Raw genomic sequence first — 144,179 nt, 5'->3', positions numbered from 1 at the left:
ATAAGTACCAAGGATATTTAATCAAGCTTTAATATATATAAAATATAGATCCTTTAGCAAGCACACACTTGAATCAAAACTTTCAATCAATCACACAATCTAAATCAAGTAATGATCTTGTTTAGAATAACTATGTATATGTATAGGCACTTTCAAGATCAACCTTTTAATCAAAATAGGTTATTCAATAATAAGCTCAATGAATGATATATAAGTATATTTATATACTCTTGAATCAAAAATCAATCAACCAAGTTAAATAAACTTTCTCAAGTAATGATCTTTTCAAAAATAAATTTTTATACGAATATGCTCACTCAAGATCAAAACTTTTCTAATGATACTCAAGAGCATGTAATGGGATGAGATGAGAAGTTCTCAAGAATAGTAACTTGAAAGATCAAACCTCAATACTAGATTGAAGTGCAGTTGAGTAAACAAGTTCCCTTTGAGAATCTGAGTTGATTTGCCCAAATACAATGAAAGTAGAATGAAGTGCAGAAAATCAGCTCAAGTTTCTCTACAATCTTGCAATACAATGTGTTCTTCTCTTGTTGTGTGTCTTAGCCACGTTCTAGGGTTTAGATATTCAGTATATATAGTGTCTTACCTTTAGAATTGATCTCAACCATTGGATCAAAGAAATAGCTTGCAAGTTTGTTTAATAAAAAACAAGTTTTAAGTTTCCCGCAAGTTCAAGCGCCTGAGGTCGAAAGCCCAGGAACCGAAGTTCCTTAAGCCTTTGAAAAATCAAGTTGGAATACAGGGTCAGGCACCTAAGGAGGTAAGTTCAGGCTCCTAAAGTGGGTTCAGGCGCTTGAGGTTCTAGGGTGAGATGACCGAAGAGTCTCTGCCAAGTTCTGTGTTTCCTATTAATTCTTCAAGCTACCGAACTTAATCTTCAGGCTCCTGAAAAAATTCTTCAGGTGACTGAGGTTGAGTTCAGGCTACCGAAGTCCCCTTTTTCTCAATTTTTCTTTCCTAGTTTAAAATTCTGTTTTGCTCCTTTTCCTGGGTCTTTTATAAAACAACTTTTCCATGATTTTAAAAACATTTCTAAGTCCATGGAAGTTCCCTAATGACGTAAATGAAATGCATGAATCCTAGAATCATTCTAAGTTATGTTGAGCCTCAAAATAAATCATATGACAATGTAAGTACATAAGTTCAAAATACCCATTCCCAAGATGTTCTTGAACTTTGCCGCTTGCATCTTGATTTTCATACACTTTGATTTCCATGGAGCTTGCCAAAATGTATCAGCTTTACTTTATGACTTCCATGACTCGTTATCTTTCCGTGCATGCTTAATATAGTTCATGTAGTTCCTGTTCACAAACTCCATGCACAGATCAAATACCATGTGATTTGTCATTATAAAAAATAGATTGAACTTGTAGAGTCAATAGTGATAAAGAAGGATCTCGAACCCATGAAGACTACTTACCTATTAACTTTTGAAATGGTTGTATATATAAATTATTTGAAAATAAAGAAAAGTGGTGGATTTTTGTTGACTTTGGTGTAATCCTAAGAGGGGGGGGGGGGTGAATTGGAAATTTAAAAATTCTTCCTAGGCTCAGCTAAGCCAGCAGCAGTAATACACAACCTAGGGTCTGTCTAAGCTTTTCCTAATATCACAGGAAAACTACTAAGTAAATATTTAAACAAAAAAACCAATCTCAATATTTCCCAACCATTCAAACCATGTATGTAAAATAATTAAGACAATAAATAATAGCATACATGTACAGAAATTGAAGTACACAATATAAGGGAACACATGATATGATATCGGGGTTTGGTCAATACTGCCTACCTCCTTGCCTCAAGCTCACAAGCAAGAGGATTCAACTAATGCTCGCTTACCGGGTGGAGCAACATCGGTTACAACCTCCTCTCCTTAATGGACGAGAAAAACCCCAGGTCAGATTAACAGGGCTGACCCCAACCTTACAACCAATCCTTATAGAATAGATCCACACCCCCCAGGCCATGCATGGAATACAATAGAAAAGCAATATAATTTTTGTGTACAATATCAATGCTTTTCTAATAAGCAAGTATGTACCAATATAACCAATGCACTTCAATATGATAGGATTTATAAGCTCAATGAAGATTAATATAACTACTTTTAAGATAATGTCACTATAGCAAGCAATGTGTGAGAGTGAGTTATGATAAATTCTTTGAAACAATATATATATATATATATATATATAAATCACAAATACAGTTTCAAAGATTTTAATACCACAAACAAATATCTAAAAAATATTTTATCAATTATTTAGCATAAGAGATATTTGGATTTCTAGTTTGTTAAAAATAGTTTGCTAAAAGCACAAGAGAAACTTTTGAATCTTGCAACAAAAGTACAAGACTCACAAGCCCTAGAGAGTTTTCCCAGAAAAGAATTATCAATTAAATCACAAGGGAAAACTCAAAGCTCACTCTCAATAAAAATCAATATCAATTAGAGAATATGAGAGTGTAAGCTTATATGGATAATTTGAAGAAACTCTCACAAAGGATATCTTGCAATAGGAATAAGTAAGAGTAGGATTTTTAAGCTTATATGAGGGAAATGGGTATTTGAAATTTCAGAGAATAATTTTCTAATGATGTTTGCTAATCAATGCTAATCAAGCCAAATGAGGGAGTATATATGGACACTCCAAAAAATATGGCCGTTGGGGACTCATTCGACATTTTTGAAAAGGTTTAAGTATGATTAATAAAAAATAATCCCTGTTTAACCTCGGTAAAAATTAGACAACCCGAGAGGTTCGGTCGACCACTTTAAGAGGTTTGGTCTACCATGGAGATTTTTAACTGAGAATATGGTTGACCACCATTGGGCGATTTTGAACCCCTTTGTTGGTTCGGTCAAACAAGTCAAATTCGGTTGGCTACTCATGTAAGTTCGGTCGACTGTGGCCAAAATGAACTACGCATTTGGTCGGATGAACGGTTGGGGTATCAGACATGTGGTGATTCGATCGGCCGTCGAAGACATGTTCATTTTAGAACAGTAGACCGTGCGAAGTCAAAGTGTTGACTTCTTTGACTGTTCGGTCGACCGTGGCATTTTATACTGCTACAGTTCGGTCAACTGAGGCTAAGCCTTTTTTGCCAATAGTGGTTCAGTCGACCCAACATAGTATAACTGTACTAGTTCGGTCGATCGAGGCCTTTTCAAAAGTTAATTTTATATCGTAATTTTTATTAGAAGTCACCCCTGTTCACATAGGTATAACTTTTGAGTTATAGGGTACTTTTCATGTGATATTTAGGGACCTAAAGTCAATCTATGGTCATTGATTTTATCTGTCCTATCATGCATGCAATGCATTAATTATTACAGACCATATAAAATTACAGACCCAAAATAAATTAAATGATAAATAAATGGTCTTCATTTCTTTATGGTTCTTTGACCTCTTTGCTTTTCAAATGCCATAGTTGATGTGATCTTTGCGTTCCTTATGGCTTCCTTGTGTTCCTACCCTTAGTGCATGCAACGGATGATCCTGTTCAAAAAACTTAGTGCATAGATAAGAACTATTGGATTTGTCATAATCAAAATAAGAAAGACTCATAGAGTCAAAATTCTCCCTCTTTTTAACAATGACAAATATAATAAGCAAAAGTGGGAAAAGCCTAATAAACTCCCCCTGAGAATATGCATAAAAATTTACTTTTAACAATAAAGCTCAAGCATATAACAAGTGAAGACAAGAATTTCAAAGTTTATGCATTCAATGTCATTAAGGCTTAAAAACTACCACATAGTTACCTTTCCCAATTTTGCGATATTATACTACTTCCCCTTTTGACATCAGCAAGAAGGGGCTAATGTATGAAAGTGAAAACAAGGCATAGCCATTCTGATGAATGATTTTTGGGAGGATTTTTAGAAATTTCGGTGGCATACTATTTGAAAATAGAGCATTTCCCAAAAATCAAAGACCCGATAGACTTCAACAAATAGATTACAATAATCCACATGACTTAACTCAAACAGTCCAGTAGGGATTAAAGCATATTATATAATAAGTACATTTCTTTCAACATCTAAAAGATAGTATAGTCATGTAGTGCAAAATGGATAAAAAAAGTGATCTCACAAAGTATGAAGTATATTACTAATTGATGTGAGAGAATTGTTTAAAATTTCCAGAGCCGTTGTTTTCTAAGTTAAGTGGCTCCCCCTGAATTAATGCACTTTTTCAGTTTTCTAGATAACTTCTCTATTATGCATTAGGTCTTAAGTGAAAGAGTTTGGGACACGTAATACTCTTCCATTTAAGATTTTCAAAACAATCATTATGCTTAAATAATCATAACCTAATAAACTCAATATAGATCTAAGCTAAAATTTTGGGTGAGCCAGAAGAGATAGAATTTTAACACAAAAACTCCCCCTTTCAATTTGAATGCTAGCTTAGATGCAGACAAATGCTAATACCTATCAAGGATGATATTCCTAAACACAAAACAGTAAAAGAAAACAGACTTAAATCCTTAAACTCTTTTAATGAATATAAGATTAAGCCATTTGTATTCATCTAACAAGTTTATTCCTTTAGAACTCATATGCATTAGAATGCCAATGTAAAGGACATGGAAGGTTCATAGAATCCAAGACTAATCTATATCATTTCATATTTCCAAAAAAAGGGGATATGTTGCTTATGGATTTTACAAGAGTATCAGGACTTAAAACAAGCAAAAAAAAAAAAAAAAAGAAGAAGTTTGGCTCCCTTGTATATTCTTAATCACACACACATATGCATTTTAGTTAAGAATGACATTCAATTAGTAAGCTATCATGCTTTCATTATTCATAATCATTTAGCATGCAGGAGCTCATTATATAGCAAATTATAAGTATTTAGCACAAGATCACTGCATATTACATTTTCACTGAGCATTTGATGGCCAATAAATTCATGCAAATGATTCTTTGAACATGCAAAGAATTTCGAATTTTAGACCAGTCTTATGAAGTGATGATCTTCATTAACTAACTAGCATGTGAGTCTATATGTGTTCATTCAATTTCAATCATGCAAAGACTTAGTTGTCTACTAACATGCACTTCACGAATTTGCATCAACCATGCAGATGGCATTTAGGACAAGTATGCGGTCCAATATGGCTCAAAGTAGATCATGGACATGAATAACTATCCATCTAATAAAAATAAATCTTTCAACCAAATGGATAGAGTGTTGCAGTTCTCACAAGGCATCCAATAAACAAATCAAAGATACAATACAATAAAGTGTTTATGAGATAGGTTTTAACACACTGCTGCTCCCCCTTAATTATGCCGCCAAATCATTATTAACATATGCTCTCAAGATTAAATTTAGCTTTGAGTTTTGAGAGATACACAGATTCGAATGGCTTCCAATTTAATTCCTTGTGCATAGATTTTCTTCAAATTTGTGCCTTCTATTAGATAGAAGACTAGTGCAATCATTTTAGCTATTCAACACCATTCAAGGGCATTAATTGATTTGAATGAAATTCAAGAGCTTGTGACGAGAACCCACCATTGCTTTGATATTTGTCTACTTTCCTCTAAGGGTGTTTATTCTAAGTGTGTGGAAAGCTAGCAATACTAGAATGTGAATTTATCTTGTATAAGCCTTTCGGATAGATTAAATCACTACGACTCCACTTTAAGATTAAATAATATACAGTGCAGGATTCTTTTCCCAAAACTCAAGCTAATGTGGACAAAGATTTTCATATCTAAGCCAAAATTAAGCAGTTGAAGATAAATTTGTCATTTCTATGTTTTTGACCATAAAATTCAAATAATATCCCTTCCATAAATTTATTTTGCTTTTGAAGCAAGTGAAAAGCACGATAAAGTTCCTGAGCCTAGGACCTAAGATGGTGTCATTGGGATTCTCTTTGGTACCCATATTTCTTTAAGATTTGGAGGTTTAAGACTCAGCGTTTCTTTGAATCTCCACACTTGTTTAGGTTTCATACATTTCTTTTGAATGGGCAATCAAATTTGATATGACCCTTATTTTTGCACAAAACGCAAGTAGTGTGATCATATGGACCGAAGGAGGTACTGGCATAATATTTAGATGCTCGCACAAAGTACCCAATGTATAGGTTCTTTCTCTTCGTATTTTCAATGCCATTAAAACCTATACTTCTTTGTCCAAGGTCATCTTTTGAGAGCCTAATAATTTTTCAAAGTTTTCTTGGCCCTTAGTGAATTTTTAGATGATCTTAGCTTGGTCTTCTAATTTTATTTTTAGGCCTTGAATTTTTAAATCTTTTAAGCCCTTGCAAACACGTTGCAATTTTACAAATTCTTTGGTCATGGTGTTTGCCTTACTCTCAAGTTCAGAGATTTGAAGATCCTTTTTATTTTCAAGAGAGACTTTGGATCTTAAATTTTTTAGCTCTTTATTCAACATTGCATTCTTGTTATCTAATTTTATGATTTTCAAATCCTTTTCTTTTACAACAAGAATTTTAGATTCTAGATGTTTCAATAAAGTCTCATTCTTGTTTTTCAATAACATATATTGTTTGTTAATTTTAATAAGAAACTTATGAGTTCTAATATATTTAGCTTGCAATTTCTCATAAGTAGGCATGCTTTCACTACCAGTACCATCACATGATTCAATGTCAAATATATCACAAGAATTTTCGCATGAATCATTCAATAAAGTAGAAGGAGAGGAATTTACCTCCTCGTTGGTTAAGGCAATAAAACACTGCTTTTCTCCTTGAACGTTTAAGCTTGATGCTTCTAAAGTAGTAGACTCCTTTTTCTTGCTCTCTCCATATCGCTTTTCAAGTGCCTCCCATATCTCTTTGGCATATTGACAAGCCATGACTTCTCTGAAAATGTCAGCGTCTAAAGCACAATATAAGATATGTATGACACAAGAATTAATTTTCAATAAACTCAAGTCATGCTCATTCATTTCATCTTAGAGTTTGGGAACCTCTTTATTACAAATAGTTTTTGATGGGATATAGTTCCCGTGCTCAATTACATTCCAAGTCCTCCAATATAGAGCTTCAATAAAAATAGTCATTCTTTGTTTCCAGGCAGTGAAATCTACACCACAAAACAACTGAAGCCTTGACAAGGAATAACCCTCACTAAATTGAGATACACCAAAACGAGCCATTGACCTTTATGTAGCTACTCATTAGGATTTGCTACAACTTGGCTCTAATACCAATTGTTGACTTTGGTGTAATCCCAAGAGGGGGGGGGGGGCTGAATTGGAAATTTAAAAATTCTTCCTAGGTTCAGCTAAGCCAGCAGCAGTAATACACAACCTACGGTCTGTCTAAGCTTTTCCCAATATCACCGAAAAACTACTGAGTAAATATTTTAAAAAATAAACCAATCTCAATATTTCCCAACCATTCAAACCATGTATGTAAAATAATCAAGACAATAAAAAATAGCATACATGTATGGAAATTGAAGTACAAGAAATTAAGGGAACACATGGTATGATATCGAGGTTCAGCCAATACTGCCTACATCCCCACCTCAAGCTCACAAGCAAGAGGATTCCACTAATGCACGCTTACTGGGTGGAGCTACACCGATTACAACCTCCTTTTCTTACTGGGTGAGGAAGACCCCATGTTAGATTAACAAGGCTGACCCCAACCTTTACAACCAATCCTTATAGGTTAGATCAACACTCCCTTAGGCCAGGCCTGGAATACAATAGATAAGCAATATAATTTTTGTTTACAATATCAATGCTTTTTCAATAAGCAAGTATGTACCAATATAACCAATGCACTTCAATATGATAGGATTTATAAGCTCAATGAAGATTAATATAACTACTCTCAATATAATGTCACTGTAGCAAGTAATGTGTGAGAGTGAGTTATGATAGATTCCTTGAAACAATATACATATCAATCACAAATATAATTTCAAAGATTTTAATACCACAAACAAATATCTCAAAAATATTTTATCAAGTATTGAGTATAAGAGATATTTGGATTTCTAGCTTGTCAAAAATAGTTTGCTAAAAGCACAAGACAAGCTCTTGAATCTTGCAACAAAAATGCAAGACTCACAAGCCCTAGAGAGTTTTCCCAAAGAAGACTTATCAATTAAATCACAAGGGAAAACTCAAAGCTCACATATCAATAAGAGAATATAAGAGTGTAAGCTTATATGGATAATCTCAAGAAATTCTCATAAAGGATATCTTGCAATAGGAATAAGTAAGAGTAGGATTTTCAAGCTTGTATGAGGGAAATGGGTATTTGAAATTCCAGAGAATAATTTTCTAATGATGTTTGCTAATTAGTGCTAATCAAGCCAAATGAGGGAGTACATATAGGCACTCAAAAAAATATGGCCGTTGGGGACTCATTCGGCATTTTTGAAAAAGTTTAAGTATGGTTAATAAAAATTAACCCTTGTTTAACCTCGGTAAAAATTGGGAAACTTGAGAGGTTCGGTCGACCATATTAAGGGTTTGGTCGACTACTTTAAGAGGTTCGGTCGACCATGGAGATTTTGAACTGAGAATATGGTCAACCGTCATTGGGCCATTTTGAACCCCTTCGTGGGTTCGGTCGACCAAGTCAAATTCGGTCAGCTACTCATGTAAGTTTGGTCAATTGTGGCCAAACTAAACTACGCATTTGGTTGGCCGAACATTTGGGGTGTCAGACACCTGGTGATTTGGTCAGCCGTCGAAGACACGTTCATTTCAGACTGGTCGACCATGCGAAGTCAAACTGTTGACTTTTTTGACCGTTCGGTCGAACCTGGCATTTTATATTGCCACAGTTCGGTTGACTGAGGCTAAACCTTTTTAGCCAACAGTGGTTCGGTCGACCCAACATAGTATAACTGTAATAACCCGAAAAAAAACGTATTATTAAAAAAATAATTAATTAATTAAAATTATCATTCAATTAATAAGTTAAACATTATTAATTAATGTATTAAATAAACAAGTAAAAAGAAATAATATGAAAAAAAAAAAGTTAAGAGTAATTATTAATTAATTAATTAATTATTATTAAATAAATAAATAAATAAATAAAAATAATTAATTAATTAATTATTATTAATTAAATTATATAATATAATATATTAGTATATTAATATAATATATTATATAGTTAATGGAAACATCCTGAAGCTTCAAAAGAAGCTTCAGGCAATTGGATTGAAAAAAAAAAAAACACTCTGAAGTCCCGCGCCTCTCTCCTTCTCTGTCTCACTCTCCGCAGTCTCCGTCTCCGCCTGCCTCTCTCTCCCTCCTCAATTTTGTCGGCCTAACGGGCGCCGATCGAAAAACGGAAGGTGCCGTTGGATTCCTGACTTCACCACTAACATTTTTACTAGAGTGGATTTGTCGTGGGAGTGGCGTAGGCACCATTCTTAGGGAAATGTATATTTCCCTTAATTTCTCAATTTTTTGTTAAATTTGTCGTTAAATTGACGATCAGGCACCACCACAAGGTCCTAGTCATGATCGTCGTCATTTTGACATATGTAAATTTCCAATTGGGGTTTTTTATGCCCCACTCCAAAGCGAGAGTGAAATTTGGGAAATTTGGTAATTTGACTATATTTAAGGGTATATTTATTTATTTAGTATTTAAGGGCCTATGAAGTATTAAAATAATATTTTATTTAGGATTAATTTAATGGAATTAGGATTTTTGATTCAGGGTCCGAGTGAGCGCTGCAGGCATCTTTTCGGGGTCCCTGTTGGCGTAGTTCAAGAAACCAGGTAAGGGGAAAAATATATATTAAATCAGAATTTTTATGAATTTAATGAAAAATAAATTGTGTTATATGTACGTGTATATGTTTCTGTATAGGTTTAAAATGCCAACTGTTTAAATTATAGTTTTCCGAGTTTAGGGCTGTTTATTAGATATATATATATATGCGAAAATGAACTTATGAAAGTAGAAAAATATTTTCAGGGTAAATATGTAAGGAATGAAAGGTATTTTCGGTATATAAACGTTAAATGTTGGTTGGCTTATTTTACAGGCAATGTATGAATTTTATTGTTAAACTGTGTGGCATGAGATTTTGTACAAATATATGTTAAATATATGAGATGTAGGTTAAGTAAATAATGCATTGTGAATAAAACATGATATGGACTATATTGTTTGTGTGTGTCAATGCAACCATGTAAACAACTGAAAGATGCTGGATAAAACAGCTGAAAGATGCTGGGTAAAATAGCTGAAAGATGTTAGGTAAATGTGTAACAGCTGAAAAATGTTGGGTAAAACAGCTAAAAGATGTTGGGTAAATATATGACAGCTGAAAAATGCTGGGTAAAGTAGCTGAAAGATGTTAGGTAAAACAGCTGAAAGATGCTGGGTATGAAATGAAATGAAATGAAAAGGGAAATGAATGAAATGGAAATGAAATGTGAACAATGTAAAATGGGAAAGGGTCACTTAAAGTGAAATGCAATGCAATGTTAAGCTATGAATATGAACAGATGTATATGATTGAATAATGATAGAAAAAGTAATGTATTATGATATTAGAAGTACTTATGTACATAGAATGTGCTACGATTTGGGCAAGGCGTACTCTTCGCCTGAGGGCTTGCCGAGAAAGGCGAGTGCACTAGTAGCTTCAGATGTGATGGTAGCTGCATAACGTATTAGAGCAGAGGGAACCTACTTGTATGAGCGGATAGATTTTCCTATCCTTAAGGCCTTTTTCAGTAAGCTATTGTTGAACGGTGTGAGTACGAGATTAATTTTTCACTTAAGGGCTTACTGAGTAAGGTGAGTGCCTTGGTATGCTTTAACTGTGACCTTAGGATTACCTAAATATCAGAGTAGAGGGGTGCTACTCGTATGGGCGTTTAATCACTCCTATCCTCAAGTAATCTCATGGATAAACCTTTGCATGTGTATGATTAGGAACAGGAAATGATTTCAGAATTCATGTTAATGGTTTGCAAATGATATTAATATGTTATTTAAAAATCTCATGTAGACCACACATTGTTTTAAGATATTGTTTCTTCCCTTACTGAGATGTGTCTCGCCCGAATATGATTATTTCTTTTTCAGGACATCCTCAAGGTCAGGCTTAAAGAGCTTGAGGGTTTTTAGACTTTTTGAGAAGTATTAAAAAAAGGGTATATACTAATAATATTTTGGGGAATGTAAATATTTATGTTTATGTCTTTATGTTTTAAGGCTGTTGAGTAAAGAATGATTGTGAAAATACTGAAATGTTTTTGGAGTTATGTAGATTTATGGAAATGCAGGCGATGGATGATTACTATGGATTATAGATAGGAATTAGTAAACTTTGGTATTATGGTATTATATGTATGGAGATTATATTTATATTTTCCGCTGCGTATATGTTGATTATGGATTAGCAGGGATTTTATCAGGTATAACGCATTGGACCCGGGTTTAAGGGTTCGGGGTGTTACAATAACTATACTGGTTCGATTGACCGGGGCCCTTTCAAAAGTTAATTTTATATCCTAATTTTTATTAGATGTCACACCTGTTCACATAGGTATAAATTTTAAGTTGTAGGAGACTTTTCATGTGATGTTTAGGGACCTAAAGTCAATCTATGGTCAGTGAGCTTATCTGTCCTATCATGCATGCAATGCATAAAATTATTACAGACCATATAAAATTACAGACCCAAAATAAATTAAACAATAAATGAATGGTTGTAACGACCTACTTAATTTTCACACATTTTTTTTCCTTTTTAAAAACCATTATAGCCTATCTAGCATATCATAATCAACCTGGACCTGTGGGTACCATGGATATAACAGAAATACAAAACAGAAGCCTAAGCAGTAGGAAACATAAAATCATAATATCATAAACACAAAACCATCCATCACAATACCAGAATTATTACATCCATTACATTTATATACACATCCCAAAAAGAAAGTCCTAGGGACATTTCCCACAAAATCCAACTGTCTTCACCAAAACCTACCCTTTAGAGAGGGCAGATCAACGGTACTATCTCAGTGGAGCTTTATATGCTCTCCTATCAAGGACTTCTAAAAATTACATGTAATTCTAGGTGAGACACCTCTCAGTAAGGGAAATAAACTAATACTAGTGTGTGGCAACATGAGCATTTCTGTGTTATAAATATAATCAAATGCATAAACATATCCAGTAAAATTGTATGTATCATATCTGGGAAAAGCATGTATACTTATTTCAAAGCAGAACATAATGGATTTCTACAAGCATAATTTATCTCAAATCATAACAATAATACCAAAACAACCCTGGTAGGTTAGCTAACTATTGTCATGTATTACCCCTACATGACTAGGTTGTGTGGCCCGAAGGCGAGACCTAACAATGGTTGGTCGACCACTGCCAAGTCAAAAGTGTAGTTTGTAAGTCCGATGGGTCTGCCAGACCTGGTCCGTACACCAAGGGCACTCACACTTCTTAAAACCACATCGACTATCCGTCCTCATGCTACTCCGTATAGGAGTGTTAACACAATATCATGATGATTATAAACACATAGCAACGGTACCGTGCAAGTGCTAGTCTAAACCAAGCCAACTAGGTTCTGATAACATATAGCATATAATTAAACTGTGATACATTGATATTTCATACTATTACTTTCTAAATCAATATCATCACATCATTTTGCATATATATGTATATCATGAAAATCATCGGCCTGTATGCCGGTATTTCACATTTTACCATATCTCGGCCCGTACGCCGGCAAAACATATCCATAGCATGATCCGTACGTTGGCAAAACATATCCATAGCACTACCCGTACACCGGCAAAACATATCCATTGTACGGCCAGTATGCTGGCAAAACACATCCATAGCACGGCCCGTACGGCGACAAATCATATCCATAGCTTTATCATATTCCTAGAAAACAACACTTCATTATAATTTTACTTATGCCACACGAAATAGGTTTCATACATATTTAAACATATCATATTTTACAGCAGTATGTCCCAACCATAAAGCATATATATAAATATATTTATTTTCCAAAAATCAGTTGTTGCAATAACATACATACATTTTCATAAAATAACTAGCTTAGTTTATCCTCTTGCTTGATTCCTGTGAAGTCCCTAAAATAAGCAGTCCTGCACCCATAGGGTTTCCCGATCAACACCCTGAAAATGACATTCCCTAAAACTAAATTTCAGTATTTTTATGTGTACTACGCTTTCTACAAGTGTCAAGAAGTCAAATATTAAGTAGAAAGCCTTACCTTGAACTTGGGATGAATTTTGAACTAATCCTACTGACGATCTACTTCGATAGATATGCAGAGAACTTCCCCAAGAGTGTTGTGGTGGCTTCGGATCGTTGAACCGGTGAGAATTCAGCCTGGGATCTTAGAGATAAGGAAGGAGGGATAAAAATCTAGAGAGAGAAGGAGCTTCTCGTGTAATTTCTGCTCAAAAATTAGGTTCTAGCATACTTATACACTGGCCTTCGTCGACGAACCATGTCACCTCGTCGATGAGGTCAAGAATACAGTTCGTCGACGAACTCTCTCCTCGTCAACAAAATTCAGAATCACCCAAATCCTCTCTTGGCATTTTCTCGTCAACGAATCGCACCTTCGTCGACGAGCCCAATATGCCACGTCGTCGATGAACGCTTCTACCTACTTGCTCCCTTTTTAATTTCCTTTTCTCCCTTCCTTTTATTATTTAAATATTATAAATTCTCTGGGTCACTACAATGGTCTTCATTTCTTTATGGTTCTTCGGCCTCTTTGCTTTTCAAATGCCATAGTTGACGTGATCTTTGCGTTCCTTATGACTTCCTTGTGTTCCTACTCTTAGTGCATGCAACAGATGATCGTGTTCAAAGAACTCAGTGCGCAGGTAAGAACTATTGGATTTTTCATAATCAAAACCAAAAGGACTCGTAAAGTCAACAATTTTGAATCTGGAAAAAAAAAATTAACTAAATACTTAAAAAGAAGAAGATTTCACCAAAAAAAAAAAACACTAAAGTTTTCAGTGCGCAGGTAAGATTTCACGCTGCAAGATAGAACCCTAAATTCCCAATCTTATCCTCTAACAATAACTTATTCATATCTCACACCACCCCTATTTTATTCTCCTCACAATCCATTCCTATACTCTAGTATTGTATTTCGCTGTTTACTAAAGTTTGCAGAACCTAGTAACCTAGACTCTTATACCAAACTGTGGCGCCTTGATTTTTCATACCATTTTTTTCTTAATAAATAGCAAATATTCATCAACCATCGGCCATGTCAACAACTCTGATACCACTCACAAGACCTGACCTGCATTGGGTACCGAGTAAACAAACATTTTATTTATATTAACCTAACAGCAGAAGACATAATGTACATACCATCCAGAATACAATACCTAGAGTAACAATATCCATATACATACATTTCTATATCATACCCAAAAATAATACAACCCTAGGGGAATCACACTTCCCTAGTCCAAAAACTCACCCTGTATATTAGGGTCCCAAATCCCTACTGTCTCAGAGCTCTATCACCTAGTCTATCTCTATTCCTTGAAAAGTTTAGATAATTTGGGTGAGACACATCTCAGTAAGATGGAATAAATTATTTACAGTGTGTGACAATATGAGTTCAGTTATAACACATTATACTTTTCAAATCATCAATTCATCTGAGAAATATACACTAATATATATATATATATATATATATATATATATGCTCATAATCATATAGATATAATACACAAGCTTTTATAAGCATTAAAACAATAAATGAATGGTCTTCATTTCTTTATGGTTCTTCGGCCTCTTTGCTTTTCAAATGCCATAGTTGATGTGATCTTTGCGTTCCTTATGACTTCCTTGTGTTCCTACCCTTAGTGCATGCAATGGATGATCATGTTCAAAGAACTCAGTGCGTAGGTAAGAATTATTGGATTTGTCATAATCAAAATGGGAAGAACTCATAGAGTCAACAATTTTGAATCTGGAAAAAATAGAAATAAATTAACTAAATACTTAAAAAAAAGAAGATTTCACCAAAGAAGAAAACACTAAGGCATCCGACTCACCTAACCAATCCAATCCCAAATCCTAATCATGTAATCAATCAATTATCATCCTATTTGGTTGGGAACCAAATTGGCGAAGGAAGGCAGTGGCATCTGAGACAACTTAGATGTCGAAAAAAATTTGAAATCTAATCCATGGCCATGAAATAGCCAATGTATCATATCAGTGTCATCAACCGATTTGCCAATGGCACTAGTTAATCACAAAGAAAGCAAAAAGAACAAGCATATTCAACCACATTGCGAGAGCCACACTGCATTATTTGAAGTTCGTATTTCAATTGAATTTATTTTGTCTTGGAGTTGTGAGAAAATGATGTTTCGAGAGTCAACCAAGCATCACGAGCAGTTGAGGAATTAACAACCTTGGCCATACATTCCTCTATAAGAGAAGCGTAAATGAGGTTGAGCAACATTTTGTCTTGCGTATGCCATTTCTTGTAAGCTGGATTAGGAACTTCATTGGAACCCTCTCGAACTAGGGTTGTGGGTGCAGGTGAAGATCCGTCCAAGAAGCCCATGAGATCTTGAATTTCAAGCAATGAAACGAATTGGCTATGCCACATGAAGCAATTGGTAGAAGTAAGTTTGATGGTCACCATGTGAACCATCGTATTGAGCGGAAGTTGATTGGAGCTTGAATCGGCCATGGAAAAAAAAATTTAAGGTATTAACGGAAAGTGACTTTGATACCATGAGAAGGTAACGCCTCAAGCATAACTACTGTGATTATATTCATATTTATAGAAATATTTATAAATGTTAACATTACAACAGAATAATAAATTTACAATTACAGTTATTAACGTTACAATAGAATAATAAATTTACAATTCGAATTTTAAAAAACTGCTATACAAGTGCGGAATCCTCTTAATTGTCTCCAAATTTTCGTCTAACGGATTCTCCTCTAATAAATAATATGCCCGTTAGTTAGAGAACCACAATGGCTAGTTGTCTAAGACTCAAAATATGCATAAGGAATTATTAACCTTCTTTGTTGTGTAGTGCAAGGAGCTGATAACTGCAGGAGTTCTTAAGCAAAACCTTTCTCCTTTCCTTGTTACGTAAGGCATGCACATATTTATCTCTTTATGATCTTAGATTCTTATTAGGCATACTTAATGAAATTTATACAAGGAAAGCATATGGCAATGGTTTGTGATATTTATGATGTCTAGAAGACTGTCAGTTTGGATATCAAAATTTATGGATACTCAGTGCTCAACCATGAGTGTACCAACAACCAGTCAAAACATAAAAGGAAAAGATCACAAGATATTACATCAAGCAAGAAATTATGGCTGATGGGCGTTTATCAATCTTAGAAATTAACCCAACACCTGTTGAAGGTAGATTATACTACTTTAAACCTCTTTTTTTCTTTTAAATTCATTTATAGGCTTCAAAGGATTTTGATGTTCTTATCAAACCGAATATGTCCAATGAAGACTACAGCTTGCTTCATAGGATTTGTTCTCCTCTTCTATGTGCCCCATCTTCTCTAGTTTGAAAAATTATGAATTTTGCTAAATTTTACTTCCAGTTGTATCAATTTGTTAATCCACCTTCTTGTAAGAATTAAGGCAATAAATTTTTCCCAATTGCCATGGAAAAATCTGCTCTTCTCCCAAGAATTGTAGCGAGAGAATAAAATTAAAATTTCAAACACAGATTTTTTACAAATTGGGTTGGATGCTAGAAACTAAAAACCACCCTCAACTGAGCCTCATACAGCTATTGAACAAATGTATCGACTATTTTTATCTCTTCCTTTGTGAAGCAATCATAACATACATGAAGCTTGCATACACCATTGTATTGCAACTTTGTAGGAACTGAACTCTACCACGAGTGAGTCATTTCCCTTGGATTATAATTAATTGTTGCATGACAACAATCAAATGCCTCCATGCCAGATTGTGATTAATCTTCTTTGTCCCTTTTTGGGGGATAAATAACATGAGAAATTGAGGCATTTTAAAATCTGATCTAACGTGATCCAATTTTTAAATTAGTTTGCTCCATTCATGGCAAATTTGTTGTGCTTGGTTGCTGAAAAACGCTGAAGAAATGGAGATAAAACGTGGATGGTTTGAACCAGCTTGAAGTTACTGTCTCAACAGTTTTTTTGAGAAAAAAATCCTCCATATTGAGGAAGAGCAGGCTAGAAGGGGAAAAAAAAAAGTAACCTGTTTTCTACTCATATACATGTAGAAACCAAATGAGATTAGCTAAAAATTTGTGCTGTTCAAATAGACTGCAGTTACTCATTTGTTAGCTTAATTGGTTATTTCAAAGGTTTTAATGTATGTTCGCGAAATGAAATGATGTGGGAATAGAGTGAAATAAAAAAACTAAATAGAGAATATGTAAAAATTAAATAATAAGTTTAATTTACCAAACGTGCACTAACTACCTACAAGAAAGAACACAATCACAGAAGTTTTGTTTTTTACAAGAGGGCTATTCAACTAGTTTCAAAATGGCTTGGTTTGAGCATGTATATTACCAACAAAAATTCTAAAACAATATTATCATGTATTGTTTGTACTCAAAGAAAGCACAGAGACCCTCTGTACCTGACACTAAATAGCCTACCAAAAGAAGCAAAAATACATGAAAAATGTAATACAGATGAGAGAAACTATGTTCATGCATGGAAACCTAAGCTATATATGTACTATGTAGGGCAAAGGGGATTGTCCACGTTTTAAATGGAATGACAAGAATTGAGCCCCACCACTCCTTCAGCTACCTGTTGCCTCCATTGTTTTGCATGTTATACACCATCTTTGACATTGCTATGAAGTAGCATAGCGTGATGGCCGTAATTATGGCCTTCAAAGGAACCACCGCTACCAAGGTTGCCATTATAGCCTTCAAAGGAACCACCATTACCAAGGTTGCCAATCCTGTCATCTCTATCATCACCAAATTTGCATGTTGCCACACACAAAAAATAACTTTTGCAGTGTTTTGGAGCATAAGATGCAACCAACTGTGAATAATACTGCATTGCTATAGTGACAGTAGGGGGAGAAATTTTTGCTATCTGCCAGCCTAGCAGAAGCTAACACAGTGCTTGGTAAGAGGGAAAGTGGAAGGAGAGATGGGCAAAGGGAATAAATGAGTAGAAAATCCTTATTTTCTTGGTTAAGATGGAATGCCTTGATAAATAGAGCACATGAAAAACTTCCATTCTAGGTCTAGGATCAACCTCTGCTCCAAAATTGGAGGGAAATTGGATGAAAAAGCCTTGTTATCTTTTCTTCTCATTCTATTTTCCTTCATTCAACTTCAACCAAACAGGAGCGAAGGAAAACACTATTTCCTTCCTTTTTCCCACCCTTGTACCTTTTCCAAGTCCTCCTTTCTCATTCCTAAAAAATATAACATAAAGCTTAGAAAAGAATTAGATTGCCTTATGGGTCTATCTCATTATTTTTTCAGTTTTTCAGTTTTGGCTTCTCGACCCCTTTCCCGGGATGTATGGGGTCTTGAATTTGGTTGCTCTCTGTGATCACAGATGCACAAGAGAATAAGGTATATGCCATCTTATCAACTTGATTATTTGGTTTTGGCCTTTCGCTAATATTCTCACAACAGCTAGGACACTTACAATTATGGCTGATCAAAGCAACAAGAAAGTGAATTGTTCCTCATATCTTTCAAGTATTTCTTCTCATCATCTTCTAGGCAATTAAAGGGAGTGTTATTTCTTGTTCTTTTCCTTAGATCCTAATTTCCCTAAGAGAATTTTAGGGACTAAATTTCAAGCAGAGGTTGGTGCAATGAGTACCTTGGTTGTCCTTGACAACAGTATTGACTGAGTTTTCAGAGTTGCAATGTTATCATTCTCCAACATGTCATAGATAGTTCTCAATCCATTCTGTGCTGACTCTATGCTCTTCATTGTCATCTGGTCAGAGGTAGAGCACACTACCATCTTTGTTGATTTTTCTTTAATCCTATCGTGTCTCAGCCCAAGCATCTTTCCAACTATGCACAACATAAGAGCTGTTGTAGCCTTTCCAAACCACTCCCTACATTCTACATCACCTATACTATTGATTATGTTCCGTCAATCAAATATGCAATGCTTAGATGGGCATACTAAAATGGAGATATGCAAGTCATATTCGCCTGAAAAAAGTTGAGAATGAACTTATACATTCTATTGGGGCTCTGACCATCACAGAAAGAGTCGTTGCCAGTCTTTTTCATCTAAGAACTTATTCGAACCAAAGCAACACATCTTTAAAGGGGCTTAGTTTCTACACAGCCGAATCATGCAGGGTCAGCCTCCATGTATACTCTTTGGAAAGATAATCCATTGATGCAAAGTTTTAAATTCTTCTAAGGCAGGAAAAAAGATAAAAAAACTTAGGCATAAATTACACTTGGATTTCTACCAAGCTCACGCCCTGGTTTGTTTGGACCAATTATGTTACCTGTTAGTACACTATTACTATCACTTCCATTCACTTCCAATTGCTACCAAAAATCGTTGCAACAAAAAGGGAACATTGCAAAACCAAAGGCATTGTAGCACTGCAAATTTACCACCAAAATTGCAGCACTACCTTCATTTTCGAACACCATATGTCAAAAAAATATATATAGGACCTTGCATATAATTATATCTTGATCCTTCGTACAGATTACCAAGAATTTAAACAAAAAATATATAATAAATTTGATAAAAAAGCATTATCAACATAAACTTGCCATTTCTTGACATTATCCAGTGAATTTGCTGAAGAATCAACACCGAGTTTCAATTTGAAAATACTTTCTTTATTTCTAGAACAAGGAAAAATTGATTCGGAAGGTCGAAAAAAAATTTTTTTTAATGTTGTAACTGCAGCTCCAAGGATAGTCGAGATCAATGTTAAAATTGATACATTTATTCACCAGGCTTGACAAAGTAGGAGCAGCAGCTTCCGATAGCTTATTAATCCACTAATACTTTTTTCCCTAATTAAGCGTACTAAAGCAAAGCATGCTTGTCATGGTTCTGAACCCAAAAAATATATGTTAAACAAATGAAGATATTTAGCGGAAGATGGTGTCTATCCAATGCTGATGGCTTCTTCCGTTACCAATTTTATTTGATGGATGCCCAAGTCGTCTCGCCAACCGTCAACGGTTTCTATTTACCCTTCGATCGTTACTTCGATGGTTTCAGACAAAAAATTTTCTAGGAGAAAACCATTGATGGTTTCAGCAAACCGTCGATGGTTCTGTTGATCATTGAATTGTCAAGAACTTGTGCAGCTGAAGATTAATTGATATCTGATAATCTGCGATAGCCTGAGATTCTTCGGTTGTATTACTTAAATATTTGTTTGTATATGATATTCTAAGATTTTTGATTTGGTATTTAAATACTTTTGAATTTGTAACAAATATACTTTGTACAAGTCCTATATATAGGACATCTTCACATCAATGAAAGTGTTTTGCATTTTAGCTCTTTCTCTAACAAGTTTTTTCCCCCTCATGGTCGTTTCCTCTGAGTCTGTCATTGTCAACACTTTCGAGCTTCCTGGAAGTGGCAACACTCCTCTTGTTGCCATCAATGCTGGCTCCCAACTTCCTCTAAAGCTGACCCCTTCCAACTTCCCTTCTTGGCACACCCAACTAACATTATTGATCATTGGCTATGACCTCTAGGGCTATCTTGACGGTGCCACTATATATCCGTCACGAACCCTTTCTACCAACACCTCCTTTGCCAGTTCATCTTCTGCAGGTGTCTCCAATCCGACTTTCTAGCATTGGCTTAGGCAAGATAAGCTAATCCTTCACACCATCCTTCCATCTATCTCTGAACCGGTTATGCTGCTCATTGCTGCTTCAACCACTACTCATGATGCTTGGTCCAAGTTGCAATGACTATATGCCAATCATTCATGTACTCGTGTTATGCAACTTAAGGAGGAGTTGACTTTCATTTAGTGAGAGTCCCGCTCAGTCTCGGAGTATCTCCATGCCATCAAGGTTTTAGTTGATGAATTTTTTGTGATTGACTCTCCCATCTCAACGGATGACATTACTCTGTATGTCCTCAAAGATCTTGGTCCTAAATTTTGTGAGATTGCAGCGCCTATTCGGGTATGTGAGACTTATCGTACATTTGAGGAGCTTCATGACATGCTGGTTGGCCACAAACACTACTTAAGACATGTTGACACTTCCAATTTCCCCTTAGTAGCCACTGCAAACACCACTCAGCGCCACACTTCCGCTTCCACATTCAACCGCAACCAACGTTCTAGCACTGGTTCCTATGGCCAGGGTCGCCCCAACTCTAGTCGCTATAATCTTAGAGAGCAGTCTTGTCAGCCCAGAATCATTTGTCAACTATGTGACAAAGTGGGACACTTGGCCAAGACTTGTCGCTCGGCTTCAGGAGTGAAGTCTATAAATTGTGTCACTACCAACGGGTCCACCGACAAAAAGTGGCTTGTGAATTCCACTGCTTCTCACAATATCACCTCCGATCTTGCCAATCTCTCTGTTCACTCGAAGTATGATGGCACAGATGAGGTCATCATTGGTGATGGCTCAAGTTTGCGAGTCACACCTCGAAGCCTTTTTCATTAACTAATACTCTTTGTGTTCCTAATATTCACAAGAACTTAATCTTTGTTCATAATTTTTACTTGTTCCAATAATGTCTATCTTGAGTTTCACCCATTTTATTTTCTTGTGAAGGATCAGAGCACGGGGGTGACTCTTCTTCGTGGCAAATGTTAGGATGGTGTCTATCCAATGCTGATGGCTTCTTCCGCTACCAAGTCTTCTGTTTTAGCACTTGTTGGTGAACAAACAACATCTAACACTTGGTATAGACGACTTGGACATCCGTAAAATAAAATTGTTAATTTTGTTATTCATACTTTTTCCCTTCCAGTTGTAGTATCTCGTGTCTCTTCATCATCTATTTGTAATGCTTGTCAATGCAATAAAAGTAACAAATTGCCTTTTTCTTTCACTTTTCTTGTTAGCACTCATCCTCTTGAATATGTTTATACTGATGGGTTTTTTTTTTTTTTTGGGGCGAGGGGGGGGGGGGGGGGCTATGACTTCCACTTCACTTGATAGGTTTCGATTTTTTTTTTTTTTTGTAGTATCCTAAAATTGTATGCAAAAAAAACCAACTGTAGCAACTCGAATTTTATACAACGGAAGACCTCAATTATATATATCAGAGTACTAAAAACCTTTATACAACAATATTTGCAATATCAATTTAATACATCCTTAGAAAATTGCAAGATAAATAAAAAATAACAAAATTAACATTTAATCTAAACCTCTCTTTCTAATCCTACCCATGTTTCCGCTGCGCTACTCCTATTTCGACTATGCTCCTCAAGATATCTAAAATGTATAATAATAATTGGGTGAGACACCTCTCAGTAAGTAAGGACTAGACTATTGTCAGTGTGTGACTAAAATGAGCTTTAGTGTAAAAATAATTTAATTACAGTTTTATTTTAATAAAAATATCCTTGGAAATCTGTCAATCACATGTATAATCAAATACTCGTACTTTCCTTCAAACCCTCCCGGGTTCGTTTCTGCCCCTAGATTCCTAAAATTTACCTCCCTTTGGAGTTGTGGGGATAGCTTCAAGGGGCACGGGATTAGTCACGTGGACCGTAAAACGGACACGTGGAAACCCAGTGCATAATCTAAAAAAAAAAAATACTCATACTTTCCTTCAAAACACAATTTATGCCTATCAAGGTCATCATCACATAAATACCCAATATATGCACAAGACTTCTTTCGGCTGTTGCATGTCATGTTTAACCCTCATACCTGGGTTGTGCGGTCTGAAGACTGGACTTAACCTTTGTTGGCTGACCAAGGCTAAATCAAAAGTGACTCGTCTGTAAGTGTGATTTGCCTCACATCCTGGTTCATAAAAAGGTGTGTATTACCCTTCTCAAGCCAAACTATTATCCACAGCCAACACTTTCACAACAATGTGACTACACTAATACTTATCTATTATTATATTACCGAGCATCCATCATGCATCTGGCCCATCAGGACTCTTAAAACATATAATTGCAATTTATGCAACAACATAATACGGTGGTCTCATCATTTTCTCAACATGTAATTGTAACAATATCTCATCACCATTTCCAATGAGCTACATAATTACTATAACACCATACAATAATAATATTATCATTTTCCATTGTACAAATTGTCATAAATCTCATCAAAATTCCAAATCAAACACATATATCGAATATAACACCGTAAAATTCCAATTTGCTCAATTAGGCAACCAAATTGAATTAACTCATGTCACACAATTTATTCATAAATTATAATTTTACAAATTGTCCGTATAATTTTCAAAATATATACTTAGTGGATTTATCTAAAATGCGGGTATGATCAAATCCCCATTTTTAAATTTAATCCCCAATATATTTAGATACCCAAATATGATCAAATCCCCACAGTTTAATTTAATTCCAAAATATTTTCCAAAACCTAGGCATATGGAAATAACATGAATATAATTAAATTTATGCACTCAAATTTAATCGGGAATATATTAAAATAAAACCTGACATAATCTAGCCCACTTACCCTAACCCTGAAGTGGTGCCTACGGCGTGCGGATGATGAAATCTCTCCGGTTAAATCCTTGGGGAGCGAAATTGAAACCCAGGGATGTTTTCTGTTCTTCAATTGACGCGGGTTTTGCTGAGAAAATTGAGAGAGAGAGAGAGAGAGAGAGAGAGAGAGAGAGAGAGAGAGAGATCAAAACGTGAGGGGGGGGCTTCTCTGGAATCAATAGGAAGTCTCTGACTTCCTATTATATATATATATATAATATTATTATATTATAATATTATATTAATATATTAATATATTAATATATTATATTACATTATTTAGTTAATTAATTAACTTCTAATTATATATATATAATATTATTATATTATTATATTATATTATTAATATATTATATTACATGATTTAGTTAATTAATTAATTAATTATTATTTTTTTATTTTATTTTTATTTTTTTATTTTTTTATTTTTTATTTTTTTATTTTTTTAGGATCATTCCAGTAATCTTGTATATATATTTTTGGGGTCATTAATTCTCCCCTCCTTGTAAGAATTTCGTCCTTCAAATTTGCTAAACATAACTCCCAATAAATCCATTGTTAACCCAGCAAGTTTGAGTTAAAACTCGTAAACAACCCTATCAAAAATTGATAACCAACACTGACAGATGGATTGGATAACCTGCTCTAATACCACTTATTACAGAACCAACACCCAACAACTTTAATTCTCATTTCTAGTCCCCCAAAATCTAACATCGACATAACCTTTCTCTCTCAACAATCAATATGTTCTGGATTCTCCTTTAAAAACTCCCAGCATAGAACTCCACAAGAAAGTCACAACAATAATCTTATCCCACAATAATAACAAAAGTAGGTTCCAATCTTGAAAAATTCTTGCATTACACATGAATACAATAGGAAATCATCATCGTAGACCACACTCAACATTGATTTATTACCAATTTATACCAAGATATTATATTACCGTGTGCACACATGCCTATAGATCCAAGCATAAGTTAAATAAGATTTAATCCACCACGTAATATGAGTGTTTTCATTTATTTTTTACACACATGCATCTTTGACTCCACTTCCCACTGAAATACATTGCTAAAATCTCATTACATCAACTACATAAAGTCCAGACCACCAACAGCCATAAGCTCTGCACATCCACTTTTCTGGACTCTGTTATGAGTGGAAGCCTTGTGCAATAGGCCAACCTCAACTTAAGTGACCCCCAAGGCTTAAACAAGAGTTGCCAAATATTTTCCTAATACATTTGGTTTATCTATAGAATGATTCTTAAGCAGGACCTTATCATCGACTTCAAATTCAACTTCTGAAACAAAAGACAATGGTGAACCTCCATAATAATTGCTTCATTTTGAACAGTGGATTTAAGAAAATATGGAAAAAAAAAAAAAAAAAAACTCACCACGACTAAAGCATCCTAAGCTTCCATTACTGTATCACCTCAATAAGGATTTTGGGAATCCCAAGTACGAAAACATAACTGCAAGGCAAAGCAACATTCCTACATACAGATACAAGATCAATATCCAATAACTTTAATTCTCAATTACAACCCCTTCAAAACTAATGTATATGGGCCTTCATAGACTTATTCTTGAAAAATGAAAAAACTAAATTAAGAAACCTAATTAAGCAAAAATATCAATTCCCTAAAGAACCTAGAATCTTGCTTTCTTAAGCAATAGTATCCTAGAATCTTGAAGATATGACCACAATAAGATCACCATAAATAAACTTGAAGGAGACCACAACTATTATTTCTTCCTCAACTAACTCTTCTCACTGGTTTACTCCTTTTTGAATGACCAAAAAGAAGGCTTCTCTTCTAAATAACAATGCTTCAACATAAAGAACGATACCCATTCAGAACCACTGAAATTTCCACATTGCCTCCCACGCTTCACTACATCTGAACAACCGGTTAGGTCCTTCTTTCAACCTCAGGGGGACTGTTTTCAAATTAAGCCACAACTACACTCATCTTCTCCAAACCCACAACCAACTGCAACTCTTGCAAGAACCTTTACTATTCAATTGTAAACTCAACTCTATAAGCTTACCATTCTAATTTTCTTTAGTTCTCACCCAAATATTTATCTCGCCAACTTTTGTAATAAGTGTTTTTCTTCAATTTTCAAAAACAAAGGCAAGCACTCACAAACTCATCTAGCCACCAAATAAGGAAATCTAATCCATTAGCTGTACATCTGGGTTTTTCCTTCAAGCAAACAAAACACCCTATCTAAACTTTTCCACTTGCAAATTTAAGGATTTTCTTTCAATCTAGCACTATTTTGTGGGCGTTTCGAATCCATATCTATATATATGTGCTTTTTTATTTGAATTCCAATTTCATACGTTAAAAAGTTTTGATAATTTTCCAAAACTACATTTTTATCCTTAGATCATCAACTTAACATACTAGATTATCTTGTTAAAGAGATGCAAAAATTGTAACTTCCAAGTATGAGATGACTGGCCAGACTGATCATGGGACAAGTCTTATGACACGTTATGCATCGCAGTCTCTTTTACATGTTAATATTCTCTTGGGTGTTGGATGTATTTCTATGTGCTAGTAATGTGATTTCTTATTGCAGGATCTTCTCACACTCACCTGAATTAGTTATTCTCCATATTATTTTTGATATGTGGGTCCCATTTAAATTAAATCTACCTTATTTTATTTTTACTTTTTTTTCTTTCTAGATTCTTGTATTTTTTTTTTTCTTAAACAAATTTAAAAGATCCTCAATCTTTGAAATTTTAAATTCATTGGATACTTGATTCATGGGCCACTTGAAAAGTATCTTCCATTCATCTTTTGATTGAACAAAATTTAAATTTACTTCCTTAATATTTTTATTGCAGACCTGAATTAAATTTTGACTCTATACTCTCCTTAGAAAGTGACCTAAAGACTCATGGTTGACTTATGAGAATATGGAAAGATTGAATATTTGCTTTAAGTGCAAGGGAAAACATGAAAGAACAACATGCACAAGAGAACTGTAACTTTTCATAGAACCTTAGGATAACCAGTTTTCCTTAAGAACTTCACCATTAATGAACTCCTGGGATTTCTAAGCATTTGAACCCTAGGATAACCTCCAAAATTCTTTCAGTTGCTCCTAGATCCACGCACATTAACCATAAAAGAATCATAGAGAACTAAGAGTAAACTTTAATGTGTGCACCTTCCAAAATGCACCAAATTCTAATTAAAATATTCTAGTGTTGTGAATGGTGGCTCATTTCTTTAAAGAACTAATTTGCACAAGGAAAAGAACATAATGCAGCATTTTGGGAGAAAAATCGTCGACGGTTTAATGTGGCTTTTTTGAAACCGTCAACTGTTTCAGGAAATCTCAGAAACCGGCTATGGATTTCTATTTCTGAGCTGCGAGATAGAAATCCAAAATTCCAATTTGCTTGCTGTATTTTATTCCACTGTGCAACCTATATCCAATCAATCTTACAACACCTAGCCTATCCATTCCTACCCTCATCATAATCCACACCTCTATTCTGGTAAAAATCATTCCTAAAGTCTACAGAATCTATAACATAGGCTCTCATAGCAGCTGTAGTATCCCGAAATTGTATGCAAAGATATCAACTGCAGCAACCCGAATTTTATACAGCAAAAGACTTCAAATATATATGTCAAAGTACTAAAAACCTTTATACAACAATATTTCCAATATCAATTTAATACATCCTTAGGAAATTTCAAGATAAACCAAAAATAAAAAAAATTAACTTTAATCTAAACCTCTCTTTCGAATCCTACCCATGCTTCCGCTGCGCTACTCTGATTTTGGCTACGCTCTTCAAGATATCTGAAATGTATAATAACAATTGGGTGAGACACTTCTCAGTAAGTAAGGACTAGACTATTATCAGTGTGTGGCTAAAATGAGCTTCAGTGTAAAAATAATTTAATTACAGTTTTATTTTAATAAAAATATCATTGGAAATCTGTCAATCACATATATAATCAAAGACTCATACTTTCCTTCAAAACACAATTTATGCCTATCAAGGTCATCATCACATAAATACCCAATATGTACACAAGACTCCTTTCAGCCGATGCATGTCATGTTTAACCCCCATGCCCAGGTTGTGCGATCCGAAGACTGGACTTAACCTTGGTTAGCCAACCAAGGCTAAATCAAAAGTAACTCATCTGTAAGTGTGATTTGCCTCACATTCTGGTTCGAAAAACAAGTGTGTATGACCATTCTCAGGCCAAATCTACTATCCACCGCCAATACTTTCACAACAGTGTGGCTACACTAATACTTAACTATAGTTACGGTACCGAGCATCCACCACGCGTCCGGCCCATCAGGACTCTTAAAACATATAATTGCAATTTATGCAACAACATAATACGGTGGTCTCATCATTTTCTCAACATGTAATAGTAACAATATCTCATCACTATTTCCAATGAGCTACATAATTACTATAACACCATAAAATAATAATATTATCATTTTCCATTGTACAAATTGTCATAAATCTCATCAAAATTCCAAATCAAACACATATATCGAATATAACGAAGTAAAATTCCAATTTACTCAATTAGGCAACCAAATTGAATTAACTCATGCCACACAATTTATTCATTAATTATAATTTCACAAATTGCCTGTAGAATTTTCAAAATATATACTTAGTAGATTTAACTAAAATGCGGGTATGATCAAATCCCTGTCTTTAAATTTAATCCCCCAATATATTTAAATCCCTAAATATGATCAAATCTCTGCAGTTTAATTTAATTCCAAAATATTCCAAAAAACCCAAGCATATGGAAATAACATAAATATAATTAAATTTACGTACTCAAATTTAATCGATAATATATTAAAATAAAACCTGGCATAATTTAACTCACTTACCCTAACCCTGGAGTGGTGTCTATGGCATGCGAATGATGAAATTTCTCCAGTTAAATCCTTTGGGAGCGAAATTGGAACCCAGGAATGTTTTCTATTCTTCAATTGACGCAGGTTTTGCTAAGAAAATTGAGAGAGAGAGAGAAAGAGAGAGAGAGAGAGAGAGAGAGAGAGAGAGAGAGAGAGAGAGAGAGAGAGAGAGGGTGTGGAGAGAGAGAACGCAGGAAGGGAGAAAGAGATTAAAACGTGAGGGGGGGGCTTCTTTGGAATCAACAGGAAGTCTCTGACTTCTTGTTTATATAAATAAATAAATATATATATGTATTATAATATAATATAATATTATTATATTAATGTATTATTATATTAATTAATTAATTATTTTATTTATTTCTTTATTTTTATTTTTTATTTTATTTTATTTTTTTTAGGATCATTCATCTAATCTTTTATATATATTTTTGGGTTTGTTACATTTTTGTTTATCACTATACCAAGTATTGTTGGTTGTTTCCCATTCGTCGAAAAAGTGATGTTTGCTCCATTTTTTGTCAATTGAAATGTAATGCCTCGACCCACCATGTGGGGCTCAGGGTTCTACTTTAGTGATGTTTTTGTACCTGATACCATAATCATTATATAAATGTAGCGAAAGTAAACAAAACAGTCTCCAAAATTTATTACCAGAGTTCTAAATGGCTAACATACATAAAAGTCTCTGTTGACCTTATAGGTCACACCCTGGTTTTGATAATGACAAATACAATTGTATTTAATAAATATCCAGTTCATGTGCAGGTTCATATTAGCATATCTTCAGTGGCACGTAAAAGCTCAAAGCTTGAAGACAATTTCATACTCTTAATTGTAATAATTTTCAGTGAAACTGTCTGTAATAGTAATTAGGGTTTTCGGTTTGTAATAAGCACACACATCACATGCATGATTTGTTTTGTAAGCTTAAACCGAACTGTGAATGAGACAGAACCTTAGGGTGCCCTTCGGTTGACCGACACCGGATTTTTTCGGTGCCTTCAAATTGGACCCCAAGTGACCTTAGGACACACACATATTTCACATATGTTTGTTAGGCACTTAAATAGGACTTGCCTGGGTCAATACGGGACCGAAATGCACATTTGGTGCACTTTCAGTCGACCGGCCAAAACAGTTCATTCTTGGCCTGGTCGACCGAACTGGCCCTGAGTCAACAGTTTGACCAAGGCCCGGTCGACCGAGCCCTTACAGTTCATTTGACTCCGGTCGACCGAACCACCTGGGAATAAACATTTTGACCTCCCGGTCGACCGACCAACTTTGTACTCCAACAACCTAGTCGACCGAAGGGTCTTGGGAGAATTCCCAGCAGTTTGGTCGACCGAACCACACAGTTCAAAAAGGCCCGATCGACTAAACCTCGAAAATTTACAAAATCGCCTTTCCTCGGTCGACCGACCACTCAGTTCAAAATACCCCTGGTCGACCGAGCCATTTGAGCCCTGGTCGACCGAACCAATTCTGGTCGACCGGACCTCTCGGGTTGCTCCTATTTTTACCGGGGTTAATAATTTTTTAAACAGGGTTAAATTATTTTAAGTGTCATTAAACTTTTCCAATAATCCCTAATAAGTCCCCAACGGTCAAAATTTTCAGTATGTCTATATATACTCCTTCATTTGATGGATTAAGCACTGATTAGCAAAAAGATTAAGAAAATCTCTCTCAAGCCAAAATACTTATTTTTGCTTCTCATTACTCATACTCCTTTTGAAACCTACTCAAGCTTACCTTCTTCATCTATCTAAATCATTTGTAAGTGTATTGAGTATTATTGCTTAGAGGTTTGCTCTCATTGTTTAGAGTGTTTGAATCGATTTTTCTCTCGAGAGCATAACCTAAGTTTTCTTAGGAGGCTTTGCTAATAAGCCTACTCTGAGAAGACTTGTGGTAAACTTCTGAGTGTTGCATTATCATTGCAATATCTTTGGAAGTTTGTATTTGTTTTGATTTGCAAAAACATATTTCAAGCTTACTCAAATATCTTGTGGAATTTATTGAACAATTTGTGAAAAGATATTTGTGCTTGTTACACTAATCTTTGCGGTATTATTTATACAAGTATATATATATATATCATTTGCCGAAAACAAAGATTATCTATTTTGCAATCCGAGCATATACACATTCGTTTGATTGACACATTCTATTGATTGATAATGTTGAGGCTTTTTTGATACTCTGTGTGAACACACTTGACTGAATATTTTGAAGTACACAGATTATTATTATTGACACTCTCACGTACTTGCTACACTGATAGAAAACATTGTTGAGAGTTGACATATTTAGACCACACAGAGCTTACATTATCAAATCATCTGTGGTGTTTTTTGGTTGTGCGCATTTGTGGTACAAATCCGCTTTACGTGAAAGCACTCTTGTATTCTACCTTTGATTGTATATCTGAGAGATTCCAGGCGTGGCCTGAGGGGGCGGTAATCCAGCCTGGTAAGGATTGGTGTAAGGTTGAGGTCAGCCCTGTGGTAATTTGACCTGGTTTGTATAGGTGCCGCTCCACCCGTTTAAGTAAGCAAGGTATTGTGATAATCCTTGTGCTGGTTAGCCAAGGCGGGGACGTAGGCAGTTGGCCGAACCTCGATAACATATCTGCGTGTCATCTTCTCTTTACTGCTTTCTGGTGCTTGTATGATTGTTTAAACTGCTTTATTTAATTTCTAGTATATTTACATTTTGTTCACTAGATTGACCCTAGGCTTGTGAACATACTGCTGCTAGGAGGAATACCTAGGAGATAAAATTTAAAAATACCAATTCACCCCCCCTCTTGGGATCACGGTAAAGCTAACAGTTTCCCAATATCCATATTACATTCCAACCCAAAGAAAGAAAACTAACTCCGTTCGTACGACCATATTACATATCCAGAAAACTTCACACAAAACTTAAATACAGTAGAATTCTTATAGACACTCACAAAAACTGAACTGGCTATCACCCTGCCCCAGAGTTCGCTATTCTTGACCTCGAGATGGTCCTGACAAGATGATTTGTATATTGGGGTGAGACACTTCTCACTAAAACAGATTAAGTTAATATCACTCTGTGGCCAACATGAGTTTTAGTGTATATAGAAAACATCTCATTCAACATTTAACCAAAAATAGTAGTTATACATTATACTCACTCAGCATAGTTGAAAATACCCTTTTTCATTTCCACCGTATAAATCAACTCAATAATCAGAGATACCATTTACATAAATTAGCATAAATAGGTAAAAGACACTCCTTGGGACTAAAGCCATGCTTAACCCCCATGACGGGTTGTGTGGCCCGAATGCTGGACTTAGCTCTGGGGGATCAACCTAAACAAAGTCAAAGTATCTATTTGCTAATACACCTGCAGGAATCCGCAACCCAGTTACAGGTATGATTGCCTTACCACTTCCTGGTTTGGACCCTAGGGAAGGTACCACCTCTACGTAGGCTAATTGGTTGAAACCACCCTACACCTCTCTATCTAGGTGGGCGCACATGGCCAAATAATAATTCCCTAGCAACGGTACCGTGCTCACAATACAACTGGTCCTCAAGATTCTTATACCATATCAAGCAATTTAAATAGTAAAACTGTAGCATAAATTTCATTCTATATAAAATCTACCATTTCACAAAACCCAACCCCAACTGTCAAATAAACCCAGCTCTCAGCCATTATACACAACCCGAACCTCAGCTGTTAAATAGAACCCTACTCATAGCCGTTAAATACAACCCGACCCTCGACCATTAAATAAAACCCAACATTTCACAAAGGCAGTTCCATTTCACAAACAATTCAGTATTTCACAACCATGCCCAAAATAAGTTATTCCATAACCCATACTAATTATTCACCGGCCACACAATTTCAATATTTGAATATAGCCATTTAGACAACCAAGAAAACACAGTTTGACATTCATAAGATAAAACTCAATTTTTCACTGTTCGTTTTATCCAAAATACCATACCATATATCCTAAATTTATAAAGTCCATTTTGAACGATCGGTTTTCGAAATAACCTTTGAAATCAAGTATATATATAGTAGTTAAATCGGTTAAACTTTAATAAAATCCTAACTTAAATTAATCCCCTTACTTGTTTACTGAGAGAGTTCCTACGACGCTCCTAAAGCTCAACCCACGACGACACAGGCTCCAAAACCCTAAAAACACATTTCCCCAATTCAAACAACTCAATCTCAAAATAATAATCATTAAACATCATCGGGCCCATACACCCCATTTAATCAGTTAAATGCTAGACAAATAGCCCATTTCTACCCTTACCTCAACTTTGGAGTGATACCTAGAAAACCCCAAAACACGATTCTGTTCCAGTGAACTCGTAGATAATTACCCGTAGATCCTCGTGATGACTTCTGATCGTCGATTCGGGTGACGAACGATGAGAAATTGAAGAGATAAGGGGTGGGGTGCGCGGTTTAGAGAGAGAAAGAGAGAGATAGAGAGAGAGAGAGAGAGAGAGAGAGAGAGAGAGATATTTAGGTTTTATTCATCAAGAAGTAAAAGAAAGAGAGAGAGATATTTAGGTTTTATTCATCGATTCGGGCGACGAACGATGAGAAATTGAAGAGATAAGGGGTGGGGTGCGCGGTTTAGAGAGAGAAAGAGAGAGATAGAGAGAGAGAGAGAGAGAGAGAGAGAGAGAGATATTTAGGTTTTATTCATCAAGAAGTAATTTAAAATCTATTTATAGGACGTTGACTCAGCCGGCTTCGTCAACGAAATGGAGCCTTCGTCGATGAGTTGCAGAAATACGTTCGTCGACAAAAGAAAGGGTTCGTTGATGAACCTTAAGCCAGAAATTTCCTGACTTTCAGGATTCCTTCATTGAAAACACCTGAACTTCGTCGACGAGACACAGAAGGCCACTCATCAACGAAAATAGGGGATTCGTCGACGAGTCCTACTGCTTTACCCTTTTAAATTTTCCTTTCTTCTTTTCTTATTTATTTATTTTATTTCCCAGGTTCAGGTTTCTACATGAAAGGCCTACTTGAAAAATAATTTGGTTTTCAAATCAAACACTTGTACTCGCAAATATCATGCTCTTCGTCACTTTCTCTCTTCTAATTCCATTAGTTGGCTGACCACCGCTCCTTACCTCAGTAGAATGGTACAAGTGAACGTTGGCATCGACACATTGTCAAAATCGGTCTCACTCTATTAAGTAAGGCAAGTCTATTGACTTTGTTGTATTCCCAAGAGGGGGGGTGAATTGGAAATTAAAAAATTTCATCCTAGGTTCAACTAATCTAGTAGGCAATATTTCACAAACCTACGGTCTTTCTATGTATTCACAATCCCAATCAAATATTTAAATGATAAACATAAACATACAGGTGCAGAAAGTAAATTGCATAAAATAAAATCAACACCAATGTTATCGGGGTTTGGCCAATACTACCTACGTCCCCGCCTTAGCTTACTAGCACAAGGATTCCACTATAAAACTCACTTAACAGATGGAGCGGCACCGATTATAACCAGGTCAATTCACGGGATTGACCTCAACCTACAACTGCACCTTACCAGGACGGTGCACCTAACTTTCCTAACCGGGTCTAAGCCAATCCGGGAAACAAATATAAAAATTTGTGTACACGGAAATATGTTTCAACAAGCAGATATGTACTACAATACAACACAGTATAATCAATGCACATCAATAGTATAGAAATTATAAGCTCAGTGTCAAATGTGTCCAACTACACTCTTACTAACGCCAATAGGCAATCAACACAATGAATGTATTTTTCAAACATTCTTTGAAACAATCAATCACGATATCTCAATCACATGTAGGGTTTCAAAGATATCCAAATAGTTTATTCAAAATATCTCTAAGATGATTTTCTCAAGATTCTAGCACATGAGATATTTGAAAAATAAGCTTGTGAAAAATATTTTTTGCATAATCAAATACAAGCTTATATGTAACGCCCTAAACCCATAAACCTAGTCTGGTGCATTATACCTAAATAAACCGTACTTCGTGGCACCCCGAACCCGCCTGGTGGAACTCGGGTGCCACGTCATCCATTCATTTACTTGATACTTGACATTCTATTATCATTTATGCAGTAAAAAACATAAATATAATCCTCCAACAATAAAATACTAGAGTTTCTAATAAAGACATCCCAAATAATCCATCCATCAACCTGCATCTACATATATATATATATATATATATATATATATATATATATATATATATATATCTCCAACATCCAGTATTCACAACCATCCATAACTCAGGAAACTTAAAACATAAAATATAAAAACTTAATACAACTTAAAAATATCATCAAGCTTATACCCTTTATTTCTAATTCAAAAATACTATAACAACCTTGAACTCTCTAAGTTTGATCACGTGGAGGTCCTGAAAAAGATAAATGTGTATTCGGGTGAGACACGTCTCAGTAAGGGAAGAAACAATATATTAAATCAGTGTGTGGCCAACATGAGATTATAATCAACATAATATTCAACATTTCTAAAATCATTTTCTAAACCTAATCAATCACATGCAAGATATTTTACCCACGAGAAAAACCTAAGGATAAGGGTGATTACCCGCCCATACAAGTAGCACCCCTCCGCTCTGATACTTTAGGCAACCAAAAGTCACAATTGAAGCATACCAAGGCACTCACCTTACGCAGTAAGCTCTAAGGTAAAGAAGTAATCTCGTACTCACACAGTTCATCCAAAGGTTTACCAGCGAAGGCTCTCGAGAATAGGGAAATCTACCCACCCATACAAGTAGTTTCCCTCTGCTCTAGTACGTTATGCAACCTACTGCTACACTTGATACTAACCAGGGCACTCACCTTTCTCAGCAAGCCCTCGGGCGAAAAGTGTGCCCCGGCCAAACGTAACATGTTCTACAGGCATAAATAATGATACTACCATAATACATTATTTTGTCTGTCATTATTCTGTAATTCTCATCTGTTCATGTTCTCAGCTTTGACATTTCATAACATTTCACTTTACGTGGTTCTTTACCATTTCACATCGTTCACATTTCACATTTCATTTCCATTTCATTCTCATTTTCATTTCATTTCATAATATACCCAGCATCTTTCAATTATTTTTGTATTGGTCCCAACATCTTTCAACTGCTTTTGTGTTAGTCCCAGCATCTTTCAGCTATTTTTGTGTTAGTCCACATAGAAATACGCTAGTCTGCTACCTAGCATCTTTTAGCTATTTTTGTGTTAGTTCCAGCATCTTTCAGCTGTTTTTGTATTAGTCCCAGCATCTTTCAGCTGTTTTTGTTTCCATGGTTGCATTAACACTCACATCCAGTATATTTCATATAACATTTTCATTTTAGCACATTTCCTATATAACATGCATCTCATACTTATAACATAATTCCACACAAAATTCTATTTACTCTTGCCACACTATTTAGCAGTAAAATTCATATATATTCCTGGCAAAATAAGCCAACCTACATTTAACATTCACATACTGGAAATATACCTTTAATTTCTTACATAATTTTCTTGAAAAATATTTCACTTTCATCAGTCCATTTTCACATATACATAACAAATAAAACAACCCTAGGTTTAGAAATCATAATTTAAACGGTTCACATTTTTAACCCATAAGAAAACGTATACATATACATAAATAATCCATTTTTTATTTGTTTAATTCATAAAATACTGATTTAATATATATTCCCCCTTACTTGGTTTCTTGAATTACACCAATAGGGACCTTGAAAAGATACCTACGGCGCTCATCCGAATCCTGAATCAAAAATCCTAGTTCCATTAAATTAATCCTAAATAAAATACTATTTTAACATTTCCTAGGCCCATAAATTCCAAATAAATAATTATACTCTCAAATAAAATCAATTTACTTAATTCCCCAAATCTCACTCTCGCTTTGGAGTGGTGCTTAGGAAACCCAAATTGAAAATTTACTCTAGCCAAAATGGCGACAATCAAGACTAGGACCCTGCGGTGGTGTCCGATTGTCAATTTAGCTGAAGATCTAAGGAAAAATTGAGTAAAAAGTGAGGGTTTACCTTTCCCTATGAATGGTACCTACGCCGCTCCCACGACAAATCCACTCCACTAGAAATGTCAGTGGCAGAGTTAGGAATCCAACGGTATCTTCCATTTTCCGATCGGCCGAATATTTGCAGAGAAAATGAGGAGTGAGAAAGAGGTGGCGTGAGGAGAGGGAGAAAGTGTGAGAAAGCTGAAGAAATCAGAGGCATAGGACGATTTGAATTGTCTCAAGATGAAGCTTAAGTGTTAAGCTTTAAGCTTTGTCATATATATATATATCTTTATTCCAATTAGTTTTTTTATCATACTATTCATTTTATTTTGTTTAATTAATTAATTAATTGATTAATAATAATTTTTTTTCTCAGGTTACTACATTATAAGTCTTGCAATACAAGTGCCAAGACTCACAAGCTACAAGGTTTTCCCCACAAAATATTTATTGATTTAAACTAGGGGAAAAACTCTAGCTAAAACTGTCAATAAAATTAAACACACAATCAACACAATGAAAGTTTTGGCTAAGTAGGAACAATAAGGAAGCACTCAAGGCACTCTTACTAAGTTTGATTTTGCAAGGGAATAGCAAAGAGTGAGAGTATAGGGTTTGTATTTGAAAAATGAACTTGGAAAATTTTAGAGAATTTTTGCCCTAATCACAATGCTAATCCACCCTTAATTTGACAAAAGAATGTGTATATATAGAAAAGGGTTAAAATATAGTCACTGGGGACTCAAGGGTAATTATTAACTTTGTTTTAAAAATGTTTGGGAAAATTAACCCCATTTAACCCCTCTTAACCGCAGTGAAAAATTGTGCAACCCGAGAGTTTCAGGTGCCTGACCTGAAGTTCGGTTGCCTGAATAGACAACAGAAAAAGTCATTTTTGAACGTTTGGGTGTATAAATAAGAATTCGGTCTGCTGAACCGAAGGCAATTTCAAAAAACCGTTGTTCGATCGCCCGGTCCTGAGTTCGTTCTGCCGAACTCATGGGTTCAGTAGTTCAAGGCAAATTTGAACATGAAGTTCGGGCTGCCGAGTTGGTGGGAAAAGTCACAATCAAGGTTCGGTCGCCCGTGGACGCTACGGTCATTTAGGTTCAGTTGCCCGAAACCAAGTCAACCTTCTAACTTAGTCAAAGTTTTGGTTGCGCGAGGTGTTTTGAACACCAGGGGTTCGGTCTCCTGAAACCTCACAATATTTTACCTTTTATGTCTTATTTACTTAAATTTAATTTCTTCCCCTGATAGTATATGTGATATTAGGGACTATCTTAAGTCTAAGTGCAACAACTTAGGGTCTTTCTAAGGTCTTTGAGTTAGTCCCAAAAACCTAGCGTCGGTCGACCGAAGGGTGATCCCTAAGGTCACTCTATGGTCTTGAGCCTATAGTCCTATATGCATGATATGCAGATTATTACAGACTCATTTGAAATGAAATTATTACAGATCCAATAATATTACAACAAATAATAAATGTGTTGGGTCTTCATATTTCTTCAAGTTGCTACATGCTATCAATGTGATCCAGCTTAATATGATCCTGCACACAAACTTGAAAGTTATCAAATACCTCAACAAAGTCTTTCTCCATCGTATTGGTATGTTCACTCCTATTTTGAAAAATAAAAGTCCATTTGAATGTTTATTTGGTCTTGATTATAAGAAATTGCACATTCTTTGGTTGTTAGTGTTACCCATGGCTCAAACCTTATACCACGGGTAAACTTCAACCAAAATCCACGCCTTTTCTTTTTCTCGGTTACTCGAGCTCCCATAATGCCTATAAGTGTATGGACTTTGTTACATCTCAAATCTATGTGTCTAAGCATGTGATCTTTAATGAGTGTGTTTTTCCCTTTTCTTCCTCTACCCACGTCATTGTGCCATCTCTGTCAGTTTCAGGTGCTAACACACAAGATCTTGCCATACTAGCAGTACCTTCCATTGGACAGACACCCTCCTCTCCTACCACTGTGATGGACATCGCTCCTACAGCTCCGACTTTACCTTCCTAGTCCTCATCATCCTCCACACTCTCAGCCAACAGTAATCCCTTCACCCACCACACCTGCATCTCTGGCCCGGTTCATCCGTACTCATGCTATGACTACTCGGTCTATGAATAATATTCTTAGAAACAAACATCTTTATCTTGCCATTAAACACCCTCTTCCTCAACCTATAGAGCCCACATGTGTGTCTCAGGCCTAGAAGGATTCCAAGTGTCGGCATGCTATGTCCAAAAAGTTCACTACTTTGGTTAAAAATGACACATAGGAGCTTTTCCCGTAGCACTCCATCATCAAACCTGTTGGCTGGAAATGGGTTTTTTGTATCAAACGAAATCCTAATAGTAGTATTTCTTGCTATAAAGCATAGTTTGTGGCCAAAGGTTTTCATCAACGGCCTGGTTTTTATTATAATGACATGTTCAATCCTATTGTGAAGCTAGTGACTATTCGAGTTGTCCTCTCCATTGCTATTTAGAAAAATTGGCCACTTCGACAAGTAGATGTTAACAATGGGTTTCTGCTTGGCCGACTTCAGGAGGATGTATTCATGGTTCAACCTTCGGGTTTTGTTGATCTTAATTTGCCTTCTCATGTTTGTAGGTTAAATAGGTCTTTGTATGGCTTGAAATAAGCACCTCGTGCTTGGTATCAAGAACTGAATGCTTGTCTTCTTCAACTCGGTTTAGCAGTCTAAATCTGATTCTTCTCTGTTTATCTACAATTGTGATGATGTTACTCTCTATTTTCTGGTATATGTGGATGATCTCTTACTAGAAGTAATTGAGCTTGTAGAGACCCGAGAAAATAAAATAATAAGAGAGAATGGGAAAAAGTGGTTTTTGGCTAGGAAAGGAGAAAACCGACAACGGTTTTCTGGAGGAGACGGAAAATTGGTGTCAGTTTTGGTTTTACCGTGGAGCGAAAATAGGTAAACGATAAAAATCGGGCCAGTTAAGTTGAAAATTGGCGATGATTTTCTAAGGGTCAGAGAAAATCAGCGACTGTTTTCTCTGCAGTACTGAATATAAAAAAGTCCTGTGAGCTCATTTGGTTTAACAAATAAAAATCACTCTCTCTCTTTCTCTCCCAAACCCTATGAAGTTCCCTTCTTCTTCCTTTGATTTTAGCTCCATAAGCCTAAATTTATGATCAGGAACCAACACGAGGTTCCTGATAAGATTCTCTACAATGTAGGTGGAGTGGATTTTCAAGTTGGGGTTCCGGGGCACTATCCCAAAACCAGGGTAAGTGGTGCATTTTAGAGTTTTTAAGCTAATTTGGAGTATATGAAACCCAGGAAATTTTAAATAAGAATTATTTTAGGAGTTGTGTTGAATAATTTGGGATAAATGTGAATTCCAGGTTTTTGGGCTGTGAACGCCGAAGGGTGTAGAAATTGGGTGTTTTAGCGAAATCTCAATAAGTTAGGTAAGGGGAATAAATTATAGCAGTCTTTATCTAGAAATTATGGGTTGAGAAATATGAGAAATGGAATTATGATATTTTTACCTGAAATTTATTTATGATATAAATATTAGATGAAATTTGTGTAGCATATGATTTAAATTGAGATATGTGACTTGAAATGTGAAAAATGATGAAAGTGAAATGTATTGAAATTTTATATCTTTTGAAAAATGATGAATATGAGATATGATAACATTTTATGGAGAAATGTGAATTACATGAAATGAGATGTGTATATGTATTTATGAGATGAAATGAGGATTAAACTAATGAATACTATTGAAATGATGAAATGAGTTGTGAATAATGAAAATGTGAACATTGCAATGATAATACTGCAATGAGAATACTAATATGAGAATATGAAATTGAGAATGTGAGTATTGTAATGTGAATACTACAATACAGATATTGAAATATGGAAATGAGAAGTGTGAATATTGTAACGTAAAATTATGCAATATGAATATTGAAATGTGATTAATGAAATGTCAATACCGCATAATGATTGCTGGTATGTGGTAGTGATAACCCTGATGGATAGATATGGAAACCCTAATGATGGGTTGTGATATTGAGCACGGTACCGTTGCTAGTGGTGTTAGTGCAACCACACAGACTCGTGGAGCGTGTGGCGTGACAGTCGACTAAGCTGTATAGTAGAGTTGTTGTACCCCTTGAGTCCAGATTAGGGCTATTGGCCGGCCAGTCGTACTACAGACACAGGATATATAAGATGATATTTTGATCTAACCAGGTCGGCCAACTATGGTTAGATCTAGCCTTCGGGCTACACAACCATATTCATGAGGGGAAGCATGACATGGAGAAAAATCTTTAGGGCAACCATGAGTTACAGACACGGATGTATTGGTTACTGAGGATACTCATGAGTTAGATGTGAAAAGGAAATGAAAATGGAAATGAAATGAGAATGGAAATGAGAAAGAAAATGAGAAACGAAATAGCGTGAGCTAATAGTATAAATAATTAAAGCAAAGTAAAACACACCGCTTGAGGGCTTACTGAGTAAGGTGAGTGCTCTGATAAGTATAAGTTGTAGCCGAACCCGAGTTAATCGGGTTAGGATGCATACGATATCAGGGCAGAGGGAAGCTACTTGTATGGGCAAGTAAGCTTCCCTATTCTCAGGAACTTCGCTGGTAATTATAGGTTACGTGTGTATGGTTTTGGAAATGAAAGTAAAATCTTATGAAAGATTGTGTTGTATATCTATATGATTATGATTATAGAAATGGTATGGTTACTCTAGAGATATTTTTTTCTAAAACAAATATATGTTATAATATAATGAATCTCATACTGCCACACACTGTAGACAATTTATTCGGTCTTACTAAGATGTGTCTCACCCAATCATTTAAATATTTTAAGAAACCGAGATAGACCCGGTGATAGAGCTTCAAGATAGAGGGGATTCAATACCTTGAGTAGTCAAGGTGAGTATTTTGAGTTAGGGAGGTTTGATTCCACTAGAGTTTCTGTGGTTGACTTGTATATATGGATGTTAGTACTCTGGTATGTGTATTTGCTAAGGTATGTATATATATATATGAAATGACTTCCGCTGTTAGGGTTTTGTATATGAGTATGATTGTATACCCGGTACCCACTTTCGGGTCGGGTTATGTATTGTGGTATCAGAGGTTGACATGGCCGATATGTGATATATGTGTTGATTATATGAAAAAAAAAAGGGAATGAAAAATTGGGGTGTTACAAAGCTGCTATCTCTAAGGTTGTTTAGCAGTTTGGTCATCAATTTTCTTGAAAGGATCTTGGTCCCTTGCATTTTTTTCTTGGTGTCCAGGTGATTTCAGTTACTCGTGGGCTATTCTCCTCCAAAAAAAAAAGTATATTTGAGATCTTCTTTCTCGCACCAAGATAGACAGTGCTAAGGCATTGATGACTCCACTTGCCATAAAGGATCTTCTTCAGCTTCAAGATGACTCTTCTCCCACTTATCCGATTGAGTACTATCGCATTATAGGATCTCTCTAATATCTCTCTTTTACTAGGTCTGACATTGCCTTCCTGGTTAATAAGTTAGCTCAGTTTATGCATAAACCATCTCAACTTCATTGGACCGCTTCCATACGCGTTCTACGATACTTGAAGGGCACTCTTCATCATGGCATCCTCCTCAAGTGCACTGGGAATCTCACTCTTCAAGGGTCCTCTGATGCATATTAGGCCAGTGATAGGGATACCAGATCCTCCACCTCTGCCTATCTTACTTTTCTAGGTGATTGTCCCATTTCCTAGAGCACGTGCAAGCAGTGTGCTGTGGCTCGTTCCTCTATTGAGGCGGAATATTGGGCTCTTGCTTTAGCTACCTCCAAGCTTGTTTGGATTCGCTCATTGTTTCATGAACTCGTTATTCTGATTACTAAGCCCCCATATTTATTTTGTGATAATATTGGTGCTACTTAGTTGAGTCTTAATCCTGTTATGCATTCACGGATAAAGCATATTGCTATTGATCTTCATTTTGTTCATGATCTGGTCACCAAAGGTATGCTACAAGTATCTCATGTTAGCACGCACGATCAGCTTGCATACCTCTTGACTAAGGCTTTATCATGTCAGAAATTTCATTCTCTCTGCTCTAAGATTGGCTTAATTGATGGCACGCCTATCTTGAGGGGGCGTATAAAGGAAATTGTGTAGTTTTCCAGCCAACCATCAATAGTTTCTAAATACCATTCAATGGTTATTTCGATGATTTCAGATAGAAAGTTTTTCAGGAGAAAATCGTTGACGGTTTCACCAAACCGTCGATGAATTTTTGCAAACCATCGACAGTTTCAGCAAACCGTCGACGGTTCTGTCAGTTGCTGAATTGCCAAGAACTTGGGCGGCTGAAGAATGATTGATATTCGATAATCCGCGATAGCTTGGGATTTTTCAGTTGTATTACTTGAATATTTGTTTGTATCTTATAGTCTAGGATCTTTTGATTTGGTATTTAAATACTCTTAAATTTGTAACAACTATACTTCATACAAATCTTATATAGGACATCTTCACATCAATCAAAGTGCTCTGCATTTCTATATGCATCTTATGATAAATACCAAATTGTTAACTCTATGTGTGACAATTCTGCTCTTTGAACCTACCTATCATTATCTTTGGAGGAAATTTAGTAAGTTAGATGTTTACCTTCTTTTCAATTTCAATCATGGTGATAAGCAAAGCATGATCAAAATTTTGATTTTGATGAAATTTTGGTGGGTCCCGATTTGTAGAAATTTCAATTTGAAGAAACACTAGAAAACTATGGATGAAACTTTGGGAAATATTAAAACATATTATTGGTAAAAATTTAGAAACAAAATAATAAACCCCAAAATTTTGCTGAATTTTCTTCAGTTTTTATTTTAGATTCCTGAAATTTTGGCCAACGTATTTGAAAATTTGTTTCGGCAAGGTGAAATTTGCAAAATAATAATAATAATAATAATGATGCTAATGATGATGATGAAGATGATGAAGATGATGATGATGATGATGACGATGATGATAATAATAATAATAACAATAATAATAATAATAATAATAATAATAATTTTGAGCCCTCCTTAAATTCAATTATTTTTTTTCTAAATTTCAGCAAAACTACCAAAATTTTTAGGACAATGGTGGAAAGTAGAAATTTTGACCCAAAAAAATTGATAATTTTAAGACCATGATTATACCTAGTGCAAAACTTATTTGAGAGTGTTGCAACACATTAACTCATGAATCAAAAGTGACATCAAGTTCCATTAGACAACTTTGTATCACTAAACTTATTTTCGAACATTTTCTTCCCACCCAATAGTTATTACATGATTGAAAAGTCACAATCGATGTAATAGGGATCTTGCCTGTAGGAGCAGAGTTCTGTTAGGTAGCTAACAGTCAATGTAAAATTTTGTCAGATCTTATCATCATGAATTCTTACCAAATTAACCTAGGTCAAAGGAATAGACCGAGTCAGTATAAAAGGGAGAGGATAAATAAGTTAGCACAAGAAACTAGGAGTAGATTAGCAATTTGAAATATAGGGACTCTTATGGGAAAAAAGTATGGAATTAGTGGAAATAATATTTAGGAGGAAAATTAACTTCATTTGCCTTCAAGAGACGAAATGGGTAGGAGAGAAATTTGAAGAAATTGAAAAATCAAGATTTAAACTTTAGTACACTAGTTAAGAGAAATATAAAAATGGGGTTGGTATTATTGTAAATAAAAACCTAACAGATAATGTTGTAGATGTTAAAAAAAATAGAGGATAGGATCATTAAAATCAGGATAGCTTTAGGCTTACAGATAGTCAACGTCAATAGTGCATATGCTCCCAAAACAGGACTAGCAGAAAATCTTAAAAGACAATTTTGAAAAGATATTGATAGTATTTTACAAAAGATACCAATGTCTAAAATGATATTCATAGGAGTTTATTTAAATGGTAACATTGGAAAGGATAATATAGGATATGAGAATATACATGGAGGCTATAGAAATGGAGATAAAAATGAGGTTGGTGATACAATCTTAGATTTTGTTATGTCTTACAATTTTGTTATATTGGATATTTGCTTTATAAAAAGAGAAGAACATTTAATAACCTTCAAGAGTGGGTATAATAAAGACCAAATAAATTTATTTTTAACTAAGAACGGGGATCTTCTATCTTGTAAGGATTGTAAAATTATTTCAGGTGAAAGTATGATTACACAACATATAGTCTTAGTATTAGATATACATATAAAAAAATGGAAGAGAAGGAGTAGCATAAATCAACACAAAAGAACTAGATGGTAGAACTTGAAGAAAGATAATATAGTGAAATTTAAAGATACATTGATCAAAGAGTATGATTGGACGGTAGGTGATCAAGTTGATGCAAATACTGTTTAGAATAGAATGACAAATTCTATCGTAAAGATAGTAAAAAGGGTTCTAGGTGAGTCCAAAGGAAGATACCCGAATAGTAAAGAAAATTGGTGGTGGGATTAAGAAGGCCAAAAAGTTGTTTAAGACAAACATAAATTGGTATAAAATATGAAAAAAAAAAAAGTAGAAATAAAGAAAATCTTGAAAAATACAAAGAATCAAGAAAAAATGCAAAAAAAAATAAAATAAAAATATTAGTGATGTTAAACATAGAGCTTGTGATACTTTATATACTAAAGTAGATACAAAAGAAGGAGAAAATGATATTTATAAACATATTAGAGTTAGAGAAAGAAAATGCAAAGATTGAGATGATGTAAAATGTATAAAGGACGAGAATAATAATGTTTTAATTAAAGAATAAGATATAAAAGAGAGGCGGCGTAGATACTTTGTAAGTTGTTTAATGAAAACCAAAATGAAATATTGAACTTGGAAGTAACAAATGAGGAGAAGATTAAAAATAGAAAATTTATTCGCAAAATTAGAGTTCTTGAAGTTAAGATGACATTAAAAAAGATGAAAAGTAGGAAATCTATAGGATTAGATAAAATATCAATTAAAGTATGGAAATGTTTAGTGGATAAAGGAATTAATTGGTTAACTAATCTATTCAATGCTATTATAAAAACCAAGAAAATGTAAGAAGAATGAAGGAAAAGTACATTAGTACCTTTGTACAAAAACAAAGGTGATATTCAAAACTATAATAACTATTGTGGAATTAAGATTATAAGTCATACGATGAAATTATGAGAAAGTGTAATTGAGCATAGAATAAGATTAAAAACGAAGATTTTAGAAAATCAATTTGGTTTTATGTCTGTGAGATTAACAACATAAGCTATTTATCTTTTAAGATGTTTGATGGAAAAGTTTAGGGAAAAGAAGAGAGATTTGCATATGATTTTTATTGACCTAGAAAAAACTCATAATACACCTAGGGAAGTTCTTTGGTGGGTTTTAGAAAAGAAGGGAGTTTGTAGTAGATATGTAGAGGTCATTAAGGATATGTATGATAGAGTAGTGATTAGCATTAAAATTGTAGGGGGTGAATCTAGAGATTTTTCAATCAGAGTAGGTGTACACATCAAGGTTCTACTTTGAGTTCTTATCTTTTTACTTTAATAATTGATAAGCTAACTAAGAATATCCAAAATGTGATCCCTTGGTATATGTTGTTTGCAGATGATATCATGTTGATTGATAATAGTAGAAGCGGAGTGAAATCTAAGTTAGATTTAGATATCTTGGATTTATCATGCAAGCTGAAGGGGACATTGAAAAAGACATAGTACATAGAATTAAAACAGGTTAAGTAAAATGAAGGAGTGCGTTAGGTTTGTTGTGTGATCATAGAATATCCTTAAAATTAAAAGAAAATGTTTTATGAAACGGCTATAAGGCAAGCTGTGTTTTATGGTTTAGAATATTGGGCAATTAAGAAACAACATACTCCCAAAAAAAAAAAACATTTCCTGAGATGCAAATGTTAAGGTGAATGAGTGGCTTAGCATTAAAAGATAAAGTAAGAAATGAACATATACGTAATAATTTAGGTATAACACCAGTTGAAAACAAGATAAGGGAGTGACAACTTAGATGATTTGGGCATTTGAAACCCAAACATAATAGAGCAGCTGAAAGGAGAAGTGAGTTAGTTATTGTATTTGGCATGAAAAGGGGTAGGAGTAGACTACTTGGAATGAGGTAGTGAGAAAGGATTTAATAGCCCTTAATCTAATAAAGGAAAACACTCTTGATTGGGTGAATTGGTGGAAAATGATTCATTTAGCTGACCCTGCCTAATGGAATTTATGACTTATTGTTATTATTGTTGTGTGTGTGTGTGTGTATATATATGTATATGATAATTTCAAGACAATGATATGGTAGTAGTGAACTTATTCGACGACACTGCAGCACATTTCCTCATGAATTAAAAGTGACCACCAAGTTGCTTTAGACAGCTTTGTATCATTGCTTGAACATTTGCTCCCACCTATATATATATATATAAATTAATTTTAGTCTGCGTGTGTGTGAACATTAGATGCTAACAAACAAATAACTAGTAAATTTGGTTCTGGTTCATCGATATCCACACTTGGAATAGATATGTCGAATGACTGAAGATTGATGTTTAGACCATGGGAGACATTGATCCAAACATTTCATCAGTATTACCTCATTCCAGGAGCATGGACATTTGAACAGGCCGTGGTACACAGGGCGTTCTTGTGGAACTAGTGAATGGATGCAGCTGCTTTTTCTTGGTGATGCAGCAGCAGTTGATGAGCTATATTTATTCCAGTGTCATGGCTCTCTGTCGTTGGCCTAGTGGTTTGTCTTCGGATACCCTTTGAGATGCTCCAACATTCAAGCTAAGCTAGCTAGTTAGTCGTGGATTATTTATTGGTCGTGCATCAACTTCATTAGTTGAAGTTCTCTACGTAATATCCCAATTCCCCCTTTGAAAACATTTTGGTGGTGTATGTGAGATGACTCGACGGTTAAACACAACAAAAGTTATGTGCTTGCCAAGTTAAATGCTCTTTTCGATCCATCAACCATGTAGGGTCTTCTATGTCAGTCTATTAAATAAACATAAATAAATAAATCATACAAGTCTTTGAAATCTTTACTAAATTGCATTTCAATTCTCAAAATTTTTAACCGTAACAATTTTGACAAAAATTCAAGTGTCTCAACAAAGCTGGAATTCAAACAGTAAAACTTTCTGCGTCCTCTAGTCCTTGAGATTGTATTCTTTCCTTTTTATCTAAATCAATGGCATTTCCCAATGTGGGTTTTTACCAAATGAGCACATGACGCACACAGTGAACCTTGAAATGTATCCATGAAATGTATATATGTATAAGAGCATGCTTAAAACTAATTGAATTCCTAATTATAGCAAACTAATTACTGAATGAAAAATTGCTCTCAAAGACACTTGTTCTATTTTATCCCATAAAAAAGGGATAAATTATACAAGCAGTTGAAGTTTTACTAAATTGCGCTTCAATTCCTAAAATATATAACGAAATCAATTTGACCATAATTTATATTCAAACTAGGTAAGTCACCATTCAAGCATCTCAACAAAGCCAAAATTCAAACAGCATACTTTCTGCCGCTTGTTCAATACAATTCCCCCTCCAACCCCCCCTCCTCCCGCGGGCACAAAAACAATTGCTCTTGAGCCCTTGATACTATATTTATTGTATTTTTTTTGCTAATACAATGATGGAAAATAAAATTAAAAAAAAAAAGGTGTACGACAACGAGGACTCGAACAGAAACAAGGAACCAATGTATGACAACACTTCACAAAATTAAAAGATCAAAAGTGCTTAAGAATCTCTATTTCAAATGGCTGAAATTCACAATTCATAAATAGCAGCTTAGCATATGTAAACCTATGATTAAGAATAAAACATGATTTATGAACCAAAAAAATCTCAACCTTGCACAATTCATACAAAGTATCCATGATATGTATACATGCATAAGAGGATGCTTTAACTAATTGAATTCCAAATTATAATAAAATAATTACTTAACATAAATTGGCTCCCAAGGACGTACATGTAAGTACATTCAAAACCTTGGAGAACTGGATCTCTCACCTTTCCATTTTCATGTTCCCATTTCCCTTCCCCACTCTCACTTAAGTGGGCATTCCAGTAACCACTTGATCAATTACAAATGGACTAAATTCACAATTTTACTGTATTGAAACACACGTGTGCACGCATATTGAGCTGCAGTGCCTTCACGCAAGACAGCCCATGCATCGATACTCGCTGATATTGGGGTCAAAATTCAGAAGCAATGAACTGATCTATGTCCTTCTCAGCTGTTCGGGTAAAGCAAACCAAGAACTCCACATTACCCTCAGCACCCTTTAAGGGAGACTCAATCCATCCTTTGGTGTGGAAACCAAAATCTTCTACACCCTTTATGATCCTCTCAAGGACCTGAACAAAAGAACTGATAATCAGAACACCTAAATTCAATTTTTCTTAAAGTCAATGATAATAATTTCTGTTTGATTGATGAAAAAGTGAAATAATATTACATATGGAAGGAAAAAAACAGAATAAACTCATCAATCTTAAGGCAATTCCAAGGATTCTCTCATTTTCTTCCAACTTTGCAGCAACCAAATAAAGCTTTAAGATATTAGAAATGGTTAAAAGACAAATACAAACCCCTTGTGAGTGCTCATGGGATGATGGCTTAACCACACAAAATGGTTTTGAGAGAATTATCCCCCAAGCTGAAAATTGAGGATTTCATATTTTAACCACACATTTTCCATTAAAGATTTTTAAAAGTAAAACATCTAAAATTTTCCAAAGAGGATGCATAATTTAATAATTTCTTAGTAGCTGTTAATGGTTATTAGTCATTTAGCATTACTATTATGTGTTAAGATTTATACTAGTAAGTGTGAGTTAGTAGGGGAATTATGGTTGTTGGTATTGTACTTGACATGTATCATAAATAGAGGGAGAGATCCATCATTGAAGTTAGGTCTTCCATTTTACCCAATCATTCAACACGGTATTAGAGAATGAAACTGAAACCTAGACCCTAATTGTTACGACCACAATTAAAATCGAAGCCTAAAACCCTGAATCTGCTGCATGCGAACCATCACGAAGAATTTCCAGCAACACTATAGCCCTAGAAAACAACCAGCAGCTGCCGGAAGTCAGACTAGTCGCTGGAAACTTCCTGGGTGACACTGCCAGTTCAGGAACACAAAATCTACTATAGATTTTGCAAAAACAACACCATAGTCACCCAAAGATACTCCCAATCCGCCCTCCTCTCAAATCCCAACTCCAGGCAGTGCCCCATGCGATATCATGCGCCAGTTGAAGGCTGCCAGGGCCAAACCCACGTGCTGGCACGTGAAGTCACTTTCAGGCATGTTTTTGGCCTGAATCCATCTAGCAGCGCTTGAATCTCTCTATAAACATTAATGGAATTTTTTGAGATGTTTTCTGTCCAAAGATCTCACCTTTTTAAATTGCTCATGTGCGTCACCCGGAATGGTTGTTTGATGCTCGTGAAGCTGTTCGTCAATGGTAATTGAGTTTATTGGGTCTGAAACAGTGGGATTTGCTGTGTTTTTTATCCAACATTTTAATTCCTTCCATAGACCAAAATATCAAGCTGTTAGGCATGTGTTTTGCACAAAGATCCAATCTTTGTTTTGACCATAAACTTGTGGTAATCCGTTAGTTGTTTTTCGGAGTTAATAAAGGCCACTGGTGAGTCTTTTGGAGCAATGGTAGTGTTCATAAACTATTTTTGTGAGACTGGCAGTGATATATAAATTTTACACTGATTTGGCTGTGGTAGTGTCAGTGTTCACCTCTCCAATTGTTCCAGTGCTGTGTGTTGGTTTCTCTGAGTTTCTTGGTGCTGTGGCAACCTTGTACTGATTTATTTGTGACTCATTCATGGTGGGTCACCTTGTTCGTGGCTGTTCAGATTGTTCCAGCAATTAATCTTGTAATCACTGGTCTAAGTTTTCTACGATATCAATCATCTCAACAAGCATCTTACCACATTGCATCTTTGCCCAGAAAGGTAATCCTATAGTCTATATGTCATCTAGTATCTCACCCACTAGTCCTTAGGTTATCGATTCTATTGCCACTAACCATATAACAGGCACAACCAACTTCTTTTTTTCCCTCCGCTATTCTAAAAGTCTACCTCAAGTTACCCTTATTGACTGGTCAACTACTGCTGTTAAGGGGAAAGGAACAATAAATCCTACTCCTTCAATCTCTCTTTCTTATATTTTATACATTCCTAAACCCCCTTTCAATCTCATGTCAATTAGTAAGCTTACAAAGTCACTAAATTGTTTTGTCGCTTTCTTTCCTGATTTTGTGGTTATTCAGGATCTAAAGACGAGGAAGACAATTGGCACAAGATGTGAGGCTCGTGGGCTTTACTGCTTTGAATTGCTTTCTCCTCCCATTGCCTTCACAATCACAACTGCACTACTTAAAATCCATTGTCACCTTGGTTATTCGTCCTTGGACAAGTTGAAACAGCTAGTTCCTACATTGAGTTTTGTGTCAAATCTTGAGTGTGAGTCTTGTCAATTGGGAAAACATCATCATGTTCCCTTTGCTTCCCGGGTCGACAAATGGGTGGTTAGTCCTTTCATGGTAGTCCATTCCAATATTTGGGATCCTAGTCGTGTCACGTTGAAGTTGGGGTTTCGATACTTTGTTACATTTGTTGATGACTACTCAAGGATGACTTGGTTATATTTAATGAAAGATTGTTATGACTTGTTTAATATCTTTTGCACCTTCTATTCCCAAATAAAGGCTCCAATTGATATGTCCGTCAAGATACTTTGTAGTGATAATGCTAAGAAGTACTTCAGTAGCCAACTCATTGCCTATATGACTAATTCTGGTATGATCCATCAATTCACCTGCACCCACACTCCAAAAGAAAAAATGAAGCTGTAGGGCAAAGAAATAGACATATTCTTGAAGTCACTCGTACCCTATTTGTATCAAATGAATGTCCCCAAAGTTTTTTGGAGTGATGTTGTGCTCACAACTTGCTCCCTCATCAATAAAATGCCATCCTCTGTCCTTGTTAGTGAAATCCCATATACAGTTATCTTCCTTAAGGCTCCTTTGTTCTCCCTTCCTCCTTGAATATTCAGCTATGTGTCCTTTGTCCATCAGTTAACTCCAAGAATGAATGAGTTGGATCCTTATGCTATTAAATGTATTTTTCTAGGCTATTCCTATACTCAAAAGGGATATCGGTGTTATAGCCCCACTTTGAATTGATTCTGTCTTTGCTGATGTCACATTTTTTGAGTCTGCACCATACTACTCTGATTTCTTGAGTTCTATTGACCTTGATGAGTCCCTTCCCCTGCCCTGCCTTACAGATCCCAATCTATTCTATGTGCCCAATTCCCCTACATCTTCATCCAGTTTGAGTCCTTCTCATCAATTGGATCATCCAAATTTGCAGGTAGACACACAACTACTCGAGAGGAGAGCCTCCTCCAACTTCTACTACTGCGCCTCTAGTTCTCTCGTCAAATGATCTTATTTTCCATGATGTTGATACTACTATAGTTGTTCGGAAAGGAAAATGCACTTGACTCAACATCCAATCTTTAATTTTTCTTGTTATGATTTCTTGTGTTGGAAAGTTTCAAATCTGTTTAGTCAACTTTCCTATTTTTCTAAGATAATCTCGACTATAAATGTGTGAATATCCTAGAATACTTAGTTTCCTTTAGAAGTTAGCATCTTTGGTTCTTTCCTACTAATCTTTTGCTATACATCTATTTATACAGACTGGTACCTATGTTACGATTAATGAGAATTATTTCCACAAGAAGCTATCTCATTCTAGATGGTATCAAAGCTAGGTCCGGCTCTTGGTCTTGTGTAAACCCTAGTTTCCCTTGGTGGCTCCAATCTGACCCTAATCTCTATAGGGTTTTCTTCTTTCTTCAACTCTACCCTAATCTCTTTTGTTGCTGTAGCCATGGCTGAAACTTCAAACAATGCTAAACCCGAAACCAAACCTGAAACTAGACTTACCCATTCTGAACCTTACTCTATCCAAATTACCAATATACAACTGAATGAGGTCCACTTCCTGCAGTGGTCACAATCAGTCAGGATGTATATTCGTGCAAGAGGGAAGATAGGGTACTTGACTGGTGAAGTTAAGGAGCCCGAGAAGATAGACCCATCTTATGCTATATGGGATGCTAAAAATTCCATGGTGATGGCATGGCTCGTGAATGCTATGGATGAAGAGATTGGTGCTACTTACATGTGCTATTCTACTACAAAGGAACTCTAGGACAATGTGAGTCAGATGTACTCTAACATTGGGAATTACTCTTAGATTTATGAACTGCAGCAGAAGATCGGCAATACTAATCAAGGAGACTGTAGTGTAACAAGGTATTTTAATGTTCTTAAGGGCCTATGGCAAGATCTGGATTTATTCAATGATTATGAATGGAAGAATCCTGCTGATTGCAATCACAATAAGATGATGATGGAGAATGCAAGAATTTTTAAATTCTTGGCTGGACTTAATGATGAGTTTGATGAAGTAAGGGGAAGAATCCTACGGAGACAGCCTCTACCCCCACTCGGGGAAGTATTTTCCAAAGTACGACGAGAAGATTGTCGAAGGAGTGTGATGATGAAGAAAAAGGAGGATGAGACCGTGGAAAATACTGCTCTACTTGTTTCCAATAATCCTGCTCCTCATGCTGCTGGTAACACAGATTTGGCTACTGCCAATATTTCTGCACAGCGGCCTTACTCTAATCAAAGGAGGTTGGAAGATAAGCCTCGAGTATGGTGTGACTATTGCAATAAGCCACGCCACACTCAAGAAAATTGCTGGAAACTCCATGGAAAGCCAGAAAACTAGAAAAGCGACAAATCTGGACCCTCTGGCAGCAATCATGCAGTCCCTAAAGCTAATGAAGCTAATTTCCTAAGTGCTGAGCAGGTGGATCATCTTCTTAAACTGCTGAAATCTACTTTTGCCTCTGGTCTTCCTACTAGTTCATTGGCCCAAACAGGTGATAACTCTACTGCCTACCCTTGTTGCTTAAATCTTGCACCATGGATTATTGATTCTGATGCATCTGAACACATGACCAGTACCTCACAATTGTTTCAATCTTATTCTTCTTTGTTCTGGTAATAAAAAAATTAAAATTGAAAATGGAAGTTTCTCATCCATTGCTGGAACAGGTTCTATCCAAGTCTCTGAAAAAATAGAACTCAAATCTATCCTCCACATCCCTAAACTTGCTTGTAACCTGCTATCTATTAGTAAACTCTCACGGGATTCGAATTGCTGTGTCATTTTCTTTGATTCCCATTGTGAATTTCAAGACCAACTCTCGGGGAGGATGATTGGCAGTGGTAGGATTATTGATGGACTCTACTACTTCGATGAGACTTGATTCAACAATAAACAAGCTCAGGGTTTGAGTAGCAGTACTAGTTCTATTTCTGCACGTGAACAAATAATGTTTTGGCATCTTAGACAAGGGCATCCTAGTTTTCTCCATTTAAGACATTTGTTTCCTAGCTTATTTAAAAAATTGGATTGCAATTCTCTTCATTGTGATGTTTGCCACATATCCAAAAGTCACCGAAGCACCAATCAATCAAAAGTTTATCATTCTTCCAAACTTTTTTATTTAACTCATAGTGATGTTTGGGGTCCCTAAAAAATCACTACTACTTCTGGTAAGAAATGGTTTCTAACGTTTATTGATGATCATAGACGTTTGTATTGGGTGTTCTTATTGAGTGACAAATATGAGGTTAAATTTTTTTTTTCAGGATTTTTATAATATGGTTGAAACCCAATTCCAAACGAAAATTAGTATCCTTAGAACTGATAATGGTACTGAATATTTTAACAAATGTTTAGGAACATTTCTTTCAACAAAGGGTATTCAACATCAATCCACTTGTCGTGACACCCCACAACAAAATGGCATTGCTGAGAGGAAAAATGGCCATTTGTTAGAGGTTGCACGGGCCCTAATGTTTTCAATGCAAATTCCTAAATATCAGTGGGGTGATGCTATTTTAACTGCCTATTATCTCATTAATAGGATGCCTACTCAAGTGCTAAAATACATCACTCCCTTAGATTGCCTAAAAAAATTGTTTCCTACATGTCAGATAACATCAGACCTGTCACTAAAAGTGTTTGGATGCACTGTTTTTGTTCATATACCTACCAATCTTTGATCCAAGCTTTATCCTAGGGCAGAAAAATGTGTTTTCCTTGGATATGCTCCTAATAAAAAAGGGCACAAATGTTTTAACCCTCCGACCAGAAAAATTCATATCAGTATGGGTGTTGTTTTTATTGAAAACCAGTCCTTTTTTGGCCATAACTATCTTCAGGGGGAGGAAAAGGAAACTGAAGATGAGTTTTGACAAACCTCTAAGCCTCTTCCAAATGTTTTCCTTGAAATTGACATCCACTCTTTAAAGGGTCGGGAAATCAATACTTTAATTGGCGAAAATAATGGAAATCCTATTCTACCTATACAAGGCATACCTGATTCACAAACAATGAGAGAAGTACTATCAATATTCCCTCATCTGAGCTTCGTGTTTATACCAGAAGAAGAAATCATTAGAATAATAGAGCTCTTTCTTCAAATCCAGAACAAGGCCAATCATCATCACCTACACAAGTTGGTCCTCCTTAACATACCCAGGTACTTTTTCTTTTCCAGATCCTTGTTTTGATAATTCTTCTGATCTTGACCTGCCCATTGCCCTTAGGAAAGGAGTTAGAACCTATACCACACATCCTATTTCCAACCATCTATCCTATCATAGACTCTCCGATTCTTATAAGACCTTTACTTCACATGTTTCTCATCTGTTTATTCCAAGAACCATTCAGGAAGCACTAGATCACCCGGAATAGAGATTGGATGTTCAAGAAGAGATGGATGCACTAATTGCTAACGACACTTGGGAAATTGGTGACCTACAAGAGGGAAAGAGACTATTGGCTGTAAATGGGTATTTATAGTAAAATTCAAGGCTGATGGGAGCATAGAAAGGCACAAAGCAAGACTTATGGCGAAGGGGCTCACTCAAACATATGGAATTGACTACCAGGAAACATTTGCTCATGTAGCCAAGATGAACTCAATCCGTGTGCTACTCTCTCTAGCAGCTCACTCTAACTAGCCCTTATATCAACTAGATGTGAAGAATGTCTTCTTAAATGGAGACTTAGAGGAGGAAGTCTTTATGGATCTACCGCCAAGATTTGAAGGGAAAGGTGAAGGTGTGAAGATTGAGGAAATCATTGTACGGACTCAAACAATCTCCTAGAGCTTGGTTTGAACGCTTTGGGAAGGTAGTAAAGAGTCATGGCTACAGCTAAGGTCAAGCCGATCATACTATGTTCTATAGACACATGAGTGAAGGTAAAATGACTATCCTTATTGTCTATGTAGATGATATAATTCTGACAGGTGATGATAGCAATGAGCTAGAGAGGTTAAAGAAGATCCTTGCTCAGGAGTTTGAGATCAAAGACTTAGGCAAATTAAAGTATTTTCTTGGTATGGAATTTGCAAGGTCAAAGAAAGGAATTTTTGTTTCCCAACGCAAGTATATGCTTGATTTACTTGGAGAAATAGGTCTGCTAGGGTGCAAAGCAGCAGAAACACCTATAGAGCCGAACATAAAACTCCAACCAGCCAAGGCTGAAGAAGTGATCAACAGAGAACAATACCAAAGATTGGTAGGGAAACTCCTTTATCTCTCTCATACACATCCTGACATAGCCTTTGCAACAAGCGTGGTAAGTCAATTTTTGCACTCACCAAGACCCGAGCACCTTGATACTGTGTACAAGATTCTAAGGTACCTAAAAAGGACTCCAGGTAAAGGTTTATTATTTGGGGGACATGGGAATTTACAGGTTGAAGTATACACTGATGCAGATTGGGCTAGAAGTATTACTTATAGAAGATCAACTTCTGGCTATTGCACCTTTGTTGGAGGAAACTTGGTAACATGGCGCAGCAAGAAACAAAATGTGGTGGCAAGGAGTAGTGCGGAGGCAAAATTTAGGGCTATTGTTCATGTAATTTGTGAAGCACTATGGATCAAAAGGTTGTTGGAAGAATTAAAGATTACTAATTCACTACCAATGAAATTGTATTGTGACAATACAACATGAGGTAGACAAGCATTTTATCAAGGAGAAAATAGATGAGGGAGTAATTTGTTTTCCACATATCTCGACAATTGAGCAAGTAGTAGACATACTGACAAAGGGACTGCTGAAGAAACAATTTGAAAACTTCATTAGCAAGCTGGCCATGGAAGATATCTTCAAGCCAGCTTGAGGGGGAGTATTGGAAAGTTTCAAATATGTTTAGTCAACTTTCCTATTTTTCTACGAGAATCTCGCATGTAAATGTGTGAATATCCTAGAATATTTAGTTTCCTTAATAGTTAGCATCTTTGGTTCTTTCATTCTATTTTTCTGTTGTACATCTATTTATACAGACTTGTACCTATGTTACAATTAATGAGAATTATTTCCACAAGAAGCTATCTCATTCTAGAATAATATATGTCAAGTATAATACCAATGTTTATAATACCCTTACTAATTCACACTTACGAAACTCTTAACACATAATAATAATAATAATAAATGACTATAATCATTATCACTCCCCCTCAAGCTGTGGGCACGCAATGTAGGATCGATAATAAGAAAGAGTAGAGCAAGTGAGAACTAAGAGCCTCCTTTAATAGTTCTCTTGCTTTCCCCTTTATTCTTGTACGTCGTTTGTTTAATGAAATATCTCTCAGTGTGTTTCTTTCTCTATTCTTCCCTGTTCTATTCTTTCTTATTATCAATCCTACACTGTGTGCCCACAACTTGAAGGGTGATAATGATTATAGTCGTTTATCATTATTATTATGTGTTAAGAGCATGGTCTTAAATTTCCACGAAATTGTCAAAATTTCCGATTTCCATCACCCTCAAAATCGAAATGGCAGTCAATTTCCATCTTGCATAATTTCCCTAGAAATTTCAATGAATCATCCAAAAATTATCTAAATCTTGAAATTTTAGCGAACTTGTCAAAATTTTAACTATACGATGAAATTTCGTCAGAATTCAAATGAGAAATTTAGGAGTGAAGTGAAATTTCTATCTTAATTTATTTTATTTATTTTATCAAAACAAAAGATTATTACAAGTGCTTTTGAAATTATATGAAAAAATAAACTTACAGTAACATTTTATTTAACCATTCATGTCTATATTATCATTATTTGTACAATAAATAATATTTAAATGATTTGTGAATTTCATTTGTATTAACTGAATATATTTAATGTACATTATCTTACAAAAATGTTTGATACACATAGTATTTTACAACTTTTCCACCTCATACAAAACATAGATGTATTTAATTTGTAAAATGTTAATCCTAAAACTTATATTATTATGTTTGTTAACCATTTCTAAAGTTTCACAAAGAATTCCATGCTTTATTACAAATTTCCATTATTTTTTCAAATCAACATCGAAATTGAAATTTCCGTCGAAATTTCCGTACTTTTGGAGCTTCGAAATTTGAGTCGAAATCAAAATTTAAGACCTTGGTTAAGAGTTTCATAAGTGTGAATTAATAAGGGTATTATACTTGACATATATTATTCTAGAATGAGATAGCTTCTTGTGGAAATAATTCTCATTAATTGTAACATAGGTACAGGTCTGTATAAATAGATGTACAGCAGAAGAATAGAAGGAAAGAACCAAAGATGCTAACTTCCAAGGAAACTAAATATTCTAGGATATTCACACATTTACATTCAAGATTCTCTTAGAAAAATAAGAAAGTTGACTAAACAGATTTGAAACTTTCTGACACTCCCCCTCAAGCTGGCTTGAAGATATCTTCTATGGCCAGCTTGCTAATGAAGTTTGTAAACTGTTTCTTCGGAAGTCCCTTTGTCAGTATGTCTACTACTTGCTCAGTTGTCGAGATATATGGCAGACAGATTACTCCATCATCTATTTTCTCCTTGATAAAATTCTTGTCTACCTCCACATGTTTAGTTCTATCATGAAGAACTGGATTGTGAGCGATAGCTATTGCAACTTTATTGTCATAATACAGTATCATTGGTAGTGAATTAGTAATCTTTAATTCTTCCAGCAACCTTTTTATCCATAGTGCTTTACAAATTCCATGAGCAACAGCCCTAAATTCTGCCTCTACACTACTCCTTGCCACCACATTTTGTTTCTTAATGCACCATGTTACTAAATTTCCTCCAACAAAGGTGCAATAGCTAGAAGTTGATCTTCTATCAGTGATACTTCCAGTCCAATCTGCATCAGTGTATACTTCAACCTGTAAATTCCCATGTCCTCCAAATAATAAACCTTTACCTAGAGTCCCTTTTAGGTACCTTAGAATCTTGTACACAACATCAAAATGCTCGGGTCCTTATGAATACATAAATCGACTTACCACGCTTGCTGCAAAGGCTATGTCAAGACGTGTATGGGAGAGATAAAGGAGTTTCCCTACCAATCTTTGGTATTTCTCTATGTTGATCACTTCTTCAGCCTTTAGCTTGTTGGAGTTTTATGTTCGGCTCTATAGAGGTTTCTACTGCTTTGCACCCTAGCAGACCTATTTCTCCAAGTAAATAAAGCACATACTTGTGTTGGGAAACAAAAATTCCTTTCTTTGACCTTGCAAATTCCATACCAAGAAAATTCTTCAAGTTGCCTAATTCTTTGATCTCAAATTCCTAAGCAAGGAATTCTTTATCCTCTCTAGCTCATTGCTATCATCACCTATCAAAATTATATAATCTACACAGACAATAAGGATAGCCATTTTACCTTCACTCGTGCGTCTATAGAACATAGTATGATCGGCTTGACCTTGGTTGTAGCCATGACTCTTTACTACCTTCCCAAAGCGTTCAAACCAAGCTCTAGGAGATTGTTTAAGTTCAAACAATGATTTCCTCAATCTGCACACGTTGCCTTTGCCACCTTTCCCTTCAAATCCAGGCGGTAGATCCATAAAGATTTCCTCCTCTAAGTCTCCATTTAAGAATGCACTCTTCACATCTAGTCGATATAAGGGCCAATTAGAGTGAGCTGCTAGAGAGAGCAACAAACGAATTGAGTTCATCTTGGCTGCTGGAGCAAATGTTTCCTGGTAGTCAATTCCATATGTTTGAGTGAACCCCTTCGTCCTGCTTTGTACCTTTCTATACTCCCATCAGCCTTGAATTTTACTGTAAATACCCATTTACAGCCAACAGTCTTCTTCCCCTCTGGTAGGTCACCAATTTCCCAAGTGCTGTTAGCAATTAGTGCATCCATCCCTTCTTGAATAGCCAATCTCCATTCCAGGTGATCTAGTGCTTCCTGAATGGTTCTTGGAATAAATAGATGAGAAAAATTTGAAGTAAAGGCCTTTTGAGAACCGAAGAGTCTATGATACGATGGATGGTTGGAAATAGGACGTGTGGTACAAGTTCTAACTCCTTTCCTAAGGGCAATGGACAGGTCAAGATAAGAAGAATTATCAAAACAAGGATTTGGAGAAGAAAAAGTACCTGGAGTATGTGGAGGACCAACTTGTGTAGGTGATGACGATTGGTCTTGCTCTAAATTTGAAGAAAGAACTCTATTATTATGATGATTTCTTCTTTTGGTATAAACACGAAGCTCAGATGAGAGAATATTTGATAGTACTTCTCTCACTGTTTGTGAATCAAGTATGCCTTGTATAGGTAGACTAGGATTTCCATTTTTTTCACTAGTTAAAGTATGGTTCCCTGACCCTTTAAAGAGTGGATATCAATGTCAAGGAAAACATTTGGAAGAGGCTTAGAGGTTTTCCACTCATCTTCAGTTTCCTTTTACTCTCCCTGAACATAGTTATGGCCAAAAAAAGGCTGGTTTTCAATAAAAAACATCTATTTGGTCAGAGGGTTAAAACATTTGTACCCTAATTTATTTGGGGCATATCCAAAGAAAACGCATTTTTCTGCGCTAGGATCAAGCTTGGATCGAAGATTGGTAGGTATATGAACAAAAATAGTGCATCCAAACTCTTTTAGTGGCAGGTCTAATGTTATCTGACATGTAGGAAACAATTTTTTTAGGCAATCTAAGGGAGTGATGTATTTTAGCACTCAAGTAGGCATCCTATTAATGAGATAATAGGCAGTTAAAATAGCATCACCCCACTGATATTTAGGAATTTGCATTGAAAACATTAGGGCCCGTGCAACCTCTAACAAATGGCCATTTTTCCTCTCAGCAATGCCATTTTGTTGTGGGGTGTCACGACAAGTGGATTGATGTTGAATACCCTTTGTTGAAAGAAACGTTCCTAAACATTTGTTAAAATATTCAGTACCATTATCAATTCTAAGGATACTGATTTTCGATTGGACCTGGGTTTCAACCATATTATAAAAATCCTGAAAAAAAATTTCAACCTCAGATTTGTCACTCAATAAGAACACCCAACACAAATGTGTATGATCATCAATAAACGTAACAAACCATTTCTTACCAAAAGTAGTAGTGGTTTTTTAGGGACCTCAAACATCACTATGAACTAAATAAAAAGGTTTGGAAGAATGATAAGCTTTTTATTGATAGGTGCTTCGGTGACATTTGGATATGTGGCAAACATCACAATGAAGAGAATTGCAATCTAGTTTTTTAAATAGGTTAGGAAAAAAGTGTCTCAAATAGAGAAAACTAGGATGTCCTAGTCTAATATGCCAAAGCATTATTTGTTCACGTACAAAAACAGAACTAGTACTACTACTCAAACCCTGAGCTTGTTTATTGTTGAATAAAGTCTCATCGAAGTAGTAGAGTTCATCAATCATCCTAGCACTACCAATCATCCTCCCCGAGAGTTAGTCCTGAAATTCACAATGGGAATCAAAGAAAATGACACAACAATTAGAATCCCGTGAGAGTTTACTAATAAACAGCAGGTTACAAGCAAGTTTAGGGATGTGAAGGACAGATTTGAGTTCTATTTTTTTGGAGATTTGGACAAAACCTGTTCCAGCAACAGATGAAAAACTTCCATCTGCAATTCTAATCTTTTTATTACCAGAACAAAGAAGAATAATATTGAAACAATTGTGAGGTTGGTTATATGATCAAATGCACCAGAATCAATAATCCATGGTGCAAGATTTAAGCAACAAGGGTAGGCAGTAGATTTATCAACTGTTTGGGCCAATGAACCACTAGGAAGACTAGAGGCAGAAGTAGATTGCCGCAGTTGAAGAAGATGATCCACCTGCTCAGAACTTAGGAAATTAGCTTCATTGGCTTTAGGGACTGCATGATTGCTACCAGAGGGTCCAGATTTGTTGCTCTTCCAATTTGCTGGCTTTCCATGGAGTTTCCAACAATTTTCTCAAGCGTGGTGTGGCTTATTGCAATAGTCACACCATACTTGAGGCTTATCTTCCAACCTCCTTTGATTAGAGTAAGACCGTTGTACAGAAATATTGGCAGTAGCCAAATCTGTGTTACCAGCAGCATGAGGAGCAAGATTATTGGCAGCAAGTAGAGCAAATTTTTCCATAGTCTCATCCTCCTTTTTCTTCATCATCACACTCCTTCGACAATCTTCTTGTCATACTTCAGAAAATACTTCCTTGAGTGGGGATAGAGGCTGTCTCCCTAGTATTCTTCCCCTTACTTCATCATACTCATCATTAAGTCCAATCAAGAATTTAAAAATTCTTGCATTCTCCACCCTCTTCTTATTGTGATTGCAATCAGCAGGATTTTTCCATTCATAATCATTGAATAAATCCAGATCTTGCCATAGGCCCTTAAGAACATTCAAATACCTTGTTACACTGCCGTCTCCTTGATAAGTATTGCTGATCTTCTGCTGCAGTTCATAAATCTGAGAGTAATTCCCAAGGTCAGAGTACATCTGACTCACATTGTCCCAAAGTTCCTTTGCAGTAGAATAGCACTTGTAATTAGCACTAATCTCTTCATCCATAGCATTCACGAGCCATGCCATAACCATGGAATTTTCAGCATCCCATATAGCATAAGATGGGTCTGTCTTCTCAAGCTCCTTAGCTTCACCAGTCAAGTATCCTATCTTCCCTCTTCCACGAATATACATCCTGACAGATTGTGACCACCACAGGAAGTTGGCCTCATTCAATCATATATTGTTAATTTGGACAGAGTAAGGTTCAGAATGGGTAGGTCTGGTTTCAAGTTTGGTTTCGGGTTTAGCTTTGTTTGAAGTTTCAGCCATGGCTACAGCAACAAAAGAGATTAGGGTCCAGTTGAACAAGGAAGAAAACCCTATAGAGATTAAGGTCAAATTGGAGCCGCCAAGGGAAACTAGGGTTTACACTAGGCCAAGAGCCGAATCTAGCTCTAATACCATCTAGAATGAGATAGCTTCTTGTGGAAATAATTTTCATTAATCATAACATAGGTACAGGTCTGTATAAATAGATGTACAACAGAAGAATAGAAGGAAAGAACCAAAGATGCTAACTTCTAAGGAACCTAAATATTCTAGGACATTCACACATTTACAGCCGAGATTCTCTTAGAAAAATAGGAAAGTTGACTAAATAGATTTGAAACTTTCCAACAATTATAAATAAAGGGAGAGACCTATCATTGAAGTTAGGTCTTCCATTTTTCTAATTATTCAATAGTAGGGATGAATAATTCCTAAGTAAGAAGTGATGAGTGTTGTGTTTTTTGCTATTCTGAATATTGCAATGGTTTGCTAAAAGGTTTGATGTCCGGAAAACCATGGAAATTACTGGTTTTGGCTATTAAAAGTAAATAGTGGGAACCAGCCTTATGCAACTAGATTACCAATATGTTCAAAAACAATTTTCAAACCACTAAACATGCTAGAGATCTAAAATTTATGAACATTCCTCCATGAGTATGAGCTGTCTCGACAATGCTGGAGATCTCTGTGTAGCCTTCCAGAAGTATCTCATGCTGTCTCAACAATGCTGCAACTACTTTCAAGAGGTTGCTTCTTTATGAGGAAAACAATGGATGGACAAAATTCAAGTACTAGACTTTAAGGGATATCAAAATAAATCTTTCATGCCACGTTGTCAAAGTGGAAATTTTTTTTAATCCAAGGCACTGTATTATTGAATCTGATATGCAGATTTGCATCACTAATCTTCAATTAAAAGATAAATATGAAGAAGCATCTGCCTTTTTGGATTTTTCTTGCTACTGCTTCAGTGTTTGTACAGCTAGACCATTGAACATCCACCCCATTCAAATACTCCTCTAAATATGTGGAATAACAGGAGTTGCATCCACACAAAAAAGTTTAATCCTCTCAAACCCAACTCTTCTCCCATAAAAATTAAAACTTATCTCATTGACTAATCTATGAACCAAAAATTTCTAACAAAAATTTGACTAAATTTTATGAGGAAAGAAATTTAAGAGAGAAGAAAAAGATGCAAGGAGGAGGGCAAAGAATCTTACAACCAGTCAAAAGAAAAAGTATCCACCAAACACACCTAGAGGGGCAAAGCATTCCAGTATCACTGCAGATTGGTTAACTCTAATGACGAGTTTAAAATATTCATTCACAGCATGCCCAAGTAGAGCAACAAAAACCACTCTGCTTGAAATCAAAGTAGAAGTAGCAATACCCTTGGGATTCTAGCATTCCACTCCAACCAAATGCATCAAATGATTGCATAACTTGCACAAAGCACTAAATAGATTACTCCACACACTTCAAGAAAAAGAACAACGCAAAAAATAAACTGAAAAAAAGTGAGCACGCCTACCCACTACCATAACAAAGGATGCACACATCCCATGACAGTGCCTCACCAGGTATTCTGCACTGAAGCAATGGCAGTCATTTTATTCAAGACTGCAATCCAAGTGAAAGCATTTAATTCAAGGAAACTTAAGTTTTCAAAGAAATATGTAAGAGAAAATGATTGGTACCAAGAACATGAGTCAAAAGAGCAAAGAAAAATGTTGTAAAGTTGGAGAAGAAAAGAAGAGAACAACAGAAGCAAAGAAGAAGAAAGAAAAAGAAAAAGAAGAAGAAGCGTAGTTTCCTGGAGCCTTAAATACAGCTCCAGGTCTTCTATTATATAATAATAATAAGTCTTAAAGGAAAAAAATACTCGCTCACAAAACCTGATTTTTGAAATAACATATTCTCTTCTAACACTCCGCCTTAAGCTAAAAGTGCATAAGTATCACCCAACCCCAGCTTGTTACAACCATTAGGCAAGACAGACTTAAATAAAAGGCTTTGTGAAAACATTACCCAACTTATTTACAAATTTCACAAAAGGAGTCCTCACAACCCTATTCAACACAAGATATGTCACCAAATCACATTCAACTTCGATGTGCTTTGTCCTCTCATGAAATGTTGGATTGTTAGCAATATAAATGACAGATTGATTAGAAGAAAATATATCCATTTGCTTCATTACCAAAAATCCATATTTGAGATCTCGGAATTCTGCTCCAGCACTATATCCAGTAGTTTGTTTTTTGCTACGTAGTAACAAGATTACGTCTCACGAATGTACAGTATCCATTAGTAGACCTTCGATCATAGCCAACCCAATCTGTTTTAGAGTATCCCACAATCTCATAGTTTTTATTACATTTATATATCAAACCTTTCTAAGAGAGCCTTTAAGGTACTTTAAAATCCTATAAACAACATCCTAATGTGGTTGTTTAGGATTTTCCAATAACTAAAAACCTTTGATAGGAGAGCCTTTAAGAACTCCAAAATCTTATAAACAACATCCTACTGTGGTTATTTGGGGATTTCCATAAATTAACTCACCACCCTTACTACAAAAGACATGTCAAATCTAGTTGACAGTGCAACAACATTACTGTACAATAGGGTTGATAATAAATTTTAAACGTATTCAAGAATTTAATCCTATCTCATATTTTGAGACATTCACCAAACTTGTCAAAGGTTATGAAATGAATACACAATACAAGGCATATCATATACATGGAGCAGAAAATTAAGAATAGTTGGTGACTCAAATGGTTTAAGAAATATGTTTCAATTTGCAGGCTACTAAGCTGTTGGACTTAGGTTTATGACAGAACAGATTGACAGGCATTAAGTCTTATCTAGACGGTTAAGAAAAATTTGAGAAACTAAGTCATTGCTAAATAGCGAGTTGAACTTCTGAAATGGAAGTTCCTCAAAATCACTATCAAACATGAAAATAATAATAATAATAATTTTATTCTATTTTTTATTGAAAAGGAGAAGTTACCCAATATGAATAATAAAAATAAAAAAATATTACACACCTCACGATGGACCATAGGATCCCTCACAATCCCACCACTTCCAACCTGAAAGGAAATAAAATTCCCAATTTAGAAATAAATGTGAGCAAGAAATCTATCCATGCAGACAAGAGTATAATTTTTATATGGAACCCAGCCAACCCAGCCAACCATCTTATAGTATGTAACATCCGCTGGATTTCACTTTTGACATTTAGGTGCTATAAATTCCTACTTAAAACCAATTCATATGATATAGGGTCAAACTGTATTTCCATTGTATAAATAACTCATAAAGTGTGCTAAGAGATGAAGATGAATCAAAGCAAATGGAGACATTCTAAAAATATCGATCATGTCATGCACATCATCATGGACAAAAAATATTGTTTAAATTTTATCCAAGCAAATAATCTTCAATATGTCAACCCATTCTTCTTTTTAATTTTTGAAAGCATAGGTGGACAATCCAACTATCTTATTGCATTAAATCTAAGCATCAGTTACAAACACCTGGGATCTGTTTGGGGCCATAACACCATAGAGTTCAAGCTTGGATTTGGTGTTGTGTGAAATTCAACAAAAACTCAATACAATTTCGCATTACATTTTGTACAAATCCACAAAATTCCAAATCCTGCTCACAGGTGTTGAATAGCGTTGGTTTTTAATATAAGGTTGACTTCAGCATGGGTTTTAGGGCTACATTATGCCTACGATTCCTTCTAGGATGCTGTAATTTTGTTCTTTGGTCGTGGCTGCTTCTTGAAATTCTGGAGTCCTATTGTGTGCTGGAGTATTCTGCCCCAATTTTGTTTTGTTGCTGGAGTCCTATTGTCTTATTGAAAGAAATGTGGAGCCTTGAATTTTATGATCTAGTTATATGTGGGTGCCGGTTTGCATGAAGAAACAATTAAGATTTTATGGGTTGAGGAATGTTGTTTTTTTTATATTCTTGAATTTGAATCTTGACTTGAGATTGAAGAATTCTTGCAATCTCTCATTGCTTAAATATTCTTCAACTGATCTTTGTTAGCAGCATCATTTCTACTGTCAAAGGGTACTTGCTGTAGTATTTTCAGTCGGTTGTCATTACCTTTTTATTTCAGCCACCTGTGAGATCTTCTCCTCTCTTTTTATTTTTTTTCTTATTACTATTATTATTATTTTTCCAACAGTTGGTTAGTAGTAGAGAATTTGTGTTTCTGATTTATAGGCTTCATATATGCATTTTTGTGTTTTCCATTTGCAAGTCTTGGAGTATAAATTTTTTTTCAAAAGTACCATTCCACAATTTTCTTTTCTTTTTTTTTTTGTTTTTTTGTTTTTTAGTCTAGCTTGGATTCACACCCAAAATTGTATGCTTTACATTTTTCTTTTTCAAATGCATTATATTGTTTGTGGGGTTTCTACTAGTTGTAAGGTATGATTTAGAAAATTGTCTATGTGAAATAAGTTTGCAACATATATATACTCAAAACATATATATTGCCTGTGTAATACAAATTATCTTTGTACACATAGCCGATCCCAACCTCAGATAAAGAAGTAGGGTTGCATTAGGCATGATCTTGAATTTCCATGAAATTGTCAAAATTTCAGTCTAAATTTTCGGTTTCCGTGAGCCTCAATATCGAAATGGCAGTCGATTTCCATCTTGCATAATTTCCATTGAAATCTCAACGAATAATCCGAAATTTATCGAAATCATGAAATTTTAGCTAAACTTGTCGAAATTTTAACTATGTAATGAAATTTCCTCAGAATTCAAATGAGAGATTTAGGAGTGAAGTGAAATTTCTATCTTAATTTGTTTTATTTATTTTTATCGAAAAAAAAAATTATTATAAGAACTTTTGAAATAATATGAAAAAATAAACTCACAACAACATTTTATTTAACCATTCATGTCTAAATTATCATTATTTGTATAATAAATAATATTCAAACAATTTATGAATTTCATTTGTATTAACTCAATATGTTTAATGCACATTATCTTACAAATAAGTTTGATACTCATACTATATTACAACTTTTCCACCTCAAAGACAATATAGATGTAATTAAATTGCAATGTATTAGTTCTAAAATTTACATTATTATGTCTGTTAACCATATCTAAAGTTTGACAAAGAATTCCATGCTTTACTAGTAATTTACATTATTTTTTCAAATTGAAATCAAAATTGACATCGAAATTGAAATTTCTATCGAAATTTTTGTACTTTTGGAGCCTTTAAATTTGAGTCGAAATCAAAATTTAATGCATTGGTGTTAGGTAGCGTAGCTGACAGCCAGCATAAGACTTTGTCAGATCTTATTATCATGAATTCTTACCAAATTCATCTAGGTCAAGAGAATAGACAAGGTTAGTATAGAAGGGAGAGTGCTAATAAGTTAGCAGAAGAGATTAGCAACTTGGAATATAGGGACTCTTATGGGTAAAAATATGAAAATAGTGGAAATAATGTTTAGAAGGAAAATTAATTTAATATGCCTTCAAAAGACGAAATGGGTAGGAGAGAAAGCTAGAAAATTTGGGAAAACAGGATTTAAATTTTAATACACTAGTAAAGAGAAACACAAAAACAATAGGAGATAAGATCATTAAAATCAAGATAGCTTTAGATTTGGAGATAGTGAACGTCATTAGTGTGTATGCTCTTCAAATAGGCTTAGTAGAAATCTTAAAAGAATTTTGGAAAGATATGGATAGTATTTTGCAAGCGATAACAATGTCTGAAAAGACATTCATTGGAGCTAATTTGAATGGACACATTGAAAAGGATAATAAAGGATATGAGAGGATACATAAAGGCCATGGATATGGAGATAAAAATAAGGGCAGTGGTATAATCTTAAATTTTTCCATGCCTTACGATTTGGTTATATTGAATACTTGCTTTATAAAAAGAGAACACTTAACAATTTTCAATATTGGATATAATAAAAGCCAAATATATTTTTTCTTAACTAGAATAGGGATCGTCTATCTTGCAAGGATTGTAAAGTTAACCCAATAGAAAGTTTGGCTACATAACATAAAGTCTTAGTATTAGATATACATATTAAAAAATGGAAGAGAAAGAGTAACATAAATCAATACAAAAGGACTAGATGATGGAGCTTGAAGGGAGATGATATAGTAAAATTCAAAGACAAAATGATCAAAAAGTGTGATTGGACAGTAGGGAGTAAGGTAGATGCAAATACTATTTGGAATAAAATGGCTAATTTTATCATAAGGAATTAGCATATAATATGGCAAAATTGTAGAAATATAGAAAATTTAAAGAGACGGGGGGAAAAAAAAAAAAAAACAACCCATTAGTAAAGCTAAACATAGAGCTTATGATACTTTATATAGTCATATACAAAAGAAGAATAAAAAGACATAAATAAACTTACTAGAGTTAGAGAAAGAAAATGCAAAGACTTCGGTGATGTAAAATGTATGAAGGATGAAAATGATAATGTCTTAATTGGAGAAGCAGACACAAAGAGAAGTGGCGAAGATACTTTGGTAAGCTGTTTAATGAAAACTAAAATGAAAGATTGAACTTGGAAGTGACAAATGAAGAGAAGACTAAAAATAGGAGATTTATTTGCAAAATTAGAGTCCTTGAAGTTAAGGTGGTGTTAAGAAATCTAAAAAGTGATAAATCTATGGGATCAAATAAAATACCAATTGAAGTTTGGAAATGTTTAGGGAATGAAGGAAATATTTGGTTAACTAAACTATTCAACACTACTATAAAAATCAAGAAAATGCCAAAAGAATGGAGGAAAACTATGTTAGTACCTTTATACAAAAATAAAGATACTTTGGAAAGCTGTTTAATGAAAACCAAAATGAAAGACTGAACTTGGAAGTGACAAATGAAGAGAAGACTAAAAATAGGAGATTTATTTACAAAATTAGAGTCCTTGAAGTTAAGATGGCGTTAAGAAATCTAAAAAGTGATAAATCTATGGGATCAAATAAAATACCAATTGAAGTTTGGAAATGTTTAGGGAATGAAGGAAATATTTGGTTAACTAAACTGTTCAACACTGCTATAAAAATCAAGAAAATGCCAAAAGAATGGAGGAAAACCACGTTAGTACCTTTATACAAATATAAAGGAGATATTCAAAATTATAATAACTAATAACTGTCGTGGGATTAAGAGAATGAGTCATACGATAAAATTATGGAAAAGAGTAATTAAACATAGAATAAGACTAGAAACAAGGATTTCAAAAAATCAATTAGGTTTTATCTTAGGGAGATCAACAACAGAAGCTATTTATTTTTAAAAAAGTTAAATGAAAAAGTTTAGGGAAAAGAAGGGGGACTTGCATATGGTTTTTATTGATAATCAAGAAACTATTAGCACTAAAATATTTCAATATCCTAGATTTATTATGCAAGTGAAAGGGGAAATTGAGATGTAATGCACAGAATTAAAGTAGGTGGGTAAAATGAAAGAGTGTGTCAGACCTGTTGTGTGAACCCTTTAAATTAGAAGGGATGTTTTTTAAGACAGCTACAAGGCCAGCAATTCTTTAAGGTTCAGAGTGTTGGGCAACTTAGAAACAACATGTACAAAAAGTAAAATTTGCTGAAATGCAAATGTTAAGGTGGAAAAAGTTGTTGAAATGCAGGGATCGTAGAGAACTTGTGTGTAGGAGTGAGTTAGTTGTTGTTTCTAGCATGAAAAGGGGTAGAAGTAGGCCTAAAATAACTTGGAATGAGGTAGTGAGGAAGGATTTTTAATTTTATAGGGGAAAACGCTCTTGATCGGGTGAATTGGCGAAAAAGGATTCATGTAGTCGACCCCACGTAGTGGGACTTAAGGCTTGTTATTGTTGTTGTTGTTGCTGTTGTTGTTGCTGGGTTGTTGGTTTGTTCTAGTTTCTGATTGCCTTCCTTGCTGTAGAATGATTCCCTTTCCCTGGTACAATATGTTGTGTGTCCTATGCTGTATAAGTGTGTTGTTATGAAAGTGTCAATGTGTAAATTACAATAATAAAATTGGCTGCTTCTGCCAATTATCTTATATGGTGACAATGGTCGCCGGCAATGAGCAATGCCAAAGGTGGGACAAGAGCTATCAAAGAAACCCCTAAAAGTCCAACTCTAAGCTGTTCTTGGAGAAAGGAGTGTGCCAAAAACAAGAATACGAAAGCCTATGCAAGCGCAACAAAGTAATTACATAATAGAAATTGCAACTTATCTACCAAGCCATCTCATGGACAAGACAGGGGTAACACCTGGAGTCAAGATGGTTCTTTCAAAGCTAAACTACTGAATATAAAGTGACTGTAGAGGGAACTGATTCCTTCCTATCAGCTCCCCATGAGGATTGGTAGTCAAATCCAACTATTAAAATGCCCTTTCTTGGGGGTACCGAGTATCCCCCTTTTTAAGTGGTAAAAACAATGAAGAGAAGATGTTAAGCAATAAAGGCTGAATGTCTTGCAATATCCAATACTTTAGTTGCGGCAAGTGAGATATTATTTGACAAATTAATGATTTTTAGGTTCCCAGAGCATCAAGAAGAGTGCAGTTTAATGGTTTCCAAGCAACTTGGAATCTTTTTGTCTCAAAACCACCTGATTTGCAATTTTTAGCAAGTTGGCATTTAAGTTATGGTCCGTAGTCTTTGAAGTAGTACTAATCTTTGAACATGGAAAACTATATTTTGTACATTTTACTATGCTTGGGAGCAAGCCTCATTCATAAATAATTCTTATCTCTATAATCAGGAGAATAAGAATATTACTTTAAATGAAGCCTTTGGCTTCCCTCTAGTTCTGTTTCTTTGGTGGATTCCATTCAGTGGTGATTTTTTTTTTACTATGTATTGCTAGGTACCATAAATTACCACGAAATTGTCGAAATTCCTGCTTTCCACCACATTTGAAATTGAAGTGGTAGTCAATTTTCGTTCTATAAAATTTCTGTCAGCATACCTACAAATCTCCCGAAATTTATCAAAATCTCCAAAATTTTAGTGAAAGGTTGAAATTTTCAACGAAATTTCAATGAAATTCAAATTTGATATTCAAAACCCAAATTGAAAATTTTATCTTAAATTTATCCCCTTTTCTCATTGAAACTAAAGATATATGAATAGCTTTCAGACTTTTGAAATTATATGAAGAATTAAACATAGATATTAGCTACAACATTTTACTTGCCCGTTTGTCTAAATCATATGTATTTGTATAACAAATAATATAATTGATTTATATGAAACTTATACACCTTATACACCACATACTTGTCGTTGATCTATTTTATTTATAATATTGGGAAATTAAGTAAAACCTCTATGATTTTATCAAAAACAAAGTTTTATTATGATCACCAAACCACCCAGTAGTTTTCAAAATTATGAAAAGTAATACCATTAGTTTTTTATTTTCCTCAAGAAAATCAGTATACTAGATGCAAGTGCTATTTTTTATGGACATAAATGCCCTTAATAATAATACTCTTGTTTTTAAACATCCAAAGAGCTATTGAACTATTTGCTATAAACCCCATTATTATTGAATATATGAATTTGAGAAGAATGCACCCAATGCCTATTATTGGTGTCATAAAATCAAATACTGCTTCTTTGGTTCACAATTGAGCTGAAAAAATTCCCCTCAACTATGTGGATGCCACTAGAGGATTTGTAACTTATAAAAAACGTTAAATTTCACATTGTGTAATTGCCATATGTTAATAGCTTAATAATGGAGACCATTTCTTATGTATGAACATGGAACTGAGCCATGTAAAAGCTAGTTTGATTTTTGCGTAAATTATATATCACAATTCTTCATATAATGGAGATAATTTTATTCATAAACATGGAATTGAGACCATGCAAATGCCAATCGGATCTAGTATAAATGATATATGAAGATTATGTACATGCAATTAAGCCCATTCAAATGCTAAATCAGATTAAGTATAAATCATTCACCAAGATTATGATACATCAAGATTATGTACATGCAATTAAGCCAATTCAAATGCTAATCATATTAAGTATAAATCATACACCAAGATTATGTACATGCAACTACATGCACTTGCATATATATAATAATGTACATACCTCTATATACATCCTTAAATATTAGAGGGTTGTTTTAGTCTCGTCGAAACATTGTTCTCAGTAAGTAATAAGTCTTATCTTCTTCCAACCCAAACAGTTTGATTACAGCATCCTTGAGATGCTCAGATTTTTTTTTCTTTTGCTAACTCTATGAAATTCTCCCTTGAATTTTATATGTATATATATAAATGAATATCAGTTGATAATATACATATGTATTTAGTTAACATATTAATCATGTACACCCTGCCTCTTATGCACTCAATGTCCTATATTTTTTCAAACACAGTTGGCAGAAAGGTTGCATTAGGTAGTTGACTTCTTAGATCTCTATAATATGAATCCTTTTAAATTATTCATTGGGGCATCCCCTATGGGCAATGTGTTGCACTTATATCCTAATGTGTAGCAAAAAATGGTGAGGGTGGGTTAGCATGTTGCCTCGAAGTGATGCACCAAGTCAACAATCAAAGTACGGTGTTAAATATGCGATGATTCATGCATTGGGTGGGTAAGGAAGTTAGTTCAAGAAAATGGGCTTAGATTAGCAAGTTGGAATATAGGGACACTTACGAGTAAAAGCGTGGAGATAGTTGACACAATGACTATAAGAAAAATTAACATAATATGCCTTCAAGAAACTAAAAGGGTAGGGGAGAAACTAGAGAAATTAAAAAATAAGGATATAAATTTTGGTACACTAGAAAAGATAAACATAAGAATGGGGTAGGAATTGTAGACTACACCGGGTTGCTAGAAATAAAGAACTAGTAGATCACACACACACAACAAGTAGCCTTGCTAGCCATTCAATTGAGTCCTCCAAGGAGATTCAGAAGCAACAAAACTCTCCACTCTAAAGATACAGGCACCACTTTAGAGATGCAGAGTTTAAAAAGATAAAGTTCAACACTTCGAAAAGAGATATAAAACTCAAAAGAAACAAGTCAAAGGCCAAAGTCTACATTTTTCATTCAAAAACCACTCTCTATTATGCTTAGACATGCCTTCAAATGCTTTTATAGACTTAGAACAGCCATCCAAGAAAAGGAAAATGCTACTTCATGTTTTTCCTCTAAAAACAATCAACTTAAACAAAAACAAAAACTCAAAAGAGCTTAACATGGTTTCCTACATGGAGGATCCAACCACACACATAGAAAGCTTAAATTTGCAGACTAAAGATTAATATTCAAACGATCATAACTTCTACAAGAAAATTAAACTACTGTGCAACTTAATCTACTAAAAAGTGCGCTTCTTCAACTCTAATTCCATAGGTGATGTACATATTTTCAAGCTCAAGAACGTTTTCAAAATTAGGCTTAAATTGAACCAAAACAACTTCAAGAACTGAATTTGTTTCCCTCATTAAGTCACCTTCTAGGAGCAAAAATTCACTTGAACTCATTAAGCACACTCCTATGTCATAGACAAAGACCTAAAGATAGTGTTGTACCAATCAAAAGATTAGGGGATAGAATCATAAAAATCAAGTTCAAGAGAGAATAAATGTCATTACTGCTTATGCTTCTTGGCTTAGCAAAAAACCAACAACACAATTTGGGAAGATATGGATAGTGTTATACAGCGTATATCAGGGACTAAGAAAATATCCATAGGAGCTTATTTGAATGGACAGATTAAAAAAAGATAATAGAGGTAACGGTTACAAAAGAATGCATGGAAGACATAGGTATTGAGATTAAATAAGTCCAACTATATGATCTTAGACTTTGCCAGATCATACTATCTTATTATAATGAATACATGCTTTAAGAAGAGCAAAGAACACTTAATAACCTCTAAGAGTGGACAAAATAAAAGTCAAATAGATGTTTTCTTAACAAGAGGGTAGATCATTTATTATGTAAGGATTGTGACATTATCCTAGGTGAAAGTTTAACTACACAACATAAAGTTTGGTGTTAGATATAAGTATTAAAAATGGAAAGAAAGGGTAACATAATCAATGCAAGAGAACTAGGTAGTGGAACCTAAAGGGAGAAAATATAATAGAATTTGAAGATAAAATTATCAAAGATGGTGATTGGATTGGACGACAACAGATCATGTTAACACATTGCACTCTTTGGAGTAGTATGGCTAGCTTAATTAAAAAGATAGAAAAAGATATTTTAGGTGAATTTGGAGAAGATTCTCACCTAGCAAAGGAAGTTGGTGGTGGGATTAATATGTCCAAAAATTTCTCTCAATTGTTTGTCTCTTGCCTTTAGCTTTTCTCAAGATAGTTTCCGTTATTTCAAAAGTTTGTCAAGCTTCTTGTGGATCAATATCACTAGCCTTCTCCACATCATTTACTAAACTAGTGATCACATTATTGCCTATTCTAGCAAAACCACCCATCAAAATACGTAAAGGAAAAAAAGAATTTGTTATAAAACAGACAAAAATATAATAACATAGAAAACTTCAAATAGTATTAAAAAAAAAAAAAAAAGGCTTTAGAGAAGCTAAACATAGAGCATATAATAATTTATACGCCAGATTTGATACAAAGGGGAACGAAACGTAAAGCTAGAGAAAGAAAGAGCAAGGACTTAGGTAATGTAAAATAACAAAAACAAAACCAAGCCTTAGTCCCACTAAGTGGGGTCGGCTATATGAATCCTTTTCCGCCAATTTATGCGATCATGGACCATTTATTTTGATAGATTCAAGAATATTAAATCCTTACTCACTATTTCCTCCTAAGTTATTTTAGGTCTACCCCTACCCCTTCTACTACCCCCCACAATAACTAAGTCAATCTTAGGTAATGTAAAATGTGTAAAACAAATACTGGGATAGTGTCTTAAGTTGAACAAGAAGACATAAAAAGAAAGATGAAAAAGTTACTTTAACAAGCTATTTTATGAAAACCTAAGGCTTAAACTTAAGAGTTGACAAATGAGGAAAAGGCAAAAAAAAAAAACTTGCGATTTATTCACAAAGTTAAAGTTAATGAAGTTAAGTTTACTTACAAAAGATAAAAAATTTAAGTTAATGACATCCCAATTGAAGTTTGGAAATACCTAGGTCACAATGAATTACAAATTTACATGGTTAACTGATTTAATTATTTATTGGATAACAAAAGAAACTTCATTAATAGGTAAAGAATTTACAAGGAGAGAGAATATGATATCTCCCAAAAATTAAGAACAACAAAAGTAAAGAAACATCAAACCATCCAAGTTCCTATACAAAAATAAAGAAACATCAAATCAACAAGTTCCTCCAATTCCTTTGTAACTTCGAAAAACTAGCTTCCCTAAAAATTCCAAACCCGATACACCATAAAGAAGCCTCATATTGAATCTTATCACACACCAGTGTCCAATCTAGATTCTTCTCAAAAAAAACCTTAGTTGCGCTCATCTATAACCCCCCATAAGACTGCAAAGATGCCACACTGTTGACTTTATGAGTCCAATCCTGTTTTGATAATGAAAAATCACTTGGTATTTAACCTGTGCATTGAGATTTTGAACAGGATCATAACTTAGCATGCACGGATGGTAAGGAAGTCATGGAAGCCATGAGAAACCGAAAGCATATACAACCTGACACATTCCATGGAACTAGAAGAGTAAAAGGATGAAGAAGCAAGCTTCAAGACCTGCAATTGTAATGGGTAATTAGAATTAATTGTATTTACATATTTCATATGATATAATTCAAAACTCAAATATACCCTAGACTGACCTTAGGACTCATACATTTCATGAAAGATTCATTTACATTAGCTCTAGGTTGGAAGGAATTTATGGAGGCAATTTTTTTTCTAAAATATAGAGGCCTCATCAACGAACCCCATGGCCTTGTCGACGAATTCATGTGGCCACTCTGCGACGAACACTTTGTTCTCGTTGACGAGAAAATACTGAGAGCTCAAAAATATCAGACATTTCTCTCGTTGACGAACTCATGTTCACGTCGATGAACGAGTGTTGTACACTCATCAACGAATGTACCATCTCGTCAACGACTGTCGCGGAACAGAACGGCGTTTTAGCGCAAATACGGACAAATTAGCGTTTAATCTCCATGATCCAACGGCTAGAACTTAATCTAACGGCAAGAACACTATTTAAACATACCCAAAACCCCAAAAACACAAGAAGAAAGAGTTTTAGAGACCTATTCTCACATCTTGTGCTAAGTCTACCTCCATTCCAAAGACTTTGCCAACACTCTATTGCATTCATACTCTTTGGGCAAATCATCATAGTTTTTCAAAGGGCATTCATCTACACATCTTGCAAGAAATCCTTGGTGATTGAGGTTTGATCAATAAGTATTTGTTTGTGGATTCAATATATCTATCAAAGGTTTTTTGTCTCTCATACTATTATATCTAATATCTTTATTGAGAAGAAAAATCATTATTTTATTACTTGAAAAGGCTATTTGAGAAAGGGTTTTGCTTGAGTTTGAATCTTCGCAAATATTCAAGTTTATATTTCACTCAAAGATTTCATCTTATGATACTAGTGCAAAATCTTTTGATAAGCAAATCCTAAGGATTTTAAAATACATAGCCTAGAGAAATCGTTTTTGAAAAATACTGATTTGTGTTTAGATCTTTGAAGCTAATATATATATATATACAAGGATCATATACGTGTTCTAGATTTTTGGAGTACAATCATATAGATTAGTCGTACAACGATCATATACTTCTTGTTACATAAATAGTATTGAACATCATACACACTCATTGAGCTTCATGTTTATCATATGAGTATGTACTAGGATTTCTATTGTACTCACTAGCTTGGTTAGAAGCATTTTGAGTATTGCAGAAATTGTAATCATTATATTGTATTCACAGTTCGGGTTGTGAACCGGGGTTGAGGAGATATAGGAAAAATTAGAAGTAACACATGAAGGCACTAAGGAAGTAAAAGACAGTAGGATAGATATGCTTACTAGTGAATATGAGGCATTTAAAATGACTGCTAATGAATCTATTCAATTTGTCATAGTTAAAGGAGCAGGTTTAAGTGGAATCCTTGAGTGGGTTGCTCAAGGCGAGGATGTAGGCCGGGTTGGCTGAACCTCGTAAAAATTGAGTTTGCATCTCTCTTACCCATAACTCTTTTAATTTCCGCTTCTTATTTATGTGGATATTGTGAATGTTTTAAATATATTGTATGTTTGCAAAGTAATTAGGTACAATTGATTGATTGACAAAATCACACATTAAATTAATAAATTGTGAAACACTGAGCTAATAGTCAAGCAGCTTGTAGTTGGGTAATTGTCTGTTTTCAAAATTAGAACTTAAAAGACATTTTTTTAAAAATACCCAATTCACTTCCCCTCTTGGGATAACACCTGAATTCACACACACTTCCACAAAGCAGCCCTATTCTTCCTTCTTCCAAAACCTGCAAAGGAGATGGCTAACAAATCTACTACTGAAGAAGGACAAGCCCAACCCTCTTCCCTTATGCCAAATAGCTAACGAATTTATTTGACGCAATTATAAAAACTAAGTACTTTAATGTGTACATACAAAATTGAAATAACTATTGTGGAATTAAAATTATAAATACAATTAAACTGTGGGAAAAGGTAATTGAACAAAGAAAGAGGTCTCAGAAAATCAATTTGCTTTTATACTTGGGAGATCAACTATAGAAGCCATAAATCTTTTAAGAAGATAAATGGAAAAGTTTAGGAAAAAAAGGACTTGCATATGGCTCTTTATTGACTTAGAGAAACCTATGATTGGCTCTAGAAAAAAAAAAACGGTATGCAGTAGGTATACTACTATGATCAAGGATTTGTACGATAGAGTAATGACTAGCATTAGGATGACAAATAGAGTCTTAAGGAATTTCCATCACAATATGCGCACATCAAGGATCTCCTTTGCACCCTCATCTTTTTGCAATAGTGATGGATGAATTTACTAATGTTAAAGCTTGATATACATTGTTGGCCCACAACCTAATAGCTTAAGCTTTTAGGTGAAGTGATACTCTAACAAGGTATTGGAGCCAATTACCAAGAGGTCCTGGGTTTTAGTCTTGTTGCCTGTTGTTGATGGTTATCTTAGTAATGAGCATTGTCAATGTGTTAGTTCTATGTTAACAAGCAATAGTAAGGAAATTATGGTCATTGGTATGTACTTTATATATTATAAATGAAGGAAGGCCTATCATTGTGTGTAGGTCTTCCATTTCACCAAATTATTCAACATGAGAGCAAGATTCTGAGACCTAAACCCTAATTGTCACGCCCACCATAAAAACAGAAGCCTAAAACGCTAAATCCGCTGCATGTCTACTGTCGTAGAAGAATTTCCAGCAACGCTATAGCCCAAAAAAATAGCCAACAGCTGCCGGAAGCCATATAAATCGCTGGAAAATTCCTAGGCGACACTGCCAGTTCAGGAACACAAAATCCACAATAGATTTTGCAAAAACAACACCATAGTCACCCACAGACACTGCCAATCTACCCCCCACAGAAATCTCATCTCCAGCTGCTTCCCCACGCACCAGTCAAAGGCTGCCCGGGCCAACCTCCCGCACCGGCACATGAAGCAAATTTCTGGCTTGTTTCTGGTCTGAATTCTTCCAGCAGGGCTTGAATCCCTCGTTAAACATATTACTGAAGTTTTTCGTGATGTTTTTTCGTTCAAAGATATTACCTTTTTAGTTGCTCATTTACGACATCTGAGAAATGGTTGTTTGATGCTTCTCAAAGCTGCTTGTCAATGTTTATCGAGTTTATTGACCCTGAAAGTGGTATTTTCTGTGTTTTCTTATTCGTACATTGTGGGCTTGTGGTTTGCATCTTGTCGAAGGTTGTTTATGTTGGGATCAAGTTGGTGAATTTGAAAAACATGGTGCCCGCTGTGTGCTTTTGATTTGCTGCTCTATCGAGGTTGTATTTGTGTTGGGATGGAGTTCCCAAATCTCAGAAGTGTGTCTCCCTCATCAGTTACTTGTTTGAGTGAATGGTGTACTACAGTCATTTCAAAGGAAGAGTACTTAAAGTTCCTGCAGTATCAGGCATACCAAAAGCATCTCATCACATTGCATCTTTTGCTCAGAAAAGTAACCGTCTGTATTTCATCTGGTATATCTCCACTAATCCCTAGGTTATCAACTCTACTACTACTGAACATATGATAGGTGTCACCAACTTCTTTTCTTCTATCCAATGTTCCGCAAATCTACCTTGAGTTACCCTTGCTGATGGGTCCACTACTGCTACTAAGGGAATAGGAACAGCAAATCCCACTCCATCTCTCCTTCTTCTGTTCTCTACATTCCTAAATCCCCCTTTAATCTCATTTCCATTAGTAAAATTACGAAGTCACCAAATTGCTCTGTAACCTTCTTTCCAAATTTTGTTCTTATTCAAGATCTGATGATGAGGAAGACGCTAGCACAAGACATGAGGCTGATGGACTTTACTACTTCGAGTCACTCTCTTATCTTACTGCCTGTAGTGTTACTGTCACACCGCAACAAATCCATAGTCACCTTGGTCATTCCATCATTGGACAAGTTAAAACAGCTAGTTCCTACTTTGAGTTCCATGTCTAACCTTGACTATAAGTCTTGTCAATTAGGAAAGCATCGCCGTTTTCCCTTTGCCTCCTGAGTCAATAAAAGAGATGTTAGCCCTTTTATGTTAGTTCATTTCAATGTTTGGGGTCCTAGTCATATCACATCAAAGTTGGGGTTTTGATACTTTGCCACTTTTGTCGATGACTATTTCAGAATGACTTGGTTGTATCTGATGAAAGACCGTTCTGTGTTGTTTAATATCTTTTTTGCCCTCTATTCTCAAGTAAGAATTCAGTTTGATATGCCAATAGTGTACTTCATCGTGATAATGCTAAAGAGTACTTCAGTACTCAATTCATTACCTATATGACAAACTCTAGCATGATCCATTCGTCATCTTGTGCCCACACTCCACAACAAAATGGAGTTGTGGAGAGCAAAAATAGACATATTCTTGAAGTCACTCAAGCCCTTTTGTATCAAATGAATGTCCCTAAAGTTTTTTGGAGTGATGTCGTGCTCACTGCTTGCTCTCTTATCAATAAAATGCCATCTTTTGTCCTTGGTGGTAGAACCCCATATTCAATATCTTCCCTAAGGCTCCTTTGTTCTCCCTTTCTCATATATATGGTTGTCTCCTTTGTTCATCAGTTAAATCCAAGAAGAGATAAATTTGATCCTCATGCTATCAAATGTATTTTTCTAGGTTTCCTACACTCAAAAAATATATCAATGATATAGTCCCAATTTACATCGATTCTTCGTCTCTACTGATGTCACCTTTTTTAAATCTACACCGTACTATTATGATTCCTTGAGTTTTATCAACCTTGATGAGTCTCTTCCTTTGCCTAGACTTCCCGATCCTAACTTATTTCCTTTGTCTAGTTCTCCAGCATCTTCATCCAATTTGAGTCCTTCTCACCTCTTGGATTATCCCAATTTGCAATTGTACACACGACAACTCAAGGGAGGCCCCAGGTTCCACTTCTACGCCTCTAGTTCCTTCATTAGATGATCCTCTTCCCCAAGTGTTAGATCCTCATATAGCTGTTCGAAAAGGTAAATGCACTTGTACCCAGCATCCAATCTCTAGTTTCGTTTCTTATGATTTTTTGTCACACTCATACAATTGTTTTGTTAATACCATGTCTTTTGTTGCTCTTCCCAAGTCTATTTTGAAGTCCTGTCCCATTATGGTGGAGGAATGCAATGATAGAAGAGATGCATGATCTACAGGAAAATGATACTTGAGACTTGGTATGTCTTCCTCCTAATAAGTATATGGTTGGTTGTCGTTGTGTGTACACTATGAAGGTTGATCCAAATGGTTCCTTGGCTCAATGAAGGCCCGCCTTATTGCTAAGGGATATACTCACGTGTATGGCCTTGACTATTCAGACACGTTCTCCCCTCTAGCCAAACTTGCCTTAGTACATTTGTTCATCTCCTTAGCTACCACCTTTCACTAGCCTCTACACCAGTTAGACATGAAGAATGTTTTCCCACATAGTGATCTTCAAGAGGGGGGTCTATATGGAGCAACCATCTAGGTTTGTTGCTCAAGGGGAGCCAAGCTTAGTATGTCAGCTCAAGAAGTCACTATATGGTTTAAAACAGTTGCTAAGGGCATGGTTTGGTCTCTTTGGTGTTTTAGCACTTGAGTTTGGCCTTCAACGGTGTGTAGTAAATCATTTTATATTTTATCATCATACTCCATGCAAAAGGATTCTACTTACTATGTACGTGGATGATACTGTGGTTATTGGTGATGATGATTAAGGTATTCAGAGCCTAAAACATTTCTTGCAGACTACGTTTCAGACAAAGGATTTGGGACCATTGAAGTACTTCTAGGGTATAGAAGTATCGAGATCTCGTACCAGAACCATTTCTTTTAGATAAGAGTGAACTATTGGGATCCAAACCCATTGATACACCTATGGATCCTACTAGTAAGCTAGTGCCAAATATGGGTGATTTGTTGCCCAACCTAGGACGATATCAGAGACTTGTCAGAAAGCTGAATTATCTCACAATCACTTGGCCAGTTACATCTTTCGCAACAAGTTTTGTGAGTTAGTTTCTTGATTCTCCGAGAACAAGTCACCGGGATATAGAAATTCTCATCTTGAGATATCTTAAAGGTGCACCTGGGAAAGGTCTCTTATATCAAGATCGAGGTCACACTCATATTCAGGGATATACTAATGCATATTGAGCCAAATCACCTTCTAATAGAAGATCTACAACCGAGTATTGTATCCTTATTGGTGGAAATTTGGTTCCTTGGAATAAGAAACAAACTATGGTGGCCAAATCAAGTGCTAAGTTAGATTGTAGGGCCATGGTTCACACTACATGTTGACTTGTTTTGTTGAAGAACATATTGAAAGAATTTCCACATTCTCGGTTTATGAAGCTGATATGTGATAATCAATCTACCATTCACATTGCTTCCAACCTAGACTTCCACAAGCAGACAAAACACATTGAAGTTGTTTGCCACTTTGTTCAGGAGAAACTTTTGCAAAAGCATACCACCACTCATGTGAAGTCTAATTTGCAGCTTGCTAATTTATTTCTAAAGCCTTGGGGGTGCTCATGTTAAATTCATTTGCAACAAGGTAGGAGCATATGATGGATATGCTCCAACTTAAGGGGGAGTGTTGATGGATATCTTAGCTATTAACATTGTTATTATGTGAGTGTTACATTAACAAGAGTTAATAAGGGCATTACGGTCATTGGCATGTGCTTTGACATATATTATAAATAAAGGGAGAACTATAATTGTGTGTAGGTCTTCCATTTCACCAATTTTTTCAACACATACATTTATTGTGCGGTGCTTAAAAAAATTATTGTGTTCCCTATCATGGGTGTCATGTATCGTGTGTTTATCTCTCCACATGTTTTCAAGCTGCGCGTGCCGGGGAGTGTTAAAGCTTGATATACATTGTTGGCACACAACCTAACAACTTAAGCTTTTAGGCAAGTGGGCCAACAATGTATATCAAGCTTTAAACTCCCTCACATGTGCTGCCCAACAACATGTGGAGAGACAAACATACGATAAACAACACCCATGATAGGAATATCCAAAATGAGGTTCCATGATGTATGTTCTATGCAAATGACATTCTCTTGATTGGTGAAACTAGGGGTGGAGCAGAATTTGCATTTGAATTATAGAGAGAAGCTTTTGAATCTAGAGGTTTTACAATAAATAAAAATAAGATAGAATATATGAAATATAATTTTAGTCATGGTTGGTGGAATATTGGAGAAAAGATAAGACTTGATAGTCAAATTAATAGCACTAGTAAGCTTCCATACCTTGGATCTATTATGCAACCTGAAAGAGAAATCAAAGATGCAATAAATAAGACTTAAAGCAGTACAATAGATAAGTGCTTCGGGCATGTTGTGTGATCGTAGAATACTCTTGAAATTAAAAGGAAAGGTTTATAGGATGGCTTTAAGATCAGCTATGCTATAATGATCAAAATGTTGAACAACTAGAAACAACATATCCAAAAAGTAAAAGTTTTCAAAATGAGAATGCTAAGGTGGATAAGTGGTATAACATTAAAAGATGAATTAAGGAACGAATATATTTGAGGTAAGTTAGGCATAGCACTAAAGATAAGAAAAGGAGGGGTAGCTCCGATAGCTTGGGCAACTACAACATAGGACAAATGTGCGCACCAATATACTGGAGTGAGCTAGTTCCTATAATTGACAGTAGAAAGGTAGAAGTAAACCTAAAATAACTTGGAATGAGCTAGTAAGGATTTAATAGCCCTCAAAAGTCGAAGTAAATTGCCCATGATCATGTAAATTGGAGAAAAAATATTTATGTACCAACACCACCTAGTAGGAGTTAAGGCTTGGTCTGTTGTTATATTAATTAGGCATATACAAGTACTTATGTGCATAGCTCAATGACGAGGAAAAGGCATTTTTTTTATAAACAAAGAAAATTTATTAGAGAGGGCAGAACGTACCAGAAGAATAAAACAAAAAGGAAAACAAGGAAAATAAAATCCTCCCTTTACATCAAAAGCAAATAATTACAAATTTCCCATTCTAGGCCCAAAAACAAAATCAATGCAAGACAGCCGGCCAATCTAGTTGGATGTCTTCCAAAGTGGTGAAAAAAACCATTTGGTAACACATACAACAATGAAAGATAAGTTGCTATGTTTCAAAGCAATTTATTAGATATAGCCACTCCTTTGAAAATTCTAGCATTCCCTTCCATCCAAGCGCACCAAATTATAGCCATTAGAGCATCACCATCAAGCTTTCCTATCCTTAGCCAAAGCCTCTAAACAAGAAGTAGCAAAACGCCTTCAATGTGGATAGACACACCTAGCCCTCACCAAACATACCAAATAATTTATTTTTTTTCCAAATAGCCAAAGTGTAAGGACAATGAAGAAACAAATGTCCACTAGTCTCTTCACTCCCCAAGCAAAGGACACAAATATTTGAAGACAGGGCCTTATTGGGTCTTCTCTTCTGAAGCAAGTAATTGGTATTAGTTCTTTCAATTACCACAGTCCAAATGAAAGCTTTTATTTTTAAGGGAGCTTTGGCTTTCGAAATCAATGGATACAAAGCAAATTTATCCGCAGCAGGGTCACGAGTTAAATAAGAGAAAAAGGATTTACAAGAGAATTCCCTAGAAGTTTCTAAGCTCCAAACACTTTTGTTGCTCCCCAGATGATTATGAAAAGAATCAAGCAGTCTAGTCAAAAGGGCCAGCTCATTAATCTCTCTAATATTCACCAAAAATGGAAATTCCAAGAATGCCTTTCTCCTTGCAGAAGAAAAAAAGCAGAAATAAGAGTATCGTGAAGACTTGATAAACAACAGAATTTAGTCGGCAATGGCATATCTCCCACCCAATTGTCTTACCAAAAATGAATTCGCTCGTCATTAGCCACTGAATTGACCTTAGGAAGGAAATAATCATAAAGTTGAGATACAAACTTCCATGGACTCAAATGAGTAATATTATTTCCCGCTCAAGCATCCCACCCATTTTTTTTGTATTCGAAATTTACTTGAAATTATCTAATGCAAAAGAGAATTCGATGTTTTTGGATAAAAAACTACCCAAACCCAAGCCTCCTTCCTTTTTAGGCCTACACACAATTTCCCACCCTACAAGATGATCTCTACGCCCTCCCCCCCCCAAAAAAAATTCGCCCATAAGACATCCCTCATTAGCTTATCCAACCTCCTTGCAAGCCTCACAAGGATTCTAAACAAAGAAAGGTAATACAAAGGTATAGAAGATAGAACAGGGTATTACGACCCCTAGAATGAAGAAAGCTCCTTTCCAACCCTCCAATCTCCTAGCTACTCTTTCAAAAACAAGGTTCCAGAAAGAGTCAACATTAGGATTACCACCTAAGTACGTAATAGGTCAATTCATAATGGCACACCACACCAGCCTAACAAAAGGATCCCCATTGATTCCTAAGCCATCAAACAACTCTTTGAAAATAATTTTTGGTCCAGATGCTTTCTCAAAGATCTTTAAAAATAGTCAAAACATTAGAGAAGCAATCCACAATATTTTATATGAAGAGAATAGAATCATCTGCAAACTAAAGTTACGAAATGATGCAGTCCTCGTTACCTACCTTAATCCCCTCTACCAACCCTCTATCTACACCTTTATACTCAAACCACCCACCACAATGGTAAAAAGAAAAAAAGAGAGGGGATCACCTTGTATTAAACCCCTAAATGCACAAAACCAAGAATTAGCCTCACTCTTAAGTATTAACCAAGAAAGAAAATGCAACAAAATATAAACGCCTTCTAGTCCATTCCTCCACCTCAAACTAGAACCTTTTCTAGTTGTGTATAGTGACACGTTCCCAATGTCGGGTACACCTGTTCTGATGTTGAGTACGATTAGATGTGTGGTGCACGTGTTCCCGATGTCAGGTACGATCCAATGTACAATACACGTATTTCGATGTTGGGTATAGTTCGATGTACAATACATGTGTTCCCGATGTCAAGTGTGGTTCCTTGTATGGTGCACATGTTCCCGATGTCAGGTATGATTTGATGTACGATGCACGTTTTTTTATGTCGGGTACGATTAGATGTACGATGCACGTGTTTTGATGCCATGTACGATGCACATATTTTGACTCCGGTTACCGATCAATGTTACCTTATCCAAGAAACTCCAACTCACCCTATCATAAGCTTCTTCAAAGTCCAACTTCAATACAAGCTCCCCCCCCCCCCCCCCCCACTCTTCTTCCTTCAAACAGCATCCTCGATCACCTCATTAGCTACAAGGACAGCATCTAGGATATTTTTATTACCTATAAAAACACCTTTGACTAATAGATATAGTGTCCTCCATAACAATAGCCCATCTTCTATAAATCACCTTAGCTAAAATCTTATAAACACTGGTAGCCAAACTAATAGGTCTAAAGTCCTTAACAGAACCTTCTTTTTCCCTTTTGGGGTGGGGGGGGGGGGGGAGGGGTGTGGGGTGGAACCAAGGTGATAAAAGTAGAGTTCATACTCCACCCTATAACTCCATTATTGAAGAACTCAATAAAAACTTTAAGAATATCACCCTTCAAAATCTCCCAACTATCCTAAAAAAAGGCCATAGTAAAACCATCTGATCTAGGAGCCTTTTCTCTATCCATCTCAAAAATCAATCTTTTGATCTCCTATTCCTTAAAAGGTATCTCTAACCACACAACCTCATTAACAGAGACAGTGTACCAGCCTAACCCCTTTACCATGAGTCTTCCCTCATCTTCCTCATGAAAGAGAATCTTATAAAAATCTGTAATCAAACTCACAATACGAGTAGGTTCCTTAATAATCTCTCCCCTATCATCCTCAATTTCTTTAATAAAATTCCTTCTTTTCCTAACCATTGCCACCCTATGAAAGAGACTAGAATTACAATACCCGTATGTGACCCAATTCATTCTAGATTTCTATCTCCAATCCATCTCTTCCCTAAAAACAACTTACTCAAATTCATTGGACAACTCGGCTCGTTTCCCAAGAATGCCGAAAAAAGTGGTCCCCTATCAACCAATCTATCAATCGCATCCATTTCCTCAAGATTACCTTTCTTCTTAGAACAAACACCGCCAAAAATCTCCAAATTCCAACTTTTTAATTTTTCTTTCAAACACTTCAATCTTTTCACAAAACAAAAACTTTCTGAAGCTTCGACAGTGCACTTTTCCCACCAGCCCAATTCTAAAGATCAAGACAGGTCAGCCACATATTTTCAAATCTAAACGGCATAGGACCCCATTATTCAAGAATCAAAGGACATTGGTCAGAAACCACTCGAGGAAGAACTTCTTGAACAAGAGTGGGAAAAGTATCTTCCCAGTCAGTTGAAAATAGAAACCTATAAATTCTAGTAGCCATTGACTAGTACCCTCAGCCCACCAAGTAAATTGGGCGTTCGAGAGTGGAATATAACATTATCAACACCCTCATACTAGAGGTAATCCTAGAGCCTCCAAATTTCTCATTTTGGATCTTATGCCATTAAAATCACCCCCCAAGACCCAATGAGGAGAGCACAGCCCATTGACCGCAACTAGTTCCTCCCTCAAAACACCCCTCAAACGGTGGATATTCGGTCCATAAACTGAGGTAAACCACCATTGGCCCTTTCCTTTAACATCCGAAAAACTAAACACAAAAAAAGGAACCAATAAGAACGTCTATTTTACTAGCAAATCTGGTATCTCAAATAATCACAATACCCCCCAAGGATCCCATAGACGCTAACCAAAACCAAACTTTGAATCTATACTCCCAAACACTTGACAACATTTACTAACACAACCCAAACCCCTAACATTCCAACTCAAGATCTTCATTCTATCACCTTGCGGTCCCTAACCTTCTTACTATGCCCCCTTTCCTCCATAGTTTATATTAGGAGCTAATTTTTGCAGTTCTTTCTCCACTCTCTTCTTTTCCAACCTTAACATCCCAGCCGAAAGGGTTAACAACAGAACACCCCATCCTATCTAGAAGCTCCTGAGGGGCTCGACTGTCCCTCCCATTTCCTAGTGGATCAAGAGTTAAACTGCCTCCTAAAAGACCTAATTCTCTTTGGAAAAAAAGGTAATTCTTTTCACTGCCATCAACCACAGGAGTAGGCAGGATACCTTAGCCAGAAATTTCAGAATTAAAAGCATTCCTAGAATAAAATAAAGATTGGTTCTAAGATGAATTATCCATATGATTTTCTTTAGCCAAAGATTTATTGTAAAAAAGATTATCTAATACCTGACCCTACAGAGAAACTTGAAAAAAACAAAAAATTACCTAATTGTTCAGAGTAAGAAGACCCACTAAAAATCTCAGCCTCCTTCAAAGGTGCCTTTTGCTTTGAGCTTCACCTTGAATTATATCCATACAATTGTTGATGTCCTCAGGACAAGAAGGAATCAAACAAACATCTTGAATTCCCGAATCTGTTCCAGAAGCAGATTATTATCCTTTTCAATCCCATCTACCAATTCAATATCAAAATATGGCAGTTTGCATCTCTATTTTATGTGCTGTATTTTCCACAATTTACTATAGAATCCCAATCTTCCTTTCAAGGTCTTTCTTCTTTGCATCTTCTGGGTTTTTTTCTTCACCTCCAGCTCCATTGTTATTGTTCTGTAAATTCCTAAGTTTAGCAGAAAAAGTACATTCCTTTACTTTCAGTGCTGACTGGAATTTTCCTTTTCTGGTTGATAAATCACAAAAATTCAGCTTGTCATGTTCTTCCTCACCATTTGAACTTTCAACTTGTCCCCATCTCCCAGAAAAATTCCCGAAGTCTTCGGCATATTAACAGCTGATTTTTTTTTTCTTTTCTTTCAATGCTGTCTGTGACCCTCCCGAACTGGTTGAAGGGTTGCACCTATCCATCTTCACAGGATCTTCCCCCCCACCCCCCCACACCCCTTCCTCCCTTTGAATTCACTAGCATCTCCACTTCCCTATTCTCCTTAACTGGTATCTTCGGCGAACTCTTTATCTCCATCTCACCTGAATGTATCGCCCCCAGGCACCCCAAGATCAAGCCAGGTCCCCCATTCAGTTCTGAGTATCTGTTTCAAATGGATGACTCTTTTTCCACCCAAGCTAGCCTCACTGATCCAACCCATTTAAAATCTCTTAGGCATATCGGAAAAGCAGGCTTCAAAACAAGGCCTCCAGGCCCAAATCATGCAACATACAACTTCTTGTCTACTTCCACCATCTTTGGCCCAAACTTCATTCCAGTAAAGGCAGTAATAGTAGTAGGCAGCACTTCTCAAAAATTGAATGAGGATTAGGCCTAATTAATGCCCGAGGATCTCTCTCCCTCCTCTTTCCGAATTCAAAGGTTTGACTTTCTGAATACTCCAACTAGACTCGCCAGAATTTCCCCATCTCCGATCAACTTCAACTTTTTTTCACCATCTCTGCATAACTAGGCTCATTGGGTAGCTCATTATACATAAGACTAGTTACTTCTCGCTTCTCTATGTCTACAGAACCACACTTCCTGCATGACCAACCTAAATCTTTCTGATTGTTCTGCTGTCTTTTACCGTCATCTCCTTTAAAAAGATTACAAAAGATCCACCAGCTTGATGCTTCCTTACCCTCTGGAATTCACACAGAGAATCTGCCCCCAAAATATAACAATTTCTCGACAACAATCATCCGCCCGAAATAGTTTGGCACAAATCTACTAATCAACGAAGCCCCTGAAAAATTATTCTTCTTTATCCAAGGAAATTTGGTATTTTGCATCCAAAATTCCAATAAATGTCCCTGGGTCCATCGGATCTCAATGTCTAACAGAACACAGCGAGAGAACTTATTTCCTGCATGCTCCAGAATTCTACGAGCTCATCGAAGGAATCCATTTAAACAAAAATACTTTTCTGACTATCTTGACTGAAGAAGACATGGTGATATTTTGGTTAAAAAAATAAGGAAAGCTTAATGAGTGAAATGATGGGTTTTCTGGGTATAGCAAAAGTTGTTGGTAGTGAACAAAAGTAGCCATGCGAATATAGGTTTAAGGGCAAATGTTCTGCACGTGACTGACGATGGAAGCAATTAGGTTTTTCGTTTAGGTTACAAAGACAGGACGCTTCTGGATGTTGTGAACTTGCTCCTGGTATTAGCAATCATATTCTGCTGGTAGGAAAAGATTTTGGATGGTACAATTATGTTCTACTGATAGGAGAAATTTTTTTTATGAAAAACAACTGCTTATGGAGGTTGCAAACCTGCTTGTGGTATTTGAGCTGATGTTCTGCTGCTAGGAGAAATATTTTTGAAGGAAAACAACTGGTTCTGCTGGTTCCGAAAGGCTTGACAACACCTTGAGTCATGAGAAAGAAACCAGGGTCAAATAAGACCTCTATGGAGGTAAGATGGTGCGATGAGGTAACACAGGGACGAGGCTTGGGGGGGTGGGGATCTTGATAAGAGGGTAAGGAAATCACCATGCTTTCAGTCTAGACGAGAGGCGATGCCGGGAACAGAGCATTGCAACTCTCGCCAGAATGGACAGAATATCTATGCAGTTCCTAGAATTGATTATGAGGATAACAGAACTTACGTATTATGTGTTGTGTTGGATACAAAAGCCTATGTGCTACTTGTTGGGTTGATTTTGAACTAATGGTTAAAAAGGACAAAAGCATATGTATATATAGTATGCATAAACTTATGTATATATAGATCTATGTAATTATGTAATCACGTTACATAATTAATTATGTATACATGACTATATCTGCTTACGCATAATTACAAAAAATCACTTAACTACATATATACATATCTAATCCATTTGTTTATAGTGGGCATGGGAAGATTAATGAGTATGAAGGTTATGAGTTATAATTGCCAACTCTAGCCGCTGGTAATGAGACTATTGCTACTACTCTTGCTGCTGGTTATTGAAAACCTTCATGCTCTCACCCATCCCCAATTTGATTAATTACGTGGGATAATTTTAGTATTTTCAGACATTTGAGTTAACACAGCTTAACAGTGTAATAACTTTTCATACTTTTAAGAACCATACGGGGGTGTTTAGTGATCATCATAAAACCAGGGTGGCCTATTATTTTTTTGGTTGAAACACAATGGGTTTATGTAATTTTACCTGCAACATTTTAATTCTTAATCTTGCTTTATTATGTCTATTAATGATTTCTAAAGTTTCATAAAACAATCCATGCCTTACTACATATTTCCATCATTTTTACCATAAAAAATTGAGATTGACATCAACATCAATAATTGCATCAAATTTTTTCATACTTCTGTAGCCTCAAAATTTCAGTCGAAATTGAAATTTAAGACCTTGTCTGTAAGGTGGAATGTTCTATATCCTTGGCAATTTAGTGTTCAAAAAAATTTATTTGGTTGGGAAAGTTAACGTTATTTTGGTCATTTAGTATTATTAGTAAGAGCCAGTGTTATGTTGGTAAGCATGAGTTAGTAAGGGCATTATGGTCATTAAAATGTACTTGACATATATCACAAATAAAGGGAGACCTATTCTTGTGATAAGGCCTTCCATTTACCCAATTCTTCAACATGGTATTAGAGCATGATTCTAAGACCTAAACCCTAACTGGCTCAGCCACTGTAAAAGGGAAGCATAAAACACTAAATCTGCTGCATGTCTACCATCATAGGAGAATTGCCAGCACCACCATTTGTAGAAATAGTTTGTGTGCATATGAGTTTGTTTTTATGATTTCCAGTATAAAATAGAGTATATTAGATAGGGAAAAAAGAAGGTACAACGTGCATGGACAAGGAGTCCACAAAAAAAACAAAAAACAAACAAAAAACAAAACAAAACAAAACAAAAACAAAAAGCTTCTTCACAACATGAAGCTAAACAAAATTATCCAAGAAAACCCCTTCCAAACCCTTTCCATCATAATTTACCGAGCTCTTCAAATTCGCTAATTCCCTTTGACCCTTCAACTTTCAGATTTTGCCACCATCCGTGCATACTTCATTTCCTCCAATATCACTCATCTCTAAATCCATTTTATCTAAAAGATCTTGAGCTTCTAAGTCCTTCCTAGGAATTTCCCCATGGGAGTAGGCAATATTCCGTCCCTATGTCATAAATTGTTGACCAAACCATCATTATCAAGAATAGACACTCTCTTCAAACCTTCCAACAGTGGAGGTTGAACAAAAGATAAATCCCCTACTTCACCACAAGAATCAGAAACATACCCATATTGTTTTCGAATCTCATCCAACAACCCCCCACCACAACCAAACTCACTAAAATCATCCAAAACACTAGTTCTAGTGTAGAAATATCTTTTGAGTTTGTTTTATGAGTATATTTGAGGTTTAAGTTTGAATATTTTAGTTGCGTCATTTGTTTAAGAAATCGAGCTTATATGAAAAGTATTTTGAGATGCATTTTTAGTCAATCAAAAGCATGTAAGAAGCATGATAAGAAGCTTCATAAGAAGCAGTATAAGAAGCTTCACAAGAAGCAACGTAACAAGTTACATAAGAAGCATTATCAAAACCGCTTACAGAATCATTCCCAAATCCCCCAATAGACATGTTTTGTGTCTATTGTCTGGAAACTCATAAATAAATTGATTTTTGTTTAATTAGAATTACTATGATTTGTTTACTAAGATATGATTTTTAAAGGATTATATGTGTTGTATTTTTAAGATGGGATGATTTTCAAATTATGTTGACTTTGTATTTAATGCTTTCTTGGAACTAATCTTTTTGGAATTGTTTTCTCCTCGTTGTCATAGTAGTATTGTTTATTTGTGTTCCCATAAGCTACAAATTTGAATTTGAATTATGTTATGCACCTAATATAGTTGTTGGCCCTTGGAAATAATTATTCTCTTACTTTTCATAATTACTTGTGCTGCTCTTTGAGTTTCCAATGCTTAAATTTTGAATTTAAACTTACCTAATGCTTCACTCAAGTTGTTGTAAAATTGGATACTTTGGCTTTGTCACATTTCTTTTCAATTTTGTATCTCCTTTGTGAGTGATGAACTTAATCTTTAAACTATGTATGTCTAAATTGGTAAGTTATTTGTATCTTTAGAGCACTGAGTCTTCTTACTTCTATATCCCTTTAGTGGATCCCATTAAGAAGTGAGCAAAGCTACCCATTTTGAGTGCATTTGTGACTTGCTAGTTCTCATTTCTAGTAAGCCGACATCAATTTGCAATCAAAGCCCAATTCTCATGCTTGTTCGTGGTTTTGTGCAAGAATGACATCGTAGAGATATTCGTGCTCTTGAAAGGATGAGAAAAGAAGGAAAATCTAGGAACTCTAGCAATTTTTTGGACGTTATGAGAACTGTGGTAGTGACAAAAATAGTTTAGAAAACGGTTCCAGCTATGATGATGGTGATGTTAATCCTTTCCATCATGTTCCAGATCATGTCTAAAGTGATGACTCTTCTTCGCATCGCCACAGAAGAAACAACCGAAAGTTTTCTAGAGATTATGATGTGAAAGTTGATAGTATAGAATTTGAACAAAGAATGCAACTTGATGATTTCATTGATTGGCTTCAAGTTGTTGAAAGGGTCTTCGATTTCAAGGAGTATTTGGATGAATGCAAAGTGACACTAGTTTCTGTAAAACTTAGAAAATATGTTTCTTTGCGGTGAGAAAATCTCAAGAACAAAAAAGCAAGATCAAGTCATGGGAGAAAAGTAAGAGCGAAGATAAAAATAAGATTCTTGCCAGAACATTATATGCAAGAAATTTTTCTAAAATTTCATAATCTAAGACAAAGAGATCTATCTGTGAAGGAGTATACAATGGAATTTGAGCAGTCAATGTTGAAGTCACATAGTTGAACCTAAAGAACAAACAATAGCTCGCTATTTGGGTGGGTTGAAGGAGGAGATAAGTGAAATGGTTATTTTACAGCTTTATTGGAGTTTAACAATGCAAGAGCTTGCGCTAAAAGTAGAAAAACATAAATTAGAGTTCGAAAGAGTGGTTTCAAAGTTGGAACCAAGGGAAGCTCTTTGAACCGAGGGAGTCAATCCATCTCGAAGCCTAATACGACAACAAAACACCCTTCTTCTAAGGCACCAAAAACAGGTACTTTTGGGGCTATCCCCAAGTCAACTAGTTCATCAAATACCAGCTCAAAAATTTGTTTTAAGTGTCAGGGGTGTGGACATATTGCTTCTAATTGTCCAAATCACAAATTTCCTTTATTATAGAGGAAGAGATGAAAGATGGAAATAGCCTACCAATTTGCTCAGATAAGGAAGAAGAAGTAACTCTTGCTAACCAAGAAGATTTTCTAGTCATTCAGATGAGTTTTGAGTGCTGCCCACAAAGAAGATGAAAATTGGGTTCGTTGCAACATTTTACACACCAAATGTACTTCAAATGGGAAGGTTTGTGATTTTATTATTGATAGTGGAGCTTGTGCTAACGTTGAAACCACGCTCCATAGAAATGGTAGACAAGTTCTAGCTTGACATGATGGCACATCCTCATGCTTACAAATTGAGGTGGTTGGATAAATAAAAGGTGTCTTGTTTCATTTTCAATTGGTAAGAAGTACAATTATCAGATTTGGTGCGATGACCTATGGATGCGTGTCACATGTTGCTTGGTTGTCCATGGCAATATGATAGGAAAATTTATCTGCCTTGAGTCCTTCTAAACCTGAGATCATTTCCAAACATTTTAATGCGGCAGAAATTAATTTGATTACTTGCTCCAAACTAGGGGAAAAAAAATTGAGTAATTTAGAGATGGCATTTGCTCTACCTGTTTTTGAAGAAAATGCAAGAGTGAGTGAGTTTCCACTTGGGGCGCAACATTTACTTAATGAGATTAATGATGTTATTGTTGAATATACGCCTCCACGTGTTCCTCCAATGTGTTACATATAGCGTTGCAATGATGATTGATTTCATTCCTGGATATATATTTCCTAATATATTTCCCAACAAAACAGCCTAGAAAATGAGTGTAAAGGGGCATGAAGAATTGTGTAGAGGCAAGTAAATGAGCTTATGGTAAAGGGCCTAGTGATAGGAAGTAAGCGTCCATATGCTGTACCAGCTCTTCTTGCGCCCAAAAAGGATGGATCATGGCGACTGTGCATAGATAGCAGTGTCGTGAACAACATTTCTATTGATTATTGTTTTCCAATTTCTCACCTTGATGATTTATTAGATCAACTACACCGTTCTACCAATTTTTCAAAGATTGATCGTAGAAATGATTATCATCAGATCATATTGAGACCAAGATATGAATGGAAAACAACTCTTAAAACAAGCGATGGTCTTTATGCATGGATAGTTATGCCATTTGGCCTCTCTAACGATTTTAATACTTTCACGCGGTTGATGAATGATGTATTTAAACCATTTATTGGGAAGTTTGTTGTTTATTTTGATGACATTATTGTTGTACAGATAAGGTGAGAAGGAGCATCTTGATCATTTGTGAGCAACATTTCAGACTTTGAGAGATCAAAAGTTGTATGCCAACTTGAAGTGTCAATCCTTCACTAACGACCTGGTTTTCTTAGGCTATGTTGTTCCAATGAAGGAGTGAAGATGGATCCTATTAAGATTGAAGCAATTACAAGCTAGCCTATTCCACAATCACTACATGACAAGATTGAAGCAATTACAAGCTAGCCTATTCCACAATCACTACATGACATCCAGACTTTTCAAGGTGTTACATCTTTTTATCCCAACTTTATCAAGCATTTTAGTACCATTATCGCTCTAATCACTGAATGTTTGAAAGGAGGCAATTTTTAAGAGGACAAATGAAGCTCTTTTGAACTCATCAAGAAGAAGAAAGGGCAGAGTAAATTCAGAATCTGCATGAACAAATTTGGGAAATGATTGAGAAGCAAAATCAGAAACATCATGGTCAATCCAACAAGCATAGAAAATTTTCTGAATTCAAAGAAGCTGGTCTGGATTGGGGTTCACCCCGGAAAAGGGAGATTCCCTCATAGCAAATTTGGAAAACTCAAACCAAGGGCAGATGGTCCATTCAAAGTTCTGAAATGGATTGGTGAAAATGCCTACAAAAGTGAATTCCAACTGATTATAATGGTTCAACCGCTTTTTTTCAATATTGATGATTTATATCCTTACTATGGTGATGATAGGACATATGACCCAAGGGCGAGTCTTCTTCACTCAGAGGAGCGTGACATAGGGAGTGAGCCCAGATAGTTCAAGTGAATGTGGGCTTCTGGAAGAAGCTTAATCGTGCAAACAAAACCAGTTCTGGAAATTGTGAACTAACAGGTTTTGGCCCAGTTTCAAGCCCATTTTCATAAAGGTTCTAGAGACTCAAAATATGCACGCTAGAAATGGAATTAAAGTTGAAGAAGTAATCTTTTCAATGTATTAAATTACACATTGATTGGAGTTTTTTTCTAGAAGTTACGGTTGTTTTCATTTTCGTGTACAGACTGTCAATTTAAGCTTGTCATGTGTCTGTTTGTATTCCCTACAACAGAAAACATGTTAAACTCATACATCTAGAAAACGTAGTGTATCATTTTCCAAAGCTTGGAACTCATTAGACTGGTGAGTTCTCTTGCTACCGTATCTCTTCAACGGATTCCATTGAGTGGTGAGCAAAGTTACCTATTTTGTGTGTGTATGACCTGCTAGTTCTCATTTCTAGTAACCCAGCATCAACCATAGGCCTGAAAAATAGCTAGCAGCTGTTGGAAGCTACAGCAGTCGCTTGAAATTTCCTGGATGACATTGCTTATTCGGGAACACAAAAACCGCTTCATATTTTGCAAAACCAAACACCATAGCCGCCCACAAAATTGCTGATCTGCCCACCACTGAAGTGCCATCACCAAAGCTCCTCCCCCATGCCATCACAAAAGCTCCTCCCCCGTGCCATCACACGCCAGTAGAAGGTAGGCAGGGTCAACCCACTTGCCAGTATGCGAAGGTTATTCCGGGCATATTTCTGGCCTTAAGTCCTCATGCAGTGTTCAAATCCCTCTATAAACATATTATTGAAGTTTTTGGTGATGGTTTTTCTCCAAAGATCTCACCTTTTTTAGTTGCTCATGTGCTTACCCAGTGAATGATTGTTAGGTACTGCCCATCTGTTTTTCGATTTCTATTGAGTTCATTGAGGCCTAAAACAGTGGAATTTTCTGTGTTTGTGAGTCATTGACTCATTTGTCATGTGCTCGCGGTTTCCTCTGGTTGTAGAAGGTTGTGTGCATTGGATGAAGTCCATGAAATCCAAAAGCATGTTGTTCACTGTGTATTTCCAATTTTCTGTTGTATATGCGTTGGGAAGGAGTCCCCACATCCCAAAAGTATGTTTCCTTACCAGTCACTTGTTCAGGTGAACAGCGTACTACAACTGTCTCAGAGGAGAAGATGTTTCCTTCACCAGTTACTTGTTCAGGTGAACAGCGTACTACAAACTGTCTCAGAGGAGAAGATGTTTCCTTCACCAGTCACTTGTTCAGGTGAACAGCGTACTACAACTGTCTCAGAGGAGAAGTATTCAAGGTTCCTGCAGTTTCAGGCATCCCTATAGCATCTCATCACATTGCAAATTTTGCTCAGAGAGGCAATCCTATAGTCTGTATGTCATCGCGTATCTCTCCAACTAGTCCCTAGTTATCGTCTCCACCGCCATTGACCATATGATAGTGTAACCAACTTCTTTTCTGCTCTCCAGTATTCTAAAAATCTAGAAATTTAGCCAATGAAGATACTCTACATCCAAGATCGGCAGAAATAGAAGGATTCAAAATTCCAGACGAAAAAACAAGATTTCCAAGGAAAGCAATTTGGACCTTATCAGCCATAACAATTGGCAAGCAGAAAAGAATGACAATTCAAGCAAGGAATTGCTAAAGATCAAGATTCAGCAAAAGCTAACTCTAATCTGCCAAACTGCACTAAGAGAAACTAACCTTCCCCCAAAAAAGCAATTTTATTGTAATTTCCACTTTTATTAGCCAATGCTTTAGGTTTTCACTGGTACCTATGTTTGATACAGGATCTCTGATATGCCTCTGCTTAGTGTGGAGAATTGATTATTATTTAACCTTAATACAAAGCAGGTAATACACACAAGGTAAAGCCAATAAAAAATGAGGGAAAAATACAGAAGTTCAGTTTCTCACTTGGGATCTGTGAGCCTCAAATTGAGGTTTAACCAGGGTAACTAACATTGCTTCTTCCTTCATCACATTGACTACAGCAGGCATGACCTTCATTATAAAAAAGACATACAAAAGAAAGAAAGTTACACTATAGATAGTTAGGCTTAAAACAAAGTTGTTAAATTGATGAAGAAGAAATCCATAATGGATGAGAGTGCAATATCATCTCGCACAGAGCAAGTCTTTTCCATACAATGCAGAATAATCAGATAAATTTGTCTCAATGCCAGCACATGAAAGGGAGTCCATGATTTTCACTAATGTTTGATAGCTTACCAAAAGTATAGAAATGAATGAAAGGTCAAGAGTCACCAAATCAACTTTTTGTGGAAGTTCAGAAAGATATCTTAAATTTGTCCGCTCTGTAACACATACTCTTTCATCATGACGAATTTTGTCTGCCACCTAGAGAAGAAATCTGCATCCATCAGCAATTGAAAGCCAGTAGAAAAAATTCAAGGTTGCATGGTACTTTAAAACCAGGGGGGAAAAGATGAGTTTAGCAGAAGGGGAAAAAGCAGATAAAGCATCTTTTGACAATTTTTTTTGTTTCTTTGAGTGGGAGTCTACCAGCAAAACTGGCTTCAGAGCCTTAAAAATTTTATGTCTGGATAAAATAAGACATAAAAAAATAAAATTGAACATGAACTATTCTTATACAAAAAGTAAACAGAAATTACGAGCTCTTATATTATAAGTATGCCTTAAAAGCCAATCAATTGGCTAATACATTTATTTTTCCCGTATCATTAGTATAGCACAAGTAACTTCAAGTTTTTCATTAGTGTTATTGCTACATGAACAAGTCCATAGAATCTAAAGAGGTTAAGAATGTGAGTCTTATACTTCTCAATACATAACTCCTAGTCATAGGATTATCATCCCCCTTTTAGGGGATTATCTTGAAGCAAAAGTGAATTTTTTTTTATTTTGTTGGTAGTCTATTCTGTTAGTTAATAATGAAACAATTCTGTTTGTAGGAACAAAGAGAAACAGATCTATTTTATATCCGATAAGTATCCAATTCTGTTTGTAGGAACAAAGAGAAACAGATCTATTTTATACCCGATAAGTATCAATACGCAATGGAAGGCTAATACCACTTTCTATGAGTGAATGATTTGGGCCTTGACTAGCCAAACAAGCTAGCACATATTATGTCAGCCCATTATAAGTCCTAGTCATAGGATTATCATTTGGGCATCAACTAACCAGACAAGCTAGCATGTGTTAGGTAAGCCCATTACAGTAAGTACTCTTTAAGTCACTCATGTAGGGACACTAAGATAAACAAAGGGGGTTTTGTTATCTAGGCTAAAAACGGGTCAATTATTCTTCCTTTTTTTTTATAACAAAAATGGGAAAATTATTCTTAGACATAAGGCTCACAGTTGTCTTGTATTTGAGTTCCTCTGGTTTGACCATGCTATGTGCTTAAATTCTGACCAATGAACCTAAATACACAAAGATTTGGTTTGTTGACTTAAGTATGGAGATCAGTGAAAGCACAAAATGGAATCTCACTCTAAGAGAATGCATGCCCTGTGTCACTACGGCATGATTTAAGGACCTAGCCAAGGTGAAATGAAGATTAAAAGGGGAGCTTCTAAACTCATTTATGGAGTCATACTCATAAAATTAGGCATATACAAATAAGTTAGGCGTTTGATAATAATTCCCTTAATAGCTTATTCAAGTCACTAGTTGATACAGAGATATATCACATAGAAATTGCAACTAAATAAGTTCTCTCTAATTTAGTCTAGCTTGGATTGCCATCATAAATTACAAGGTGTCAATCATGTATAATGGACATCTGAAAATTATTCAATGGGAGAATTAGGAAGTGTTTTAACTCAAATAAATTTGAAATGGTTCCAATTAAAGCATTAATAAAGATAATTGTCATTGTTCTCATTACCAGATTAGAATGGATCAAAAGGATCAAGCGCAATAGAGCGAAGTGTAATTAAGAAGAAAAGAGAGACTTAATGCATGAGATACACAATATAGAAGTCAAATTGCAAATATTTAAACTAGTTGTGCAAAACAACAATTGAACTAGCGTTGGTGTAGAGGACACCCATCTCAACCTAACTTCTATATAAAAAGGACTGAACGGGAAATTAAAGATTCCTAGCATACCGTACTTGCCCCCCTTCTACTTCTTGATTAGCACTAGCTTTAACTGGACTCTTGGAAGCTGGATGCATGCATGGCTAAAGATTAGAGAACCAACCACAACAAAGCATGCATGCTCTCTCTCTCTCTCTCTATCTCTCTCTCTCTAAAACATGACTAGATCAAGGGCTAGCATGCTAGAAATTTTATAATTTTTTGTCGTCATTTTGAAATTTTGCATGCTTGATATCCTTACTTGCATAGTTGGAAATGTGCATGATAGATGCTAGTGAGAAACCCCTTTGCAATCCCTCACCTAGGTTGTAAACTTTTTATCTTTATTAATACATTTTATTTTACTAGTCAATGTCACATGCACTGCACATAGTTGCAAATGAATATTCATGACTGCTATATTTAGGTAATTCTTGATATAATTTAAATCTACCAACATAGAGTTTTAGTATTAGATATATGTTCTAGAAAATGGAAGAGAAAAAAATAAATAAATCAATGCAAGAGGCTAGGTGGTGGAAACTAAAGGGAGAAAATATAGTAAAAATTAAATATAAAATGATCAAAAAGAGTGATTGGACAATAAGGAATAAGGGAGATGTGAAGACTTTTTGGAATAGAATAGCCAGCCTTATTAAAAAAAATAGCCAAAGATATTTTAGGTGAATCCAGAGGAAGGTTCCTAGCCAGTAGAGAAAGTTGGTGGTGGGATCAAGATGTTCAAGAAGACGTGAAGACAAAAAGAATTTGGTCTAAAACATGGCAAAATTGTAGATCCATATAAAACCTAAAAAAGTAGAAAGAGGCAAGAAAAGATGCAAAAAATACCATTAGTGAAGCTAAACATAGGGGCTTATGATAATTTAAATGCTAGACATACAAAAGAATGGGAAAGAGGCTAGAGCTAGAGAAAGAAAGTGCAAAGATTTAGGTAATGTAAAATGCATAAAGGATGAGAACAATAATGTCATGGTTAAAAAAGAAGACATAAAAGAAAGGTGGTGAAGATACTTTAATAAGTTGTTAAATGATAACAAAATTAAAAGCTTGAACTTATAAGTGGCAAATCAGGAAACGACTAAAAATATGAGATTTATTTGCAAAACTAAAGTCATTAAAGTAAAGATGGCTTTAAAAAAATTGAAAATTGAGAAATCTATAGGACCAAAGAACATCTCAATTGAAGTTTGGAAATGTTTAGGGGATATTCGAAGTATATGGTTAACAAAACAATTCATCACTATTATAAAAACCAAGAAAATGCTGGATTGGAGGAAAAACATGTAAATACATATATACAAAAACAAAGGTGATATTCAATATTATAGTAACTATTGTGGAATCAAACTTAAAAGTCATATGATGAAACTATAGGAAAAGGTAATTGAACAAAGAATAAGAATAGAAACAAGGGGGGTCTCAGAGAATCAATATGGTTTTATGCCTGGAAAATCAACAACAAAAGCTATTCATATTTTAAAATTAATGGAAAAGTTTAGGGGAAAAAATAGGGACTTACATATGGTTTTTATTGACCTAGAGAAAACTTAAGGTAGAGTTCCAATGGAAGTTCTTTGGTGGGTTTTAGAAAAGAAGGGAGTATGCACTAGATATATTTATATCATTAAGGATATGTACGATAGAGTAGCGACTAGCATTAGGACTGCAAGACGAGAGTCTAGAGAATTTCCAATCACGACAAATGTACATCAAAATTCGACTTTGAGACCTTATTTTTTCGCCTTTAGTGATCGATGAACTCACTAGGAATCCAAAACAAGATCCTATGGTGTATGTTATTTGCAAATGATATTGTTCTAATTGATGAAAGTAGGAGTGGAGTAGAATATAAGTTAGAACTATGAAAAAAAACTTTAGAGTTTAGAGACTTTAGGATAAGTAGAACTAAAGCAGAATATATGAAATGTAACTTTAGCCACATACAGGGGAATATTGGGGATAAGGTTTAACTTGATAATCATGAAATTCATAGCACTAGTAGATTTCAACACCTTGGATCTATCATGCAAGCAAAAGGAGAGATTGAAGAGGATGTAATACATAGAGTTAAAGCAAGTTGGATAAAATGGACAAGCTTCGAACGTGCTGTGTGACTGTCTTAAAATTAAAATGGAAGTTCCATAGGACAGCCAAAAGATCAATTATGCTATATGATCAAAATGTTAGGCAACTAAGGAACAACATATCCAAAGAGTAAAAGTTGTCAAAATGCGAATGCTAAGGTGGATGAGTGGCATAACATTAAAGGATAAATTAAGGAACCAACATATTCGAAGCAAGTTACGCATAGCACTGGTGGAAGATAAGATAAGAGAAGGGCAGTTTAAATGATTTCGGGATTTGAAATGCAGGCCAAGTAGCACACCAATGAGGAAAAGTTAGTTATTCTAACTTGTAGTAGAAGTGGTAAAGGTAGACCTAAAAATCATTTCGAATGAGATATGAGACAGGATGTAATAGCTTTTAAGCTAGCCAAAAAAAATGTCCTTGATCGTGTGAATTGGCAGAAAAAAGATTCATGTAACCAACCCCACCTAGTGGGGCTCAAGGTTTGTTGCCATTGTAGTTGATATACTTTAAATTTTTTTAAACAAATTAATTGATATACTTGTCAGGATTTAATTTTATAAATTAAAGTAATAATACTCAAAAATTATTTAAAAATTTATATTTTCTTTAAAGCTATATAAATAAAGACACAAATATTGGATGTTTCTACGACGAAACATACATATAGGGGCATAATACAAATATAGGAATAGAATAAATCCAAATAGGACATGATACAAGAGGAACACACTTGTTTAAGGTTATATAATATTAAATTTGAATGTATGTTCCAAATATTAAATTTCATATTTAAATAACGCTACATGTAAAAATCATAAAAAATAAACAAGCATCACCTTCCTTCTTTTTTATACTTTGCACTAAAAAAAATCTCAATACATGATTTCTTTTATTGAAAATGCCAATAAGTTTATCATAGCCTTTTAAAAAATCAATTCATATTGCTTTTCATTCATAATTATTCCTTATGAATAAAATAAAATCAGATGATATAGGGTTGATTGATGAAACTAGGGGTGGGGTAGAATCTAAGTTAGAATTATGGAGAAAAGCTTTAGCATCTAGAGAAGAAGAAATAAGACAAAATTTATGAAATGTAGCTTTAGTCATGGTAGGATGAATATTGGAGAAAAGATTAAACTTGATGTTCAAGAAATTAATAGCGCTAGTAGATTTCGATACCTAATATATACCATGCAAGTTGAAGGAGAAATCAAAAAAGATGTAATACAGAGAGTTAAAGTTCTTCAAGTTTGTTGTGTAATCGGGGAATACCCATAAAACTAAATGACAAGTTATATAGGACAACTATAAGTCCAACTACACTATATGGATCAAAATATGATTTTTTTAATAGCAAAAGAAAGTTTCATTAATAAGGAAAAAAATTTACACAAGGGAGACTGATACATCTCCCAAAAAAGCTGGAACAAACAATAAAAAACAACTAAAAAACGACAAAAAGAGAAAAGTTCAACAAGCCAGAAAGTTCCTCCAATCACTTTTAAACTCCTAGAAACTAATCCCTCTAAAAAATCCAAAGCCAACAAACCACAATGAGGCCGAATACTCCGATTTTATCCCAAACCAGCAACCAATTTAATTTCTTCCCAGAGAATATCCAATGCATTCTACTCCAGCCATATCCCCCATAAAACTATCAATATGCCACACTTCCATAAAGCTGCCCTATCCTTTCTTCTTCCAAAGCCTACAAAAGAAATGGCTAACAATGCTTCAACCAAAGAAGAAGGACATACCCAGCTCTCTCCCATAATACCAAAAAGTTTACTCCGAATCCTCCACGCAAATTCACAGTGCAAAAGAAGGTGAGAAGCTGTCTTGGAGTTCCTGTAACAAAGCACACATATATCAGTAGAGAGAGCCTTCAAAAATCTCATGATTTGCAGCAAGTTATTAATTTTATTTTATCAAGCACAACCAACCAAGTGAAAGCCTTGACTTTTGGGGGGAGCCTTGGCCTTCCAAATAATATGATAGAGTGGAAAGAAGAACTAAAATTAATCAAGAATTCAAAAAAAAAAAAAAAAATTACAAGAATACACTCCCGATTGATCCAAAGACCAAGAACAAACACCCCACCCTGAAGAAAAATTACTCCCGTCAATAAAGATAACAAAGAAGACAACTCCACCATCTCCCTATCATCAAGAGGTCTCCTAAAATGGAGATTCTACGAAACCAAAGGGCAGCTCAAATCCCCAACAAAGAAAGATATGGCTCTATTTGCTCAAAGCTTAGCCATAAGAGATGAGGAAAAGAAGAGGAAAAGGATTCATTTTCCCAGCCAAGCGTCATTTTAGAAATGGATACAAGAACCCCTCCCCACCTCAAGTTTGGTGTGAGGGGTGAAAGGAGGATAAGTATGAGAATAGACCTCCACAGACTCAGCAGGGAACATCTTAAATTTAACATAGGTATCCCACCCATTCTCATCTAACTCTAACTTGCTTCTTGTAACTCTATGCCAAAGAGACAATTCTTCTAGAGGGAAGCGCAAGAGCCATTTAGCTAAAACAGCCATGCTTTTACACACCAGCTTACCTAGACCCCACCCTCCCTCCGTAGACCGACAAACCTCTTTTTAGTTTACTAGTGGTCACTGCAACGCCCCACACTAAACCACAAAAAGTCTCTCATAATTCTCTCAAGTTTCCTCGCAATCCCCATTGTAATCTTAAAAACAAACAAAAAGTATAACCATGGTCTTAAATTTTCACGAAATTGTCAAAATTTCCATCGAAATTTCTGATTTCCGTCACCCTTGAAATCAAGATGGCAGTCAATTTCCATCTTACATAATTTCCATCAAAATCTCAATAAATCATCCAAAATTTATCAAAATCTCGAAATTTTAGGGAAACTTGCCGAAATTTGAACTATGTGATGAAATTCCCTCTGAATTCTTAGGAGTGAAATGAAATTTCTCTTTTAATTTTTTTTTATTGAAACAATGATTATTACGAGTGCTTTTGAAATTATATGAAAAAATAAACTTACAACAACATTTTATTTAACCATTCATTTATAAATTATCATTATTTGTATAATAAATAATATTTAAATGACTTATGAATTTCATTTGTATTAGTTGATTCACAAAATATGTTCAATGTACATTATCTTACAAATATGTTTGATGCACATATTATATTACAACTTCTCCACCTTACACACAGCATATATGTATTTACTTGTAATATATTAGTCCTACACCTTACATTATTATGTCTATTAATCATTTCTAAAGCTTCATAAAAGAATTCCATGTTCTACTACTAGTTTCCATTATTTTTTCAAATCGAAATCGAAATTTCCGTCAAAATTTTCATACTTTTGGAGCTTCGAAATTTGAGTGAAATCAAAATTTAAGACCTTGAGTATAACAAAATGGTAAAAAGACAAGCCTAAATCAAGTTTATTCTTCCCCCAAAAGAAAAGAGCCCCCTTCCATCCATCAAATCTCTTTGTCACCCTCTCTACTACTGGATTCCAGAAATCTGCAATTCTAGGATTACCCCCAAAAGCAACCCCTAAGTAAGTCAACAGTCAATCCAAAATGCCACACCCCACTTTGGTAGCCCACTCCCTGACACACTCCATAGGCACATTCAAGACTACTAAGCAACTCTTACTCATATTAATTTTAAGGTTGGAAACCCCTCCCAAAATTTGGAGAATACCCAAAATTCTCCCGAAAGAATGGTATGATCAAGAAGGAAAAAATGGTACCATCAACAAACTGGATATGGGAAACCACCACTCCATCTCTCCCTACTTCTAAACCTATAACCAACCCGATGCAACCCTATTCACCATCCTACTCAAACGCATCAACTATAAGGACAAATAGAAACGGGGACAACGATCACCTTGTCTAATGCCCCTTAAAGCACTAAACCATGACTTCAATTTACCATTCACAATCACTGAGAACCACACTTTAGACAAGCAACCCCTAATCCAACGACACCACTAGTCACCAAAACCCTTTCTAACGAGGACTTTATCCAACAAGCTCCAACTCACTCTATGGTAGGTTTTTTCAAAATCTAATTTAAAAACGGACACCTTCTTCTCATTCCTACAAGTATCCTCCACTACCTTATTGGCCACTCAAATAGCATCCACCATTTGCCTCCCTCATAATATAATCAAACCAACCCTAGGATATGCAAATTCTCTAACAAGCAATCACAATAAAGGTAACTAAATTCATGATAACCCAAAAAACTACAGCTAAGAAAGGCAGTTATATATTTTCCTAAAACAAAAGATATTTAATATCATGTGTGCTAGACTAAGGAAAAGCTATCAAACTGCTGTTGACCTCTCACTTAAAGGAGAGAGGATAGGAACAAATAATATAGAATCTTCAAATATCGAAGAAGCCGTTAAAAAGAATGAGATCCTTCAAAAAGTTGTGGGAAATACAGCACAACTTTGCGAGGCCAAACAGAGGTGTATTTTGCAACACTTCGATATTGAATTGGAAGACTAGTTAGAGGATAATATGGCTTGCATTTAGAACCAATTTGGGAATTTGAGGACGTGTGTATGAGGACTTCTCAGTTGAAAACAAAGGGGAAGAGTTGGCTAAGGGTGTGAAGTCAATAAATATATCACAGCAGTTGGACAGATATTGCCTTCAACCAGCTCCTGAAAATGCTTAAGCAAGCATTAATCTCATTAATTACAACTTTGATCATTTGAAGGTCTTAATGTTGAGGGACCTGTGCCTTCTAATACTAGCCTTGGGTTCATTTGTTCTCCTATGGATAATTCTATGAATCCTTCTTGCATTGCTGGGGGGATTCTTTTGGATAGGGTGATCTTCTTATGGAGGACCCTAGCTCGTCTAGAATTCGCAAAGGTATTCTAACTATTCCTACCCAACCCATTCTTTATTCGGAAAATTTATGCCTTAAGGAGGATTCTAATAGGAGGAAGGGCTGTGGGTTTAGTTGTGAGGGTGTTGAGAGAAACAATATAGACCCACTTAAACTCCTCAAGGATCTAGGGTTGGAGCTTTTAGATCATGCTAGAAACCCAATGAAGATGGACCTTAGACCTAGGACTTATGAAGGACAAAAAAAATCCAAAAAGAGCTTAAAAATCTGGTTTCTTCTATTAATAACGAGTGCAGTAAAAAGGGTTGGCAAGGGGGGTAAGCGAGTTGTTATGAAGCTTATTAGTTGGAATGTAATAGGACTAGGGGGGGGTTAGGAGGAGGAGCTCTATAAAGGAAGTCCTAGACAAATACTCTTTAGATATTGTCCTTATCCAAGAGACTAAATTGGAGGAGGTTGATGAGGGTGTTGCTAGAAGTTTTCTTCTTTTTTTTTTTGGGGCGGGGAAGGGGGGGGGGGGGGTTAGGGTTCTTACCCTCGCGCAGTGCTTCTAGTGGCATCCTAGTTATGTGGGATTCTCAAAATGTTTCCAAGTTGGACACTTTGTCCAATTTTTCCCCCTTTCTATGTTATTCGAAGTGCGAAGGAGGGGTCAATGGTGGGTTTCCTCTATGTATGGGCCTACTAGACCAACTTTTAGGAGTTCTTTTTGGGTGGAGTTGTATACTTGCATTATGTTTTTGGCTTTTGCTCCCTTAGGTGGATCATGGGAGCATGGTTTTAAATTGCGGGCAGCATAATGTAACAGTAACAGGTGTAACAGAAGCGGGAGTAGCGGATGTTACATAACAAGAAGCGGGTGTAACAATCATGAATTTTTTTCAAGCACGCAAAACCTTTTGCATATTAGTGTATTTGCATGTTTTAAGCTTTTAACCCTTCTTAGAAAGAGTCTTAGCATATTCTGGATCCTTTAGTTCAACTAAGTTGTTTGGTAAGGGCAAGAAATATACATTTGTTTTAAACCACCATTGATAGAAAAATTACGTGTGTATTTATACTTCCTCATTATTCTCATGGATGATAAATGCATGTGTGATAAAATAATTAATAAAACAAAATACATTATATACTCCATTAATCTATGAGACACATAAGACAAACAAATTATGAAAATATACAATAACTTAAAAAGAAAAGAATGTTGAAGTTGAAAAATGTAGAACAAAAATATTAAATTGAAAATATTAGAAAAATAAAATATTTTCCTATCTGGCATTTTCAAATTGTTAGTTAATGCATCTTTTGTGAGTATTTAAAAAAGTAGTAAATTTTGTATTATTATCATCGTCATTATAATCTTTTCCCCCTCTCGCAACATAGTATATTGATAATGATTATGATAGGAGGGGGGACAAAAGTGAGAAGAAAAAATAAAATAAAATAAAATAATAATAAAAAATATTGGCGTAACAATCTTGTAGCGGTTATGTAATGGTCGCAGTGGCCTTTACATAATGGTTGCAGTCCGTAACAACCATTTTTCTTCTAACCAATTTTGCAGTGTGTAACAGCATCAAGAAGCCAAAAAACAATTACGAAACGGTGATTTTAATGCATGGGAAGTGACTTTAATGCAGTAGGATTCCCCAACGAAAAGAAAGGGGGTGGTAGAGTAACAACTAGCATGCAGAATTTTGATTTGGTATCAGGGATTGTGGTTTAAGGGATATTCCCTTGGGGAATGCTCCGTTTACTTGGTCTGTAGGGGGTGCTAGAGTGGCGGCTAGGAGACTTGATAGGGTTTTGTTTTGCAACAAGTAGAAGGATGAATTTCCAAAGCTTTCTCATTGTGTTCTTCCTAGGACTACATCTAACCATTTTCCAATCCTATTGAAATCTAGAAAGATGTCCTGGGGTCCTACGCCTTTTAGATTTGAGAATATATGGCTGGATCATGCTGCCTTCAAGCCTTTGGTTAGGGACTCTTGGGAAGAGGATTTAGATAGGGGTTGGGGTGGTTTCTTTTTCATGAGAAATTTGAAACACCAAAAGGAGAAGTCGAATGTTTGGAATAGGAAGGTGTTTGGTGACATCAGAATTAGAAAATCTAACATCTTGAGCGAGTTAACTTCACTAGATAGGAAAGAGCAAGATTGTAATCTTACAAATAGTGAGGTAAATAAGGAGAGTTACCTTGAAAAATGAGCTAGAAGAGGTGATAATTCATAAAATGAGGAGTTGGAGACAAAAGACCAAATTCAAATGGGTTCAAGATGGTGACTGCAACTCTTCTTTCTTTAATAGACTAGCTAATGGGAAAAGAAGAATTTGATTAGGGAGTTAGATGTGGGGGATGGGATAGTTTCTAATAATCAATGTCATATTGCTTTTGTTATCACCAATTTCTTTCAGAACTTGTATTCAGAGGAGGATCATTGTAGGCTAATGATAGAGAGATTAGATTGGAACCCTACATCTTTTGATCAGATGTGTTGCTTAGAGAGACCTTTTGATGAGTAGGAACTTAGGGGGTGGTTTTTGGGATGGATAGGGATAAGGCTCCAAGCCCAAATAGTTTTAACATTGCTTTTCTTTCAAGATTGTTGGGATATAGTAAAGGAGGATTTGTTCAAAGTTTTCAACAAGTTCTTTGATAACAGAGTCCTTAGTAAAAGTATCAATTATTCTTTTATAGCCTTGGTTCAAAAGAAATCTAATTCTATTAAAGTGGAGGATTTTAGACCTATTAGTCTTGTTTCTAGTGTGTATAAGATTATTACTAAAGTCTTAGCTAATAGGTTGAGTTTTGTGCTTGATGATTCCATCTTTAAAGCTCAAAGCGCGTTCGTTGGGGGGAGGCAAACAGTGGACACTATTTTAGTTGCCAATGAGGTGGTGGAGGATATTCGTAGGAATAAGAAGAGGGGGAATGTCTTTAAACTAGATTTTAAGAAAGCCTAGATAGAGTAAGCTAGAGTTTTTTGGGTAGAATTTTTACAAGAAAGGGTTTTTTGGTGTAGCATCTTTGGATCAAGGGTTGGCTTTTAATATGTGGCTTTCAATAATTATGAAGGGAGCCTAAATCTTGGTTTGGTGCTTCGATGGGTTTTAGACAAGGTGGCCCCTTATCCCTTTTTTTGTTTGCTCCTATAGAAATTTTTGAGTAGGATGGTCGATAGGGCTATAGAAAGGGGTCTAGAAGTGGGGAGAGAGAGGGTAGTGGTTTCACATCTCCAGTTCACTGATGACACTATTTTCTTTGTAGACAATCACAGTCTCTTTTAGGTGTATTTTGGGTATTCTTCATATTTTCAAGAGGGTGTTTGGGCTCAAAATCAATATGGGGAAGAGTGGTTTAGTAGCTATGAATGTGTCAGTCAAGTGTGTTAGGGAGCGGGCTAACAAAGTGGGGTGTGATATTTTGGATTGGCCTTTGTCATACTTAAGTGTCCCATTACTTATGTGTCCCTTTAGGGGGTAACCCTAGAGCTGCAAATTTTTGGAACCCCGTAGTGGAAAGGGTGATGAAGAGATTAGATGGTTGGAAGGGAGCCCTCTTTTTCTCTAGGGGGTAGAATTACTTTGATTTAGGCTTGTCTTGCTAGCATCCCAATATATCTTTTGTTTGTCTTCAAGATTCTGATGGGAATTGCTAGCAAGCTTGAGAGGATTGTGGTCCTCACATGGGGAGTCTTGAGGACCATTTAGTGAGTTGGAATGAGGTTTGTAGATCGAACAAGGAGAAAGGTTTGGGTCTTGCCAAGTTGGTGTCTAATAACAATGTTCTTCTAGCTAAATGGCTATGGTGTTTCCCACTAGAAGAATCGCCCCTTTGGCATAAAGTATTAAGAAGTAAGTTTGGGTTGGATGAGAACGAGTAGGATACCAATGCTAATTTAAGATGCTCTTTGGGGAGTCTATGGAGATCCATTCCTCATATTTATCTTTCTTTCATCCCTCACACTAAACTTAAGGTGAGGAAGGGTTTCATATTCGTTTTTTGGAAAGACCCTTGGCTGGGAAATGCACCATTTTCTACTTCTTTCCTTCGTCTATTTCATCTTAATTTGAACAAAATAAAGTCATTTCTTTCTTTGTAGGTGAATTGAGTAGTCCTTTGGTTTCCTAGAATCTTCACTTTAGGGAGCCTCTGAATGATAGGGAGATGATGAAATTGTCATCTTCGTTATCTTTATTGATTGGAAGTAATCTGTCTTCGGGGAGGGATGTTTGTTCTTGGTATTTGGACCAATTAGGCGTGTTTTCTTGCAAATTTTTTTTAAAAAAAAATTTTGACTCATTCCAACTCTTCTTTCTCACTATATTCCACTACTTGGAAGGCTAAGGTACACCCTAAAATAAAGACTTTCACTTGGTTGGTTGTGCTTAATAAGATAAATACCAATGACTTGTTGCAAATTAGAAGACCTGTGAAGGCTCTCTCTCCCGAAGTTGTGTGCTTTGTTACAAGAACTCTGAGACAACTTCTCACCTTCTTTTGCAATGTGAATTTTCTTGGAATATTTGGAATATGCTTTCTTGCATTATGGGAGAAAGTTAGGTTTGTCCTCCCTTGGTGGAAGACCTTTTAGAAATATCCTTTACAGGTTTAGGTAGAAGAAAGGACAAGGCAACTTTATGGACGTGTGGCTTTTTCTTAGTATTATGGGGTTTATGGACAGAATGTAATACTCGGATGTTTTCTAGGAAAAAACTAAATCAGATGTTGGTTTGGGAAAAAATAAAATATCTAGCCCCTTTGTGGTGTGTCGGGTATGGATTTTCTAAAGAGGCAAGTTTTCAAGAGCTGCAAAGAGATTGGAGGAACACGTTGACTGGATGATTTTTTCTTGGGCATTTTTTATGGTCTTTGTTTAGTATTGGGGAGTCTCAGCTTGTCTAAAGAGATTTCTTATTCTCCCTCTTGTAAATTCTCTTTCTACTGATGACATCTTCTTTTGTTATCAAAACAAAAATTAAGAAAAATACATCACAAGTGAAAACCCTAGAAACCCTAACAACTGCTCCAAAATTGTTTTAGAATTTTCTTACAATTTATGTATTTTTTTGAATTTTTAATCATTTTTAATGACAAAAACTTATCTTTTGTTTTCTTCTTTTTTACATTTTTTTGGATTATTTTAAATAATGTGATAGCAACCACGGTCTTAAATTTCGATTTCGAATCAAATTTCAAAGCTCCAAAAGAACAAAAATTTCGATTTCGATGTCAATTTCGATTTCAATTTGAAAAAATAACGGAAACTAGTAGTAAAGCATGGAATTCTTTGTGAAACTTTAGAAATGGTTAACAAATATAATAATAAGTTTTAAGACTAATATATTACAAATTAAATACATCTATGTTTTGAATAGGGTGGAAAAATTGTAATATAGTATGTGTATCAAACATGTTTGTAAGATAATGTACATTAAAAAGATTCAGTTAATGCAAATGAAATTTATAATTCATTTAAATATTATTTATTATACAAATATTGATAATTTAGACATGAATGGTTAGATAAAATATTACTATAAGTTTATTTTTTTCATATAATTTCAAAAGCACTTGTGGTAATAACCTTTTGTTTCAATAAAATAAATTAAAAGAGAAATTTCACTTCACTATTGAATCTCTCGTTTGAATTTCGACGAAATTTCATTGTATAGTTAAAATTTCAACAAATTTCACTAAAATTTCGAGGTTTCGATAAATTTCGAATGATTCGTTGAGATTTCGACGGAAATTATGAAAGACAGAAATCGACTGCCAATTTCAATTTCGAGGGTGACGAAAATCGGAAATTTTGACGGAAATTTTGACAATTTCGTGGAAATTTAAGACCATGATGGCAACAATGCTAATTTAGGAATAATAATAACAATAATGCAAAAAATTACCCATAATAAATGTTTAAAATAAAACCTAAAATTTTAGTATTTTTGTAGATTTTTTTAGAATTTCTATGAATTTAAATCTATTCTAAACTAATTGTCTATTCTAAACTAATTGCAAAAAAGGAATTAAAATATACTAAATAAAATACTCAGACCGATCGACTCGCCCCGCTAAACTGGCCGACCGGTTCAATTCACTTGAAACGGGAGACTTTTTAGTTCATCATGCTATTGCTCTAGGTTTGCATACAACTACATTGATATCAGTAAAAGGTGCTTTAGATGCACACGGTTCCTAGTTAATGCCAAATAAAAAAAATTTCGGTTATAGTTTTCCTTGCGATGGTCCCAAACAAGGTGGTACTTGTGATATTTTGGCTTGGGACGCATTTTATATGGCGGTTTTCTAGATGTTAAATACCATTGAATGGGTTGCTTTTTATTGGCATTGGAAGAGCCTATGTGGGGGGCATGTAAGCACCTCCATCCCCTCTTTGCTTTAATCGTCTTCCTCACGGTTTGCAGGCTAGGGTTCACCAAAATCCTAGCTGCCGTACACCTGTCATCATGGCCACCATCCACCTATCAAAGCTCCATCGCTGGTCGTCGGCTCCAACTTGTTGCCAGAAGCTGCATCTTCTTCTTCATTCTTCTTCTTTGGTCGTCCATTCCTGTTCATGCCACCACTGCTACAGTCACCGAAGCACCAGCAAGTGAATCTAGCCATCATGGCTGTTCTCTCTCTCTCTCTCTCTCTCTCTCTCCTTTACACGTGTGCACAAAAAGGTTCATGTACGACTATGTGCGGCAACCTACACATGTGTCTGTGGTGCTGCTGGAACTATGGCTAGTCCTCTAATCATCTTGCCAACAACCTATGCAATCAGAAAAATATGAGATCCTACCAATCATACCAGATACTCCCTCTCTCTTTTTCTATCCTCTCTCTTCTTTTGTTTAAACTCAAGCTCAATGGCAGCAACAATAGCATAAGAAGATAAAAGTGAAAAATTAAAAGAAGAAGAGGAAGGAGAAGAGGTGTCCTATGTTCACAGGGTTCAGGGAGGCTACAAGGAAATCAAAGATTTGTATGTGTATGTGATAATGGTGCCTACGCATGAACTAAATGAGGAAGGAGAAGAGGTGTCCTATGTTCACAGGGTTCAGGGAGGCTACAAGGAAATCAAAGATTTGTATGTGTATGTGATAATGGTGCCTACGCATGAACTAAATGAGGTGAAATTCAATTTAATTCCAACAACATCATGAACTTTATAAAAAACACAAATCATATATCTAACTCAAACAAGACAACTCAAGATAAATGAGAGCATACCTCAAATTTTCAAACGAAGTACCTTCAAGGATACCAAGAGAATAACAAGGAGAACACCAAAGATAACCAAGCAACGTTAGAGCCTCCTCCTCCTCCTCTCAACATAGTGTCCCTCTCTCTCAACACGTAATCCTCCCCATCTAAACGTCCTCCTTTTGGGGAGCCGTAGGTGTTGCCCTAATCCTTGCCTATCCAAAACTACCCTTATGGCTCAAGGAATATCCTCTCCTTGTCCTACGTGCTTGGGTACAAGCTTCCTTATTCTTAGTTTGAAATCCATAACCAAGTTAGGGATAAACCCTTATTTCAAGGGAAGAGGTAATTAAAATGCAAAATTGAACCTCTAATCCTGGCCCAAGCTCGGATTTTCCCATTGCAGGTCTAGGGAAAGATAAGTCAATTAGTTGTCAATTTGATGGGAAATTTGCTGAATTTTGGTCAAAATAAGTCCAGGACAAAATTGAGTGTCAACAGTCATAACCCAAGGACAAAATTGCCACAGCGAAATGCAGCTAAACACATCCATTCAGATGCATCGTTTTATGTTTTTCTTCTATGTAAGCCATTCACGTAAAGGATTGAGTCCAAAATCATTTCCCAAGATGTCTAATTTTTAGCCTAAAATGTATTTTACATGACTAAAAATCACAATACCTGCCCATAACCTACGTCCACCCCATATACAAAAGAAGCCCCATATTGAAGCAGGCAGTCTGTAAATCCTCCTGTGGACAGCCCTGCATCAAGAACAACTTTTCCAGCGATCTCAATGCCAAGTTGTTCAATGGCAGCCTCCAACTTATATCCTGCCCTGGGTAAATTCATGAATGAGAGAGTAAAGATATTCAACAAATCTCACAAAGAAAACTGAAAAATAAAATTCAAGAGCAGAAAGTAGCAAACTTAGCAGAATTTACCTACATACATATTTCGGAATTTCAGCCATTATCTGTACAATAGCTTTATCAGACACAGGTGTTCCAGCCTTGTTCACCACCTTTCCATCCACAAACACTTTGCCTGGATTTTGTGAGGGAGAAAGGGAGGAAAAGAGGGGGACAGAGACAGAAAGCAAAAAAGAATCAACTGACTAAAGCAGACTGCCGCAGTTCGATATGTTTGTCTACAAAGCAAATGTGAAGAACCTATCCTCTAAGTCCTTTATCAAACCCAATTATATTAAAGGGATAGATGAATATGCATACATCAGCAATTATATACTCACAAAAATCCATAATAAATCATTAAGCAGCACTTGGATTGCCATCAATTAATATGTTTCTATCCAAAAATGCAAATTTCTGGGAGGGATACTACATTACAAAATGATCTATATTTCTTCTTCTTCTTCTTCTTCTTTTTTTTTTTGACGATGCAGAAACCCTGAAACCCCACGTATGAGAACGTACAAAAAACCCTCAATCCACAGCCTTTCCTGCAACAACTGTTTATCAGGTAATCCCAAGGTTATTACACAAAGGGACCAAACCAAGACATCTGTTACCTTTGACCAATTCACTTTTTTTTTTCTTTTTCTTTTTTTTTGCATGCATTACAGTTTGTTCTGAACTATGCAACTTCATTAATTCATATGCAAAGATTAAATTAATCACGCAACACATGGACAACCCATATACATTTACTGACTCTGTTTTAGACAGCAATTGAGACTACAAATAAATATAAATTTAAATGAACCTGCACATTCAATGAAATAAAACTCATTCTCAAATATTTTTGACATTATCCAGTTCGGAATAAGATTTCTTATTTCTAAAATCTAATCAAATCCAAGAAGTTGGAAAAGTTCAAAAGACATTTCAAATAAAATCAATGACATGCTTACCTTGTAGGATCCATGATTGTATAAAGGTTCGGCTGTATTGCTGAAACCTTTCAAGACATATCTCATCCAATCTCCTTTTCCTGAAAATTCTTATAATGGATAACTATATGATTCAAGGCCATATACAAACATATAAAAAGATTATTGCCTGGAAACTATACATTTTATAACATTTCAATCACATTAAAATAAATCTTGGTGTTATTGGTTATTGGTTATTGATGAAGCCTGATGCACATTGTTAGCACACAACCTAACAGCTTATGCTTTTAGGTGAAGTGGTAATCAAACATGGCATTCAGAGAGTTCTAGTCTTGTTAACAAGTTCTAGACTTGTTGCCAACCTTTTTGTTGTGGTTAAAAATTATTTATGCTCCATAATGGGTGTTATTTATCGCTTATATATCTCTACACATGCAATTGAACTGCACGTGCAGTGCAGGGGAGTGTTGCAGCTTGATATACATTGTTAGCCAACAACTCAACAGCTTAGCTTTTAGATGAAGCGATAATCTAAAAGTTATTTAGTATTATTAACTATCTTAGTAAGTGTGAGTTAGTTAGGGTATCAAGGTCATTATGATGTACTAGACATATATTATAAATAATGAGGGAGACCCATCACTGTGATTAGATTCCAATTTACAAGCATTCTTAACATGGTGACAAATCATGTTCCAAGACTTAAACCCTAAGTATTGCAGCCACCACCAAACCAAGCCCTCAAACCCAAAACCCTTTGAACCAACTAATTTTAACAAATATATTCACACAATAAATATCATAAATTTTAGGAATATAGCCTAAAAGCATGGCCTTGTACAAAAACCTCTAATCACAAAGGTGAAGGTTTCAAGCATACTTACCAGAAAATACTAACACCCTACTGAATTACGTATTGGTATGTGAATGTTTCAAAACATGGAACATTTTCGTTCCAGAATGCTAAATCTAACAATTCTATGTTTTAATTCAATATCTTTCACATAATAATATTCTATTAGTTAAAAGTGGGAATCATCACATTTTAATTCTATTTTCTGTCATTGTTAATCTATTTCAGAGCAGAAAATATTTTCTAGATTTAGGATGTTGTGTCATCGCATTTTAATTCTGTTTTCTGTCATTTTTTATTTATTTCAGAGCAGAAAATTTTTCCTAGATTTAGGATGTTGTGTCATCGCATTTTAATTCTATTTTTTGTCATTATTAATCCATTTCAGAGCAGAAAATATTTCCTAGATTTAGGAATACCACAACATCCTCTCCAAAATATGAAAGTGCCATTACACATTTTTTTACCAATAAATCTATTTAAGTATACCCCTAATATTCCACATTTTCGAGCATGTGTCGTACAGTGATCCCGTTCCCATTCCATGGACCAGAATGTTCCACGTTCTAGGAAACACTGGTTTCAAGAAAAACCTACCTCATGTTGTAGTACTCTACTCCAAGATTATAGTGGTATTCTTGGTTTTTGATATGGACTACTCTAAATTACCCAAAATCAGTTTCAAAATCACATTTTAGAAAGAGAAAAAAATAAACTAAAATAGTATATGAATAAAACCTATCTATAACCTTGCTCCATCCTTCTTCCATATGTTTTCTTTTTTTTTTTTATTATTATTCTTTTCTTTGACTAACCTCTATGGCAGTTCAAACTTACGTTTCATTCCTGACATTTTCGAGAGTCGTACTGGATCATTTAGAACCACTTATAGAAAAGAACTTTTCTAAAAAAAGTACTTATCTAAAAGTAGTTTGAGATTATTTATTATAATTACTTTTTTCAGAAAAATTCTTTTTCAAAAAATACTTATTTTTCTAAAAAATAAAATAGTTTGGAAAAGTACTTTTTGAAATAAGTACTCCTTTAATTATGAAACAAATGTTATTTATTGACACAAGTACTTAAAATAAGTACTTTTATGGAAAAGTAATTATTTTTTAAGGCGTTCAAACAAAGTCTTACCAAGTTATATGCTTTCCCAAACTTATTTCCATATGTTCCTAGTTTAGAGGGTAAGAAGTCAACAGAGAATGCCAATCCTACTGAATATCTAAGAAGCATATACCCTTGAAATTACCATAACCCATGCACCACAGGGAAGCCAGAAAATGATTCTTCTCCCACACCAACAAAAAAGCTAATTCTTCCCTGAAAATATACATGAGTTTCATTCTTTCCACAAATTTCAAAATACTAAAAATAAAGCACTAATCCATAGCGCTTTTCCTTCTTCCTGCCAAACCCCAAAAAATATATTGCCAAAAACTCATCCACTATCCCTAGACAAACCCAACTTTCTCCAAGATAACTGAATAACTTGGTCCAAACCTTCAATGCAAAATTACAATGTAAGAAAAGATACAGAGCAGATTCTGAGCAGTTAAAACAAAGCATGCATATATCTGGACAGAGAGCCTTTAAAGACTTCCTAATCTGCAGTAAATTATTAGTATTTATCCTATTAAACACAACCAACCAAATAAAAGCTTTGATTTTAAGGGAGATTTTGGCCTTCCAAATAATTTTGTAGAGTGGGAAGGAAAAGTTGGTGTAACCAAGACTTCACAAAAAAGTTGCAAGAATAGACCCAGCAAGAATAGACTCACGAGGGACTCAGCAACCAATATCAGCTATCAGCTTCCGAGGATACCCGACAATTATTCAACAGGACCAACAATGAAGATAACTCATTTGTTTCCCTATTGTTCAAGGATCTCCTAAAATGAAAATTCCAAGAAGACAAAGGACCATTCTGATCAACACAGAAAGAGGAAATGGGATCATTTTTGTCATAAGTTCAATCGAAATAAGCAAGGTAAAGAAGTGCACAAGACAACATTCCCCAACCCAAAGGTCTTTCCAAAAACGAATATTACACCCTTACCCAACACAAATTAAGTAGGGGGAATAAAGAGAGAGTAAATCTGAGTCCACAAACTTTCCAAAGAACATCTAGTACCCAAATTGGTATCCCACCCATTCCCATTAAGTCCAAAATTGGTTTTAATAACTTTACGCCACAAAGAAGAATCTTCAAAAGGGAACCGCCAAAGCCATTTGGCCAAGAGAGCCGTGTGTTTAGACACCAACTTTCCAACTCTCCAAATGATCTCAAGAACTTCCTACCCCTTACCAAAGAAAATCTCCCATAATTCTCTCAATCTTACTACCAACACCCACACGAATTTTAAAAATAGAAAGAAAATATAACGAGATACTAGAAATACAAGCCTAAATTAGAGTAATTCTACCCCCAAGGAAAAAAGAGCTCCCTTCCACCCATCTAGATGCTCGGACACTCAACTACTGGGTCCCAAAAGCTAACTCACCAAGGATTACCCCCAAAAGGAACCCCTAGATAGGACAACAGCCACTCCAACTCAACGTGCCCTATCTCCAAAGAAAACTCGCTAATACGCTCTGCAGGCACGTTAATTGTCGCAATAGCACTCTTCCGCTTATTAATCTTAAGCCCTGAAATCCTTTCAAAAATATGGAGAAGCGCCAAAATATTCAAAAAAGAAGGCATGTGATGCTCCAAGAAAAAGATGGTATCGTCAGTAAACTGAAGGTGTGGGAACGTAATCTCCTTCCTCCCCACTTCCAAACCTTCCACTAGACCCCTATCCACCGCCCTATCAACCAACCAACTGAAAACATCCGCACCTAAAACAACAACAACAAAAAACGGGGTAAGAGGATCCCCTTATCTAATCCCCTCAAGGCCCTAAACCAAGATTTAAGTTTGCCATTTTCTATCACAAGTAAAACATGTCAGACATACAGCCTTTCATCCATCTTTGCCATCTCTCCCCAAACCCCTTCCTCAAAAAATTTTATCCAAAAAGCTCCAACTCACTCAGTCATAAGCCTTTTCAAAATCCAACTTAAAAATGAAGCCCTTCTTCTTCCTCCTATTGTCCCCAACAGCTTCATTTGCAGCCAAAATGGCATCCACAATTTGTCTCCACCCACACAAAAGTGCTTAGGGCCTTAGATATAGTCTTGTCAAGCACCCCACTCAACCTATTAGCTAGTACTTTGGTGATTATCCTTAATAAACACTGAATACTAAACTAATTGGAATATAATCAGAAATCTCAATTGACCTACTTTTCTTCGGCACCAATGTAATGAAGGTAAAATTAACAATCTTACTTAAAACCTCATTCCCATAAAATTCTTTGAAAACCTTCATGAAATCATTCTTCACCATCAGCCAACAATCTAGATATAAAACCGAATTAAAACCATCTGGCCCAAGAGCTTTATTCCTCTCCATTCCAAAAAACTGTAAAACCATAGATCTAATTTCCTCTTCCTCAAAAGGTCTCTCTAACCAGGCTATCTTGTCAACAGATAAAGGATCCTACTCCAACCCTTCCACCATCAGTCTACTCTCATCCTCCTCAGAAAAAAAAAGTTGTGATAGAAATCAATGATCTCAGAGGCAATCTTGGTAGTATCCAAGATGATCAATCCCCCCTCCCCCCCCACCCCCCGGGTCCACCTCCAACCCCCTAATTAAATTCTTTCTCATGTTTCCATTAGCTATCCTATGAAAAAATCTAGAATTACTTTTGTCCTCTCTTACCCATTTATTCATCTTCTGCGTCCAACTTCTCATTTCCTTGAAAATCATATCTTTCGAGTTGTGATAGAAATCAATGATCTCAGAGGCAATCCTAGTAGTATCCAAGAAAATCAACCCCCCCCCCCCCCCCCCGAACCGGGTCCTCTTAGTCCCTAATTAAATTCTTTCTCGTTTTTTCACTAGCTATCCTAAGAAAAAATCTAGAATTACATTTGCCCTCTCTTACCCATTTTAACTTCATATTTTGCATCCAACTTCTTATTTCCTTGAAACTCATATCTTCCAACTCATTTCTTCATAGAAACCCTTCTAACCACCTCCTCCCTAGAAAGAGTAATGCTTTCTTCTTTTCTATATATCTCTTCCAATTTACCAAAAATGCTAGTATTTTTAATCCTAATATCTCCAAACAACTCCTTATTTATTTCGATTTTTCTTTCAACCTCTTAACTTCTTCATAAATCTAAACCCCTCCCAGCCCCTTTCCACAACCTCAGACAAAGAATTCCTTAAAAAAGTCTAGAAGGAGCCATGATCTAACCACATATTTTCAAACCTAAAAAAAGTGGGACCCAAAGGCACCTTCCTTGATTCCAATAAGATGGGAAAATTATCAGAGGTGGGTCTACATAGCACAACTTTGGAGAGATTAGGGAACACCTCCTCCCACTCATTTGTACACAAGAACCCGCCAATTCTACTAGCCACCTCACTAGCTCCCCCTACCAACCACACAAAATTAGCAATGTCCAATGGAAGTTCCCTCAAACCACACTCCCTAATAACCAAATGAAACTTGCATAGTGCTAGTAACCCTTCCAACCCCCTTCTTCTCCCACGGGAAACTCACCGCACTAAAATCACCTATAAATCCACCTAGTGAACTAAAGTTGGAGACAAAATAAAGCTTATCCCAAAAGAAACCCTAAGAAACAGTCTAGAAGGGCCATACGCAGAGGAAACCCACCATTGACCCTTGTATCTATCTTCTAGTAGGAAGAAAGAGAAAAAAAAAAAGAAGCTACTAGGCTATCCACAATAGTAATAGAACGAGTATCCCACAACACGAGTATGCCTCCCGCAAACCCCCTAGAGGGAACCTAAACCAAATCCTTACTATGCCCTTCCCAAAATCCCTCTAACAACCTCCCTATCAACAAATCCAAGCTTAGTGTCTTGGATTAACACAATATCAGGAGAATTTCTAAGCAAAACCTCCATAACCAAACTTCTCTTCCTAACATCCCCTAGGCCCCTAATTTTCCAACTTATAATTTTCATAACCTAGCACATTTTCCCCCTTTCTCAATACCCTTACTGCACCCATAATTGATGGAAGAAACCAAATTCTTAATTCTTTTTGCACCTTCATTTTTTTGACTCACACATTTTAGGACTCATCCCAACTTAACCTCAGCTCCAGCAAGACTCACTAATTTCAAACCCATGTTATTCAAAAGTTTTTTGGGTCTTTATAGTCCCTCTAACTATTCCCTAGGCCAAAATCAGAGGCACCACACCCATCAAATCTCTCTATATGGCATAAAGCATCAAAAGGAGAAAAGTACTAAACAAGAAGAGTGAGAAAACCTTTTCCAACTCCCAAAGAATTTAGAACATCTAAAGGAATTGTTGTCTCTTCGTCACTATCCTTCCCAACATTAGAAGGAATAGCAATGACGTCCACCCTATCGGGAATAGGCTTAGGAGCAAGGGGCAAAGACCCCCCCTTCAAACAAAGCTATATTTTGATCTAAGTTATGCTTAGTATCACAAACATGGAGTTCTCAATGGTCAACTATCACCAACGTGGAATTCTTAATGCCAAAAGGAATTATCCTTGCCAAAATCCTCCTAAAGTTTCAAGGAGTCACAGTCATGCGGTGGCAAGACTACACAAAGTCCAACCTAGCCTTACTCATCATTATCCAAGGACACACTTAAATGTCTAACCCAGTGGTCAAGTCTCATGACTCAATAGCCCTTGAACCAACTAAGGTTATCACTAAGGAACCCAGACTCGAATGGTAAGGGAAATAACTCACATTCCACCAGCACTTAGGGTAACTCTCATCCCCTCAGCACAACCAACATCTTAGATAATATAGTCCAACTGTACAACTGACAGCTAAGAAGGATGTACACCCCAACCTCCAGGCCAGAGAGACCCACACAATCCCATTCCGAAATGGATCATCTGTGAGGCTCCTAATCCCACAAAAAATCCTAGGACACCCCTTGAGGATGTCAAAAGCCCGCCTTTGAGTGCTCCTTAGGGTTGCTCACTTAGTACTCATCAATATACTATGGGAGGTAGGATGCGCACCTATTGTTTTCCCAAGAATCTCAACCACAATGACATAAAGACATAATGAAACCATCCCTATAACAACCGCACAGTCATATCCAGGTTAACAAACCATACCTCCTAGTCAATAAACATACACCAAAACCATGTGTTAGGGTCATAGAACTCTAAGGCCCTAACTTAGCAGAATCTTCTAACCCTTGCTCAGTGTCAAAGGACATTAGATAGCTATCTTCTCGTATATGCTAACCTTCATGTAAGTGAACGTCCCTCTGTAGTATTTCTCCCTTCCTTTGATATAAACAAAGATCTCTTGAAGGTCCTGCTCATTTGTCTTGTCCTTCTCATTTGTCTTCTTATTCCATATCTGACCTCTCAGTTAGTCAACTAGCAAACCGTTATCAAAATCGCAAAAGCTACTTAGGTCGTCTTTTGAATCTGAGTTCACCTTATCTTGACTAATCTCTTCCCCTTGAATCTCTTCAATTTATGATGAATACTGGAGCCAATTTTCGAATGAGAACAGTCATTTGTATGTTATGTCAATTTTTCACTCCTTTCTTCCAACGCTGTCCATGGCTCTCCCAAACTGATTGGATGAATGCACCTATCCATCTTCACAAGATCTTTCTCCCCCTTAAAGAACTTTGGTATCTCCACGTCCTTATTCTCCTTAACTAGTACCTTCATTGAGTTAGATCCCCATTCAGTTCTAAGTGTTTGTTTGAAATGGACTTCTCCTTTTTACCCAAGTTAGACTCATTGATCCAGACCATTTAAATCTATTGGGCCCACCAAAAAATCAGGCTTCAATACAAGGCCTCCAAGCCCAAATCGAGCAACATACAGCTCCTTGTCCACTTCCACAATCTTTGGCTCAAGCTTCATTCTAGTAATAGTAGTAGGTAGGACTTTTTTAAAGTTTGAATGAGGATTAGTCCTACTTAATGCCCAAGGGTCTTTCTCCCACAAATCTGTTTTTTCCATATTCATGGGTTTGCCTTTCTAAAATTCCAACTAGACCCTCGGAAGTTTCCCCATATCCAATCAAGTGCAGCTTGTTTCTTCACCACCTCTACATAACTGAGATCATTAGGTAGCCCATTATACATAAGACTACTTACTTCTTGCTGCTCTATGTCTACGGAACGACACTCTTTGCACAATCAACCCAAAGCTTTCTGATTTCTTTGTTGTCCTTTAACTTAACCCCTTTTCAACGAATTACAAAAGATCCACCAGCCTGATGCTTCCTTACCTTCTGGAATTCTCAAAGAAAATCTGCCCCTAGAATATAACAATTTCTCGACAACAATAATCCTACCGAAATAATTTGACACAAATCTGATAATCAACAATCCTCCTGAAAATTTCATTGTCTTTATCTAAGGAAACTCAGTATTTTGCATCCAAAATTCCAACAATTGTTTCTAGGTCAATTGGACCCCATTGTCTAGCGGTACACAATGAGAGAACCTATTCCAAGCATGCACGCTCCAAAATTCTAAGAGCTCATGTTGAAGGAATCCATTCAAAAGAAAAAACTTTCCTATCTTGACTGAAGGGACATGGTGATGCTCTGGTTAATAAAAGAAGAAAGGGTATAGGTTTCAATGAGTGAATGGACAAATGAAAACAGGTGTTGCTAGATAGGCAGGTGAGTAAAGATTAAAGGTGAGAGTGCTGGATGTGATGGACCCAGGAAAACAAGCTTCATTAGATTTTGATATCCGACTGTTTCTAGGGGTGTTGATGGAGACACACGTCGTTTAGGTTTTGAAGATAGGATACTTTTACAAACCTATTTCTGATGCTTCCTATGGCATTCTGCTGCTGAAAAGGGAGTATTGATGAAAGGATATAGGTTCTACTGGTTTCAAATGGTTAGATGACTGTCATAAAGAGGATTAGAAGATATAATGGTACGGCAAGGTAGCATAGGGAAAAGGCTTCAAGGGATAAGAGTTTCGAAGGAAGGGTATCGGCGGATGAAGGTATTGCAAGGAAGAGAGGAAGGAGAATCACCATGCTTTCAGTCTCATAGAGAGAGTGTGGGGAACAAAGCATCGCACCTACAACTCGAAGACGAACACTTGAGTTATCAAAGACGAACACTCAAAATTATCGAAGAGAAACACTCAGAATCACCATTCCTAACTTGAGAATATCACCATTCCTAGTTTGAAGTATTTGACATTAGTGCACCTAGTGGGTCCCACAAACATTAAAATTATGAAATCTTTAAATTTAATTATTTAAGGACTAAACTGTCTACCCAACTTATCTTAGGGTCAAAATATCAACTTAAACATAATAATAATCTTCAATATAATGGGATCCACACAATTAAATATCAAAAGCATTCAATTTATTCATTTATTTTTCAAGTACGTCATAACAACTTACAGAGTTATATGTTTTCCCAAACTTATTTCCATGCATTCCTATTTTAGGGTATTTCACACAAGTCCACCAAGTGCGTCCCACCATAAGTTAAAATTATGAAATCTTCAAGTTTTTTTTTTTTTTTTTTTAAAGTATATTAGATTGAGAAAGAGAAATTACATCCTAACAGAACAATAAGTCCACTCAAAAAAATAATAACAAATAAAAATAAAAAGGCAAATACAATTATTTTATAATAAAAGAAGATATATTAAAAAAGAGAATGTGCAATCAAAGTGAGGATACTAAATCCTCATAAAGAAAAAAAAGGAAAAATAAAATTGAAAAACAAAAATAATAAATAACAAATAATAAAATAAAATATGATAAAACTGAAATTATCCAAGAAAGTCCCTCTTTGATCCCTTCCCATCATAGTTCACAAAACAGTTCAAATTCACTAACTCCCTCCGACCGTTCTTTGCCTTAGATTTACCCCCATCAAGCCTAACTTCATTTCCTTCATGATCAACCAGCATGAGGCCGAAGCTATCCAACAAATTCTGAGTTTGAATGTCTTTATCAGTAGATACTTGAATTTGAGTGGGTATAATTCCATCTTACATCTTCAATTCTTCTATAGAAACATCATCCTCAAAAAGATTAATTCCATCTAAACCCTCTAGAGGGAGGAAGCGGCACGTAAGTTAAATCCCTAAGACAATCAGAAGAAGAATAGGAAGAAATCCTTGCTGCTCCCGAATTTCATCCATAAGTAAACCTTGTCACATTCAAAAACACTACTACCTACGCTATCATCATCCAAAACATCCCCCCATGTCTTACTATCCTTACTTGTATTAACCCTCTCAATGATTGGCTCCTCCACCTTATTTAAAACACCTTTAGAATCTCTCTCAAGAATGCTTTTCGTTTTATCACCAAAGTGAATCCTAATTATCTTCAAAATACTTCCTCCTTTCAAAACCCAATTGCACACCCTAACAACAAGCATAAACCTTTTGACTTTTCAAATTATCCGAATTGACTCCCTTATCATCTGAATTCCCTTCCGAACTAACAATAAATTCCTGATTTTCAACTTCACAGGAATCAAAATTCATAGAAGAAGATCCCCAAATGATCCTAAACCATATCTACTATCATTCTTCTCCAAAAAAAAGGAGACACAACACTCTCAAGAAAATTAGTAGAGTTTCTAGCAACCCATCTATCTAATTCAGCCTCCTTATCTTTTTTATTTTCAGAGCACCTACTTCTCTCCTCTTGACCAACATAGATCTTGCTTAAAGATGATTGCAGTACTGAACCACCTACATCTTTCTTCTGTTCATAGGAGATATTACTTCCTGTAGCATCACAATTTTTTAGAAGAGGGCCTTCTTTTTGACTGGAAACCAATCTAAGCATTTTGGCCAGCCCATTTGACTGGCCCAACTGCAATTTACTCTGTTGAGTATTCACCTCTCTAAACTGGCCCAATATAGAATCAAAATTCTACTCTTGGGCCTCCTTAACCATCAGGCCCATAATAAAAATACAATGAACTAAGAAAACCCCCTTTTCAATCCCTTTATGCCTTACTTCACCGAGCACTTCAAATTTGCTAACTCCTTCAAACCCTTCTTCGCTTTGTTTTTACCCCTATCAAACTAATCAAAGCACACTTCATTTCCTCTAACATGACACATCTCCAAATCCAATTTATCCATAAGATCTTGAACTTCTAAATCCTTCCTAGGAATCTCCTCCACTCCACTAGTATAGGTAGAATTCCATCCTTGCACTATAATTTATTATCCAAATCATTGTTTTCAAAAATAGAAAACCCCATGAATCCTTCCAACATGGGTGGATGTACATATGATAAATCCCCAAGTACATCAAAGGAATCGAACTTCTAAATCCTTCCTAGGAATCTCCCGTACTCCACTAGTATAGGTAGAATTTCATCCTTGCACTACAGTTTTTATCCAACTCATTGTTTTCAAAAATAAAAACCTCCACAAATCCTTCCAATGGGAGTGGATTTACATATGATAATTCCCCAAGTACATCACAAGAATCAAAAACATATCCATATTGTTCCCGAATCTCAACCAACAGCAACCCCCATCAGAATCAAACTCACTAATGTCAACTATCATTATCTGAAAGGTCTCCCCATTTCTTAGCCTTCTTTCCTTTGCTTGCTCCATCACTAGATATACCCTTCATCTTAGCATGCATATCTTCCATTATACATAACTCTCCTTTAGAATCTCTCCTTAAAATCTTTGGCCCTATCTCACCAGAATGCTTTCTTTTCTCTTCTTGTAATTTCCCCATTTCTATCCCTACCAGAGTAGCCTTCCAGCGAGCATAAACCTTAGGACCCATAGATTGTTTAGACTTGAAACATGAAGCATCAGGATTCCTCCCCAAACCACCTTCCTCCCTATTATTCTTGGCGACCCTAGCCTCTAATCCGTCTGCAAAACAAAAATCATCAACCAACCTGACACTTTTATCTTTATCATCATTTTCACCACGAAACTATTCTGAAACCAAACTAATATCATTCTGATTATATTGACCCACTTCATGCGTGTCTTAGACAACTAGAGAGCTTTGGATTACATTAGCAGGTGATTGACTAATCCACCTTCCCCGTATCTTGCTTCTATCAGTTATGGCTAGAATTCTATTTTTCCCCTTTTTTGATAGCAAAACAAATTTTCATTAATAGGGAAAGAATTTACAGAAGGGAGAATAGAACATCTCTAGATAAAAATCTTAGACAAACCAGAAATAAAGAACTAGGAATAACAAAGAGAGAAAATCATCAAGCCAGCAAGTTCCTCCAATCTCTTTGTAAATCCAGAAACTAAAACCCCTAAAAACTCCAAACCTGACACACCACAAAGCAGCCATGTATTGAATCTTTTCCCACATCAGCACTCAGTTTAACTTCTGCCCTATCCTTCCTTCTTTCAAAACCTACAAAAAAGGTCGCTAACAAATCTTCCAACAAAAAAGGACAGACCTAACTCTCATCATAATACCAAAAAATTTGTTCCAAATCCTCCAAGCAAATTTGCAATGCAAAAGAAGATGATATGCTGTCTAGGAATTCCTATAACAGAGCACGCAAACATCTCAGAGAACCTTCAAAGGCCTCCTAACTAACAAGTTATTGGCATTAATTTTGTTAAGCATAACCAACCACGTAAAAAAGCCTTAATTTTGGGGGGAACTTTTGCCTTCCAAATAATAGGATAGAGAGGAAATGAAGAGTTGGAATGGGTCAAAAATCCAAAGAAACATTTGCAAAAGGATACCCCCCCGAGTGATCCAAAGACCATAAACAAACATCCCTCCCCAAGGACAGATTACAATTATTCGATAAGGATAACAAGGATGACAACTGCACCATCTCCCTATCGTTCAAAGATCTCCTAAAGTGGAGATTCCAAGAAACCAAAGGACTATTCAAGTTGCCAACAAAGACCGGACTACTTTTATTCGGCTCAGAATTCAATATGAAACGACAAGGGAAAGATGTGTAAAAGAGGCATTCCCAAGCCAAAGGTTTTTCCAAAAATGAATCTAAGAACCCCTCCTCACCTCAAATTTAGTGTGATGGGTGAATAGAGGATAAAGCTAAGAAATAGACCTTCATGGACTCCCCAAAGAACATCTTAAACTAGCATTGGTACCCCAACCATTCTCGTCCAAATCAAACTTGCTTTTTATAACTCTGAGCCAAAGAGAAGTATCTTCTAGAAGGAAACACGATAACCATTTAGCTAAAAGGGCTGTGTTTTTAGACACCATTACACCAAATTACCAAGACCCAGCCCTCGCTCCAATTTAGACCTACAAACCTCAACCCAGCTCACTAAATAGTCCCTACAACTCCCCACACCAAACCACAAGAAATCTCTCATGATATTCTCTCAAACTTACTAGCATCTAAAATTTAGAACCTTAAAAAAAATTTGTCTATTCTTGACGAAAGCATATTGGGCAATTGACATCATGTCTCCCAACACCTCCTCAAGTATACAGGACAAACTTTAGTTAGAATCTTATAAACACTCGCATAAGATTAATTAGCCTAAAATCCTTTACTCTTCTATGCCCATCTTTTTTAGGAACAAGGGCGATGAAAGTGGAGTTAATACTCTTGCACACTACCCCAGTACAAAGGAGCTCCCTAAGAACCCTCGACAAGGTCTCCTTGCAACACATCCAACTGTCTTTTCGCTTTATTGAAGCTCAGACATTCAATTTTAAGTTGGTTTGTTTAGTTGGTGTTCTTTTTATTAAAAAATATATATTTTTGAGTCTATTTCCCTTGACATTTAGTATGTATTTTTTAAATAACTACCATTAAAATAAACCCAATTATTTCTCTCATTAAATTACAAATGCTTGTATTCTAAGTTCTTTCAATTTTATTTTAATTTTTTTCTTGTTTTTCTTACACCTAGTTTGGGGACTAAAATACATTCTATTGTATGCATTTTTTATCTTGTTTAACATATGAACATTCTATATTATATTTTTGGATAACAAAAATTCCATTAAAGACTAAAGAGTACAAAAAAAGCCATTCTATATTTTATATTTCTTTATACTTATGATTTCTTAGTTAGGATAATCAATAAATTAGTGAACAAATTAGCAAAAGCATGCTTCTTCTCGCCAATAGCAACAAAGGCAACCAACATGACATCTAATACTTGTTGTATATGTTATATTTAAATTGATCAAAATTTACTAAAATCATTTAAAGCTTTAGTAGAAGGATTTTGGGATCAAAACAAATGAATCTATATGTTTTTAAGAAGTTTTCTAATGCAAAAAATGAATTCACAAATGCAGTGACCGTTACACATTACATAACATCCGCAATAATCGTGACCATTACACTGTGAGCGTCACCGTTATGCAGATTGTTACCATTATTTAAAACCATGATCATTATTGTACAACGACTCATAGAAATTTTAGATCTCAACCTCCAATCTATGTATGATCCCTAACCATGATCTCTGAGTCCAACTTCATATCCTTAACTAGGCTTTCTCGCCTCCTCCCATTGGCTACTTGATGAGTGTTATCGTTATGCGGACTGATACCATGATTTAAAACCATGATCATTAGTGTACAACAACTCATAGAAAGTTGAGATCTCAACCCTCAATCTATGTATAATCCCCAACTGAGTCCAACTTCAATTCCTTAACTCAACTTTTTCGCCTCCTCCCATTGGCTACCCGATGAAACAACCTAGAATGATAATCCCCTCCTTTAACCTAGCTAATCTTAACCTTTTGACAGCAAATCCTCTCTTATCGTTGCCTCTCTTCCCTTAACAGAATCACCTCCAACTCATTGCAAAGATGAACCCTTCTAGCTCTATCCTTCTCTCCCAACAACTAACACTCCTCCAGCTATGCAAACTAACAACTTTAGGAAGAATATTAATTTTCTTCTCCCCGATATTCCCTAACACCTCTTTGTTCCAATCCTTACGCTTATTTTTAACATATTTCAATTTTCTCATAATTTTGAAACTTTCCCACCTTTGAACTTGGCTCTCCTTCCACCAATCACTAAACTTATTGTGAAAGAAAGGGTGTGATAGCCACATATTCTCAAACCTAAAAGAAGTAGGGCCCCACTAAATGGGATTGGAATCCAAAAGTATCAAGCAATGATTTATGGTAGCTAACCAGCACCTCTTGCACAATATTTGGAGAGATTAAGTGGCTCTAGATTCTATTCATGATTTTTTGATGAATTCTTGGGGTTTTAGGAATGATAAAAGTGGAAAAACTTTTTAAGATTGCAGTTTTTTACAATGCAATGGGTGTTTTAGCTTGAAAGGAATGCTAGAATTTTTTGAAGTCAGAAGATTTCTCCATTTTTTCTTTAGGAGAAAGTTACTATTTTTGCTTCTTTTGGGCCACATTCTTTTGGGTTATTTGGGGGGTCTAATGCTATCTGATATCCAAAGAGATTAGGTGGCAGCTTTGTTGTAATTGTTTTTTCGTTGGATTGATTTATATTTCTATCTAGGAGGATTTCTTATCCACCCTCCTTTGTAAGTATTTGCTCTCTGTAATAGATTCCTTTTCTTATCAACAACATTTGGAAACAAGTCCTCCCAAGCATTTGTAAAAAGAAATCTATCAATGCAAGACAAAGCTTACCTATCCCTCAAAGCCACCAAAGTAAACCAACCACTATTCAAGGACACAATCGTAAATAAAAAAGTTAAATATCCTCATCTTCTGAGAGTCCATGGAAATCTATTCCTCACATTTATCCCTTATTCACTCCTCAAATTAATTTAGTTGTGGGGAAGGGTTCTCGAATTCGTTTTTGTAAATATCTGTGGTTGGCGAACAATGTTCTATCCACATCTTTTCCTCGCCTCTTCCAATTGAGCTCAAGACAAGATAGTATGATCACTTTTTTGTGGTCGATTCAGGTAGCCCTCTGGTTTCGTAGAATTTTCAATTCAGAATATCCTTAAATGATAGAGAGGTCATGGAACTTTCCTCCTTGTTGTCGTTATTGAATAATAATCATCTTTCTTCAAATAAGGCTATTCGGTCTTGGGCTTTGGATCTTTTGAGGTTTATTCTTGAAAATCTTCTTTCGAATTTTTGACCTATTCCAACTCTTTTTTTCCTCTATTTTCACGTATTTGGAAGGCTAAAGCTACCCCAAAGATTAAGGCTTTCATTTGGGTTGACTATGCTTAATAGAATCAATACTAATAATGCATTGCAGACTAGGAGACCTTTGAAGAATTTATCTTTAGATGTTTGTGTGCTTTGTTATTTGAATTTTGAGTCAACTCCTTATTTGTTCTTACATCGTGATTTTGCTTCGAACATCTAGAATAATTTATTTAGTATGTTGGGGGAAGCTTCAGTTTGTCCAGTGACGGTGGATGGAATGTCGAATATCTCATTTGAGGGCTTCAAAAAGGAAAAAGGATAGGACTGCTTTCTGGAAGTGTGGAAATTTTGCAGTGCTGTGGGGTTTATAGTTGGAGCGAAATGCACAGATTTTTACAGGAATAAAATTGAGCAGATAACTGGTTTGGGAGAAGATTCATTATTTGGCTTCTTTATGGTGCATTGGCTCCAGTTGCTTTAAGAGAGCGAGCTTTTTGGAAATTTAGCGAGATTGGAGGAATTTTTTTATTTGATATTTCAAAGTTTTTTTTTGTGTTTTCAGTTTCTTTCTTTTTTATGGATTTTTCCAAAATTTTTTGGGAGATGCCTCATTCTCCTCTTTGTAAATTCTTCTCTCTCTAATGAAATCTCTTCTTTTGCTATCAAAAAAAATACAAAAACCTTATGCAACTAGCCATCCTCAATAACCCCAAACTTCTTCCTAGAGTTCCGAATAACATTAAAATCACCCTCGCCACCCCACATGGACTACAAAGACCAAAAAAACTAGCTAACTCTTTCAAAGAAAATTAATACTCTAGGAATAATGTGTAGGACCATAAACGGATGTAACCGCCACTCCTTAACACCCCTAACGTCTAACCAACAAAGAAAAGAACCCTAAAATCAGTATTTCCCGAGCCATTAACTAATCTCTCGAGGTTCCTAAGGAAGGAAAAGACATCCACTCTCTAAATCTAGAATACCAAAGACTCCTAAAGAGATAGTTATCTATCTTTTAGCTTTGTCTCCTACATAAACAAAATAACTAGTCAAACTCTATTAATCAAATCCTTTCCCGTTCTTCTTTTATCAACCCACTCAATCCTCTAACATTCCAAGAGAGAAGCTTCATTTAAATTCATAAAACTTGCCAAAACTCTACTCCCCATCTCATAGTTAACTAATGAAGCTAACCTAACCAACTATCTACTCAACTTATTGCTCTCCCTAATAACTTCTTTTTTTTTTAAGCCTAACCTTATCCCCTGAAATCACCATACTGAGACCCAAATCATCAAGAAGTTCTTGGGCTGCCCAGTTTTTTCTCTCTACCCCAAAGAGGTCAAAAGTATTTAGGTTCCCCTCAGGTTCTAACTCCCCGTGGCATTTTTAGTAATTCAGAACTAGAATGAAGTGGAAAAGGAGTGAAAGTGTTCCCTTCCAGATTTGAAAAGTTCCCCTACTGAGCTTCCAAAAGATCAATTCCCACATACCTGGTCATCATACCAAGACTATCTGGGGAAGGATTTTTTGGAACTATGATATTAAAGTGATGAGAATTGGTAGTTCCTATAGAAATATTAGTTCTCATAAGCTTACAAACTACATTTAAGCTCTGAATTCTCATTCCAAAATGAATATGACCCTGCAAGATAAATAATTCTCTATCTTATTCCATCATGAACCCTCCTAGCCTTCCTCCCTCTGTCGTTCAATGAACAACTCTTCTTCTTTACCTATGCATACACAACTGATAACCTCTGCAGTTTTTGGGTGGTGCCTCTGAAGCATTTTGCTTAGCCTAGTTCTCGATCACATGGTCGCTGCCACATTCTCATCCACCATTCTTGAATTCCTTTGTTCCTCCTTTCTTTCCATCATTCAACACCCTAGGCTTCTCTTCTTTGGCTTATCTTGATCTTTCTTTGGTGCCATCCCCTTCCTAGCCCAAAAAACCTAGCCTCGATGAACATGGATCATATCCAAAAGAATCTAGTAATGTGGCCAAAAGCCCACCAAAACCAACCTCATTTGAAACTTTATGAGTTTTAAGGGGGGCCTCAATATGGCCCATATCGTTTAGGCCTCTCCCAACAATATGGTTGAACATATCTTTATTTCCACTAGGCCTAGAACCCTGTAAATCTTATTTTTTGACCCAAGAAAACAATTGTTGGAGGCCTAGGCACAAAAGCCATCTTTGTGCCAAAAGGATTCAAATATACCTTTGGCAAATTTTTCCTTTTGATTGCACAGGAAATATCAAGGATTTCCTACTCAAATCCTTTTATTACCAATTGGGTCAAACTTTCCAAAACTACCTTTTTTCCCTACCTCAACTTCCTTCACTAGAATTCCTCCATCATCCCCGCCAAAAAACCTTACCTAATGACATGCAAGTTATTGTCGTTCATGAGAAGCTGGATTGACTCCTCTGCCATTGACACACATTTGTGAATCCACAATCCACACACCATAGGTATGGAAAAGCTCTAGATTCACCAATTGGAAAAACTTTCCAATTGCCTGCTTTAACCAATATTTCCAAATTTCCTTTTGTAAAACCCCTCAAAGCTCTCAAAAAGAAACACTTCCATTCCCCTGCCTCTTTACCTTTTGGGATACATATCATTTGTATGGAACCCTTATTAGGTATTTTCCCCGAAGACAAGTATCTACCTAAACTATTAACTTTCAATTTGACCATAAGAAAGTGATCAAGGGCTCTAAAAGTTTTGACTCAAGGGTTTGCAGGTCTTTTTTATTTTTTTATTTATTTTTTTTGGCAGATAATACGTTTACAGTTCTTTTGAATAGGAAGGAATAAAGCTCCTTGTTGTGGATAGGGTGACAAAGAGATTAGATTTTTGGAAGGGGGCTTTTTTCTCTCTTAGGGGAAGAATAACCCTAATCCAGCCTTGTCCTTCTAGCAAGATGTTATACTTTCTATCTATTTTTAAGATTCCGAAGGGGACTAGTAGCAAGCTTGAGACAATTATGAGAGACTTTTTGTGGTCTGGTGAGGGAGTCATAGGAGCCACTTATGCTATAGGAAGAAGTTTGTAGGTCTAAAAAGGATGGACGCTGGATCTTGGCAAGTTGGTGCCTAAAAACACTACTCTTTTAGCTAAATGGTTATGGCACTTCCCTCTAGAAGAATCTTCCCTTTGGCATAAAGTAATAAGAAGTAAGTTTGGGTTGGATGAGAAGGGATGGGATACCAATGCTAATTTAAGATGCTCTTTGGGGAGTCCGTGGAGGTCCATTTCTCAAATTTATCCTTCATTCACCCCTCGCAAACTTGAGGCGGGGAGGGGTTCATGTATCCATTTCTAAGAAGACTCGTGATTGCGAAATGCTTCCTTTTCCACTTCTTTCCCTCTTCTCTTTCGTTTGAGTTGTGAACAAAACAAAGCTATGTCTTTCTTTGCTAGTGGTCTGAGCAACCCTTTGGTTTCTTGGAATCTCCATTTTAAGAGACCTCTTAATGATAGGGAGTAGGTAGAGTTATCAGCTTTGTTATCTTTATTAAATGGGAGTAACCTTTTTTTGGGGAGGGATATTCGTTCATTTCTGCCCTATCCTATTATATGGAAAGTCGGCTTCCCCAAAAATTAATGCTTTCACTTGGTTGGAGCATAATGCATGGATTTTTTATGGGAAAAAAACAAAAAAGGAAAATGAGTAATGGATTGGGAAAAAATTCAATAATTGGCCTCACTGTGGTGTGTTGGGTTTGGGTTTTTCAAAGAGGATAGTTTTCAGGAGTTACAAAGAGATTGGAAGAACTTGTTGGCTTGTTGATCTCTCCTCTCTTTGTTGGTCATAATTGTTTGTTTCCAATTTGTTCATTTTTTTTCTCGGGAAATGTCTCATTCACCCTCTCATAATGAAAACGGGAAATGTCTCATTCACCCGCTCATAATTTTTTTCCATATTAATGAAACTTTCTTTCTCTATCAAAAAAAAAAAAAAAAATCTACTCAAGATATCTACCACAAGAACAAACAATAAAGATGAATGTGGATACCCTTTCCTAACACCAAGATTTAGGCTCCCTGCTAAAAATTAAAAAAAAAAAAAAAAAAAGGCATTAGACAGGCTCCCCCTCATCCAAGTTCGCCATCTTTTAACAAAGCCCTTCCTCGACTCCAATTACGTAATCATATTTCTTTCCATTTGGCCATTTATAATCACAATCAATCAACCCATTCAAATTTCCGCTCTCTCTTCCCTAAAGATCACCTCCTCTAGCTCATATTTCTACAACACCCACTTAGCCACCTAAAATCTACAAGACTTCCTTCTTCCTCTTTTCTACCGAAATGATCAATCTCATCTAAAATGCTAGCCGTCTTTGCCCTATTATTCCAATGACTTCAACATTCCACTTCTTCAAAACACCTTTTAGATTTTTGAGCTTTTTCAACAACTTAAAAGTTAAAACCCTCCCAATTGCTTCCCGACACTAGATTCCAAGTATTCTTGACCAAAGAATAGAAAGAGTTATGATCAAGCCACGTATTTTCAAATCTCCTTCTTTGCCCTATTTCCTGCTAGACAATAACAAAATTGGGCTGGTCTTGATAAAGCACCTTCAGATAGATTAGGGAATTTGTCTTTCTGTTCACTACAAAACAGGAGCCTATCTCAATTACTAGCAGCCCCTTTCTCCCCTACCACAGACCAAAAGAAAACCTATCAAAACACTGCATGCTCAAAATAATCCTAAAACCAAGAAAGAACAAAAACCTAAAACCACAAGGAAACTTGAACATGCTCTTAATAGACGAATACGTAAATCTCAAACCCAAATCAGGGGAACTGGTAGATTTCAAAATATTCGGAGACACATCTTAACTAAATTTGAAGCCCACTTATTCTGTCAGACTTCAAATAGTGCCTGAATAAAATCAGACGTTGTCTGACACATTGTTCTCCCTCTCTCCCACGCCAAACTACTTTAATCATTCTGTTTTGATTTATTCAAGCTGGGTCTAAATCCAGTTCATTTTTTATATCTTAAAAACTTAACTTTACCAAAACGCATCCAATACTAATTCAAAAAAAAAGTATATGTATCGTATTGTAACAAACCATGACGTGAAAATAAGCTGGAATTGTGAGTCGTGAGCAAAAACTGAGGCGCTGAAAAAAAACAAAAAAGCTTACTTCTTGTATGGTTGAATTTTCCCAGACTTGGAAACAGAGAAGGTTCTGAAAGAAATATGCATATGGAGTTCGTCCCATTTCACTGAAAATCAGTTGTAATCAATATGAGAGAGAGAGAGAGAGAGAGAGAGAGAGAGAGAGAGAGAGAGGTATGGAGAAAATGTGCAGTGTAAGAGAGAGAAAGAAGCCGGAGTACCCGAGCGGGTAGAACAATTAGCGTTGGTTAACAGAAGGAATGTTGAACGACATGAGAGCAACATCGGAAGCCTCGGAATCTGCAGGGCCATTCTGTCCTGATTCTTTTCACCCCCGTAGTGCCAACTGCTAACAACTGACGCTGTTTTGGAATCCCTAAAATCGCCAACGAGATTTGTCGCTTTTTAAATTGTTCTGGAATACAATCTTTTCAATTGTTTCGTATACAAATTTTATATACTAAATACGCAATTTGATTGGTGTAGTTTAGAATTATGAATTTGAAATTTGAATTTAAATTCATATAATTTTATCTAATTATCCAAATTCATACCAATTTAAATACAATTTAAAAATTTATACTTCCGAATGAAAAGTAAATATTTTTAAAAAGCAAACCAATTTAGAAACATCATGGAAAAATTAATTTTTTAAGAAATGATTTTTATGTTCAGATATAATTTTTTAGATACAATGAAGACATGAATATTAAGTATAATCCATTTATTAAGTTGATTTAATGAAATAAGGTTGATCTAGAATGGGTTGCATTTATAATTTTGTTTTGTTTGGCAAGGCATTTAATTACACTAATTATTATTTTTCCTTTCTTTAAAATTGGAATAATTTATTTTTCTACCCATAATACCTCAAATTTAACTCCCAATTTTTATATATACAACAACAAACGACCAATCTAAGCCTTAATTCCCATTTTTTATATATCTTTTTTATAATTAATGCTTCAAAACTCTCAAATACTTTATTTTTAATTTAAAATTATTTATTTTTTATTTTTTATTAATATTTTTACTTAATAAAAATGCATAGTATATAATCTTGATTATTTTAAAATAATATATATATTTAAATGTTTAAAGTGTTTGTCTAAATTTTCTGAGAAAACTAAAACAACGTCAATATAAAGCAGTTATGAAATCTGCATATGGGTAAAATATATCATTGATAACATTTTGAAACTCACTTGGCGCATTTTTTAGACCAAAAAGTATAACATTCTAATCATATTGCTCAAATGGGACTATGAAGGCAATCTTGTATTCATTTTATTTGGCAATATGGATTTGTCAAAAGCTTGATTTCATGTAAAATTTAAAGAAGACTTTTGCATTATAGACTTATTTTATTAAAACTGACTTATTTGGTATTGGGTATTTTTTTCATATCAAAGTTTCGTTTAGGGGTTTGTAGTTAATCACTAGTCTGGAGGCTCCTTTCAAGTTCTAAAGCCTTTTAAACATAGAAAAACATAGCAACTCCATGGAAATTTTAACTTTCTAATAAGTTTTTTTTGTCAAGAAGGTCTTGAATTTATTTTTTACAGTAGTTTGTAACTACTTTATATATTTATATTAGTCTAGCCTTGGTTGGAATATTTCTTTGTGAGATGTCATTTTCGTAGGGCAAATTTAATATATGTCTCTTTCTCTAGGTAACCAATGGTCACAACTGAAGCATATCAGGGTACTTACCTTACTCAGTAGCCCCTCGAGTGAAGAAGTAATCTCGTACTCACATAGTTCATACAATGGTTTACTAGCAGAGGCTCCCGAGAATGAGGAAATTTATTCACTCATACAAGTAATTTTCCTTTACCCTAATACATTATGCAGCCTACTACTATATCTGATACCTACTAGGGCACTCGCCTTTCTCGGCAAGCCCTCAAGCAAAGAGTTTGCCCTACCCATATAAATACATATCATACTAGCGTGAATACTGATATTGCAATATACAATTCATTCTTACTTTACTTGGTATCCGTCGTTTCTGTATATACATCTTTTTATGTTCTCTATAGTTATTACGTAGTTCACTTTCATAGTTCACATTACATAAAACTCATATAAAGTCCACCTTGTGTGGAACTCATGTAGAGTCCAACCTACGTGGATCTCATGTAATAGTCCACATTACGTGGATCTCATGTAAAGTCTAACTTACGTGGATCTCATGTAAAGTCCAACCTATGTGGATCTCATGTAACGATCCACATTATGTGGATCTCGTGTAAAGTCCAACCTATGTGGATCTCATATAATAGTCCACATTACGTGGATCTCGTGTAAAGCCCAACCTACGTGGATCTCATATAAAGTCCAACCTACGTGGATCTCATGTAAAGTCCAACCTATGTAAATCTCATGCAACGGTCTACATTACGTGGATCTCGTGTAACAAAACACATGCAATACATATTTTTATCACATTTCAATATTCCTTACATCTCATAAATGTACATATCATAATTCATCACATAATTTCCATTTTACTTATGTCACACAATTTAGCAATATATTTCAAATATGTTTAGTAAAATAAGTCAACTCTCATTTATTATTCTTATACTGAAATTATACTTTTAATTTCTTACTTAATTATCCTGAAAAATCTTCCACTTTCATCTGTCAATTTTCACATATCTAATAAAACAACCCTAGGCTCAGAAATTATAATTTAAACGATTGCCATTTTTAACCCATAAGAAAACGTATACATATACATAAATTATCCATTTTTTATTTGTTTAATTCATAAAATCCTGGTTTAATATATATTCTCTTTTACCTGCTTTCTTGAACTACGCCAACAAGAATCCCCAAAAATGCATGTGATGCTCACCCGGATCCTAGTTTAATTAAATAAATCCCAAATAACCTACTATTTTCGCATTTTCTCAGCCTATAAATCTCAAATAAACCTTTAAATTGTTGTTTCGGGCACCCCACTTGTGCCAAACATCAACACTACAACTATTGCTATTGAATATATAAGAAATTAAAGCAATGCAGAAACTAATAATAAAACAATAAAAAAAACAAGACAAGAAATTAACGAGGTTCGGTATAGAATTACCTACATCCTCGGGCACCGATGATCAATCCACTACTTCTTGATAAAGTAAAACTTTGAGATAAGTTTTACAAATGAAGAGTTGAGCTCTTTATATAGCTTCAACCTCAAGTCCAAAAAACACTTCTCTCAAATGTGGGGCAAATAATATAAAAAATTCAAAACAACCTTTTTATACTAATGTAGAACTATTCTACCAATGTGAAACAAAAAACAACAAATCTCCACCTTGACGATAAATTCAACAAATTTTTTAGTCACCAACATTTTCTGGAGTTCCACATCATCGGTGCCTTCCAAAAATATTCAGACTTGCAGGATATTGATCAAGTTCAAAAAATGTTTGAACTTGATTGTTGTCACAATCTTGATCAACATATCTACAGAATTTTCAGTTGTAGCAATCTTCTGAAGAAGTATTTTGCCTCCATCAATAATATCCCGCATAAAATGAAACCGAATGTCGATGTGCTTCGTTCGTGCATACCCTCCATCTCTTGGATCCACTCCTTTGTAGTAATTACATCAACTCTTCCCGTAAAAGTCGAGGGATTCATACAAGTAAATTGCTCGATAGAGCAGCCTAGATCAACTGGTGACCAGTTCTTTCCCCTAAAATTCCTTCCAGTATCTGCCATAACCTGTTGACCTGCACTACACAGCATCTATTCAGAGTAACTGCCACCAATGCTGAAAGCCCCTACATTGCCACTACCTCCAGCATTCATGTTACTACTACCAGGATCCATTCTGAAAATGAAATAAGCATAGTCTAAGGACCCTATCTGCATAACATAACTAACATATTTATCTAATCAAAATTTCATACTATAAATTAATTTGTCATCCTTATTCTCAATTTAAGATCCAGTCCAAGTAATTGAGAAACACAACCCAATAATAGTTTACTATGACTGTAGCGACCCTAATTAACTTAACATGAAATGTAACATAATAAATGGATAAGTCGACCCGAACCCGTGGGTAATGGGGACACCTATCAATCACAGCGGAAACCTAAGCAGCAGTAAAATAAAATCTCAATCATTCAACCATGAAACATAATACCAGAGTCATTTACATTTCCAAAATACTGTATTTATTTACAAATTTTCCAAAAGATAAAAATAACACTAGGATCGTACAACAAAAATCTCATGATCCTAGCTCAATGCTTACCCTTCTAGTAGGAAAGCTAAACCCATTTAACGGCAGCCCTAACTCGCCGGTCCCTTTGGGTTTCCTGAAAATCATTTGATATTCGGGGGTGAGACACTTCTTAGTAAAGGAAAATAAACTAAATCTAGTTGTGTGGCAACATGAATATTTAAGGCACTTATACGTATACAGTACAATTCATAACTCTGTAAACATTCATCATATCATACTGGTTAATCATATAATCTTATATTTGTTAATAAATCATAATATACATAAAACATCTGCTATGACTGTAATACTGAAAATATGCCCAGGATGAATAGCTAGCTGGTGTCATGTATTACCCCCCATGACGGGTTGTACAGCCCAAAGGCGAGACCCAACAATGGCTGGTCGACCACTGCCGAGTCAAATATGTTTGTAAGTACGATAGGCCTGCCACACCCTAGTCTGGACTGTCAGGTGGATGTCCACACTCTACTGAAAGCCACATTGACTATCCATCTCTCACCCCCTTGTGGGGTGGTTAGCACTAATCTGATCATAAACATCTGAACTATAAGCTACGGTACCGAGCCCCTGAACTGAACTAAACTAACATCCGACTTCTGATAATATATAATACATGATATAATAGCGGCCTCGTGCCGATCATTTTCATAAATACGGTCTCGCGCCGGAATCATAAATACGGCTTCGCGCCGAAATCATACATAAATACGGCCTCGTGCCGATAACATAAATACGGCCTCATGCCGATAACATAAACACATGGCCTCGTGCCAGAATCGTTTCAGGTATATACATTCTGAAAATAAATCATTTATCATATATTCATCAAAATCATCACAACATAACTCATCCTTTCATAATACCTGAAAACATGCTTTGCTCGTAAAATCTTTCATATCATAATGCATTTCACGTAAAATAATATTCATGCCACACAGTAGTTTGTAACTACTTTAGATATTTGTATTAGTCTAGCCTTGGTTGGAATATTTATTTGTGAGATGTCATTTTCGTAGGGCAAATTTAATATATGTCTCTTTCTCTAGGCAACCAATGGTCATAATTGAAGCACATCAGGGCACTTACCTTACTTAGTAAGCCCTCGGGTGAAGAAGTAATCTCGTACTCACACAGTTCATTCAATGGTTTACCAACAAAGGCTCCCGAGAATAAGAAAATTTACCCACCCATACAAGTAATTTCCCTTTACCCTTATACATTATGCAACCTACTGCTACATCTGATACCTACTAGGGCACTCGCCTTTTTCGGCAAGCCTTTTAGCAAAGAGTTTGCCTTGCCCATATAAATACATATCATACTAGCGTGAATACTGATATTGCAATATACAATTCATTCTTACTTTACTTGGTATCCGTCGTTTTTGTATATACATCTTTT

The 144,179-nt window shown here is 35.5% G+C and overlaps 1 protein-coding gene across 1 annotated transcript; it reads right to left on the bottom strand.

The window, feature by feature from the left end:
- Positions 1-48,811: 48,811 nt before the first annotated feature.
- Positions 48,812-138,942, bottom strand: LOC131164088 (uncharacterized). Its single transcript, XM_058121049.1, has 9 exons — positions 138,733-138,942; positions 138,537-138,618; positions 117,358-117,437; positions 116,429-116,531; positions 116,166-116,322; positions 99,450-99,578; positions 99,135-99,221; positions 66,277-66,321; positions 48,812-49,271 (listed from the first exon to the last, which is right to left on the bottom strand). Exons 1-9 carry the CDS (start codon positions 138,821-138,823, stop codon positions 49,110-49,112), a joined length of 936 nt encoding a protein of 311 aa, XP_057977032.1. The 5' UTR covers positions 138,824-138,942; the 3' UTR covers positions 48,812-49,109.
- Positions 138,943-144,179: the final 5,237 nt, after the last annotated feature.

The sequence above is a fragment of the Malania oleifera genome, chromosome 9 (assembly GCF_029873635.1).
Source record: "Malania oleifera isolate guangnan ecotype guangnan chromosome 9, ASM2987363v1, whole genome shotgun sequence".
Classification (NCBI taxonomy): Eukaryota; Viridiplantae; Streptophyta; class Magnoliopsida; order Santalales; family Ximeniaceae; genus Malania; species Malania oleifera.
The sequence above is the reverse complement of the archived record's forward strand: the minus strand, read 5'-3'. Positions and strand labels throughout refer to the sequence as shown.

Bases quoted from the DNA above. Each gene is read 5' to 3' on its own strand.
- LOC131164088 (XM_058121049.1), bottom strand. From the start codon at position 138,823: ATGGCCCTGCAGATTCCGAGGCTTCCGATGTTGCTCTCATGTCGTTCA. The intron at 138,619-138,732 runs GTACTCCGGCTT...ACTGATTTTCAG, and splicing joins TAATTGTTCTACCCGCTCGG to TGAAATGGGACGAACTCCAT. The intron at 116,532-117,357 runs GTAAGCATGTCA...CACAAAATCCAG, and splicing joins ACAATCATGGATCCTACAAG to GCAAAGTGTTTGTGGATGGA.